The following is a 144,179-nucleotide window of genomic DNA, read 5'->3' on the forward strand; positions in this document are numbered from 1 at the left end:
TATCATTCAGCTTCTTCATTGACATGAGTATATAGATAGTATGTAAAACAGACTGAAAAACTGAGCAAAGCTTTCTCTCAAATGTAAGTGAAGCACCTTACAGCTTTGCTAGAGTTTAAGCACCAAGAATAAATACATATTCTCAGAATGAATTCTAAAGGCGATTTAGTGAAAAGAAAGCTAAAGTGGGAAGACAAAAGGAAAGCTGAAAGCTTTTAAAATAGTTTAATACGTTGTGCTCTGCCACTAGTTCAGACTTTATGACCACCAGAGTCACTTCTGGTCTGGCAGCCAGTGAATCGTCAGCGCTAGCAACGTATGAGTGGAATTTTCACCTACATCAGCCATTTCCATCACTTCTTTCGCATCGGACTTCTAAAATCCCTAAAGTATTTAATAGAATTATCACTTTAACAAGACAACAGTTGCTGAAACTTGTTGAAGTTAGTTTAACTTCATTGTGCAGCCTACATCACTGCTGAACATCCCTTTCTCAGATACGCCTGTAAAATATGCAGTGGATGATGTCCAGCAGAGACAAGCTCATCACACTTCTGCTGGCTTGGACAAAGGGAGGGTCCTCTGCTGCTAGAGGTGAAGGAGCTCTCTTTTGAAAGAGGAGCTAAATGGTGTGACTGAGACAGAGTAATGTTCAAACATCTTTTTAATATGTGGATCATATTCTTCACATAACATCAAGCCTCTCAGTATAAATAATCTGTATACTCTTCCTACTGGTGCACGGAGGCCAGTTTTCTGGTTACCCCACACTGCCCCAGCCTTACGGGGAAGGCATGCTGTGTGTTAGGAGACTGGTCTAGTTGGAACACTAAATAAACCAAGCAGTTGGGCGCATAGCCTTATAGACAGGCAACTTTTTTTTTTCTGTGCTGCTGAGAAACCTGGAGTTTGTTTAGATGCAACCACTTATTATTGTAGGCATGGTACTCTCTCTCTGAGCAGCTGCTAAAGCAGACAATGCTCAACTTGATCTAAAGTGTTCTTCCTGAACCGGGGTATCCTTTTTCTTACAGAAGTAGCCACACTCTTAGAGGAAAGCCAGAGGTTGTGCCAGCTTATGCCATAAGTCTATAAAATATCTTCTGACAGATGTGATTGACAGGAGACTTTGAAGGTGAAGGTCTCAGTTTCTTTCGTGTAGTATCCACAGTTTTCCTCTGATGATCTTGGCTTGAGGCAGTGACATGAACTGATCCACCCAGGAGGGTCTGTTAAGTGGCTCCCTTTAAAACAAACATCATCAATGTTTTACAGATCAGCCAGCAGGGGTCCTGCCTTTGCCAGTGATGAAAATATACTTAAAGGTCTTACTGTTAATTGGGTCATGTTCTTTCTGGTGAAGCTTATTGGGCATTGAATTCAGTCCTTTCCCCCATGCCTATAAATATTATACTCACAATAATAATCACAGCAGTAATACATTTATTATGTTTATTATCACAGTGCCTAGCAGCTTTATCCATGGAGGAAGACCCTGTTTTGCTGGATGTCACACAAGCACAGAATAAAGCAGACGGCCCTGGCTGAAGGGGCTAATGATCTAAGTAGGAGGCAGCATTCAAAGCTGGATATAGACCAGCTGGCAGAGGAGGCCAAGGAAACAATAAGACAGCACTAATCAGTGAATATGCTGTGATCTCAGCATAACAGCTCTCAGCATAACAGCTCTCTGTTGTCAAGATTTCAGTAGAAAAGCCTTTTTATTTCTTGAAACAATAAGAAAAAAACAAGTTTTAGGGAAGAATTAAAATGGGGATAGTACATTAATTTTGCATGTTTATTGGGGTCAACTCCTAATTATAAAAGGGCAAGTTCAGGAGAATAAATTTTCAGACAAGCGCTCCTAGTTAACACAAGGGCTAAAGCTTGTCTTAGGAGGCGATAGACAATGGGTAACTTAGGAAAGGAAGAATGATACAAGAGAGTGCTAAAAACAAGAGAATATGCAAAGAGATGGGTGATGTGGTCCAAGTGGCAAGTTCAGGAACTCTTCTTTGTAGTAGCATTCTAAGTGAACAAGGTTAAATTAATCAAGTCTGGAGAGGAAAAAAACATTTCGGTAATTAAACAACAGACAATGAGAGCCTGGATGAGAATTTTAGCTGAGTATGTGTTCACTTAAACCACTCAAACAGAACCAATTTAAAATAGAACCTGGCAATTTCTAGCAAACAAATAGTGGATTAGAAAATCCAGCATTTCTTGAAGATACATAATTAATATACCCAAATCACATGCATCAGCTTCAAATCATACTCATTCCTATTTTTTTTTCCTTTGGACATTATTTGAAAAAGTCATGACTATCCACTACTACGATAATTGTACAAACAATTAGACCTCTTAAACCCTGAACTGTAACTGTGTTACTAGATCTCTTATTCAGGTTATACATACTGCAAAACAGTAGGTTTGGCTGTTATCTGACAGCATTAGTGGGGAAAAAACTTTAGAGATAATGACTTTCTAAATCCATGTCCCAGTACTGAATGATTTCTGCAATGTAATACAATCTTTTTCATGAGATTTGTAACTACACAATTGCTTATACAAGTTCTTCTCTATATGAAATTATAGTATAATGCTTACAGCTTTAAAAACACCAGAACAGATTTCTGCAAACTCTAAGTCTTGACTTGTTTTAACATCTTTTTTCTGCCTATTGGTCTTGGTGTTAAACTGATCTCTGGAAAACACCACCACCAAAAAAAGAGAAATCCTTATATCTTGATTTACACTAGGAATTGACTAACTCTCATGCAGATACTACAAATATAATTTTCTCTATTCATTACATTTCTTTTTTTAATTAAAAATAATATAAGCATTTGGAACTGTTTCACTGTCTAACTTTCTGGCAAAGTTAAAATGAGCTTTCTAGGTGCTGTACAGTTTCCCCTCTAGATGGTAGAAGAGAACAAATTCTAAGGTACTTCCTCTGTGAAGGCTGGGATGATATTAGAAGAAAAACAATACTGCCCGTGAAAGTACAGTGCAAAGAAGCTGAAAAGTTGTGATAATTAAATTATCTCTGTGCTCTGTTTTCACTTAATATGAGTAAAAATAATTGCGCTGAATACACTGATGGTTCCTAATAATCTTAAAACTGGAATTTTAAAGGAATGTCACCATTACAAGAACATACTGAAAATCCTTTAAGAATATAAACATCATAATTTAAATGTAAACTGTTTTTAATGTAAAAAGTTATTTCAACACACCTGGACAACTTCTGTTTTCTCTATGAAATCCATCTTCTGATTTCCTTCAGTGTAGTTGAACTGAAATCTGCAGTTGTCCAATAGCTATCGCCTGGATCCTGAACGATTTCCATGCGTCTTTACCTTTTTCATATCAGTTATGAGTAACTCTTACTAAACTTCAATTTTTTGCAATTTCTCACTTTAATAAATCACAAAATGCACTTCCAGGTTTTTAGTTTCAAGCTCTATTACATATAGACTCTGCTACATCTCAAAATGTTCCTGAATAAAGAGTTGTAGCATTCACAAACAGATCAAATATAAATCTTCTTTTCACTGAACTATTAAGTGGAAAAAATTAACTATTAAGTGGAAAACCAATAAGTGGAAACATTATGTGTGCATTGCGTGTTAATACTGGTTTTATTAAGTCCCCCTCAGCAGCCAAAAAAGAAACCAGGTTGCAAAATAATCTCATGTCTAGGCAATAAAAGCCTCATGCTGGTAGAATGAGTCACAGGCTATGGAGTATATGTAATCCTCTGCTCACTTCTGTTATCTTTAAATTTGTATCATTAGATTCTAATTCTCTATTATTTGAAAACATTCAAAATCATTACTCTATGAGCTCTGAAGGAGAATAAATGACTAGGTAACATTCTCTTTTGGTAATGGTGAAGGGCATCAATACTAGGACTTTACCCCTATGCAAATGTATTGATGTCATCTAGAAAAAAATACCCAACCACTTCCTCTTTCAGTTGTTCAGCTTTATTACTTGCAATATTTTAATGCTTCTAGACCTGCAGCTCATCTGTAGGCCACAATGGTCCCTATGCCTGAGTTTCTAGTGTCAAAAAGAATCAGAATTTTGAAAACAAAAATGTTCCCCTTCATCCTAAAGGAAAAAGAACATGGTAGTAACTTTTAGGTCATCTTTGGTTAAGTTTCATGCATGCAAGTAAGACACCTTGTGGGCACTTTCATATTGTTATCTCCTTAACCATAGAATGAAATTCTTGCTTTTTTCTCCCCACTGCTTCTTCCAACCTTTTTTGTTCTCTTCCAAAATTGCTGTTTGCAAGGCTAGAGTTTAACACAACTGTGAAAAGATAGAAGGGATTTTTGGTGGCAGACCAACCTTTTTCTTGATGAGAGCATTCTAGGCATCTTACAATATAGCTAAATTGTGCTTGGATGCTACACAGGCAACCTTCATTCCTGCATTTCCTAAATTAAGTGACTGTCTTTGCAACTTCTCTACGTTCTCCAGTGAACTGTCTTCTACCGTTTAAATTGTAAAACAAAAGCTTCCACTGAACGGTAAAACTCATCATACAGAACCATATTGACCAGGAAAGATCCAGATAATTACAGACCAGCACAGCACTCCCATGTGCAAATTGGTAGAAACTATTGGTAGAAACTGTATAACAAAAGATGGAATGAATAGACACCCTGACAGCTGTGATATAATGAGGGAAAATACAGCCATTGTAAAAAAGTTACACATTGCAAATCTATTAGTGGTTTCTGAAGAAGATGGGATAAAGGTGATTCTGTCAAGAAAGTACATTTGTATTTCCAGGATGTTTTGGGCCAGGTTTCTCATCTATAGGAATTAAATAATCACAGAATGAAAAGGACAATCTCCTCATGGATTAATAGCTATTTAAAAGGTAATAAAGATAGGACTGGAATAAATGTCGAGTTGGAAGTTAACAGGATGGAATCTGTGCTGTTGAGCATACACATTTTTGGAAAAAGGAGATCAGATGACAAAGCTAGCGAGGATATGAAATAACTTCAGATAGTCAAAACTTGTTTATAAAGAGTTCCAAAAGGATTTCACAATATTGCATTGTGGGCAATATAAGGACTGTTAACATTTAATATTGATAAATGCAAACAGAAAAAAGCAACTCTTGACTATACATAGACATGAAAGGCTTTAAATTACCTATTACCTTTGAGAAGAGAGATCTTCAAGTCACTGGGGATGATTTGCCAATAGAAAACAATGAAGTGTTAGGAGCTCCTGGGAAGCAGGGAAGGAATATAGAACAAAACATAATGTTGCCACAGCATAGTCTCTCCATTTCAAAAATAGATCGAGAAAAAGGTGGAAAGGAAGAACAAAGATATCGATAACTTCCATATAATGGGAGATTAAATACACTCTTCAGGGTGGGCAAAAGACAAATCAGAATATGAAGTTATGAATAGCATAGAGGAGGTGATTAAGCAATGATTATTCAGTTATTTCTCACAGTACAAGAACAAGAGGGCACCCGATGAAATTACAAGGCAGCTGCTTTAAAACAAACAAAAGGAAGTACTTTTTCATACAGCACATAATTAAATAGCGGAACTCACAGGATACTGTGGAGGCCAAAAATATAAGTGAATTTAAAAATATTAGACATGTAACATAGGCCCATCAGTGGCTATTAGACATGATATTCCAGATGCAGTTTCCAACTTGGGAAGTTCCTATAGTCCTGAGGGCTAGAAGCTGGGAGAGTACAAGCTGAAAGGATGGCTCTGTATTTGGCACATTTCTCGCATACCTTGTCTAAGCATCCACAATTGCCAGCGTTAGAGACAAGATACCTAAATAAACTTATGGTCTGACATATTATGGCTACTTTTACATCTTTTAAGTGGTCTTTCCAGTAGAGAAGGGGGGCACGAAGACAGTGACATACAATTTCCATGAGCAGATTGCTCAGTTTATAAATCAAACATGAGAGCAGTACAAAGATACTCTAGCTGGGTCCATTCAAGCTCATTCGGGCATAGGGGATTCTGCTAGTCTAAGCACAGTGTATTGTAAAAGTACCTTTCCTGAGCCAGTTTTGGTTGAGGACTGTGCTCTCACTTGGATTCAGCCCTGCTGGACGTCCCTTGGCTCTACACAGTGCCAGTTCAGGTGTCTCCTACAGAGGAGCTTCCCTTTCCAGGACATTGAGTAGCATGGGCTCTGCACAACCTGACTGGGAATGCGCTGCTGCCTCCATACATTTGTATGACCCTGTAACCAAGCTCATAAAGCTCTGCCAGCAGAAGATGCACCAAAGACTGTACTGCAGAGACATCAAGTCAGGCTCTTCTGATGACAGTTTGGGTTTGGAGGCAGAACCTATGTTTTTCTTCTATGGTGTTTAACTAGCCTTCCACGAATTTGAGTTGAAGAGCTGACAAGTACATTGCTAATGTGTTTCAAACCTATTAGCTAAATAGGAAAAGGAACACTGATTTTCAAGAATAATGTTTTTTAATGCTAATAAATTGCCTAATAATAATTCCAGCTCTCCTTCCTGCCCTTTTCCTCACTTTCGGCTCCTCCTGTCTCCCTTCCCAGTGCTGTCATCCTACTATCTTTATTTCCTCCCCAGTCCTCCACCCCCTCCCCTTCTTGCTCATATGCTTCCACCCCCAATCCTGTCTTCCAAACCCTAACCGCCTCTGTTTCTGTTCCTTCGTATCTTTAGCAAACTTTGCTATAGTTCCCCTCACTGGGCTTCTTGTGCTAGCCCACTTACCATCCTCCTTTGAGTGTTCTTGCTCCTGGCTTTTTCTATCCATCTTTTTCTCCAACTGTTTTCCAATGCAGCTCTTTTCATCTTCTGTCCACACTGCACAGAGCCCAGAAGGCTGAGTATCGAATACAGAAAGACATTCAGTACAGACAGCGAGTCACGCTTTCCTCAGTTCCTGTGCCTTCAGCCTCCTGATACCCCATCCTGCTGCTACAGCGGCAGGAATAGATGGCGGCTAGTCAAACGGAGAAACTGAGGGACTGAAGAGTGCCTCAGGTCTTCACAGAAGTTATACGCTGAACTCCTGAGGCACCACATGGATTGTGTGCACTTTTCCTCACACTTCTGTCAGTTGATCACTGTTGAGTAGTTTCACAAAGAAAGTGAAAGGCATTTCCTTGGTGTCAGCACAACCACCACATCTAAACATGAAGTCCCCATCCCAGAGGTACCAAATTTCCACAGTGAAAAAGCTCTGAAAATATTTGTAGTGTGTGCATAACAAATTACTTCCATCCAGAGAGTCTAAGGCTGGAAAGAGGGACTTCTAATGGAAAATGTTAGGCAATCTTATGCATGGCTACCCAGTCCCCCCAAATTGCTCTCTACTTACTGTGTCTGTATGTAAGTGTGTGTGTTGTGAGTGCATATATATACATATATGTAGATAATTTGACACCACTTATAACAATACTGTTAAGCGAACATTGTTGCTGTAAACCCTTCCCTCAAGAACAATTTTTGCCTGGATTTCCCAGCATTGCATGCACTTGCGCAGAATACACATGACGCTTCGAATACAGCACGCTAACTTTTCAAGCCGTTGCTACAGCTGCAGCTGCACAAGGGGCAATTATTTGAAGACGAGAAAATGACGGCCTGTTAGAGAGCCTGAAACGGGGTCGGCAGAGGACCTCTGGGGGATTTCAGTTTCGAGACACATGGCAGCAGAGAGAAGTGAACAGCAAACTTTGCGATGTTGTCTGAGTTTTCTGCACAACACAATACTACACTGCCTGGGGAACATGTAAGAACAGCCCTTCACAGATAGGTGATCTTGGCAGAAGTGCCGCCTTTAACGGCCACATTTCAGGTACAGGCTACACGCATCAGTTAAAACTCCCACTCTTTCTCTTTTTCATTTTTTTCCCTAGTAAGAAAAAGCCACTATTTCCCCAGATCACACGCCTGGTAAGGTTTCCAGAAATGTGAACTGCAGGCTGAATGTCTGGTAATTCTCCATTAAAAACATCAGTAAAAGCGACCTTTGGGGAAAAAAAAAAGTTGTGTTAAACAAAAACCCACAAAACCTACAACTGTTCAGTGGCCAAGCCCTGTCCTCGGGACAGCTGCGAACGGACACCTCAGGCTTGCCGCGCCGCGGGGACAAGCTTTACCGGCGCCTTTCCGCACAAGCCCGCCCCAGCCGAGCGCACCCCACAAACGCTGAGCGCGGCGGCGGCCCCGCCCCCCGCGGCGGCCCCGCCCCCCTGCGGCGCGGCGGCGGCCGCGGGGGGGCGGTGCGCGCTCGCGCAGGTGGGCGCGTGGCGGGGATGCAGCATGGCAGAGCCGCGCGGCGACCCGCACCGCACCACGGGCTCCACCCTGCTGCACCCGCTGAGCGCCCTGCTGGGCATCCCCCTGGACCAGGTAGGGGCGCCGGGGCCGCGGCCGCTGCCCGCGCGCCCCCGAGACGCGCTCCCGCCGCAGCCCGGCGGCGTTTTCCGGCAGAAACGGGTGTTGGGCGCGGGCTCCCGCGGGCGCGGGTTTGGGCAGAGGGAAGGCGTGGTGCCCGCAGGCGCTGGGATCGCGTGTGGGTTCGCGCGCTGCAGCGTTCGTGTGGAAGCTGCTGCTGGCTGCGCGGAACGTCCTTCATTTTTCCTGGCTGTTCCCGTGCTCTTAGTAGAAGCCTCCGCTGCTAGTCGCGATGCTGCAAGGCGTAGCACTGTGCTAACTGCGAGAAAGTTTGCAGTGCTTGAATCGTTCAGTGCCTTCAGCTGCTTACCTCTTTCTGGCCAGCTGTTCTGGAATCCGTAATGTGCATCTGTCTTGCGAGGGATCTTTGAATTCAGGCACTGCTCTTATGGTTACGGGTCTGTGGAAAAGAGACACAAAAGCCTTTTTCAGCGTAACACAAGAGCCCGCTGGAAATGCAAGGTGCGTGTAGAGAGATATGTAAAACACACAGGCGTACTTAGAGGAGTTTTACAGGAGAGCAAGGTTGTGCAAAATGTTTAACAGTGTAATGCACTTTTGGAGATGTTGCTCTCTAATGTTTTAGAGGCTCCTAGTTAACCTGAGAGAGAAAATGTCGCTCTTTTTTTCTTTCTTTTCCCCATCCTTCTGCTGTGCGAGGCGTGCGTGCACCTGCTGCCCCTTCTGTGTTCTTTCAGCGACGAGGAAGTCAGGTCTGGAAGTTCGCGCCGACCAGAAGAGTCTCCTCAAAGCTATCAGGAAGCTGAGCTGTGCGCTGAGAAACCTTGGCAGCAGAGACATTGCCCATAAAAATCAGCACAAGCTTGGGACTGACGTGCTTTCTGCTGTGTTTGCGGAGCAGCTGGCACTACGTGTCATTTTTACTATTGTTTGTTTTTAAAGTTGAGCAAGAAGTGTGTCATTAGCTGTAGAAAGATTCAACTCCCACACCGAAGCATGCTGATTTAACTGATATTTCCCTTTTTTAACAGAAAGCAGTTTTTAATGTGAATTTTTGAATTATTTTTTGTTTTTAAGAGATTTCTTAACATTCAGATCCTCAAAGAATCAGGGCTTGATATCTTCTATAAATTAATACTTTAATTTAGGAGAAGGGGCATGGATGGTGTTAGTTTCTTTTCCAAGGTGGTCTGTGCCTAAGATTGATGAGTACAGAAACACTAAAGGAACCATGAACAGCAAATGTTTGCTGTTCCAGCTTTTTTGCAACAGCGTAATATATATACAGTGCTAGGCTGACTGGGTCACCGATCAGTGAATACTTGACAAATAAGGATTTTTTTCCAAGTTTTCAAACATTTATCCTTCTATTCAGTCAAGATGCTACAAAGACAATGTTGTCTGGGGGGAAGAAAATTGTCCCCTTACTGCTGCGAGCCTGAGGGCCCTTTGCTGCCTGGGGTTACGTGCTATGGTTTGCGCCAGGGCCCCGTCTCTCAGTTGCCGGTGGCAGGCGCCCGTGTCGGGTTGTGGGTTGGGTGCAAAGGGGCAGGTGCAGGTGGAGGGTGCGTGCATGCCCTGCCAGTGCCCTGCTGGAGGGCGGCGGCTGGGCTATGCAGGCGGGCTCTATCTCTGTGAAGTGCCACGAGGTGAGGTGAGGTGGCTCGCTGGATGTCTTTGCAGGAGTTCAGAAAAGCTGCCTCGAAATGTAGTTTTCTTCATCTGAAAATCACTCCTCTCCCCCCCCCCCCCCCGGATCCTGCTTAATTGTCCTTGTGAGATTTTAATATTGTCCTTTAAAACAGCGTCGCCTCCTTGCCACTGCAATCAGCTGGGCAGTGCCAAGCATCTGGGACTGCTGCTCCCTCAAAGGAGGAGACGCCTAGATAGTTGCGTGCAAGTGGTGTGCCACCGCTGTCCCCTCTCGCGACCTAAGTTTTGACTCTGACCCGTAATGCTAACACCCTCAGAAACAAAATAGAAACATTTCCAACCTTTGTGCTACATGGGAGCTTGTTTGCCAGGTGGCGTTGGTCACCTGCTTCATTAGGATGGGAGGAGGCTTTTGTCAGAGGAGAAAACAGAAGCTGCCTCGGTCCTCTGTGCTGAACGAAGCTCTGTGGAAAAAGTATTTTGCTAGATGTAAATCCTGCAAGTCGTGAGGATTTGTTTACATGGGTCCGTCATCACAACGCTCAGGGGCTCTCTCTGTCTTCCATGTGGCAGCTAGGCTGGGTCAGAGGACGTGGTCTTTGGTTTGTCACCATGTGTGAGGGTTGCCATGCTCGGCCTGTGGGACACCTAAATCTCACTTCTGTCTGTATGCCTGTTGTTTCCTCGTGTGTCAGAGAGGCTTAGAAGTGGCTAGAAAACACACGGCGAAGGCACGCAGAAGGAGTGTTGACCCTCCAAATCATTGCTGTACCTCGGTGCCGCATGCTGCCTTTGCGTTGCATGCACAGGCGACTTGTCAGTGCTTTTACATAGTCAGTTTGCCATGAGATGCTTTTAGGATCTGTGAGAAAGATCAGGAAAAGAAGAGGTCTGAAAAATAAAAGTAGTAAGTGTTACTATTTCACAGCAGGGGCAGAAAAGCTATAGCAATGGCAGATGAAAAAATGTTGTCATATAATAAGCAGCTATTGTGTGTTACTGGCTGTTGGAGGCATAGATGGATATGAAAATGTCATTTTTCACACTGGTTGTTTTCTTCCTTTTCAAAGTTATGACTTAGGTTTAAAAACAGTGTGGAGTTCCAGAGGGTGTAATTCCTAGCTGCACAGTGTAGTTGGCAGACTGTTCACATTTGGTTTACTAGACCGTGTATTAGCATGGGAAAATAGCAATGTTTTCTGCTATTTTCATGCTAAAATAATCACTGTGTCTCAGTGTGAATTTGCATCTCTTTGCATAAATAATGTATATAAATATAAATCGTGGATGACTTATTTTTGAATTTAACATTGAAACTTTTTTTTTAAGAAGGGCTATATTCAGTAACAAGATTAATGAGCTCAGAAGAGGATGAAAAGACTATTTGAGTTCAATTCATCCTCATATCCTAGGAAAGCAGACTTTGAAGTTTAGCTGACTTGTGTTCTAAAAATATCTGGCTAGGTCAATGACATACCTCCAGCAGTATTTGGAAAGGGAGGTGAGGTTTTTTTATTGTCCTTGTCATGTATGCCCAAATTACTGATTCTGGGACATCGTTCCTCCAGTGCACTTGTCATAACGTTTGGCAAAATATGTTTTTTTGTTCTAAATGCCCCAAATCACTGATTTTGGGACATCGTTCTCTAGAATAAATCGGTGAGAAATGTAGAGTTAAAGATTAAACTTCTAATAGTGTAATTCCTTTAAAGAAAATGCATGTGTGTGTAAATACAGTGAAAAAATAAATATGCTCTTTAAAGGTATGTTAAAGGTATTTTTAAGGGCATCATTAATCAATACTGAGTTTTTACCATGCCTTCCTAAGCTCTAGGCATCTCTAAAAGTTTTTTGAATTCAAAGGGTTAAGACATTTGATAGAAAAAGTTTTACTTCTCAAGGTTATTCTGTTGCACAGCGCACTTGATATCCCAGGTTACCCACAGCCTTGGAAGTACCTGCCCAAATGCAAGTGTTCAACTGCCCTATGACAAGCCTTACATTTTAGCCGGCCTTATCCAGACCTACATCTATCAGTACCAAGCTCGTTGACTTTCAAGGAAATACATTATCTTTCCGAGGACTGTCTCACAAAAGAATGTCATATGAGCATCTTCTCATGTTTATATCAGCAGAGAGCTTCAACTTTGGTGTTTTTATTGATGAAGCATGCTGTATTGCCCCCCAAGGAGTGAAGGGGGGGAAAAAGTACATGTAAATTTAATTTTGGATGCATTGGCTACTTATTACACACCTTATATTTCATTTTAATCCTTTCTCTGGAGCTGGTCTGCATGTTTATGTCTTGGCAACAGTTTAAATCAAACACTCACTCTGTGAGGGGACTGTAGGGCAGGTATGTGTTCTCAGAATAGCTGAGGTATTAGAGACGTCTTCCCACCATTCCTTGAGTTTGAATAGCTCTCTCCCACAAGCGTCCTGATGAGTTGGTTTAAAGAAGAAGATACGCTTTTGTCCTTTTAGAAAAATAAACACAAATTCTGGTCTTCAAATCAATCAATCGTTGTATTAAGCATCATATTTTTCAGTTAACTGTTTTGCTGTGTGACTTTGGTTTTGCTTTGACTCTTTCTGGCCAGTCAGCAGATTTGTTAGTCCCAAGCCTGTTTGCATAACTTTTCTAGTCCATTTTTGGGGATCTGAAAAGACAAATAAAAACTTAACTTTCTAGGAACACAACAGACTTAGGCTGGGAACTTTAAGGTTCCCTTAATGATCTTAAGTAGAGGTATTCAAGGATGTAGTGCTGAAGAAAAAAAAATCATAATTTTTTAGAGATCAAAGCAAGATAACTGAAAATAAAAGTTTCAGTGAAGACCTAAGTAGGCTTAATATCTGTTTTTAACCTGAAAAAAAGCAACTCTGAGGCAACAGAAAAAATTGTTCTTGTATACTATGAACTGTGCTACGATTTAATGCCCTAATGCCAGTCATTCTGCAATTGAAAATTCAGTGCTGTTATTTTGAATTGCACCAATATTCTCAGGTTTATTGCCTCCCTGCCTGACACACCCTCAGCTGGGAAAATTAAAGCTGTGTAACTCTTAGTTATTTGAGAGACAGCAAAAATGGAATTCGAAGTCAGCATCCTAATGCACATTTACAAAGTGATATTATTTAGATTGACAAAAACAACTCAACTTTGTTTTTTTCTGATTTTGAGTATCCAGAGTTTGTCAATTTATTGTCATTAAAGGGAAGCATTAGCTTCTTACTGTAATGCCATAGGGGGCATAGCACTTTATTTAAAGAATCATGCATTGAGGCATAGTCTTGCTGGTCCTGTTGTGGGTCCCCTATTACGTGGGTGCCCTGCGAGCAGGGTACAGTTCACAGGATTCATGGGCTGCACAGCTCTTCCATGCATTTATAGCAAAGGCTGTAACTCTTCTCACTTGTCTCACCTGCTCGTACAGGGGCTAAGATCCTTCATGTTGTTGAGACAGTCCTGAAATGGAAGTGTAGTAACTTCCAAATAATAAGGCTATGTCCAAAGTATGTCTTTCTGTTCAGGTCAGTTATTATTAACAATTGTAATAGTAGATTTTTTTCCTCTGTCTTGGAAACATGTGCTGCCTTTTTCAACGTGTTCTCTCTCAGTTGGGCATTGCAGTCTTGGACCTCATGGCTGATGTCTTGATATTATGCATGTAAATATTTCCATATCCTTTCGTTCCTTGAAAACAAAGTCTGTCCTAGTAAGTTTTTCATTTGGCAAGGAACAAAAGCACAACTGGAATCAACTGCTTGCAATTTTCCCTATTTTATGCACTTTCCTTCTCATTTGTGTTAAATGGGAGCTGGAAAAATAAACCTTAGAGTTCTGCATAAAATTTCCTGAAACCTTCTCTGTGCATTAATCATGCTGGGACTGATTTAGTGGTGCCCTGCAGCTATTTGGAGACAGTCTAAGGTTGTGATGAAGAATTTCAGGCTCCAGAGTAGGGGTCAAGGCAGTGAGCGCTTTGCTGGCTCTGTGCTTGCAGGGGAGACCCAGATGCTTAGGATTTCCGGCATGCTGGCCAGCCTGGCATGGTGCATAACTCCCTGGCTGCTCCTCACCTCCCAGTACAGTGTACATGAACAGGCAACTCTCAAGGCTGACTTGCCAAACCGCAAGTGATGCTGGTAGTCCTTGGGCAGGGGAGGCTGCTGCACTGGGCTTGGCATCAGCACGGAGGTGAATCCAACCTTCTGTACTTGTCTAAAGCTGGACAAAATCAGCTTAAAGGTCTGATATCAACAGGCTATGTTTCTCTTTGGAGTGAAACCCACCCCCTCAGTGGCTGCTGTATGACATGACCCAGTATTTCCAGGTAGCCTTGAGGATACCAACTTCCTGGATGCTCGGGTAGTCTAGTGAGAGTATTTAAGGAGGGCTTCTAGAAAGTCAGGCTTGCTCTTAAAACGACAGCCTGGTGCATGGATTGCCCTTGCACTGTGCTGTCAGTGGCAGTGTTTACGTTAATGTGTGGTTCGGATCAGGAGCACACTTTGGGAATGAATCCCCTGATCGCCCCCATGTAGCAAGCTCTACTTCACGTATGAAGTGGCCCCAGAGCAGCTGCCTGGGGTGGCTTTTGGGGGATGCTAAGCCCAAGGATGAGCTCCGGGAGCCTGCAGTGCCGTGCTGCTGGTGGGCGTCCAGGCCACAGCACCGGCGTAGAGCTGAAGGGACACCCTCCAGACCAGGTGTGATGCACACTTGGGGTCCTCAGCATGAGCTGCTTTGCAGATCCACTTTTACCAGGCCAGGCTACTTGGTAGACATAGCCAAAATCTCTGGTATTCATTTAGTGCTTTCTTCAGAGCACAGCGCTGGTCAGGCTTGTTTGGTTACTTTCGGGATGTGGAATCCAGCCCGCGCTGTATCGGGTGTTCGGCTTGGTCAGTCGGTTGTGGCTCTGCAAACAAGGAGAGCTGCACTTTCAGAAGAATGACCTTTGGTTGCTTACCCCCCAGAGCAAGGCGCGATTTGATCATCCTCCCTTTTTACAATCTTAATTTGTTCATTTTCACCATTTTCTTTTCTTCTTGGCTTAAGGCCCTTTAAACAGCTTTGCAGAATTGTAGGTGAGCACCAAAGCACAAACAAAAGCACAAACAGTCCTTTCTGACATAAATGTTTTTTAAAAACATTTTTTTTCTTGCTACTTAAAATATGTTGCATCCTTACTGGAGTTGGGTGAGAAAACATTTTTTTTAACATGTTTCAAGCTTCCCTCACAAGAGGAAAATTTCTATCCTGAATCAGGTTAAAAAAAAAAAATCCCCAAAACTCAACAACATGAGTAGACAAAAATTCTAAATGTGGCTTTGAATCAAATAAATTGAAACATCTAAAAATTTCCAAATACTTTGTTCTCAATCATTCCATTTTAGTAAAAATCTAAATGAAATACCATATTTAACCCAAAACTCAGATATTCACTAGTGAGCTTTACCAGCTTGGAAAATTGCTGTCATTTGTGGGGTTTTTTTTGTTTTTCTCTTTTTTGAGCAACAGAAATGGTAGTCTTTTCTCCAACAATTAGAAGAAAAGTTAGTTGATCACTGTCTGTAGTGTGGCTGTCACTATGCTGCCTGGTCCTAGGCAAACCAAATAGTAAATATTAGGACAGTTGTTCATTCTTGGCCTCCACAGAAATAAACTCCATCTTTCTGGATCTTTTGTCCATGTGGGATTTGAGGGCTCTGAACATTTACCTGGTGCTTCTGGATGGCTGGGTTGCTGGACAGTGGGAATCCTGCATATGTCCACTGTGCATGTCCTCATGCAGCGGGCACATGGTTGGGGGGATCCTTTCTGGGCACATGTAACCTACCTAGATGACTTATGCAAGGATAGATACACCTGAGTGCATGTATCTGCCTGGAAAGTCCTGGACAAAAATAGAGCAGTCCTATGAAATGGCAGCTTTAAAAAGCATTGCTGATGATCAGCATCAGATTGTATGCTGCAGACTTCCAGCTCCATGAGTTAGGCAGGCTGGAAACATCTGGGAGGGGCCAAGGGAGAAAGGAAAATACTCCTTCAGATCACAGTATTTTGGATTAAATGCATTAAAAAAAAAAAAAAAAAGCTATTTCAGGCCCAGAAATAAATGTTAGCTGCTGCCTTTTGTGCATAGGATGATCATTTGCTCCTTCTGCATGCCCAGGTCTTGTGACAAAAGCTCTAATTGGACTTGAGCAGTTTCATCGTTTGTGGTTTCTTGTTGGAGTGCAGTTTGGCAGGGGTATGTAGATAGGGCAGGAATGGGGAAGGCAACATGATCTGACACAAGATGTTTGAGGACCCCCACCCCCAACATTTCCAGAATAACTTTCATACTTGTTTTCATGCTATGTTTGGGGGGGGGGGGGGGAATTAAACTTCTTTTTTTTTAAGTACAGTTGTGTAGAAAAGATTTAATTATTAACTCTTATACCTGACTTAAATGACATTAAAAGCTGATGAAAGTAGGTTTTTTCCTGCTATCAGTTCAAGGGAGTGTTAAAGAATAGTACAGTATTGACTCTGTTTATCTTCTGTGCGCACACAGAGAGGGCAGTTTCAAATCACTGACTCTTAAGGTTTGTGTAAGTATTTACACCAGCAAATTCCAACTTGTAGATCAATGATTCATCTGTTTGAAAGAGAGGTATTTTTAGAATTACTTTGTTCACTCACAGGCACTGCTCTTTCTCCGTTTATTAAGTTACCTTACACTTATACTTTTTATGCTGTGGGGTTTCTCAGAAAGTTTTGCAAACTATGCTGTATTGAGGATGAGGAAAAATAAATGTAGACAAATTTGAAGTTAAAGGACTTACTCTTTGAATGAAATTCAGTTTTTGATGGCAGTGTTTTACATCCAGAGTGAGTTCTAGGCACTGTTAGCACCTATGGTTGTTTATGCCTTTGTGTGTATGTTTGTGTTCACACCAATTCTCTTGAGGCAAAAAATTGTGGTCTGGAGTTGCCACAGCAACAATACCACTACACTCAGTGTATGTTTTTTGTATATTTTGTACCAGTATGTTGAAAGTGTAGGCATATTGCTCTGCTACATTGTGAAATATGATAGACTCCTAAGAGAGGAAACATTTGTTTGTTTTTTATTCAGGAAAATGTATCTTTATTTTAGTGTTATCTTTAATGCTAGGGCACTAGTTCCTGATTGCAGGCTTGTAACTGAAGAGAAGAAAACGGGGTCAGAAGTTTGGGAAAAGAAGGTTTTAGACAGCTTCTACTGATGCTAAACAAGAAATAAAATCAGGATTAGAACAAAGAATGGTCTGGAATAAAAGGAAAAAGAGGACATAACTATGTTTTTGTCCTGTTGTTGTTCCACATGTTAACTGAAGGATGCCTATTAGCTGTTCTTCTTTGCCATAAAACCAGAATGAAAATGCAAACAAGATAAATAGAAAGAGAAAAAGTGTAGGGCAGACTTCTTTCCTTAAACACGCAAAAGCAAAGTGAGGGAACTGGCTGTTTGCTTTAGAAATGTGACTGTTGAGAGGGGTCATGGTGAAAGTATGTGAGTGAGTGGATCTAGGACTTCTTCCCTTCTATCCCCCAGTGTTTCTCCATGTGGAGAGAGAAATGTGATAATATTGAAAGGCTGCAGATTAAAGAGTGACTAAAATGAAGATCTTTTTCATGCAGTCCATAACTGGACTGCGAATCTCATTTCAACAGGATGCTGCAAAGGCCAAGGATTTGGCCAGAGCTAGCAGCGACTTGGATGTTTATGCAAAAAACCATGACTGTCCAGAGTATGATATTTAATTGCCTAAAAGGGAAGGCTTTGGAAGTACATGCTCTTTTGCCTGCTCCATTTGGGGCCTGCCAAGGAGGCTACTGGCAGTTGCACTTCCCCAGTGTCCCTGGGGCATGCAGGGCTGGTCGCCGCTGGCAGTCCCGCGGGCAAGCGGGTCCGTTGGCCTCCCCTCCGCATATCTCAGCTCCGTGCCGCATTCATCGCTAGAGTTTCTTCACAGAGTGATACAGTGGGAAGCAGCACATCTCCATGCAGAAGATCAGTCAAGCTCCGAGAGGGCTCGCCTGCCCGATGTCCCACACGCATAGTGCCCAAGCTACGACAATCCTTCTGTTATTATTGTTATATATAAAATAACTGGCGCCTTATATGCTTTGTTGTGTATTCTCCTCTTGGTTATCATCTTGCATGTCTGACCTGTTTTTTTGACTGGTTGCTTTATCCGTATGCTGAGCATTTCCTCTGTGTTCAGTCCATGCTGTATATCTTTGATGCTGTATTGGGATGTTTTGTGATCTGCATGCTGTCTTTGATGCGATATCGCAGGTGTCTGCTGTAGTCTTCCTTTGAGAGGTTTCTGACATGCCGATCATTAGTCTGTGACCTAACAGCATATCAATCATCTGTCTTAAGGGTGCCAGTACCTCAGCTGCCTGCCTATCTCTGTTGGACCTCCCGTTTTTTCAGACCTGGGTAGAGTGGTGTCAGGCTGTAAATTAGATATGTTTCAGGGCTTAAATAATTATTTGGAGGAAACTGGTTCCATCTCTGCCTCCTCTTTTTCCCTTTCCCTGATGCTTAAGTTTCTGAATGTAATCACTGTTAAGGGCAAGGTACCAGACCAGTTAAGGAGATGACTTGAATGGCAGGTGTGCCTCTGTTTCCTAAGTTGGGGCTCAGATCTTTGCAGTTGGTTTGACTTTATTTTTGCAAATGCTGCCTGCATGTTGCCCGCTGGCTGGGGGGAGACTGGCCTCGTTTCTTTGCCGGAGGGTGGAAGTGCTGGCTTGCGCCCCGGAGAGGCCTGCAGCAGCCGGCGGGGACCCACGTCCCCGGTTCAAGGCCTCGTCTGGGCTGAAGCCCGTGCTCCCCCTTGCTCAGACGCCACGTGTTACCGATATAAAGCCTTGCGACAGAAAGAAATAGAGGTGGGAATAAGTTTGGCAAGCCAGTTGTGCAAATCCTGCAATATCCTAGTTCTTTTAAAGCATATTTTTTTAGGCTTTAGGTATAAAGGGCTTATTTGAAGGGAAAGCTATAATTATTTATGCAATTTAGAATTTTTTGAATTTTTTCCCCTTAGCCGTGTTCATGTTCATAGTGTATTTTGAGGAGAGCTAGTTTGGAGTTTGTGGAATTCTGTTGCTATGATTTTTTTCTTGAACCATAAGTTGTCTCTCACTGGCTAATAGAAGCATCACTTTAATAATTCTAGAATGCAAGGGCATTCTTCTTTTTTTTTTTTTTTTTCCTGAACTGTTAAAGAGGAAAAATTGAGGTTTATTCCTACTACCTAATAATTGCTGTCCTTTGTGAAGGAAAGCAATTAAAGTTTTTGCTATTGCTGAGTGGTAGCATGGCAGAAATGCTCCCAGGGAAAAATAAAATACCGTGGCTAAGTAATACAAGTGTGTGTGTATTTTCTTTCCTGATATGGCAGTTATCTTTGGAAAATTTTAGTGTTGGTATCTGAAGTTCTGTCACACTACAAATAGAAGTATGGAACTGTGCTGGGAGATACACAAACCAGGCAGCACTTTTTAAAATGAAGAGAGGCAGTAAAAAGAAAGGTTTTCTTTTTTCCTCAAATTTAGTAAAATGTAAGTTTCTCGTTTCTTTTTTTCTTAACTTGGCTTGTCTTTATGCTGATTCACCAACTGGCACTTGCTCATGCTGTGTGTTTTTCTGTTAGTTTTTGTTTTGTTTTGGTTGCTAAGTTTGAGAACTACAAAACCCCTTTATTTGGGAGGGGGTGGGAGGATGTTGTAAACTTCTGGAATTCATTCAGGGGCTATTTTTTCAGAAAGATACTAGTGATTTCCAGACATTTAAATTCAGTCTCAGTGGAGATGTTTGATGTACAGGAAGTCCTGAGCACTTGCTATCTCCAAGTTGCTTGCTTTCAACCAGGTCTGGAGTTGAGCACCTAAAATTAGACATGCCCCAAAGTTCAGCTTCCAGAGATGCTTGCTGTAGGTGTAAGGTGCTGGTAATGCTGGCGCGACTGAACAGCCGGCTACATTCTAGTCATCTTGTATGCTTCGAGATCCAAAATAAATGATTGTGGCATCTGAGTGTGCTGCACTTTCTAAGCAGAAGTAGGGAGAGAAAAAAGCCGCAACAGGATATTGTAGCTGTGCATGTTTTCTTGGTAGCTTCTCTTCCTGTCGCAGTACTGCAGGGGTTAAAAACTCAGTCTGCAGCTCACATAAATTAAGGTTAAACAAACATATTTATATTAAACACCATGGGGCAATAAATTTAGTGTTAAGCTGCAGAACAATAGGGAAGAGCAATATTTTATGACTGTGAAATCTCATGATTGTGAAAGCAAAAGTCTGATGTTGCCAGTTACTGGGGCTTGCTAATTTTACACCGTCACCATTACAGCAGATGCCTGAAACAAAGATAATTGTGCTTGAGTAACAAAGCACACTCAGGTAACCGTTTGGAAAGGGCTAAACAATCAAGGAAAAAAGCTTTAGCTGAAAAAATTTACTTGCCTATGGACGCAAGGGTTGCAGGCAACTGCAGAATGTAAAGTTTTCATTGTTTACAGAAACAAAGAGAGTGAGTTACTAACTGGGCTGTTCGCAGAGATAATTGCCCAAATATGAACTGGACATGTGACTCCATGGTTAAATAAATGGCTCTAACCAGAGGTTACTACTGCGAAAGGGGGTTTCTGCTTGTGTTCCCTCCCTGGCATCACGTTCCTGTTTCCTTGCTTGTGAAAAAATATCAATTGTGCAGCTGCACACGTTGATCTGGCTGAAAATTAACCCTAGAAATAAAAGGGTTGGTTTGCAGTTGGTTTAGCTCTATAATCTGCCTGGCTTAAAGGAGGTAGGGGAGAAGGGAACCCGTAGGCAGTGGCACTGAAGGAAGGTGGAAAACTCGTTACCTTCTTGTGGGTGTAGAGCTGAGCATCACAGCAGATTTCCCCTGGCCCTTACTGGTGGCTTCCCAAAACCTTTGTGTGTCCTCTTCTCCCTGTGAAGGAGAATTCATGTTGAAAGGTAGCAGTACCTCTTTTAGCAAATGCTGTGCCCCTTGGAGGTGGAAAGGGCATGGTGGCACCCTGCAGTGAGTGCTGCATATCTTGCTAGGTGGGAACATGGGACAGAAGAATGTAGATCTTGGTTGTGCCCATGGACCCTGAAGTGATTTTTAAGCTCAGCTGAAAACATTTTCTTCGATGTTTGAGAGAGTTCTCATGTTCCTCTGTTAGTGCTGTTACTGGGTGCTTTGGAGATGCAAAACTACTTAAACAGGGAAGAGGACAGGAAGAACTGAGGTTTGCAATACCTTCTGCTTTCAGAAGCAGGAAGCTGTGTTTGACTACACCCATTAGATAGGAACGTTGTTGAGCTAAAATTCTTATGCTGTAGATACTAGTAATTTTTTTCAGAAGTGCCTCCTGATTGGCACTCCATTTTTTTCTCTTCTATTTCAAGCACTTGAAGTGGGCTTGTTTTATTGCAGAATACCTTCTTGTAAAATACTATGCCATTTTTAGGTGTCTTTAAGTGGTAAACCAAAAAGTGGAGCACCATAAAAATTTCACCTCTAACACCTTACTGGAAGTCCTATTTCATAGTCTGAAGTTTCCTTTTTTCCTTCTGTTAATGCATGTAATATGGGTCCTTTTTATTTTTCTAAGTCTGCAGTGTACATTTCTGCGTGTAAGCTTATCGATGTAGATTTCTTTTGTAGTCAGTAGAAAAACCTGTTTTTGACATGTTTCTTAGGACTGGGTGAATTGCAGCCTAGAAATGCCTATTTTTTCCCCATTGATGATAAAAGGAGTTTAGATGGACTAGCTCAGATATCGACATCATTGTTTAGATAGATAAATTCCACCCCTTTTCAGAGCAAAGCCCTTTTGTACAGTTTTAAAACATGTCGTAATAAACTAATTTTTCAGTACCCTTGCTTTAGCATGCCCTTGCACTGAGAGCCTGATTTTAGTGTTTAATGCATGATGTTCCAGATTTTAGATGTGGAAGGACCTAATAAATTCTTGTATATTACCATTACCATGTCTGAAAGATTTAGTCTTTGATCAAGCCACTTTATTCCAAGGATGAAGTGCTTAAATTTAACACAGTGACAGTTTCTGCTGTGTGTGTGTGTGTGTGTGTGTGTGTGTGTGTAGGAGAACAACTTTCTTTTGGTTTATAGTAACTCGTAAAATTGGCACTTTCTTTTCTCTGCTGATGTTTGTTTCTTCACTGGCTGCTATCATAAGGATAACAGTGAACAAAACTGCTCTGTTTGTATCGGTGTATATTTTTAAAGACCACTAACACATTTTTCTATAGAAAAGGAACTGAAAACAGAATTGCACAGACATTGCAACAAGAATAATGGGGCAAGTTATTTTAGACTTGCCAGTTCCCATTCTAGTGAAGGATTGCACTTTGAGCTTATGATTTTATTTTTAAATTGGTGGATATTTGCAGTCACTGGGATTTCATCTGGCCTGAAAGTTAAGTGTGTTTTTGAATTGCAGCTTTAGAAACATTGCTTTAAGAATCCTGTCTGCAACTCCCACTGGCATTTGGGGAATATAATTTACATTGTAGCTGCAGAAAGAAATGCCAGCAGGATGGCTGGGCATACGTACATTCATGTGTGTTATATTCCTTCTTCATGTTTTAATTAATCAAATATATACTTATGTCTGTATTACTTAATGAAAAGTTGCTTGTCTTGGTGTGCTGTATTCTAAGTTTTTAAAAAACATATCTTTAAATCTGGCAAAAAGGTGTGGGTTGATGCTAGTCTTAGCACTGTTAGTCTTAAGTTATTTACTAAAGAATACTAAAATAGAAACCAGAGTGTAATCTGCAGAGCAGGTAGCACTTTTGAGGCTTGGAAACTGGAGCTGGATCGTATCTGATCCAACCTGTCCCAGCACATGGAGTCCTGCTTCCTTTCTATTGCGGCCTGGTGCCTGTAGCGGATGAGGTGCTAGTGCTGGAGGAGCAGGGGCTAGGCGAGTCTTTGGAGAGGTCCCACAAAAATAACTGTTTGGGTTTGGGAGCATTTATCAGCTATGAAAAAAACACATTTGTGGGCAATTGCTGTTATCCAGGAATTCATTCCTGGGAAAAGGATGGGTGACTGGTCCATTTAATGTCATGATGTAATGGCTGTGAAAAATGAGGCTCCAGGCAGGTGCCTGAGCCATGTAGCCAGTGAAGCAAGGGGGAGCAGTGCTGTGGTGGTATCCTGACCTTGGGAGATCACTGGGACACCAGGGACTTTCAGAGGAGGCTTTGCCTCTCTGCTTTGGTGTGTTTTATTCTCCTGGAGTTGTTGTTCTCCTTGTGTCTGTGCATTTCTTCTTCAGCGTCCCTCTCTTAACTTGAATCAGGTCTCCTTAGATCACGTCTCTGAATGGACCCTTCAGCAAGAGCTGGAGTGATGTAAAAATGTGCTGGTAAGGTAGATATGTTCCCTTGGCATCTGTATGAATCTGATGCTTAAGCAAGAAGTATAGAAGGTAAAAGATGCCATCTTTCCAGTGAGAAGTAAGTTCAAGATCCAGTCACTTCTGACATCCTATGGATTTTTTTTTCCTGAAAGCAGGGGTAATAGTCCTGGTTCTTCTTGCTGTCAATATTCTTGTTTGGATAACTACATTTCACTCTTCTCTTCCTTTTCTCATTAAAATACCCTCCATATCCTGACCTGTTGCCTGTAGTTCTTCCCTCAGACAACTGCCATATTATAGCATGAGATGCAGTAGCTACACAGAGGTATGTGAAATTATTCTTTCTGAAGCACTCTTTGGATGAAAGGTACAGTAATTAGTGTGCTATTTCTCTGCTGTACAGTCTGGAGAAATGAGGCAGCTCTCATAACAATTGAAAGGCATTCTGCTTTAAAGAAGTCCTGAATGACTGAAGGCTTCAGCTTGTTTGATTTTGCTGCTGCTTCTTTTATAGGTAGTAGTTACTACTGGCTATCCCAGGTACAAAGAAATTTCATTATGCTGTGCTTTGGCATTACTCTCTCACTGGGAGAACAGCAATTACTGAGTTATGGGTAGTGGCAGAACATCACTGCACATAAATGATCATGACTTAAACATCTGTTCAACATACAGAGTAGTTATAGTTCAGTGTAAGAGTTGACAGCAAGCTAAAGCTCTGTTTGGATCGTGTCCATGTGTTAAATTTATCAACCGTCAAAGGTATGGGTGTATAAATTAGCATTATGTTGTAGAATTGACTTCTTAAGATTGCTTTTTATTAAATGTTTTCCTTTTTAAATTTCTGATGATTCAGAATTTAATCTGTTCTACAGCTCTATTTGTGTGTCCTGGTGGTGATTATTCTGCTAGTGGCTTCATAGAGGTAATCCAGAAAGAACATCTGTTTCAAGTTTATAGTCTAAATCATGGAAGGATATTTGACCCTGTAAGTAGGGAAACATCAGAATTTACCCATGAAAACAACACAACAGGCCAAAGTACTGTCAATTTGGCAAATTCTGCTTTACCAGCTCCATATTCAGGATACAACAGCAACTAACAAAGCCAGGGCTATGGAACTTAGTGCTGTTTCTGAAGAGAATAATAATCTTAAGTTAATCATGTGTATACTCTTCTCTCATAAGAGTATTTCTGAGTTCCGTTTTCAAACCTTTGCGTTTGCCCCCTCAAAATCTTCCGCAGGACTCCTAAAACACAAATTCAGAGAAATGAGTAGTTTCAATATAATGATGGGAGAGTTTAGCTTTTCAGTAATTGTATCACTGTTTCCCTAATTTTAAGTGAATTTATTTCCTGTCTGATCCATGCTGTTGGCAATTCACAGTGCCTGAGTTTAAACAGAAAATACAACATTTTGCAAATTGCAGTTTATTCTGATTTCTTCTCAAATATCTGTTTGCGCTGGTTCTTGGTGAGTGAGTTCTGTGCAAAGAGAAATTACTATGGGCTATAAGGGAAGCTACACAGGTGATGTTATGACTGTCCATTTCCTTCATGGAAGTCTAAATCAAAATTTTGCTAACAGTGGGAAACTTCACATGATTTCTGTGATGATCTCCCTACTTTTTAGAGTGTTTGTCACCTCCCTGCATAGAGTTAACAATCTCTGCAGAGACTATTTGTCCTTAGGGCTCATAAAAATAGTCTGGGAGATCAAAATATTTTGCAAAATTCCAGTAAGTATCAGATATCTTTGAGATGATCTGATTAAAGAATACTCTGTCTCTTATTCTTAACACAGCCATTTCAGCTATCACAATCTGGATGTTGCGAAATGCTGTCAAGACGGCAGGTCTAATTTTCAGCATCAAAGCAGAAATGTCTCCAGCAAGATGAACTTAAACATGCTTGCTTGCTAGGTGTCTATGGTTATGTGTGCAGAAGAACTCTTTTAAATAGAAAAAACAAGTTATTACGCTTCTGCAGTTCTGACATTTGCTTTGCAAAAAAAAAAAAAAAAAAAAAAAAGAAAGAAAAGACATCCTGTAAGATAGGGCTGATCTGTGACTGGGGGAATATTTTGTTCTGGGATCTCCCTTTCAAAATGGTTTGACGTGAGAAGGACTTGCTTTTGCTGTCACTAATTTTCATTAATATGGTTCCTTACACTTTTCTGAGTACTGAAAACAGCTGTTTGGTGATCTGTGTTAAGTTAGTTAGTGAATAGAGTACTTATTTCAATTTACAGGTTAAAAACCTTGCAACTGTCTCCTAAACTAAGGACCAGTAGCTCATTAGAAGATAGCACTGAGTATCTTGACCATGTGCTAGGATTTAATGCCTAGCACTGAGACACACTGGAAGCACTGCTGTTTGCACACGCTCTTTGCTTGGCAGATGACATGGAGATTTCAAGCCCTCCTCTCTGATTTGGCTGATAAGCACAAAGCCTGAAATAACAGTAGAGATGTCTTCTGTGATTTCTATAAACTGCAGACAATTAACAGTATCTGCTACCTGTTGAAGCAGGCATGGACCTGAACGCTAACTGAGAATATTCTGGTGGCCTGGCTGTGCTGAAACACACTTGTACCTCCACCTACCAAGACGAATGAACGTGAAACGTGCCTGCTTTAGTCCAAGGTTTGCGTCTGGTGGAGGTCATATCTGTACCTCATCATCAAATAAGTAACAAGTTACCAATGTGAATTTATCATATCTGTTTTCATAGTGAATAAGAACTAACTCAAATTAATAGAGTTAATAGGAATTTTGCTTGCAGAGGGACTGTCTGTTTTGGATAACAGACTTAATTGATGTTTGGAGTTTGGAGAGAACTGTGTGGTCAGTTTGGTACATCCTCCTAGATTTTTGGAAAGTGAGGTCAGTTTTTCTGCAAGTATAAGGGAGGAAAAAAATGGTAAAGGAGAAGCAAAGTATTTTTGTGGTCAGAGTAGAATGCAGGGTATTTCTTCCTGATAGTTAACTATAAGGAAAATATTAAAAGCACTAAAATAGCAGAATACTTACTTGAACTTACTTATTGTCTGTGCTTAGGGTGTGATCTGGTAGCCCTCAAATGCATATTACCACTGCTTTAAATAGAGAGATTTGCAGATGGTGGGATTGTGGGATGAATGGAATGAAACTTCCTGACGTGGGTGATCAGTAGCCTACCCTGACCTATGGAAAGCAGTAACCAAGAGTATTTGTAATGATTTAGTGAAAGAGTGTAAAGCCAGGGATAACTCCTCCTAAATTTTCTGTTTCCCATTCCAAGAACTTCTAGCTAAAAAAACATTTTCCATGTTCTCCTTTTAAGGTTCTTGTGTTTTTTTTCACAACCATTTTCCAGTGCTACCACAAAATGCATTTGTCTGTCTCCTAAAATTGTGATCCATGGCTTTCCTGTTACAGGAATTTGAGAAATTTTTGCCTTTTTTCCCCTAAACATGGAGATAGTTTGTCCCCAAAACAAAAGGTGATAATTGTTCCCACTCTGTTATTGACAGTGGGCTCCTTTCCTCCAAGTGCTGAGATTTTTAGAAATGTTGAGACATGTATCTGATGCCAGGATTTTGAACTTGTATTTTGTGCCTCGCCAAATGGCTGTTGCCCTTTAAGTGTCCAACTGCACAGGGTTAATGGACCCAATAAAAGATAGAACAAGAAATGGCTATGGTTTTCTTCTGAGAATGGTTAGGTAGTTGAAGAACTTTCCCACATCATCTGCCCTTGCTGTTCATAAACAGGTGACTGAAAAGGTGACTCCAAAACCTAGGGGGTTAATGTATCCTGCCCTTTCTACAGTGTCAGTCCACATTTTCCAAGCTGGTATCACCCTCCTAAAAATGGGAAAAGATGCAAAGAGTTGATAAAGATGGAACTAACCTTTTATGTCTTTCGAGGGCTTTGATTTTTAAAAAGCATTAAAAGTATAGGAGAATCTTGAAACCATTATGTTTGGTTATTCTTGTGTCAGTGTGATAGGTGCTTGGTCAACTGGTTTGACTTGATTACTACCTTTGTATAAAACTCAGATTTACAGGCTAAACATCACTTTCAGTTATTGCTACTGTGGAATTTGAATGGATAAAGGAAGGAACTAAGGTTTAATTTTTCTTCTTCATTCATACCTTGCATTTAGATGCTCTGGATCCATCTGGCTTTTTAAAGCCAAGACTATCAGATATCGAGGGCTTCTTCAGCCAGGCAGCAGTAGCAATCAATCCAGTTGGGCTGGAGTGGTTCGATTTTCTCTCTCTCCAGAAGGGCAGATACCTCCCTTCTGCACTGCAAGGCTGCCTTCCCCCAGCTGTGGCTCAGATGGGAGTCTTTGGGTTGTCAGCACGGGGCACTGCGATGAGCCTGGCCCTCTGACCTCTAGAGTTCAATCATGGAAAATGAAAGGAAGATGGTATCTTTCCAGCCTTTGTTTTGGCAACATATCATGTGCTCCAAATCCTAATTTTATTACATCTTACTTGTTAGAGCACGGAAGAAAATGGCTGTGTAAAAAAAAATAAAGGTATGTCTCTTTTGCTGGCAAAGTTGAAACTTCCTGTGGAATAAAAGTTCAAAGGCAACACTGGGTGGATGTGACTAGCAAAAACATGGGTTATAAATGACTTAAATAGTGGTGGGTCAGAACGAAAAAGGTTAATTTTCAGATTATTTATTTTCTTTTTCCATGCTATTTTTATGTGGACACCATTCATCAAAGTTCAAAAGTCCTCAATTTACTGTTTACAAAGTGTTTTTAGCAACAGTGGAAATAACCAAAAGAGAATAATGTGAACCCTTTCCTCTTTGTGAAGGGAAGGGGAGGAAAGTGTGACCATAACTTATCTTGTGATTCAGCACATTTCTTGAAATTTTAGGGATCTGCTTACTAAGTACCCCAAATATGTATGGTAAAGAGTAAAATTCCTGTTAAATGGAATGCAGTACAGTCACTGTCAAATGAGCTAATAGCCTGTGTGTGCATGTGTGTATGAATGAATGTATACATTTACAATGTCACATGTGAATAAAGGAAGAGAGGTGACTATCAAATGAAAAACCATCACATCCCTCTATTGTTCTGTAGAGGACAAACCAAATCTGGTCTGGTACCAAAACTAGTGCTCAGTTTTAAATACAGAATTCTACCTTCCAGGTAGAATAAACTTCAATAGCACCAGGAAAGGAGTCCCCCAGTTTTACTGGTGTCTGATATTTGACTTGCATTGAGGCCCACCGGGGGGGGTGGATGACCTAAGAAACTGAGAAACAACTTCCCTCCCTCTGTTTGTGACAGTTTCAAGTTAAGAAAAGATTTGTGCCTGGTTTATTTAAGCTTTTGGCTTGGCTCAGTTAGGCACATAAGGGATTGTTTTATATTCTTCTGAAGTAAGTATTCTTCTGTGATTAGTTGGTTTTATGATAAGCTATCTGTTAGACTTTGCTTTGAGCTCTGTGCAGCTAAATCTGATCTGCGGACTGAACCCTGTGGAAATCAGAAGTTGTCTTGGTGCACTCAGATTCTTTAGAATTACGGTTTTAGAGGTGGATGGGTACAAGAAGTAGTGAAGTTTATGCCATTTTTTTTGCAACAGGTACCAAATACCTAGTGGATGACAGAAAGGTTTTATCAGTAATTGTTATATTTACCTGTTTCTCTGGTTCGTCTGTGTCTCTTTCCCAGCACCCCTGCTGATGCATCCTTTATAACCAATTGTGTTGTTTGTAATGTGTATGTGTTAGTGTTGTAAATACACTTCCTATACATGCTGTTAATGTTATTTTCTCCAGTAACATTATGAGGAAAAAAAAAAAACACAAAACAGGTCTTAGTGCTGTGCTTCTACCTTCTGAGGTTTGAAGAGCTGGAGCCAGCACGTTCATATTTGGCATCCTGTTGTGTGCTGTTCAAGGAGAAGGTGTCACAAGCTGAAACTTGGATGATAGTTATTTTGTGGGAGAGAATTCTAAAGACTATAGTTCTAAAACCCAACAGGCCTTACTGATAGACAAAATAAAACAAGCAGCGTGTTGTATTTAGGAGTAGTGTTGTATTTAGGGGTAGTGCAGCCAAACACAGACACAAGGAAAAGGAAGGTGGAAAGTGTGGAGGAGCTTTGGTTGTTGCAGGTGAGAAGGGAAGACCAGCAAAGGCATGAATCTTCTCAGCCAGTGAGTGAAAGTCTTCTCTTTCTGCATTTCAGACTGCATTTATTTATTTATTTATTTATTTTGCATCAGGGAGTCGATCTTCCAAGCAGTGCATTGAGTGGAGCCTTCTCGCTCCCCTTAATGCTGTTGTGGTCATGTAATGGTCAAAAGACATTCAAGAATCCTGATGTTCATTTTTGCCTCTTTGACACTGTCACTTGTCACTTAGGGTTCATGAAAAGGAAGGTTAATCTTTAGGTTTTTGAATCAGATATGCAACTTTTAATGGTATGTTGTGACTGCTACTCTGCAAGCTACTTTCTCGCTTAATTCAGTACAAAAAGGGTAAGTGGAAACTAGAAATTTGAGAATATTGCTTGCTGAATAAATTGGATCTGTGATGTTTGGCTTCTCTGCAGAAACAACCCTGAAAAATTGAAAGCAGAATGAAATGGAAGGCTAGGGTGGGCTTTTTATCCTGGTATAAGGATTTACCTCAGTTCCTGCAAAAGCAGCTCACGGAAGAAATTGTCTCAGCTAATTTGCATAACAAAGTGAAGATGTGACTGTAGCGTGGCTGGTGTACTTGTGCTGCCATTAATCCAGGTAGCCTGGGTAAAAAATGCCCCGTGGAAGTGATAGTATTGGCTCGCCACTGAGTATGTATACAAGGCTGCTATGGGGTTGTATACTGTGCTAGTCTCTGCTGCTTGCTTTCTGCTGCTATGGTTACCTGTCTTAGCTATATAAATGCTATTCTGAGTGTCTGCTATGGGATCTTACACTTTCACTTTACTGTGTGTATATACCCCTGACATCCCAGCATGTTTGATGTCTCAGGTCAAATGTACAACAACTGGATGAAAGTAAAAACAAAAAGGTTGCTTTTGGGGCTTTTTTTGTTTGTTTGTTTGTTTTACTGGTATAAAGCTTCTGTGAATAATGCTGCACAGAATAGGATATTGTCTTTTAAGCAATCAACCACATGGGCGTCTTGGACTGTTTGCTCTTTCCATCTTTCTCTATACTGGATCCGAGGGCTTCTGCATGCCATGAAGCTGAGCTCCGTTGCACGTACCAATATGACCATAAGTGGGAGCAGGCTGAGGTGGGATTTAGGTTTGCTGAATTGTCATTTCGGTGCGTCCGTCAGTCTTTGCCACTTGCATAAAAAGGATACAGTCAAAACAGCCTTGCAGGGAAACTACTTTCCTCAGCCATTTTCACAGTAAGTCTATGGCTATGGGAAGAGGGGGAGAGGGAGGAGTTAGTATTTTGAGAATGATGTAGTAGGCCAAGTGACAGTTTAGGACTTGTGCTATAGCTTCTGATTTTTATAAGACCAGTGCAATTCTGTTTTTCTCCTCCTCTTTAAATCTTTCCTCAAGTCTTTGCACTGATAAAAGGAATTGTTATTCAAATAAGGCTTAAAGTACTGTCATGGTGGGAAATTCCTAATTATTTGCTTTTTTGTATAGTTCTGTGATATCTTCGCTTTATAAATGCTGGTAGTTTACAAGAGCAAGAAACAGAAGGTGGTGTTCCTGACTCAATGAACTAAAATCCAGCATATTTAAATGCTTAAATTATTGTATTATTGCATTGCATTATTGCCTACATCACAGGAATAAAGGAACTGCAACAATGTAGCTAAGAAATCTGTAATAGAAGCATTTGCCTGAACAGCACCAAGTTGGATATAGTCCACCAGAATTAAAGCAGTTTAGGGCTGTGGTGTCTTATTAAAACCATTGTAAATGTTTTTGATGAGAAGCTTGCTTGGATCCAACAATCTCTGGACAGCCAGCGTGTCAGAGGATTTCCCAGTGCAGTATATAACCCTGTCCTGGACTGATAGCTTTGGATAATCCTCTAATCCAAGTGATTGCTTAAATATTTCACTCTAGAGTTTTGCTTAGTCTATGATGACTTCCTGCCAGAGACCTTGGAGCAAATTAAAAAAAAGAAAACAGACTGCAGCTGAATAAAGTGAGTCTGACTTCATCTGCCCGGGGCCTGGGCTGGGCTCATGGCTGCGGGATCCCAGTGCTGCACTGCTCAGCTAGAGGTGGCTCCTGAGCTCTGCCGTTCCTCTGAATTCAGGGATTTTTGCTGAGGCTTTTAGAGAAGGTGACTGGAGGAAGGCAATTTGCTGTGGGTTTTGCTCTGAGGACATGGAAGCTTCTGCTTGTCCTTGTGTCCGATAGGAGTAACTTCTAGCCAGAGGCTGCTCGTCCTCCATGTGCACCTGCCTTATGCTGCCTTCTCTGCAGGGCCCCTCTGGAAGCTGGGGCCAGCTCTCGCTCCTGTCCGAGGTCTCAGGCGGCCATACACTTGTTTAATCCCTTCTGTTAGCCCACAAAAGTTAGCACTGGCTCACGAGGACAAGAAAAAAGACAAAAGATTAATTTCCTCTACTCCTCCCCCCTTTGTTGGCACCACTCTATTGTTCTGAGAATGAAGATGCTCCTTCCCCGCTACCCCTGCCAAAGAATCACAAAAATTTTTTGTTTTTTTTTCTTCTTTTGCAGATCAATTTTGTAGCCTGTCAACTGTTTGCCCTTTTGGCTGCTTTTTGGTTTCGTATTTGCTTGGGTCCTGGTCATGCCAGTTCTGCTGTTCGCCATGCATTTGCCACCCTCTTTGGAATATACTTTGCTGTCTTCTGCTTTGGGTGGTGAGTATTTAATCACCAAGTAGACAAGGCTTGGGTCGAAACATTTTTAAAGTTCATTTTCTGGATTAGTTCTTTTTAGTGTTTAGGCACTTTCTGTATTGCAATCCTGAAGAGAGGGGAAAAAAAAAAGCCAAAAATTCCTATCAATATAACCACCCCAAACCCTCAAACAAAATGAAATGAGTTATGAAAGCATTTGGAAGTGAGGTATTTAATCTATGATGTGTTTATTTCTGGCAGTTAAAGCTATGAGTCTGCTGTGAAGATATTGGCATTGGAAAAGCAGCATCCCATTTGAACTATGAGTGCACTGTGAGCTAGACTGCTCTTTCTCTGAATCAGACACGTTGACAGCATCTTGTCAATAAGTGTTAAGCTATGTTGAATGTTCATGCTATAAAAATGTCATTGTGATAATCCATGTTTACTGATATCCTCATAAAACATAGCATTTATGTCATTTGTGTGGAAAAAATATTCCCTCAGTCTGTATTGCCAGCCCCCCCAGGTTACTTAGAAGTTTCTTAAATACTCACTTTGTTGTCTTCAAGGTATTCCATACATCTTTTTGTCCTGGTGATGATGAACTATGGCATTATGAACATAGCGAGTATTCCAAACATCCACAGGTGAGCTTATGGGGCTGCAAGTACATGGCTGCTCCTCTGGACAACTTCCCTCCTTTCATCCAGAGGCATGAGGTTTTTTCAGTACCTTCTACTCTCCTGCCTTTCTTTCCCAGTTACTTGCAGGAGTTTTGTTCATTCAGTTACAGAATCAGCTATAATCTCATTTTGTGTTTTTTGCATTGATATATTACATTTTCCTATGAAATTGCTGTGCCCCAAAGTAGGCTTTTTCAGGCTTAACAATTTATGCCCCTGCCTCTGATTTCTTAAACTTCATGAAGTCATATTGCCCTTGGTATTGTGTCCTTGAGGATGGCTTTTGATAATCCTTTTTAATGTGTTTTCCCTCTTGCTATATGGCCTCTAGGTATTTTCCAGTCACTCTCAAGTTAGGCAGTTCTGTTAAGGTCACTGGCAGCTTAACTTTGTGATCTATGAAATACGTCTTGCATTTGTCACCGGGCTTTGAGCTTGAAAACTTGGCAAGTACCGGACGTGTTGCTTTGAAGCAGAGGACTGCAACATCATCAGGAAAAGTTCTAGACTGTTGGATCTTCTTTTTCCTCCAAGGCATTTGTATGGAAGACACCCAAGATATCTGAGGGGTTTTATCAAGTGAGTGCCTCGCTGGACAAAAGGCAGAAGGCACTTCGATATGAAAGTGAAAACTACATGGAAATTATGCCCACTTCTTTCACTTGGTAATAGGAAGTGGATGTGGAAGAGCTTCGCTGCTTAATAATTTGGCCTTCTTATATGGGTACAACGCTCTGTTATAGTTCAGCAAGCAAGAGCCTTTGAAATTGTGCAGGCGGAGGAGTTTTATTCCCATCCTTCTGCATAGTTAGGATGTTTTTTGTACAACTGCTCTTTTACAGCAGTCTAGAAGGACTAGCTGGCAGCTATTCCCACTTCTTTACTTTTGTGTTGGCCTCCCTTAGAGCGTGTGGTTAACACTTGGAGTTGGTTTGGGTGTGTTACAAGTGCTTTCTGTCTCTGCACAGCTGTTTCTGTAGTTGCCTTTGTCTGATGAATGCTCACATTCCCCACAGCCTGAACCGAACCCCTTTCTTTGCTTGTCTTCAGGGCCAGGGCTGTCTGAGGACCTAATGCTCCGATAATCATCTCCCCTTCTTCTTTATCACTTCCTGAGGTGGCCCCTCTCTAATACATAAATGGGAATCCCATCACTTTATAATATATCTAGGATTGTTTAGAAACATGAACTGTAAGTGACAGGCCTGTCTGTAGCAGTCACTAGCATTTTGCGCCAGCAAGATAGGTGTTGATCAAGGAGGGTTTTTGTTTCCCACCACCTTGCAGAGTTCAAAGGCAAAGCCCAGAAGTCCAGAGGTAATTAATAATAATAATAAAATAAAAAAATAGTTGGATAACGTTTATGAAAGAAATGCCAGCCAGAGACCAGAAGAAAAGGAGCTAAAAATGTATGTTATGTCTCTCCCCATCATTGTCCATGCCCATCCTTTGGGGAAATGCAGGAGTAACTATTCTGGATCAGAGAACTGAACTGCAGGAGCCAAGTCTCCAATACTTACTTAAGTTTTTATAGAGAAGTTGAGGTCATGGTGGGGAAACAGGCACAGTTTCAACAGGAAACTCCCTCACTCTTACTGTTTAGCCAATTAGTCACAATGAGAAATAGCTGTATATTGCAGCACAAATTAAGCCACTTTATGTAATTTTGTCAGCTACTACTGCGAAATAGTCATGTTTTGATTAGAATCAATGTGAAATAGCAATTGAACATGCTGAATAACCTTAGGAGGGCTGGGGAGATTGAACTAGGTTTTTTCTAGTGTATTCCACTAGCCATAGCTCTGTGACTGAAAGTACATCCACGTTATTAATTTTGGCAAAATAACTGTGTATTCAAGCTGTTTGAGCATAAGCTGCTCATATAGAGGACCTATAAGAATACAGGAAGTTTAACAGCAGGGACTGGAGACTTGACTTCTTCCCCAAAAATGAAAGTCAAGGTGAGCAAAGGAAATAAATAAACTGCATAGTTTCACCTGCATGCTCCTTTGCCTGGCTATTTTCTGCTAGGGTGCTCTGCGGTGAGGCTATCAGTCTTCAAGGCCTGTAAGTTGATGAATGTATCCAGCATCTTCAGTAATGCTCTCAGCTGCGGGAGCAATTCAGTAGGTCTCTCCTTGGCCACCTCCATTCAGTGTAAGTGCTTTAGACTTAAGCATCAAGACTCATTTTAGGTGCTTCATCCGCTCTATCACAGTTACATGCGCCCCGCTGTCTTGGCTTGTGGTTGCAGGGATACCTGTCATTCTTTGATGAGAGGGAGCCCAAGGACCTTGGTGAGGCTGGGCTGGATGCCAGACTGAGATGAAGTAGATAAATTCTGCTCTGAACCTCCTGAAGAAGCTGTCATATCCCCTCAGTCTGCCTCTCATCCAGCTGTTTCCCATGAGCCATGTGACCTGCAGGTTATATTGTGATCCTTGACTTTACATCCCTCACTGTCACTCATATTGCAGTTTATTGGTCCCCAAGAAAGCAAAGCCCATTTCTCTTATAGCCAGCCATGATCTGACAAAGGTCTGGCCCATTTTCAGTCGCCTGCTGACCCTTTCTCTTGATGTTTGCTCCCAACTTTAGTTCCCTTGTTCTGAGTGGTCCAATTTTGCAATGTGCATTACCAATCTGCCTGGCTTCTGGCTCAGCTCTACTAGGGCTCCTCGATGTTCAGGCTGCACAGTTTGGTTCCTCTGTAGGTCTTCGTATCTTCTTGTCTGTGTGGCTAACTCCCTCTGCTGTAGGGAGCTCCGGTGGGCTTGGTCCCGGCCCATCTGAGATCTGGGTGATGTAACCCTTTCATTCTGGTGTCCCAGCTCTCCATCCACTGTCTAGCTTGCTTGGTTTGTTACTTGTCATTTTGTCTCCAGGTTTCCATCTGCTTCTTACTCCCTGGTATCCTCTTTCCTGCTCTGCCACATATGGGGAGAATAAGTTGTAGGAAAGGCTGCATCTGCCCCACCTAGATGTTGCAGCACATCCAGTCCTCAGACCATTTAACCCTTATGATGGAAACTGTCATGCTGCCATCCTGCCTATCATATTTTTGTGGTCATCCTGGAAAAACTGAGAGTGAATTTGTCAAGTTCCAGTTAAAGACTGTTTCTGCTAGAAGGTGGCATATTTCAGCATTTAGGGCTGAAAACAGTAGGCTAAGTGTCATTGTCTGCCTTTAAGATATTTTGTCTCTTCTGGTTTTGCATCAGTTGAGTTTCTGGTAGACCTGAGGAGGGGTCGTACGTGTAAATAAAAGGCATTTACAGATAGAAAGGGTAACAGATAATTTCAGCCGCACACACTAAATACCATCTGGTTTCAAATACTTGAGTTGGACAAAAATTTTGAAATAATATGTTGGAGTGGGGAACCCTCCATAAAATTGAAATGCTCAACTTGAAGTGATCTCATTTCTTCCCCTCGCCCCCCAATATGAAGAGTCTTCTTTGTTATGTCGTAGCAGGGTACACAAAGTTATAAGTCCCCGTTTGAAAATTTTTATCAGAGCTTGTAACATAGATTCAGACTTGTTAACCTAATTTGCAAAAATGACCTCCCCAACCCAATTTGAGTGATTCCAGTTCGTTGGTATGTGTGTTGGTAACTATTTGTTCTCTGTATTATGTTTTTAGGTACTCCTTTGTCGTAGCTATGGGATACCTCACGTTGTGCCACATAAGCCGAATATACATATTTCATTATGGTATTCTTACTACAGATTTTTCTGGGTGAGTGAGTTTGCAGGGTGGGTCCTGTATCATTTGGTATTAGATGAATTTAGTACATTTTAAAAATAATTCTGATGTTATCTGGGGAGCTCCTGCAATTTTGCTGGCCTTTAAACTTTTTTTGACACTTTTTGTTGTTGTTGTTAAAGGAACAAATATACACTGTGATTTCACAGTGAGTCATTGTTTCTGCTGTCTTCTTGCTGGGCATTATCTAGTCAGGAAGGTAGAGGTTGGTTAGCTACTCATCTTCCTAAACGCAGTCATCGACCAGGAGTTGTCCTTTCCCATGTTCCGACTTACCCGTGTGTGGGAAGGGGGCCCGGGGCAACCCCAGTGATCTCTGCAGCCCATTGGGGAAGGTTCCCCCCCCCCCAGGACTCGGGCTGGTGGGAGAGGAGGACTTGAGAGGGTGAGTGGATGGGGAAGCTGGGACATGTACAATCAGCTTAGAGAGAAGGGGATCAGTTTTCACGCTCTGCACCTGTGTTTCTGTCACTGGGGTGGGTTGTGAGTGTCATTTAAGTAGCATGACTTTATATTACCATGCATTTCTGGTGGAACGATGTTCTTCATATAAACTGTAGTCTCTCTGTAGTGTAGATATTTTGTAAAAGAAAGGGAATCTCAAGTCCCAGTGACAGATACTAGCTAATGTTAGATATCTTGTTTCTGAGAAGTACATTTATGCATGGTTTAAAAACAGTGTGCTAATCCATATTCCACTTGTTTAATTGAATGTCTGAATGCAGAGTAATTGTTAACATACCGTGAAAAACCTCTGTGAACTGGAACAGCAGGTTGTAGATAGATGCCTCCTCCAAGCCTCAGTCTTCTTACCGGCATGGAATAGGAAACTGGAGTTTTTTGCTGTGTGCATATGTCTGTGTGTGTGTGAGTTGGGGGGAGGGGTTAAGCATTTAAATACATTTCTGGAAAAAATGACATATGTTCTTCTGAGTCTTTTGGGTTTATTTTCTTAGGTGAGGGGACAAAAAATGGGAAATTATTCATTTTAGAGGAAAACTTAGTTCTGTAATTTTTTCCTGCTATTCTTTTAATACAGTGAATGAGCATGACATACCAAGAAGCCTGTAAATGGGATTGGAATGCTATAGCTGCGTGTGCTGTGAGGCAGAAATGTGCGAGAGCACGCTTTTCTGAATAGGGTGTTCAGAAATGCCCTGCGAGACGCATTAGCTGTCTCTCTCAGAAGACATTTAATAAGGATACAGCTGAGACTGGGGGTGGAAGAAGAGGAATGGTGACTGTTCTATAGACTAAGAAGCATTTTCTGTTCTCTTGATGAAAAGGGAGCTGCTTTTATCTAGTGATGAGCTCTAGGATAATAGTGGGACCAAAAGAATAATGCCTAAATGCCTTACTCTCTTACATGTTTTTGTCCTGAAACTTCAAGATATAAGCCAATTCCTAAACTTCAGTCAAACAGAAAACTGTCAAATAGTAAATGGGCGGAAAATGTAGAACAGATGTGAACCACATCTTCATGGTTTATTTTAAAAACTAAGAATAAATGAAAACACTGTATTAATAAAAACTTGAAATCCAAAGTGCTTAAACCCAGGTCAGCCTCATAAATCTGTCTTACAACCTGTTTTTCTCAGCTGTAAATAATACATTCCCACTGAGGCTTTATGCACGCACCTATATAGGTGTTACGACCCAAAGAGATAAAACATACTCCCTCACCACTGTGTCACCCTATTTTAGCAGAAACTGAACTGCCTCTTCTGCATTGTCTCATGACCGATGGCTCCACAGTTATTGCGTGTGGCAGTCTGGTAGCATTCAAACAGGCTCCTGGCTAGAAGGATGTCCTAAAAAATCTCAGAACTTCATAAACAACCAAGCCAGGATCCACAGAACGATGCCCAACTCCCTCCAGCCTCCCAGCCTGCTGGGTGAATGCTGCTAAGGATGCTCTGATAGCACAAACTACTGAATTTAAGGAAATCATTAAAAGTGAGCAAAAAGCCTGCGATTGGCCGATTTATATTTGAGGCCTCAGTTATCCTGTATGTTTCTGATGATACCTGATTGCAAGAAGGAAGTGTTAATCCACATCAAGTAGGTGTGTAAGCAGTTGTGGTGTCATCAGCTTTCCAATGTCAGCCCCCTAAAGTGACAAGCCAGATGTTAAATGAATGTTTCTCAATTTCTGTGCTGAAAGCTAGGATGCCTCATTTGCTCTCGTGACCTGCTTTGTGCACTTAACAGTTTGCATGCATAATCCTTTTGACTTGTGTTTGCAACTGTGTTTTTTTGGTTCCATAATAGTAGTTGGTGGTGCTATCTGTTTTTGATTGCTTTTTCCCCCCTTTTTGAGAACGCAGCTTGTGAAAATGCATGTAGAGATTGAAGGAGAACAGATAACTTTTGAGTCATGTCTTAAGTAAACTGGGAAATGGAAGACTGAACTGCGAGTCATCACTTCAAGGTTAGGGAGTAAGGAAACTTGTACTGTAATGGTGACTAGTTAATTCTTCTAGGTTGTACAAAGCATAGTTTTGTTCACTGACTCGCACAAACAGGATTATGCTCCAGCTGATTGCAGCAGTTTCTTTTTTGGCATGTTGCATTGGAGCTAGATGAAATGTCCACTTTTTTAGAGTATAAGACAGATGTTTGATGGAAAGAAATTCCAGTTTGTTGCGCTTGAATTTTGATTTTTTTTAAATTGATTTTTGAAGTACTTTTATTTATATTCTATCACAAAAATGTGGTGAAATAATTTGGGAATTTTCTTTGACAGATTTCCCATAGAAAACTCAGTTCATTTTTGACCACTAATTGTAAAACAACTTAATGCTATGCTTCCCCCTTAATTCACATCAGTATTTGAAAGAAACATGCATATTTTATTTTGCTTGCTTTGCCATGGCATTTACACATTGTACCTAGGAAAACTAAATCCTAACTCTTTCTCTCTCTTTCTCTTTCTTTCTCTCTCTCTCTCTTTCCCCCCCCTCTCATTCCTTCTTTTTTTATGCTAAGAGGATTATGCTGGTAAGTAAGTTGCTTGGTTTCTTTATGACTTTATAAAAATGGTAACATTAACATACATTTTTTTTTTTTCTTTGCATCACAGGCACAGACTGAGTATAGCAGTAATATAGCTTTAGGCAGAGATTAGTTTCAAATAAAATCAAGGGATCTTGATCTGGGTTTTTGGAAATTAGTAATAGATATGTTTTCAATCTAGCAAACTACATGAGCAAATGCTTTGTGCATATGATCATCTGGACAGAATTCAGAGGAACTCCTCATCTGTGTGAAGTTAAGTGTGTCTGCTTTAATCTTTTGCTTGATTGAGGCCATAGAGCTTTCTGGTTTCTTCTTTGAATTTCACTCAGTGTCTAAGCAAAACTTCATAATATTTGCAGTCCATTCGGGGGGGCCAGAGAGTGATAACCATGCATATTCAGTGAGTTTCTTGGTGCCATTCCTTTCAGAAGGAAATTCAGTTTGTGAAAATTGCTATACACACTGGCACTGCTTGCAATCTTGTGTTAGTCTTGGAAGAGAGACGGGAACCTGAATTGTCAGGGTGACTAAAGCATTTTTTCTCCCTGCAGATGTCAAACCTGTACCCCTTACATTAGTTTTTTTTTGTGGAAATTGCTCTCCAGAACTACTGGGCATCTTCTCACACCAACTATACTCCAGATGCGAAAGAACAACAGCACTGTTAGCAAACCACTTTGAAAGTGCTGGTCGTTGAAAGAGCTCTCCAGAAAAACCATATAAGCAGATACTTTAGCAAAAAATGTCACTTCAGGCAGTGAATTCTTGTCTGATGGTTAGTGCTTGGTTACTGTTTTTTTCCCCTCCCAGTGGCTTAGTGTCAACCACAAAAGACAGGAACAAAGATACTACAGCCAGGTTTACAAAGAAAATACATTTGCTGATGGAAACAGATACAGATGTACTCCGTTGCTTACTAAAATGCCATGCTAAAACACAACACAGAAATACTAACTCCTCCAGTGAGTTTGGTGGGTTATTTTTACTCCGTTGTCTTTTAAATGTATGATGCTAAATTTCAAACTCGTGAAGTACCATGCGCTGTTCCCAGTACTTGTTCCAGGAGCTCTGGATGAGACTGGTCCACAGCAGGTCTCCCGGGGCAGGACAGCAGAGCGGGTGGGAGCGAGCAGCCACAGCTCAGGGCAGGACACTGTGCGTAGAGCTCTGCCCCGGAAGGGGAAAATGGGCCCTTTTCCATCCCCACTGCTAAGCATTTATCTGCATGAAACTGCACTGAGATCACTTACCATTGCTTACACAGCAGTCCTGGAACTGCCACAAGATGGGAACTGCCAATTAGCCCAATTTCAGCTAGTGAGTCAGTACTAGAAAGCTCCATATCTAGCGTGTCCTGGGGCGCTTCTCCAGAAATCGGTGTTCTTTGAAGTAAAATATTTCCTCTCCTGGAGGTCTGAGAAGCACTGTTCATCACCTTTCACAAAACAAAAACAAAAAACCCCCCATGAAGCAAATCGGAAATTGCTTGGGAGATGTGAGCATGTTTAATGAAATATTTTCCCTCTGCATGCTTCAGCACGTCTGTGTTTTTCTATTGAAATGGGAATTAACAGCCTGTTGCCAGTGAAGCGTCGTGGTGTCCTGGCCCAGTGACACCCTCGGCACTGCCGGCGCTGCCGTAGCAGGGGCTCCCTGGGTGAGGTTTCCCTACAGATTTTGAGGCTATAGAGATAAACCTGAAGTAAACGTTTGCTGGTTTGGGCTCTTGTCTGCAATGAGCCTTTTGACTCCACCTACTCTCATAGTAAAATCAGGTCAGTGGAAACTATTTCTAGCTCGTGTGTGCCAGACTCCTCCACAGGATTACCCCAGGTCAGACAGACTCTGCTTGGGAAATGGCTTTTCTCTTGTGAGTACTAATGTTAGCTTACCGCAGGATCCTGTCCGAGAGATGGGGAGGATCCCCATAGTAGGCTAGGAACTGATGCTGACATGCTTAATTCGCCAGGCCCATGCTTCTCAGCACATTTATTTTCTTGAGACGAGCCATATTTAAAATGATTTTATCTGATATGCTTTCCTTTGGAAGTTTTAACTAGGGGGGGCAAAAGCTTTTACCCATATTCAACATCCTCTGTGAACAGTTCCATCTTTGTCTTGTCCTGTTGTTTTTCAAGGCATCAAACTTAGGTAGAGACACCATTTTTTTATTTATTGAAATTTTTTATTTCATTATTGACTCCCTGGGACAGTTTCTTGATTCTTAATTAATTAAAACTTGGCCCCTACATTCTGTGTGTAGGAGGGACAGTGCAGCAACAACCTGAGATTAAACTCTTGGGCAATATATAAAACACAGAAAGAGGCAAAGTCACACCACAGGTCGGTCTAATTCTGTATTTCTGTCCTAGTTTGTACCTGTGGTGTTTAGTATGATGGACAAAGAGGAGAGGCTGTGGAATCGGACAACTTGGCATGTAGCTGCAAAGCAGTTGCAAGGTGCTCAGGTGTGATTGGAGTTCACCTGGTCTAGGGGCTAGGCTTCTAAAAATACATGTAATATTCCCAGTGCCCCAGTTCCTAGGGGTAGATCTTTGTGCTTCATCTCTAAATGCAAGTTTAGTAGGCATAATGTCCTCCCTCTTTATTTATTTATTTATTTATTTATTTATTTTTCAACCTAATACTTCATGCCACCCCAAGAACCTGTTTATCTCTTTTAAAATGTTGGGGATAAAAAGAAGATTTTTGGGAGATATACAGAGTTTTAACTCCACTTCTTGTTTGTAGCTCTTATGACTTTTCCAGTAGAGTCAAAGGTTTAACATATTAGTATATGTCAGGGAGAAACACTTGACTATATGTGATAAGATGCTGCATTTTATGCATTAACTTCATCAATGTTTTATTGCTAATTAAAATCAGAGGTTACCTGAAAGGCTGAACAGAAATGGCAATTCAGTACTTCAGTACTTTAATCACGATTCACATGCTTGTTTAGGAAATGATGAAATTTCTTTCACCTCTTCCCCCCCCCCCCAAATTAAACTGGTTTTGTTTATCTAATGTTTAATATTGATTCCAGACTTGTGTTCTCATGCATTGCTCTGCAAATATGGAGGAAGAGACTTCTTTTATTTTAAAGGAATGAAAACCATCTTCGGCTTGCTCTCTGTGTGTTTGCATGTGTGTGTCAGCAGAGACCCATGGGGCCGGAGGGAGGTGTGAAGAGGGCGCAGGTGTGCAGAAGCTGGGGTCCCACACGGTGGGGGCATGCAGGAAGGAGAGGGGGCCCTGGGGCAACTCTTGCCATGCTGTGCAATGCCCTTTGCTGCCAGCCAAGCCCCCGTCCACCAGCAAGGTACCAGCTGGGGAATGACACACGGGCGAGGGAGGAGGAAGATGCTCCCTGTTCACCTGAAACCTTGCTTACCGTATTCTGAAAGGTTTAATGGTATCTGATCTCAGTCCTGCGAAAGGTTTGGATCGTGCCGTGGGCTGCTCGCATACAGCAGGTTTCCACCTTCCTGAGTAGGCTATACCGAGCCTGAGTCTTGAAGACTTGTCCTATTCTCCGGTGACAGCAGAAGAGAGAGCTGGAGATATTTCAGATAGGTTGTGGGTTGCCCTCTCACCCCTAGCATCAGCAGTGTCACTTCTGCCATCGCCTGTCTGCTTTGGCATTCGGGTTTGAGGGAGATGGACTGTACCTCTTTTCTGATTAAACTTATTTATTCTGCTGGGTTGCAATGTACCATGAATGACTCTATGAATTCCTAATATAGCTAAAACAAACCTCTCTCTCCTCTGTGTTTATATGTTGTACGGCTTTAATGCAGGCTGTACTCGTGGTTCCCTTGATTAATCAGCACATCAGAATTGTTTGCATTTTGGTTCTCTTTGGCTTACAGTGGGGGGCCCGATTTTCTAAGACAAGTGGCTAAATTTAGGCACTTAAAGGCATACCGTTTTGGCTCTGAGCCTGAGGTTTAAAGTTAGCCATTTCAGCATTAACATGAAATGCTTGCTGTTAGAAAGAAACATATGTGACAAATTGAACCAGTTAGTGTAGTGTTCACCCGTAAAGTTAAAGGGTCGAGCACTGACAAAATAAAAAATCTGTTTGTTGCAGTAGAACTGCTCTTTCATCAAAAGCCTCTGTCTCTCTTAAGGATTTTAAAAAAAATCTGCGTTTTTATATGCTTAAAGCTTTGGGCTTTATGTGTTTTTGAAAGGAGAGCTAAATTTTGACTGAATGGGAAAACACACTTGGAGAAGTAGGATGTCGAAGATAATGGGGAAAGTAGTTTATAAGAAACTTTTCAATGGAAAAAAAATTGAAAGGTGAGTTGGGAGAAATATAGTATGACTGCTTCACAGTCCTGGAGCTCCCTGGACAATGGAAAATCATTATTGAATTTGCCCATTCTTTAGCTGGCATCGAGCTCTAGATGCCCCAATGAGAGCTGCTGTGCAAAGCCTTGGTGGCACAGCTGTGTTCCAGTTCTGTGTATAGCTAAGCCTGTTCTGGGCTTTAGGTGCAATACTAACATTATGTTGATGTTATGTTTATATTGACATTTCAAGAGAAATTTGCTAAAACCATACAAACAGTTTCCTATTAAGAAATCGGTTGCTATTGCACATGCTCTGTTTTTGGGTAGAAAACGCAAATCTATCCACACAGAGTTACATGTGGACTCTTGAAACACGTCAGCCACATTTAATACAAGAAAGTTGAGATTGTTTTCAATGAAGGAATGTCTTTATCAAGTACTCTTGTGTTTACTATGCTCAGCACATTAATTATCTTTAAAATCAGAGTGATTTTTCACAGTGGGATAATTGGAATGCAAACAGTTAATCTTAGGCATTGGGTTTACACTTGATTGTAGCCAGTAGATCAGTTTGAGGAATGATGATTCAGAACCTCTTGAAAATCCCTGCAGAACAGTGATATTAAGCTGTTATTTTAGACAGATATCATTGAATATACCTTTATTTTTTCTTACCTTACCTTTTTTCTTACCTTATTTTATATATAGTCACCATAAAAATGCTGTTTGAATAATAAGTTTACAGCCTCCCAGCTATTACAGTTATGAAGGTCTTAGTCAGTAGACAGAGATCTGGGCACCACGTGTTGGTGAGATAGAGGTGGGGAGAGGCAGCATTAGTGGGTGCTCTTCACTCAATGTTTCCTGGTGTGGATCCTTCCACGGGACAGGTGTCCCATGCTGAGTTTTGCATTTAGGGCTCCACAGCCCTTAGAAGTTGCATGTGGACAGCAATTAGCACTAGAGCCTCTGCCAATGAGGGACTGGCCAGTTTTCCCTGCCATTTCTCCCCCTCATTTCTACTCGTACACCTCTGACTGCCCCCAGCTGCCTCCTGCACCCTCCTGGGCACCAGCCACTGTTGCCACAGAGCCGAGTTTTGCCTCTTTTTCTGCTCTTTCTCTGACATGGCAGTTCAGATTTGCCTGTAGCGCTAAGAAGTCCTGAAAAGCCAGATGCTGTAAATTTGAATACTGCCATTGTGTGTAATGGCTATTCCTGTGCTGCTTGTTCAGTTGGCCCCAAATCTGTTGCTGCCTGGGAGCCAGCTCATGTTTTTGGGAGCATGCAGATCTCAGGTGGTCGTGTGGCCAGGAGGCAGGTGGGAGACTGTGTCCTGTGCCGACAGCTATTCTAATATTTGTGCTTTATCAATAGGACTGTTCGTCTATGGAAATAAGGATGTGTATGTGCAGAACTGACACTGGTTTAGGACAGTGAGGAGATGAACAATAGGAAAGTAACCATAAGGGAAGCCAGATACAGCAGTATTGCCTTCCAGCATTGCATCAGACGAGGCTTGAGTTTGGCCTTTGCATAAAAGGGAGCCCAATGGATTGCAGAAGCTGGGATTTCTTAGAGTGGTGTGATTTCTTCTGGATTGTAATTTGTACTCCTGCAGGATGGGGAGGTGTAAAATAAGGCCTTGTGTGCACTTACTAATTCAAAGTTGCAGCGCAAGTTACTGTGGGTTTGTTCTAAACCCAGGCAATTGTGTTCTGCCCACGTTCCTCCTTCAGCTTTAATTGGGGGTTTTCCACTGGTTGATAATACTGTTATGCTTTTTAAAGACATTCAGTAAAAAGTTAGGTTATAATTTGTATTAAAAGACATATAATTGTTGTTTCTGTCTTTATTATAGTCCGCTGATGATAATTACGCAGAAGATCACAACACTTGCATGCCAGCTCCACGATGGTAAGAAAAGAAATCTCTTCCCATGTCCTGAAGAGAGCATTTTTATTCCAATGCATTCTTTGGTTGAATTATGGAGTGGATGAATGTTGTTCAGTGAGTTACTCTACGTGAAGAAGAAAAACACTTTGTGGAGGAAAAGTCATTTCAGGTTTTGATCAGTTCTCTAGAATCAGCTGTCGTTGCAATAGTGAAGACAACTGTGTCCCCATTGGGGGCTCTGTTTCCTTTCCTTCTGTTTCCCAATTCTGATTTTAGCTAGTAACTGTATTACCTATTTAGACATTACTGTGCATCTCCATTGAGCTCTCTGAAGCTGTTCTGAATTCTTAGATTAAAATCAAGCATCTTATTTGATACATAGGTCCAGGAATTAATGTGAGTGTAGCCAGACTATACTATCACAGGAATATTCAGTGATACAACCCTTTGTGAATTGTGAGAGATAGAATTCAGCAGCTTTTTCCCCATGCAGGGAAAGGCTCAGTTACAGGAAAAATAAGGTTATCTTCACACTTACACTGTACTGTGGCATGTAACATTATTGTTTTCCAGTAAAATGCCTGTCTCTAATATGGTGTGGAGGCTGGAAGTATCAGTTGTCATCAGTACTGTTGCTGCTTGTGTCTGTTGCTGTTGCAGTGTGGACTTCCAGTGGTCTGAGGCCCATTAGGTTAAGCCTTGCGTGACTAAATACATAGTCTGCTCTAGAGTTGTTTTGATCTGGAATTTAGGTGGTGGCCACACTGCAGATTGCTGGGGCTGGGGTTTTTCACAGGCCAGGTCTACACGCGTGTCTCTGATACTTTGAGCTGGCGATAGCAGGTGCAGCTTGAAGGTCTGCAGGGGCTAACTGACCTTGTCACAGACCTGCATGTTGCTGGGGCTTCTCTGTTATTTAAGCTAACCAGCTCAGATATCGCTGCATGCTGTCGTGATGTGCAGCCTAGATGTACGCTTAAGACATTGGAGGTAAATGAACAAACAGAGGAGAAGAGATAACAGTAGAGGCAGGAGCATTTCCAACAAAGTAGAAATCCTACAGATTAATGATGGTGGAAAAGGCTCATTACGTTGTGAACATGCATGTGCGGAACAGTTGATCAAATGGAGGCAGCTTGCAGTTCAAGCACTAGTAAGAAATCTTGATTTGTAAAAATTCAGTGCAGCTTTCCATAAATGGAAACAGGCAAATAAAATACCCAGCCCTTTAAGTAACTAAATGCTTAATTGTTTCCCTGGAGCTTGCACCTTTCCAGTATTTACATACAGACATTGAAGAGAGAGAATGGAAATGAGCAGCTTATCAGCAGTCTTTTTAGGAAATAGGACTTATGTGTGTGTGCATGCATGTATATCAGTGATTATGGCCAATACATTGAGAACAGCAGTGTTGACTGATGCCAAGGCCCTGTTCTTGTGAAGATGTGTATATGCATGTTCAGCATCATGTTGTGGCTCATCTGGCAGTGAGCTGCTCTGCTGAAGTCAGTGGGATTCCTCACAGTGCGCACAGCTAAAGCTCTAAAGTGAAGCTTTAAGGTATTTGGCATTTACACAGTTGCCTTCCTACAAGATTTTTCCATAATTTCTTGAGGCAGCAAGTCTGTGCCCTACCTCTGGCCCCAAAGCTCAACAGGAGGTTGCCCTTCCAGTCCAGACCTGGTACAATTCCCAATTATTACTGATGTGTGTGTTTAGGCTTGCTCCAGGAGCAGACAGCTAGGCTGCTAGTTTGCGCTAGTGGAGCTTCTGTTTCTTGAGAGCCTGTTTCTCTTCCCCTGCCCTGTCATCCTGCTGTGAAATGCTCCATTTCTCAGCAAGGAGTCAGCGGGAGGCTTGTGCTTAAATGAGCCGGCAGCTTCTGGGAACGGAGGTTTTTCCAGCACAGGGTTGTTAGTAGAGGCTGCTGGCGGGTTGCTACCAGTTGGTGGCATTGCGGAGCACATTGTGTGTGCGGGAATGCTATGACTACTCTTGAAAGCACAGCAGGGTGAGAAAGGGGCAATGAGGTAGGGAACGGGGTAAAGAAGTAGGGTAGAATATGAATAGACTTGACCTGAAGGTTAGAAAGTTGGAACTGTATTACCACTGCCTCTCACAAAGAAACCCTGAAGCCTGTGGTTTTAGGAACTTTACTTATTATCTGTGGGATAGAAACATAAGGCTTGGCAATGGCTTCCTGTGTTTGGCTTTTGGAAAGGTCTAATGTGACTTTTATTTCTTTCTAGGGATAGGGCGACAAGCTGAGGAACTCACTGCTGAGCAAAATCGGCTTGCTGTAAAGTAAGGATTTAATTCCCCCCTTGATTTGTGTTTAATCTCATCTAAAGAAGTCTAGGTTTTTCTTTTTCTCTCTCTTTTTTTTTTTTCCCCCCTTGTGATGTCAATACCAACTTAGTAGCACAGCCATGAAAGTGTTCCCAATTTTTTTCAGTCCATGATGGGGAAAAAAGAGCTACCTGCTTTTTCTGTTTTCTTGAGCAATTAAAAAAAAATAAAAAGGCACACAGGGCTTGTGCTTTTATCACCCTGCACTGGTCAGTAAAGTGCTGAAGCACTTGGCCTCATCTCATTGAGTTAAATGGATACTCTACCTGCAACAAAAGTGGTCTTTGTTGAATCAGCTCCTTAATACTCAGGCTAGGGCTGTACTATATGAACTTTTCAGCTCTCTTCTTCATTGTATCCACGCTAACCCTATTTCTGCAGAGTAGAACATTCCTCCTCTGTCACCACACTGCTGCATAGTACAAACCCATTTTGTTTGGACTCTGACACTTCAAATGTTATTTTTCTCTGCCATAATTCTTGGACCCTGAAATTTTATTTTTCCTATCACCCTCCATAAGGTTGGTACTTCTGGTCTTTCAAGTTATGTGACTAGTCTTCTCATTTTTCAGAGGGAAATAGCATATTGCTTATGTATTCAAGTGTCTGTCTTTTTTTTTTCGCCTCTTCCTGTTTTAGTGCAAGTGCAAGATGCAGGTGAATTCTCTTTTGGGAAGAATTAGTTTTACAGCTGTAACTATTTTTCACCATGAAGTGTTTGTTTAGGCCTAGGGAAATTGTTTCCTTAGTTTACAAGACAGAAGACTGAACTGTCAGAAAATCTGCCTATTAGATTATAAAAGTAAGAAGGGAGTTGTTTCTTGAAAAGCAAAATTCCTATAGGAAGACTTATATCACTTTTGCTCTGACCGTTAGCTGTGTGTCTGTTTTTAAGGCTCACAGCATAATGTTGAACTGCACTGGGCCCATGTGACCATATGATTAGATCTGGTCAAATTCTCACTAAACAGACTTTTTCCCTTGTACAGTAGATGAGCTCATAATATAAAAGTACATGCCAATAGCTCAAGTGTCAGTGGCAGACAAATCATAACTAAAGAGATTTAAATCCCCATGGTAATACAGCCTTTTGTCTTTCCTCTTGTTCTTGGTCTGTTTTTGTTTCTCACTCATCCTCTGTACATTCCTTCATGCATTGCTCATGTCTCCCCACCCACTGATGTGCAGAATCTGAGTTGAAACTAATGACTTTATTTTTAATCATACTGTAGAGCTCAGAAGCCCAAATCATGGACCTGACTTTGAAGAACAAAATGATGATCCTTCCCCCAAATTGTTTGCCACCTACTGCATCTTTCTATCAAACAGGTTCACCAGAGAACATGTCATTCAGAAACTAACATCTACAATAATCAGCAGAGTGAATGCACAAAATCCCTGGCTAAGCCAACTGTTTATTCAAACTAATTTCGTTTCAGAATAAAAGTAGGCAACAGCAAATGTTTAACTGTTGCTTAGATTTTCTGCTAAAAATCCGTGGTTTGGTCTGAATTTTAAGTGGGTTTTAGTTTATGCATGTCCATCTGTATCCTGGGCAGGAAAATGTTTAAACGCAGTATCCTAGTTTTTGTTCCCGACTGGGGAGTTCTCATTGGCTTTGACTGGTGACTATCAGCAAGTTCATGGGAAGCATTGTGCTTCTGAATGCAGAATTCAAGTGGTGGCATCTTCTGTCACATAAATAAAGCAAGCCCAACACTTTAGAAACTATAATAGCAGTGAGAAGCCTGTGTGTCTGTCTTTTTAGTCCTACTAACCTGTAGTATTGACAGTGGATCTTCTTTATTTAACATCTAACAGTAAAACCTCCAAAAGAACCTGTGGGATATACACTAGCAAAATGGAAATAATCAACAAGATTTTTTCTTTGCTTTTCATCTTCAGCTGTCTTTTGATTTGTGTGTTTCTTTTCCTCTTACTTCCTTTTCCTGTTCATGATATAATACAGGCAATTACTTCCTTTATTTGCACAGTAGGACAGAGTGACTTTTCATTCTGTTCCCATACTTCTAATATCACACTTCCCATTTTTCAAAGGGCTGAGCTGTACAGGCAGCCGCTTTGAGAAGAGGTGGGCGAGAACTTCTCTCAGGCCTGACAGTCACTGTCTTAAACACTTCCTGCCTTATAGTTTGTATAAAAATGCAAAACATTGCACTGCACAGCTTGGTCAGACTAGTGTTACTCAGCTTGTGGTCTGCCAGCTGTTACTGGTCCATGCCATATTGGACAAATGTCCAAAAACAGTTACAAGCTGCTGACCACTGTTTCTGCTGGCCTGTTCAAATGTTGCAAATCAGTTTGAGAGCAGATACTTGAATTTATGAGTGTTTTCAACCAAAATGTTTCTAATAATAAGACTGCAACTTTTCAAATCTGTAGCATTTTGTTTACCTGTCATTTAAGTACTTCTGCATTACCCTTGTCCTGGCTGCCACTTGCCAGTCATTACTGAGATATAAGAGGGGCTGTGCATCATCTCCAGAAAAGATGAATTGAGCTTTCAGCTGGGTGGGAGGGAGGAGAAAGATGAGGACTGAAATAGACAGTATAACTAAAAACACCCATGAAAGCCTTTGCTATGTTTTTCCTTGTTGTTTAATTCTGTTCTGTGTGGATGTTTTTCACAGGACCAGACCTTCTTTACTGGAGTACTTAAGCTATCTCCTCAACTTTATGAGCATCATAGCCGGGCCTTGCAGCAATTACAAGGATTATATAGCCTTCATTGAAGGGAGGCACGTGCACATGAAACTCTTAGAAGTGAACTGGAAGCAGAAGGGTTACGACAGACTTCCTGATCCTTCTCCAACTGTAAGTTTTAAATTGACAAAGATTTATTCCGAAGGGCAGGAGAGTACAGCTTTGTGCATGATTCTCATATTTATGAGAAGAAAAGCCATTTTTGGATTATCTTCCCAGTAAATGTTACTGTATTTTTTTTTTCTGTGAAGCAGCTGCCGTTTTTATCATGGAGTCAAGCGTGAAGGGACTAGTGTCTTCCTCTTGAATTCCCAGAATGTGTTTGGCTTGTGAAGCAGGCCATTTGTTAATGGGTGTCTTCTGTTGAGGAATGGGCATGTTCTGCAGGTTCCAATAATTATGGGTTGCAGTACAGCTCCAGAAAAAAAAGGAAAACAGGGCATCTTATTAGGAAGAAAAGTGGACTGCTGCCTGTAATGCAGGAGATACCAGGAGCACAGGAATCATGGCTGATCAGAAACTGTAGCTTGTCCAGGTACTTTTCAAGAGACTTCCACACTTTAAGATGACTCAGAGGTCATTTTTCACTTACAAGGTGGAAAAGGATACATGTAACACTAATTTTATTTTTTTTTGTTAATGTTACCTGAAGACCACCTTATAAATGACCTTCATATATGGCAGGATAACATGAGAACCAGATTTCACTGCCTTAACCTAAGGCGACACTGACTGTGTAGCTTCCTAAGCGAGTGCAGAATGCCTTTTCCAAAGTGGAGTATGTGCCTATACAGATCTGATTCCTGATTCACATGGTTGTATTTCCACATACTTTAGTGGTCTTACTTCTGATTTATGAGTGAGGCCAGAACCAGGCCCATATTATGTTACATGCAAGTCTGCAGAGAATATTAAAATTTGCATTCTAATCAATTTAAAATTAATTACACATTAGACTTTTACTGAATATGAAGTAGATAGAAAATGAGTACTTGGATCAAAAAATGCATCGTTGTTTAAATAATATACTTGCACTTTTAAAAGTTGTTATTCTTTTGAGAATGTATAAGTCAATTCTTACATGGTACCTCAGTGCCGGATTTACCTTCTTGCATTACGACTGTATCAAGAAATGTTTACTCCTGCTGCATGTTTGAAATCCAGCTTCGAAGTATTGGAATGATTCTGTCAATAATTTCAGTTTATAAAAAGCTAGGGAGCACTAACAGAAAGTAGTATGGCATAGCAGATACCCATATCACTGGAAGGAATGCATGTTGTATAAGATGTATACTTTTCAGAAAAGTGATTTTTAGCAAGACATCTGGATGGTAAGACCTATTATTGTCTTGAATATCAATGCTTTTGGCTTCCAGGAGAAATCCAGTCTTTTGTTCCAGGAGGTGACAGTGCATATAGGAAAGCTTTCTCTTTCTGTTATGGAGTGTTTCCCCTCCCATTTAAGAGCTTCCACCAACTGCTGTAGGCATCTCTGGTGAAGTTCATGGCCAGCTTTGACTTCTAATTCTCTTTTATACCCATGGACAGGTAGTTCAGTAAGCCACATTAAAATTAACCTTGCTCTTTGGCCTTCTTTTTGTCACCTCTTCTAAATTAATTATCATGGCCTTTATTGCTGCTAACTGCATTGGCTCTTGAATCACATTCTTTTCAAATGTGGTGAGCGCTGCTTTTTTTTCCCCCTTAAGCAAATACTTCTAATGAATGTTTCATTGTCCTTTGTGCTTTTTAGGGAGCAGTGATGTACAAGCTGTGTATCACACTTGTATCTCTCGTTTTGTTCTTGACACTTACCAAGAACTTTCCTGTGACATATATTATTGATAATGAATTTCTTGAGAAAACATCCTTCTTGTCAAGACTTGGTTACCTGTATGTTGTTACACAGGCAGCAAAGCCAAAGTATTACTTCGCATGGATGTTAGGTAAGTCTGACTGTGTCACTTATTGTTGTCAGTAATAAATCAGTTCATAAATATGGGGGTGTGGGTCTGAAAGAGTAATAAATAGGTCCTAGACCTATAATTCTTATGGGAGACATATGCATGTTCCTGTAGGCAGTGAAGCCTACTGAAGTGGGGAGACATCAAACGTTTTGAAAAATTTGCATAGATTTCCTCCCAGTTTAAGATTCTTAGTCTCTGGAACTTAATCTGCTTTTCAGCTTCTGAGTCAATAAAGTCAATATAGCAATTTCCTCTTACCTAATCTTTTGTAATTATACTGAAATTATTTTTACAGGTATGTTTAGGAAAAAAAGGGTTGCTTCCTCTAAGCCTTGATTTTTACACATTTTCCATAATCTCCCATTTCCGTCAGTGGGATTGAGAGGTAATCCTGGCTCAGGATTACAACTATATAACAGATGTGAACAGACCTTTCTCTTACTGTGGGAAGACTTTTGCCCATGCATTTGTACTAAGAAGTTGTACAGGTGGTGGGAGATGAAGTTAGGTTTTGTCTTGGCATGGTGTGGTCCTGTACACGTACGAGCTTTGAGCAATTGAAAGAAAGAACTGGAGACCAACAGGGAAGGTGGGGAATAACAGAGGTGGTGGGGAGGACCCAGAATCTCTGCCAGGATAAGGAGGAGGGAAAGAAAAGAGCTCATAACAGAGAGAAGCAAATTTCTTTGGCTTTAGGATTGGAAGCCCAACTAGACTCGTGGCCACAATAAACATTTTCTGTTTTACCTTCTTCCTTTTAAAAGTCACCCTTCCATCAATCTGTGAGGAGTCAAATCCTTCTAGGCTAGGCTGAAAATTGAGAGGGGCTGAGTTTTTGCTGGTGTTGCAAAATTTTGTGCGTAGAAGAGTTCCTGAAAGCGTACCAGACAGAGATCCGTACACTTGAAAGTGAAAAGAGTGTAATTGAGATGGGGTGGAAGGATCCAGGGAAATTCATTGTGAGGCTGTGATTGAACTACTGGGAATAAAAATGACAGATTGAGGAAAACAGCCAGGGCTGGCATGTGTGGGCTAGGAATGGCTTTGGGACAAAGAATTGTTTGCTCAGAAACTTATTTTTGTGGGAATCAATATTGAGTTGTTGCTTGCAATTTTTCTGTCTTTCTAGTTAACTAAAAGCACTTTATTAAAGAGAGAAACTGCATTTGGATTTGTGGCATGACTAAGCGTTGAAGATTGTAGATGTATTTTATAAATGAAGGGGTTTGGGGAAAAGCATGCATTGCTTTCTGGTGGGTGAGGCCTCTCTTATTCACGTTACAGATCTAGGCAACAAAACAGCAGGCGTTTTCTCCCTTTGCAGTTTAGCGGCCTGCTGCATGGCACAGGGCATTATGTAAGTGCCCACTGAAACTGCTGATAAGAGAATTTCCTGTTCTCAGAAAAAGACAGGCATGCTATTGTGCGAGAGCCACACTGCTGAATTCCTCCAGATCCATGGAAAGACAGAAAATTCAGTTTCTCTCTGCATTAGCAATAATCACAGGAACTTAGCCGCAAACCTAACTCTGAGCTGTTGATGAAAAAGATTTGGAACTGATGTCTGCGTCCAGGCATCCGTGCGGAGGGCAAGCGATATGCCAGACCCACTAAAGTCAGCAGGGAAACCTCTGCTGGGCTTGGTGCAGGTTAGGCTTTCATCAGTCAGTCGAAGGCTGAACAATTGTGATTCCTCCGTGCTCCAAAACATGTTGTTCTGCAGGCAATGGCTTGTGAACTGTGGCTTGCAGATCTGCTGTAATCCTATGCCCCTGGAATTCTGATTTCTTGCTTTTGGCAGCGGAGCACTAAACAGCCCTGCGTTACCCTTGGAGCAAGAAGGAGCAAACTTAGGGGACCCTCTGCTCTGCGGTTATAGCTGTGAGCGGTTCTGTTCTCCGTAGCGTGGCAGGGTTGCATGGGCCGAGCAGCTCGTTAGGGATCCCCCAGCAAGACACTGGCAGACTGTAAGATAAATACAATATCAGACAGAGTTGTTCTTAAAACAGGGAGAGAATTAAAACTTGGAGACCTTTATTTCCCTCAATAAAAATCTAGAAATCTAGCTTGTTAGTAAAGTGGAAAATAAAGGGAAAGTTTCAGGTTAGAGAAGGCTCCTGCTTTTCTTTTTTCTTTTTTTTCTTTTTTCTTTTTTTTTTTTTTAGTGATATTACCATTGCTTTTAGGTTAGGCTCTCTTCTTAGTGCCTATATGCATAGCACTTATAAAGCAAAGCCGGTTTTCATTCGCAGGAAAGAAAAGCTGACTTTTTTAAAGCTTAGCTTAATCAGGCTTGTATTTTGTAAATGATCTAGAAGGAAAAGCCTGACCTGTATTTTTGTTTTCCTCTTTCTTCCAGTATCCTTAGTGTTTGCTGCATCTAGTGACCCAGAGATAATGAATCCCTCCGGTTTTCTTAGTACACAGAGAGAGGATTTCTGGCAGGGTCATACTGAAAGCAGGATTTTCACAGTCCAGACCCAGGGATCAGATGACTCCCAGGCAAGGCTGGGAAGGGAAATAGCCAACTTGCACCCTGGGAAAGAGCAAGAACTTTAGCCAGTGTTGTCCTGTGCTTCACTGCAGCAGAACAAGAGAGGGGCTGCAGCATGTCAAAATGCCTACCATTGCCCAAGCTTTTGTTTGGTGGAGAGTAGTTAAGTCTGTAATTGAGGCTACTCAATATTTGATTTTCAGAGATGGCCAGGTGCTTTAGCGAGGCACTGAGCAACAAGATTAGCAAAAGGCTCTGTCTGTGAAAGCCTGAATAAAAATCTTAATTAGAACAGCCGTGTTGGAAGTCTTGACAGAAATGGTGAACATGTCTTTGAGACACTACAGTATTTCTGAATTCCAGAAAATACTGTGACATCTCAGGTACCCTTTTGAGGAAAATACTAATTCATTTGATGACAACTCTTATACATCTGTCTCAAATAGATGATAATGGGAAAGTGATAAGAAAAATTGTTTGTTTCACTGTTATTTTATTATTTTATTTTATTATTTCTTCTGCCCGCAGAGTAGCTAGTCTTTTTTTTTTTTCTTGAGGAAACGACTCATTTGTACTGCCTTAGAGCATTGCCCCTTTGCCAACCAGAAGCCTCTCAGAAAGCAAGGATGTTAATTGCTATAATGGTGGTTTGAATGTATGTTTAGTGCTGTACAGACTTGTAAGAAAACATGGCTCCTCCAGCAGTCTGTTTTGACTAGTTCTGCTTTGATGTTGCAGCAGATGCAGTCAACAATGCAGCTGGTTACGGATTCAGTGGAGTGGATGAGAGAGGCGTTTTCCGTTGGGACCTGTTATCCAATTTAAATATCTGGAACATTGAGGTGAGTTAAAGGAGTGACAGTGTTGGTGTAATTATAGAAAAACAGGCATGATAATGAGGAGAAGCTTTGCTGGAAGGAAAGATAAGTCCGTGTCACCACGCTGCCTCTCTTTAACTTGGAGAGGTTTTGTGTTTTATCTACTGGGCAGATAAATAGCATCTGTCACACTGCCTTGGTCACACTCTATATTCAGGTTGCATTTGTAAATAGTTTATAGAGGGCTAATAAATGATTAATCAGATGTTTGATAAATGAGTAGTCAATTATCGTAGATTGTGGTTGAGTTCAGTAGGTCAATAAATTGCTTATAACTATGATTCTTCACCATCTGTGCATCTTCAACATACTTCTAACGATCTTCCATTTTTGTACCCCAAATGACACGCAAGGGTGGGAAAGAGGCCATCATGGGTAGGAATTACATAAACATATGGAAAAGCTGAGTTTCCGAGTGCACACAGCTAGAGTGCCTCTTCTAGATGGAGAAAAGCAAGGCAGAGGAAGAGGTAACAGTACAAAATGAGCAACCTGCATGGGAATTGACAGAGCCACATGGAGTTTAGATAGCTGCTGATAGAGGGCTCTATCCAGCAAACTGCAAGGTTTCTCAAAACATCTGTCACACATGTTTCTCGTGACTGCAACATGCTTTTAACATCCATTAGTCTTCTCTAAACTATTTATGTTTGTTTCTTTAATGCAAAAGATGGCCAATTCAGTTGTTTGTTTGCCTCCAAGAATATTCTCTGAATGCCAGTGGGATGTGAAAATGTTTGCAAGTCTGGAATTGCTCTTTCTAAAGATTTCTTTTCAGTAGAAATAGGAGGAACTTCCCCCTGTAATTCTGTAGTTATGATTTTAAAAGAAAAAACAGATGAAAACAACAAGTTGACTGCTGTATTGCTGAATGATCTGTGACTAAACAAATGTGCTCTGATAGCTGTTCTCTAAAATGCAAAAGCTGCTGCAATTCAGTGTTGGAAAATGTTGGAAGATGCAAAAGCTGGAAGAATCATTATACACTCTTTCTTTGTCAACATCCTTTTTCTGTTTTCTGCTTTAATCCTCAGTACACGTCTCTCCTGGAATGGTACAGAATGCACAGAACAGAAATGCTTTATATGCAGCGAGAAAGGCAGCGCCCCAGATATCATCCTGAGATCTTGAATCAGGACCTAATTCAGTTTCCAGGCAGGAGACAGTTCCTAACTAGATGGGCTGAGACAATTCCTGTTCCAAGGAGGAAAGTTAGGTGCAGGCAGTGCTCTTTGCCCAAGCCAAGCAGAGGAAAGCAGGATGCTTTGCTCCTCTCTGCCCACTGAACTGTAGGCCCCATGAAACTTTTTTCCTTTACCGGTCATAGAGGCAAACAGGGGATCATGGTGGTGAAATTGTTTTCCAGGGGCATAAAATAGAGGGGTCAAACTGGCCTCAAAAGCCCTGTGAAGTGTGATGATGTACTGGAGTTTTCTCAATTTCCTGGTCTTATCCTGGAGAGCATCTGAGTGAGCAGGAGAAAAAAAGACTCTCCATGGATTTGTCCATGTGTGCAATAATAAGAAGAGACCATTACTTCCTGTAAGCCTTGGACTGTCCCTTTGTGCACTGTCCACAGTCCTGGGAGTTAAAGTTTAAGTGCTATTATACAGTACCTTTTAAGCAGGAATAGCCACTTTCATGTGCAAAAATGCTTAAGAACCTAGCACTTCAGCTGAGTGCTAAATGTGGCCACAAACTGCTGTGGTCCGTAGTGGTCAGGTGAATGTAAGCACATGGCAGGAGTTGTGAAGGCACTTGAAGTGTGACGGGAGGCCAAATGCATGTGGAGGGCTTGAAGAAAACCTTGGTAACGTGTATTTTGACAGCCAAAGACTGCCTTCTTTCTTGGTAATGTAACAGGAGAACTTAAAAGAGGCCAGAAGAGAGTGACAATATTGTTTGGAAGAGAAATTGTGTTTTCCTTGGCTTCTTTTGGTGCAGTAATGCAATTAAAATGTGGCAGTACTGCACTGGGAGTTGCTAATTGTTCTAACTCTTTAACCACGGGGGCTGACAGTGCTAATCTTCAGGATTCTGCACAGAAGTGCAAAAACATCTGGATATTCTCCTTGGACACGATGGCACCTTCTTGTCAGCGTGCCCTTGTCATCAGCTTATGTGGCAAAACATCGTGCTTTCACTGAGTTGGTGGACACCAGTTATTTATCCTTACTTGGTGAAGAAGTCCTCAGAGGTTTTTGACAGCAAGCAAGAAACAAGGAGGAAGGTGGACAGGGAACGGCCAGAGATGGAGTTGACCAGGACTAGGGGAGCTAATGCTTCAAGGAAGGATAGTTCTCCCAGTACCCTAGTGCCCGTTTCAGTTTCGCAAGGTGTCTAACAAGCTGAGAATTGTGTTCTAAATTTGGTCCTGACATGTTTTGTCCATGTTTTCCAATCTCCTCCTTCCTTCCCCAAATAATAACGTTTCTTTAGTTTTATAACACTTTGTTTTAACAGCACATTAGGGAAGTCCAGACTGCATAATGGAAGACAGAGTATCTCTTCCAAAAACGAAGCTGTGAACTGTAGAAAAGGACAAACATTTAAAACAAGGAAAGCTTTCTGGTTTCCCATAATGTGAAAAATAACCAAGCATTTTGTTTAATTTTACAAAGTGAAGTGAGATTTTACAGCAAGCGCGAAGTGTTAGCGGTGAGCACAACCTGATTAGTGTCCCTCCCAAAACGTATTAGTGTAATTGTGGACTGTGTTGACACAGTCTTCACAATATTTAGCTACTAGAGTGAATATGTTGCATGTATCACCTCTCTAATTTAAAAGGCAAGTATTATTTTACAGGTTACAAAGCTAACATTTCATGTGAATTTCTTCTCTCTTAGACCGCGACAAGTTTTAAAATGTACATTGAAAACTGGAACATTCAGACAGCTGCCTGGCTAAAACGGTAAGAGTAATGGAATGGTTATTTGCTTGTGAGAGCCAAAAACTCTAGATGGCCTGGAAAAACACTGGCTGGTGAATGTCATCAATGCGTAGCCTCATGTTCTTTCTTCATTCCCTGGGTCTATAACAGTTGGTGTACTACAATGGTATTTGGTGCTATAAAGTTTTATTGCTGCAAATATAAAATGTCCACATTTTATATATGAGCAGCAAGGCCGTATATGAACTGTATAACTCTTCCAAAATAAAAAGTAATAGCATTCTGATGGCATCTTTCAGGCTGCTGCTGTTGGCCTGCATTATCCTTGCTGTACTGTTTCAGTAGCTATTTGTCTTCTGTTGTATTTCCTGTGCATATTGCTGTTGGAGGGCAGCCTGGCTGCATCGCTGAGATCCAGCTCGGTTAGAAAGGGAAGGACGTTCAGATTTTCATCCAGAGCCTCAGTGTAGTCCAGTTTGGGGTTATCACACGACGCTTATTGGAGAGTCCCAGTTTAGGATGTGGAGAAGAGACTCCCCAAAGCACTGAGAGGGTCTGATTTGGAACTGTGGCCGTTAATGCTCATTTAACTGCTAAGTCCAAATTTTGTAGATTGCACTGTATCTTACTATTTATAAATACACTTTTTGGCATGATTAAAGCTCAGTGTGAAGTCAGTTAATGTGATGTCTGAAACTCAGGCACACGTTTATGGTGGTTATCAGAGCTATTTTTGTTGTTAAATACAAAAGTCAATTTCTGCTACTTTTCATGATTCAAATAATGTTCTTGGGAAGAAACGTGTTACCTTGACTTATTTCTTTGGAACGCTGCGTTTCAGTTGGAACTCAGATAGCCAAATAGACCTGTCAGGGTGTTCTTGAGCTGGTATCATTCACTTTACATCTTTGGAGTAAAGTTTTGGGCTGCTAAAAGTTAGCAGGAATCCACTACTTTGCAATAGCTAAAGATACTCTGTTGTGCACAGCATCTGTAAAACAGCAATGCCTAAAAAAACCCTGAACTCACCAGTGAAGGGTGGAGTGATGTCTCTTTGTCTTTCTACTCTTGATTTACTGTTAGAATATTGAAGAGTCAAGCACAATTCCAGATGGAGAAAAACATTGTCACTATAAAGGTGAATGAGAAGTCTGCCCACCTCTCTGCCTTTTTGCTTATTTAAATTCCATTAGCACTGGTAACATTTGTACGGGGGCTCTTTGAACACTCATTGCATAAAAGTGCGCTTACTCTTTCTGTTGACCCTCATGTGAATGAAGAGAGGATGCCTTATGCCCTGATCTGTAACTGAGGCACGATGAAGCCTTTAAAAAAGCAAAGTATGGCCATAAAAACTGAGAAGGGTTTGAAGTGCAGTAACCATTGCTTAGTTGCATTCAGCCACTTCTTTCTGGTTTTGTTTTCTTCTTTGCAGAGTTTGCTATGACAGAGCTCCCTGGTACCCTACAGCTTTAACATTTATCCTGTCGGCCCTGTGGCATGGTATCTATCCTGGATATTATTTTACGTTCCTCACTGGAATCCTTATCACGCTCGCAGCCAGAGCAGTACGTATCTCGCATTGTTCTCTTCCCAGGCCCACGTTAGATACTGTCCCACTATCTCCTGCAGGGACCCCTCTGACACACTCGACTGACTTATCCCTGCTGTGAGTCCTCTTACCTGCCTTTGCAGTGATGATGATCACAGAAGCTTTGCTCTGTTTTGATACTAGTTACAAGGTACCTGCACCAAGTTGCAGCCAGCACTAATTCTGCATGTGCTGCAATGCTATCCCTGGATCTCTGGGAAAATGTTGGTTTTGAGCATACAGTTAGGTATGGGTTTGGTAATACTGTTGGCTATGTCCATGCAGTCAAATGAACTTGGGATTCAAGCTTATGCTTGAGTCCAGACTTCTGCTAGTCCATGTTGCCTCTATGCTGGCTTGTAGTTGACTGTGAGCTTAGTGTCACTCTCAGGAGAGGAAAATTCAGTCATGGGCTGAGCATTAGCTCAAACTTGAACTCTGCCCATGTGGATGCAGTTGATTGAGCCACTGGGCTCTGCGTGTATGAGCCTGATCTTGGGCAGAGTTACCAAAGACTCAACAGATTTCACGTTTCACCGTGGTTAGATTTATCACTGCCGACCTTTCAGGCTGAACCAGCCAGCTGTGCAGGACTGGGAAGCACTACCGTTGTCTTTAACTGTGGATAAATATCCAGGTCAGTTTTAAAGGCGAATTAAACTAGTGATCAGCATTAGCCCCTATGGCTAGAGTAGGTTGCTGAGCATGCCGCCCTAACATGAGCTTTGTCTCTCATGTATGAGGGCCCATTTCATAGACAAAAAACCAAACCAACCTCTATAGATAACTAAACATGCTTGCACATATAAACACATACTTGTTTATTTGAAGTAACTTCATCGCACAATTGAGAATCAGTAGCCAAAAAAGGGACAGAGGGAGATAAATCGTGAAGACCTCCCTCCCTCCCTTTTCCCATCCTCCAAGGATATTGTCCAAACGTCTGTCCAAAGTCATGGTCTGCTCTGGTGACTATGACAGAGGAAAATGGGACATTCTTCTCTATTTAGCACTGATTGATTGTGGGATTTTAGCTATGCCAGTCAATAGACTTCTGTCTTCCTTCCTACTGCCAGTGCTTTCTAACCTGTGTACTAAGTTTTCTGTAGTACTGATGTTGATGATAGATGAAGGGTGTAATAGATACACCACCAGATGCCTGCGTTTCACCTAGGAAATTAACTTGTATCATTTTCTGTTTACTTTTCCTTGACTTGCAGGTAAGAAACAATTGCAGACATTACTTCCTCGCATCAGTGCCTCTCAAGGTAGCCTATGATGTTGTTACCTGGGCTGTCACTCAGCTGGCTGTCTGCTATACTGTTGCACCTTTTGTTATGCTGGCTGTTGAGCCCACAATTAAGTTTTACAAGTAAGTTCTCTCTTCTTAACTGCCATACTTCAGACAAGCACAGGCTTTTGTTAAATAAGCCAAACAGCTCTCAAAGGCAATCGACATTTCCTCATAATTTGAAAGGAATTCAGACAGGATATTTAACAAAGTAAGGAGGGATTTTTTGCACTCCCGTAACTTCATGAGCTATTAATGCCAAGGCAGAACACTTCTATTTCTCAGTGTTTCTGTATTCGTATATAATCTGACTTTTCATATATTCGGTTTCCTTTTTCAAAACACTCGAGTCTCAACCATTAACAGTAGCCAAGGCTGGAGAGGTTAAAAATAATGTGGGCTGACAAGTAGAAAGAACTCGGTCAAAAAAAGAACGATTCCCAGCTGCAGAATGCATAGAAGAGGCGATACTAATTTATCAGCAGGAGACAAGGAGCATACCTGACAGAGCATTGCTTGCTGGAATCCATATGTTTCTCTTTTTTGATGTGAATACTTTCATAGGTCCTTAAGAAAACACTGGTGTTGCAGAGTACGTTGAATAAAGGACAAAATAACTTGGAAAGGGAGGCTGGACTAAATAGCTTTCCTTTTCTTTCATCCTACAGTAAACTTTGTCAAATGTAGAATAACACGTTTTGGTTGAGAAGAGAGGCATTTCATTACTTTAAAATAAGAGACTCAAAAGCGGTAGTCAGGATAGGCACTGTGAGTAAGTCTGTCTGAAGAGCTTTAAATGTTGACCTTTTCTTTTTTCTTAAAACATTTGATTTCAACACAGAGAAAACTTACCATATGAAAACAACCCTAAATCTTTCTTAGTTTTGGTAACGTGCTTTCCTAGGTATTGTCTTTTAAGACAAAAGACAACAGCAGGCAGAACAAAAAGGGAGAGAAAAGCCTAAAATATTAAACTCTTTTTATGAATTTTCCCAGTTAGTAAAATTTGGTGCCTTTTTGCTACAAAAGGCCATTCCCTGTATTAAATGTTAGTATGTCATTCTGTGAGATTACATTGCTAATCTTAGAACTACAGAGATAAATATGTATAAAGAGCTTGCTATTAATATGCCAGTGTCCATAAAGGGAGAAGTGTTGCCTCTACCAAAGCTCTGAACAAGGAAAGTGATTTTCCACCTCTGCCTCAAGCTGGGTTGATACCTTAATACTTTTTGCCCTAGTGACTCAGAACATAGTTAACACCTGAACTTAGGGAAGGAAGCAAGGAAAACAAGGAAATTGTAGGTCTTTGGACCAGGCCATGAATTTTGGGAGCACTGCACACCTAACTGTGGTCTTAAGCACCTGACAAGGTTATTAAGATCTGTGGTGAGAAGTGTAGATGAGGCTGTCCAAAGGTAAATCTCTGTGTTTAGCAGCTGGTCTCTACTGCTCCCAAACTTGGTCCTGTCCAAGCCGCCCCAGGCTCATATAGTTGGCTTTAGTATATTTGGTTTCTGTTCAATCCTGTGCATACCAAGTTATTAGAAATAAAAACATTTGATATTCAATAAGATATCAGATAAAGGTATCTCTGAATAGTTACCTTTAAAAACAAGGCCCTTTTGTAATTGTCATTAACTGACCTCCCTCACTAAGAGGTTGAGTGTTTTGATTTATTTCAGATCTCCACATTTGGAATGCATTTTTTCTTTCTCATTCAGTTGCTTGGTGTCGTTTTTCATGTATTTGTTTTCTACTGGTACAAGTTTTATGTCCTAAAAATGAAAGCAGTTTCTTCAGAATGTTTCTTCAGAATAGTTTTATATTCTTTGAAGTTGAAAGAGAGATGAGCTGACCAAGTCCGGTGTTGATTTATGTGGTTTATCTGAGCACCCAGATTTTGGGTGCAGGAGATGAGGGGAGGGTCCTGGAGTTTGCCAGATAACTCCTTGCCTCACTCACATCCGTGGCAACATTTTCACTGATGCTAGCAGATGTCACATCTACCGGATGTGTGCGATTCAGGAGCGTATTTTGGTCATTTCTAGGTCAGGTTCTTACTTTCTGCGTTTACCCTTTAGTGCTGCCTTCCGCACTGTTGAGGCTGTACAATTCCTAACATTTGTTTTATTGACAACAAGAGTGTAATTTTGTCTTCCGTATTTTCTTTCTAGGTCTATGTATTTTCACATGCACATCCTAAGCATCCTGGTGTTGCTAGTGTTACCAGTCAGACCTCAAGCTCACTCCGTAAGAAGGCCTCAGAATCAGGTCATGCAGAACTCCGTTAAAAACAAAGACAAATGACATCTCCAAAGAAAACCGTTGACGTTGGGATGAGAACTGTCATATTGGAAACAAACAAAGAAGAAGAAAAAAGGGAGGGGGGAGGGACAAGCTGCAAAGACAAATGGCATTACTATTGCTCATCTTAAAACCCTACTGGACAGGGCAGAAAAGAGCCAGAAAGACTGTGTTTCAGATAAATCCAGGTAAGAGTTTTACGGGCAACTTTTACAGGCTCTAGGGGCATTTTGATTTTTTTTTTTAATAAATATTTTTATGAAGTGTTTTTATATATTTAAACTTTTTCACACAGAGAGGTGTTTTTGCTCTTTTACAGAAACATACCATTATTAAACAATAATATTGTGATTAAAGGGCCAGGAAGTACCTAGTAAAGAGTTAGATCAGCTGCTTAGTAGCCTGGTGCTCAGGGCAGCTGGTGAGACAGCTTTTCATATCTTGGCAAAGAAGAGAGATGGTGCACATAGAGAACCACAGAAATGGAAGTGCTCAATGTGCTGGTGCTGACTTCTGCTCCAGCAGGGAGAAGAGGGAGCTGGGCATTCCCCAGCAATCCCCAGCGCAGGGACTCCAGCCTGAGCTCGGCAGCAAGGATATTTCACCTCCCTCAATGTGACATCTGCTGGTATGAGGGCAAGACGAGTCCCTTGGGAATTGGTGTCTGGGAACACTGTCAACTGGCTAGGCCAAAACCTAAAGCCAAGGAAAAGCAACACAAAAGGGAGAAACCCAGAGTAGTAAAAATAAAGCAATACCCTGTGATCTGTAGGATCAGGCTTCTCTGTTAATGCAGCTGCTGCTCGTTGCTCCTTCAGCCTTACTTTGCACTTTCAGAGCGATGTAGCATTTCCATGTTGTGATTGAACTAACAGAAGCCATGCAGGTTTAGATTGTTAAAACTCACAGTTGTGGGTTAAATCTGAAAAAGGTTAGTAATAGGTCAGCCTGTTCTACACGAAAAGTTTAGCAATAGATCAGACTGTTCTGCACAGAAGCATCCTGTCTTGTGGGGGAGTTTCTTTCCAGACATCTAACACTAAAATGAAAATGGAACAATAATTATTATAGTCATAATAAATAATTCTGTACGAAACAAGGAGTATTACATGATGTGATCATGACAAGAGTCAACACCAAGTCCTTATATGATCTTGACAAGCCACTTAACTTTTTGGTGTGAGTTTCTCTGCTTGTAAAATCCAAAGCTTACAGGGATGTTGTAAGGTTTAATTTCTAAGGGCTTATAGTGCTTTGAAATAACTTGCTGCAAAATGCTGTGTCAGTTTTTTATTTATTTTTTAAATCCACTTAACCCTGCAAAATAGACTAATAAGACACTTCAGAAGAACTAAAATATTAAAAAAAAAAAAAAAAGAGAGAGAAAGAAAAGCTTTACTGTTTTCCAGGAGTGGTTTTCTCAGGATTTTTAGAAGCAATTCCCTTGTAAAGTATTGGTATTCTTTTTTCTTTTTTCTTTTTTTTTTGGGGGGGGGGGGGAGATGTCACTGAAATGAAGTGTGAGTGAGCAAAGAATCTGCTGTTTATTGCATTCTGATTTTTGTGTTGGATTAAAATTTTGCAGAATCCTTATGTTGGGAAGGAAACAACTCAGTGAAACCAAAACAAGTTTTAAAAATGTTTGATTTTCTTATTTTCTGGTGGAAAGATTTTGTCCTGTGACCACCTCATGATTCAGAGCATATTTCATGGAAGAGTTTATTTGGTAATTTATTTTGAAGGCGAGATGGTATTAAAAGATGGATCTGAATAAACAAATTGCTTTGTGTCACTGCTGGTATTATTAATGAAAGTCAAATGTGGAGATGGATAAATGAGCCTGTGTCTCATGAGAAAATCACTCACGCATGTGAAGGGAGCTATTCAGGACTGTCAAATTTTACAGACCAGATACACTTGAGATCCTGCTCCTGTTGAAACGGAGACAAGACAACCTCCGTTTATTTTAGTGGAAGCAGGAACTGTCCTTAACTTGGCCCCTCCTTACTTATCCTTGTCTCGTAGTAGTGTTTGGTGTTGCATCTCGGGGACATTTTATTTAAAGATTTGCTGTGACAGCTCTGTGGCTCACTAAAGCTAATCCCACAGGGCTGGATGTAATCGCTGCCATTCCTTGAGGGAGAAAGGAGACGAAGTTTTGCAAAATTCCCTCCGGCTCCTCTGTTAGCTGGACCGCGCGATCTGCAACGCACCCGTGTGGACGTTGTGGGAGTTTTGCCCAAACCTCTGAGGTCGCTCGCCCAGGGGTTGAGAGCCCAGGTAGAGAGGGGAAGGGGGGGCTGCACAAGCCTCCCATTTGCCTGGTGGGGGTCTGCCTGGGCTGGAGTTAGCCTTTCTTTCCCCCCCTTGCCCACATTTTTCCATCCCCCCTCACCCTTACATTTGGTGCTCTGGGCTCTGAGATCTCCCCATTCAGGGCCTGTGAACCCTGGGTTCAAGAAAGGCCAGATTTTATCAATGCATATCTTTTTTTGTGGCATTTTTGTGTATATGGAAGTTGCTTAACTCTCGTGCCATCCACTTCTGTTGTAGGCTTCAGCCTCTACAAAGTGATGAATTAGGGCTAGTGAGCAAGTTCTTGTTACCCGTCATACCATGTTCTCAGCCTGTGTATCTGACTGAAAACAGGAGCCCTGGGCTTCAATGGAAACCGTTCATGTGGATTTAATGTGATATGTTACATGGATTAAAATTGAAATGGCCTTTCAAAACATGCATTGCAGGGAAACTTGCTAACCGTATTAGTCTTAAAGCTGCAAAAAAAAGAAGAAAAAAAGTAAACAATCTAAAATCTTTGCTGTACTGTGTTACTTTACACTAGGCAGCTTACCTAGACAAATGTGGCAGTATTGCAAAGCTAACACAAAATCTCTGTAAAACACTCCTTTGAAAAAAGGCCATCAGCTCTGAACTACCTTTCTAAATTCATTGTACTGAGTCTTTGTGTCCCTTCCTCTCAGTGGGAGAAAATTTTGCTTCACAAGGAAGAGCATGAACAGCCACTACCAGTCAGAGGAGATTCCTCATTTGATAGTGGCTTGCACCTGCTTTGCACAGGTATAAATAACTCTAGAGCCAAAGTAGAAATTCAGGTTATGAATACATGATGTTGGGAACTCGAGTATTGGCCTTGCATTACTCCTCTCTAATTGGAATACTGTAATTTGAGGGTGTACTTCAGTGATTAAAGTACATGATTGTGATTACCAACATGTTACTAGTTTCTAATCACTCTCTGGATTCTTTGTGCTGTAAAAAGCTGAGGAGATGGGAATCCTGGAGAGATTCTCAAGGTGTAAACAATCTTGATGGTTTGTAAGAGAAAAGGAAATACGGAACCATCATACAGGCATGAAAAAGGTAGATTGTGCTGGATTGGCAAAGTGTTTCTATCTATATTAAAAAAAAACAAAAACAAAAAAACCTTCACTCCTTGGACTGAGGGCAAATTCCAGCAGCTACTTTTCAGCTCGTTTGGCTGCACAAACACTAACCTGGAAGTTGAGGCACACTTGGGTGGGGGCACAGAATGAAGAGCAAAGCTCCATTTCAGCTTCGTTCAAATACACGAAGGGAAATGAAGGGGCAGCAGCTCCATGGAAAAAATCCTGTGGGGCTGGTATTTAAAGAAGCAACAACTCAGCAATTTCCTCAGTGGACTTGGAGGCACGAAGTACTTTCCTTTACTGCCCTGCAAGCTTTCCCCCTGCCCGCCCGCCTTGATTACATTCCTGCATGTCCCCTTGGAGCATGCCAAGCAATGGAGGCAGCAAAAACGTGGGATACAAGGTAGGCAGATATTTTTCCTCCTTTTCTGGCTTCTCTGTTTTGCATGCATACATTGCACATAGCTTGGATTTTTGCATCATTTAAAATGAGGTAGGTGGGTAAGAAGGCTGTAGACTTTTTGCTCTAATGGTAGGTGTTTGTGTAAACCTGTATTTACCTCTGTTTGCTGAACCTACATTTACATGTGCAAACAAGGTCTGGATCATTTCTTAGAAATACAAGGAGAAATCCTGACCCCAAGGAAGTCCAGTGGTAAAATTCCTATCAGTGAGGTCAGTATCTCTGCCATGTAAAGCCTATCCCTGAATTGGAAACTGCAGAAAAATAGTCCACTTGCTGGAGTAAAGGGACTGGCTGCAAACTTGGCTTTAATATTTAAGAGTGTGTTACGAGGGATGCCTATGGCCCATGTGTTGTGGGCAGAGGAAGAGCATGTCTGTTCTCATCCTTGCCCAAGACAAAATGATGTCCACAATTACACATTGAAATGTCCTTTTAGGTATGATTCTGTTTTCTTACGTCTCTGAACCGATATACTTCAGCTCATGTGGACTAGCAGCATTGCACTGTGATACGTAGTGGGAAGCCTCTCTTGACATCTCAGCATGTGTAGAAATGCACAGTATGTAGTTTAAAAACGCATTCTTTTGTACATCATCAGACCACTGCTCCCTTTCTTCTTAGACGTGACAGTAATAACATGCAGCAAGCAGGTCGATTTGCTCTTGGAACCTGCTGCCTTCTGAGTGTCGGCGTGATGCAAAGTGGAAATGCAGTTGTTGGGTTACGTTTACAAGTAGTGCCCTCTGCGGGTGAGTGGACCTTGGCTAACACACGAGTGGAGATTTGAGTAGTCTGGCGGGGGCACTCTGACAAAGCTGGGTGGTTTTGCTGCAGTGCAGCCAGCTGACTGGGTGTGGGTTTCCACATGTGCTGTAGCAGGGACTTGTGTCTGTTCGGGGGCAGAAGGGAGAGAGAAATTGAAGACCTAGTTAGATGGGGCAAAAATAATATTACAGAAGGAAATGCAGCTTTACAGGTGGCAAAGAGGGTGTTAATTTGTCTTAAAAACATCTTAAGTGTTTCACTTCAAGTTCACTTAAGTACTGCCTGTGGAAAGGGAACCACAGCATGAGGGAGAAGCTGTGAAAGGTGCCCTGAGACTGCCCTGAAGACCTGATTTATTGCCTGTCCAAGGGACCTTGCAGGGACGGCAGGCAGCAGATCTGGAGTCTCTGTCAGACGCTGTACAGATGCACACCGTGCCTGGCGGCATCGGGAAGGACCTGGGAGCACACCGAGAGGGACCCAGCCACTGCAGGACAGGGCAAAGAGAAACTTGGGCAGGGCCCCCTTACGTGCAGAGCAGCACTTGAATTGTCCAGTGATGGAAACTGGCACCCCTCTTCATCAGAAACATTTTAAGATGGTGAAATAAGGTGGTTACTGCTCTGAAATACATGGATTTCTCTTTGTAATGATGCCTGTTTATTCTTGCCTTGGTGATGCCAGTGTTAATGCAGTTTAGTTTTGCTCCTTTAATTTTTTTTATGTGTTTGTGCTTGAGAAAGCTGGTGTTTTGTGACTATTTTATATCTAATCAGGGAGATATCTTGAGTTTGCATTTAATTATATATGTCACAGATGTGGTGAATAACATGAGTATAGGAACAGATTAGCTGACTGTATTCTCAATATATTAATTGATTTACCTTTCTGTGACTCTGTATTTTTTTTGCCCCAGTTCTCTTCAGTGACACTTTCCAGTGCGCAGCAGATGGTGCAGTTTAGGTTTAGAGGTGTTTTCTTTATAAAATGGGTCACAGAACTACTAAGATCTCTTCTTTGGGGCTGAGTGTCCGTGGACACAATGCAGTGGGCACAAAGCTAAGGAGGCTCATCCAGTGTTGAATCTGGCATAATTATGCATCTCTACTTAGGCCAAGTGCACCTCTGCATTTTAGCACATGGAGGAGTTGGGGCAGTTCAATGCTTCCTTTCATGAGAAACCTAATTCATAGCTTCGTTTCTAGCTACCATGTGGAAGAGTTTTAGCCCATTCAAGCCTGGCGGTGCTCGGCATTGTACTTCAGTGTACAAGATGGCAAAGGACAACTTTCTTTTCACACTTCTGCAGTCTGAGCTCACTCACTTTTCACCCCCTCTGTGACTGTACTGGAAAAGTTCACCGTAGACAGCAACCGCTTACGAGCTGGGGCTTGCAAATATGGTTTTAACCCTCACCTTGACAAGGTGTATCTGCTGGCTGAAAGAGGAGAAGCTGCTCTTGACACGTTCAGGTTTGCAATTTCAGCCTGCCCGTCTCTGAGCACTCACCTTACCAGGCCTTACTTACCAGGAGCAGCCCCAGCAAGGTCCTGACCTGATTAACAACCCAGCACACTCCTAGGTTTCTTCAGAGGTGTCTCAGGAGCAACTCAGAGACAGGATAGGCTTATCTCTGCCATCTTGATGCTCAAGCAAGTTTTAGGCAGCTGTCAGTGAGTGTGTGGGAAGGGGGAGCCATGGGAACTGCTGGCAAGCAGGTTATCCAGGAGCCTGGCACGCGATCTGCGCCTGTGAGGCTGGCACAGATGGGCAAGAGCATGTCCACGGCAGCCACGTGTCCTTCCCCAGGCCAGGCCTGGTGATCACTCTTCTCAGGGTGCTGGGGAGACAGTCGGGTTTCTGACATGTGCTGAGCCAGCCTGTGTCTCCCCAGGGTGCTATGAAGGTGCTGGGGGTGCTAGCGTGCTGCCGCTTCTCCTGGTCTATGAGCATGCACGCCATCCTCAGCAAGCATGTGTGAGGGAGGGAGACTGCTTGAAATTCCATCCTTAAATGTGTAAAACTTGCTGCACGGGTGGTGATGACCTGGTTCTGACTGCTCTGCTCCTCACCAGGCAAAACAAAAGCTGCTCCTGGCCCTGGCAAGTCTCACAGTACCCCCCTGCCCTCCCAAAGGTGGGGAAGGTCGCGTCACCCAAGTTTCCCTATACATGTTCTTTTTCTTCAACAGGAACAATGGTGATAAACAACCGTTGGGAGTTTATATGAGTGTAGCAAGCAGCTCACAAATGCCCACATCCCTGCTGCACTGTGCCAGGCCCTTTAGGTATGTGAAATAAGAGACAGTCGTTTCATAAATCGCAAGCAGAAAGACAGATCACTTTGGGAGGCAGACAGCAGAAGTGATTGCATAGGTGGGACAAGGCAGAGTGTGTGGGGATCCTGTGGCAGAAGAAGGAGGAAAATGCAAGTTTCCAGAGTGCTGGCCTCGTGCTTCAGCTCTCCGCATCTCGTGCCATCGATCTGGAAAGTTTTGTGCTCTTTTCCTGGAGGGGTTGCCATTGGACCCAGTGCTGACAGGGCTGGGTACCACCACAGTGTAAAAGACTTCCTGCCACAGCATAACCCTAGGACCTGTGCAACCCTGCTCGCGCTAAGGAAGGGAACTGCAACTTCATGTGCTGCCCTGCTCCTTGGCATACGCATGGCTGATTGCCAGTCACGAGTATTTCAGATCACAACCTAGACTCTCCCACACTTCCCCGCACCCTAATAAAATCAAGAGGGTTTTTTTTTTTTCCAATATGAAACACCATGAAGAATCTTTAGTTTCTTTATATTTGCCTTCTGATCTTTGCCTTTGAAGTTTGTGTTTTCAGGCTGTTCCCAGCTGTCAAGGCCAGAAACCCTTTTGGAAATCATGATTGTCGGTAATACTGTTTCCACGCTGTGCCTGGTCCCCTGAAATGTTTTGTCCATGATGTAAAGAAATGATGGGCAAGGGAACTCTCTTCTTTTCTCTCTCCTTCCTGCAGAGTTTAGGCTGGCACAGTGAGCAGTGGTAGAGACTGCCTGAAGGATAGGAAGTGGCATTATCTGAGGCTTTCAGAGAGCTGGCTTCTGCAGAGTGGTTTTGTTTGGAGGCAGCCGCGTGGTCCCAGTGGCGTGCTGTTGGCCTGCTTCAATTAGACTCCTTGACTGATGGCCAGTTTAATGAGCCTATCTACAGAGGGTCATTCAACATGGCAATTATACCTATAAATCTATTTGCAGCAGGGCTCAAATAACCTTTTGCACACAGTTCTTCATAAAATGACTGTCTGATTAATTAACATTAATTTATCCACTGTATGGAACCAGATGCAGTCTGTATAAAAGCCTCCACTCTGATGTGCAGGCACTGTGTGAACTGGGAGGATTTTGGAATGGGAATGGCTCTGATATTGTTTAAAGCTTCTCTTTTAATTTTTTTTCTCTCTTTCTTCCTCCCTCTCTCTCTCTTTGGTCCCAGTTGATTAACATTCCAGGGCAGCATCATATAACAGGGGGCAAAATTCAATTAATTGAATATGAAATATTTATAACCCTACTCTATGTGTCTATCAGAGAAGGGTCCTTAATAGATCTTCTCATTAGCATGGACTGGTGACTCACTTCTCTGCTTTCACAGTCATTTGGAATTAAAATCCAATTAATCTAATGTCCCTGTGAATATTATTAAACTATTTGAAAAACTGCATAGAAGAGATATGAGGCAGGGGGTGAGGGGCTAAGAGAAGAAGAGGGAATATGTCTTGAGCTCATGAAGATTCATTTCTTCTCTGTTAAACACACAGTCTGGAAAGACTAATTCCCTGTTTTCTGGAAAGTGGATAGCTAATTCTTAATATCGAAAGCCTGGAAATGGAAAAATAACTTGCTTCCTGCTGTCACTGGGCAGAACTGTGTCATCTTAGTGAAGGCAAAGAAACACCCTTACCTGCTCTGGCCTTTCATCTGCTTCCAGTTCTTGGGTGCTAATGTTAACCTGAAGCGGCTGACAGATTTGCAAATGGTATTTAGGCACTGTGAGATGAGCCTGGGGTCTCTTTGCAGCCCTGCAGCAGTGCAGGGTTGGCACTCTGGGGTGCGCTCTGCAGCTCCCCGCATCCCTCCTGGTTCCTGCACGCAGGTTTCATCCCATGGGAAGCAGAGTTTGGGGACAGACAGATGGACACCACGCCATGGGGGAGCAGAAAGACAGTCAGGACACGTATCCTGTTCCCGGGGTTGGGGAGCGCTCCTCGACTCCGCAGTACAGACATAGCCTAGAGGAGTATTTAATTGTTAAATATCTCTGTCTCTTTAGTGGATAGGGCACTGACCTGAAACTCAGCGAGGAGGGATCTTAACCACAGATTTCCCATGTGACCTTTGCGGAGGGGAGGGAAGTTTCTAAATTGAATATTCCCCTAACGGGAATGACTTGAGGACAAAATCCTCTAGTGACTCCAAGGAATTCAGAGCCTCCGCTGCAAGAGCGTGTAAGCCGGGAGAGAAGTATGTCTGAGCTGGAAGAATATTCTGGATAGTCAGATATAAAATACTCCTCTTTGACTGTAAAAACAATAAACTAGAAGATCTATGTATAAAACTTTGTTCTGGTTTTGTCGGTTTGCTTTTTGTGGAAGTTATCCTATTCCTTCAAATGCTGCCCAGTTTTATCCTCTGTTAGAAGTTTAGGCCAAACAAGGCATAGTAACACAACATAAATACATAGTAAGATACACTACTATGCATCTTAATGTCTTCATGAAGCCTTATAAAACCAGAATTTAGAGAGACAGAAAGTATTTCCTTGCCATGGAAGTACAACCCATGGGAGAAACTTTGCTGCTTAGTAATGTTGCGGTGTGGACTGCAAACCAGAAAAGAAGAATACTTTTGCATAATGGAGGTTAGGCGGGGACAAGTTGGGTGGTTACGAGGTGGTGACCGGGGGTGAAATTAGGCCAGCAGTTACACAGGTGTGAGAGGTATTGCTGGCTCTGCACGCTGCTCATTGAGGGAGTCTCACGTTTCGGCCTTTGAAAGCACAGTGTGGGATGTGTGAGCATCCTGATCAGTGGGCAGGGGACAGGGTCTGGCACTCCTCTTTTTCCAGCACACCTCTGGAGGTTTTGTCACCCCTGTATTGGCCACTTCTGGTTTGGTATTGTATCTAGCAAAACTGCAGACTGCGATTGCGTGGTACAGCAAGGTACAACATGCAAACCTCAGCTGCTCTGCACTTGATGCAGCAAATGCATCTCAGAAAAATACCTGTATTTTTAACTTACTGAGGGAAATATATGCCTAAAATGCCCCTTCTGCCATTATTTTAACCCAAAAAGTCATCCAGACCTTTTTCAAAGTAACTTAATTTACCAATAATGAAATGTCTTCAGTGGTTTGGGTTGGCATTCATCTGAACTGAGGATCTGAAGTCATACCTGAGAGAAACATATTCCCCTCCACTGTAAATCTTGGAGTGAGAAGCCTCTTAATTCAAATGACAGCTTTTTAGGGATCATAAAGCAAGAATTTCTCCTCTCTCTGGAGAAAACACAGTGCCTGAAATGTGGTGGCACCTCGCAGGACAAATCCCGAAAGCTCAGCCAGGTCACTGGTGGTCTGCTAAACTTTGGCACAACTGCAAAAAGCTGCTGTTTGGCATAGGTAGCATTTTTTGCCTTTTTTATATATATTTACTTACTTATTTATATGCTGGTGCCCTGGTATGAGGGATACAGAGATGTGGTTGAATCTGAACTACAGGCTTAAAATTTTACTGTCTAAGGCTCTAATCAGGTATGTGTTTGACATTAGAAGAGATGATTGATTGATCACAGTAAAACTTGTAAATTCAATCAAATTAAGAGGAGAAATGCAGTTTTTTATAACTGCACTTTTATTGTGGCAGGTCACTGGATGTTGTCCCCAGTTTATTCTTGTTTAGAGCCCTCCTTTGTCCTAGCCAAAGGTAAATGTGGTGGCTCTTCTCCTGCTTTCCCTTTCCCTCGTCCTCTTTGTCTGCTGTTTATAGGCTATGTCCTGGCTCAGGCTCTCAGCCCCAGCAGTCAGGGGCAAATTGTCTTGATTCGCCCTTTCCCTGGGATCTTTGCTCCAGGAAAAACAGAGAAAGGCAACACCAAATGCACTCATTCTGTGCTATTAAGATTGCACTCCCTCTTTACTCTGGTATAAAATGACTGCTGATGACGAAGGGCAGTGGGAAATCAAATCCTGAGTCTTTTTTCAATCTTCTGCAGTCCCCTGCACACTTCATGCCCTGTGTTAATCACTGTAATTTCCTCCATGTTGTCACTTTGTCTGTGAGCTTCCTTTGAGCAAGATACTTGCTTTTGCTTTTCTCTCCGGCTTCAGCTTTTCTGCAACTCGCTGCCTGCGCTCTTTCCCAGGGCGCGGGAATGCCAGCCAGTGCATCCATCCACTTTTGTTTTCATTACGCCAGCTTCCTGGGAAGTTTCAAATTAATTTTAATGCCTCCCTCAATTTTAGGACCTATAAAAAGACATTGGTTCTGCCTACCTTGGTGAGCTGGGACCTGTTCAGGAATCTGGTGCACGCCTTGGCGCTGGCGCTGCGTGGTTAACCGTTTTCTCAGTTTCTTCAGCAGGTTTCCGGCACTGTCTGAAACCATCTGGTGCCTTCCCCAGCGCGATGGGAGGCGGAGGAGAGGGCTGCGCTGCAGAGGCCGCACCCCTGCCCTGCGTTGTGCCGGACGAGGCAGGCCCAGCAGGACGGCGGCATTCGCGCGGACCTCCCTGTGCTCAGCGGCTTGTCTGAACTGGGGTTATTGCACAAATGCCCATGCGCAGCCTGGGGGAAGCCCTGAGGCTGAAGTGACAGGTTGCACAGTACTTTTGTTCTTCTCGTGCAAGGTCAAAAAAAAGTAAAAAAAAAAGCTTTGGTCTGTGTCTGGACTGCAAGTCAAAAGGGCGACAGCAGCTTGTACCGACTTACTTACGTTAGCTTTAAACTAGCTAGCTCTGTGGCAGCCCCGAGCTCAGCAGGGGCTCAGCGCGTGGCTGAGAAGCTGGATAGATGCGAGTGTGGCAACCCCCCGTGAACTCTGTGCTGCCTTAGGCCGTGGCCCCCTTAATCATTTCCAGGGCCGGCAGCAGCGGCAGAGAAGAAGTGGGATGAGGATGTTCTTGTAAGCGTGAAAACTGCTCGTACTATGTGCTGAGTCTGGGGTTTACGACCTGTGGGCTGCGGATGCTCCTGGGTCCAGTGGCAGCTGCTATGAGCTGTGGGAAGAAAAGGCAAACGTGGAGTCAGAAGGCTTATGTCTGTTATTTAGGCGTCTCCGCCACCAGTGGAAAAAATGTTTCACAGCCCACAAACCAGTAAAAGCTAAAACGACGGGGTGAGGTGCCAGGTTGCAGCAGGTAGCCCCTTTTCTGCTCTTCGCTATTGACGCTTCTAAGCTCTCTGCTAAATGTTTTTAGCAACTCCCGTTTCTGATGAAAGAAAGGATGTGTGCCGTAAAACAGCCTGGAAAGACGTTGTTTCTGGCAGCAACAGGTTGCAAAGCCCCTGCTTCCAAGGGACACTGTCGTCCCTGCAAAGAGAAGTCCCCCTGCCCACAGTGACAGGATTTAAGGGGCCAAACCAAGCTGCTGACAACCAACCAGTCCATGCCTCTGGAGGCACAGCTCTACGTTGGCGGTGAAGGGTCGTGAGCTGGAATAAGCCATGATGGAGCCAGATAGCTTTGGTGCCCTTTGCACTGGAGGTAAGTCACAGAACTGGAGTGAATGAGGCTGGAAGAAGCGCCTGGAGCTCAGCTGGTCCTACCCCCCCCCCCACCGAGTGGGGCCTGCGCTGAGGGAAAATGCAAAATGTTGGTGAACGGATCCCACAGCCTTCCCCCTGTGTCTGGCTGCCCCGCATTTGTACCGGAACAGGGCCCTTGAAGTCAACGCAATGATATTGGCAGAGCATTGATGGTGGGTGGGAGAGACCGGCAGAGACACCCTCCCCAAGCCCTGCCTAAGTTCTGGTGTTTTAAATGGAACAAAGGGAAGAAACTTTTAAAAACTCTCTGCTCTCAAGAAACAAACAGCAAAAGCTGCCTGTTTTCCTGCCAGCTACAGCCTAGTAGTCTTGACTCAGATATTGTCTAGTGAATCATTAGGCATTCCCCAGTCAGACGGTAAAAGGAGCTCCTCTGCTGGTGCCCACCTGCTCACCTAATGCTCCAGAGCCTGCAAGCAGGCAGAGATGGGTGCCTGTGAAATACCTTACTACTTTTTTTTTCTTTTTTTTTCTTCCCAACATGAGGCTGCAAATGAAAATACCTTTTCAGCCCTTGCATTATCACCCACATGGATGGCACCTTTAGTGCGTGCTATTCATTGTTATAATAGCTGCACCTGTGTGTAGCACGCACGCTGGAGCTGCAGCAGCTGTGCGCTGTAATTGCAAAACATTATTTTCTGTTTCTCCCTGAAAACCTTTTTTTGTTGGTGTTGTTGCTGTGAAGGTCCATTTATAATGACTGCAGACCTCTTCCTTTCGGCAAGGTTCCCTCTCCCCATGACACCTATTTCTGAACACTGGATTTCTTCAGCAGACACCTGTGCTGTCTCATGTGGGTGCGTGCACAGCAGCCACCACGCGTGTGTCGTCCCGTGGCACGTGGGGATGTCGGTGCTTTCGGCGGGCCACCACGTGTGTGGCCAGCGGCCGGGCTGGGCTGCTTGTGCTGCTGAGGCTGCTCTGAGCAGTGGGCTGCTACAGGGTCTGGCAGGGAGGCTCGGCAATGATGAATTCATTCGTTCCTTGGATATTCTGCCCCTAGGTGCCTGCATTGCTCTGCATCAATTTAGTACTTTCAGGCCGGGATTAATGCAAGTGCCAATGGAGCATGTACAAGAGGAAGGAGGGGGAAAGAGTGGGGGGGAGAAGAGGAGGTATCCAGAACACAGCTAGCAACTCTTAAAAAAAAAAAAGAGACACAGAGTACTTACTTAAAAAAAAAAAAATCATTGATTTGTTTTTCAGTTGTCTCAGCTCTCGGGCTGTATTTGGTTTACTTAAAGGCTGCCAGCTAGTCAGTGCTTCAGGTTGTGCTTTACCAATCAAGGAGGGGGGTGTGAGAAATTTGCAATGTGTACTGACACTGGCGGTTCCCTTACCTCCTGCTCTAATGAATTCATGTCTGCAGACAACAGACACAATTATTATGGAAATGACACGCGCACGCACACAAACACTTGGAGGAAAACATTCTTTTTTCTTTGCAGAACTCCTGCTTCTGTTGATGCTGGTCCAGGCCTCAGCTCCCAGGCGGTGGAGATGGCTGGCCGCGGGGAGCTCTGCGTCCGTCTTTTCGGGCAGCTGCTGGAGGGTGGATGGATGCAGTGCAGCGGCGCTCCGCGGGGTCCCAAGGTGGGAATGTGTGCGTTGCCTGGTGAACTCATGCTTGGTGTTGAGCACAGAGGGAGCAACCCTGCGTAAAATGCAAAGAATCTGCTGGTAACACTAAGGAAGGTTAGGGTAATTCAACTTAAAAAAAAAAATCCCACCAATTGTTTAGATGTAAAAAGTTACATTACGGCATGTGGCAGTGTAGAGAATCAGTTACTGAATAGGCCTGATGTACTGAAAAGTTGAACAATACGATCACCCTGTAGCCCTGGCCCTCCACTGCATCTTCCCTTGATTTGCCAAATCCTACTCTTTCAGTCTGGTGTCAGATGGAAGCCCGGAGTCCCAGGCATAAATCCGCCTCACTACTGACAGGTCCAAACACGCACTCGCATGAGCGTTTTCTAATCCCTGCAATGCAGCAGTCGCAGGAGCTCAAGCAGAGCTGCCATGAGACCGACCTCCTCGTGGGAGACAAGCTCTTCTCGCATCGCTGGCAGAGGACATTGTGGTCGCCTTTGGGACCTTGCAGACCAGAGGGGCATAAATGGGAAATGGGAGGGACAGATGAGCAAGGCTGTAAGTGCAAACAGGAAGGATGAGAAACATCCCTGTGTGGAGGAGCCTGATGACCGATTTGTATTCCTGGGAGAGCTGGAATAGCTCTTCCACCAGCTCTGCTTGGTAGAAAGTCCGAGGATGAAAAAGTCATGCAAAATCAGCCCCAAATGTGTCACTACCTTCATCCATGGGGCCTAATTTCCCTAATGAAAAACTCGCGCTGCGTTTGGGTCAAAAGGCGCCTTTTCCCGCTATTACCGATAAGCGTTAGTGGAGCGGTTTTCCCCTAATTAATACTCTCATATAGCGTGAGTACCGCGGCCCTTTACGTGCGAGCGCTGTGCATGGATGGGCGTGGGGCGGGAGAGGCGGCTGCTTCCGCGCAGCGCCGGCCAGGCCCGGTAGGTGGCAGCGCTCCCTCATGAATTTGGGCCGTGAGTGCCGTCCCCGAGGACACGGCGGCTTCTTCGCAGCTAGCGTTGCACAAACAGACGAAAATTAGGGCAGCGCGCGGGAACCCGTTTCCCCCTTCTTGCCTGCTTTCGGGCAGGTAAATGGAAAAAGTCTTCGTCTTTCCTTTTTTGTGTGTGTTTAAAAAAAAAAGTGAAGATTTCCTTTCTGTGCCTGAAAGCAATAATGAACAGATCTTCAGCTCGCTAACAGGTTAGATACCAAAAGGTATATGTGTATATATGTATCTCTCTCTTCAGAATTGCCAGCAAGTAATGATATACAGTAGCCGCTCTATATTTTGCAGGGGGCAGTGAGAGAGTGCTGATAAGTAAAATACTGCAGCTTACTCATAGATGGATTTAGTTCTCACTAATCTGAGGCTAATGAGTTTGTTTCTCTTAATTCCTCCAACCACAAAGGTAGGTTATGTGGCTTTTTGTAAAGCTCAGGTCGTTTTTTGTTTGATTTTTTTTTGCTTTCTTTTGCATGAGTGGTTTTTCAGTATTTTTTCCCACAACATTACGGGCTCTTCATGGCTTGCTGTTTGTTAGTGTACTGAAGGTTAAGCCCAAGGAAAGGGTACAGTGGAAGCATTTTAGTAAGACAAGGCAGAAAAAAACCCGCACAGGAAAAACTGTCCAGCTAACAAGATGCACCTGAGTGCTGCATACAACCCCTGCTTGAATGCCACAGCTATATAGGAGCTGCTGCACAAGGAATTGAAAAATGCTAGTGTATTGAAATTGGTTTTTCAAGGTAGTTTAGATGAAAGTTTCCTGAACTCAAATTTTTGAGAGCTCTGTGTACCAGCAGCATCGGATAGTGGCATGGGGCAACAGATGCTTTGTTATCTGTTATGTGCATTTTCCAGGTACCTGTATTTCCAGAAATGCTAATTGGAAGCATTTGCAAATATTTCCTTTTCTCTGTGGTGCTTTGGGAGCGGCACCCTGGTAAAGTCTGCTCAAGAAACTTTCCTGGAGATGACAAAAATCTTTAAGGGACGAGACCGAGAGGACACTACCAGCTCGCCTCCATTTAGCACATTTTCTGTTTTCTTCCCTGTGAGTTTAGTGATAATGAAAGATACGGGGCTGAGAGCCCTTGCATGGGGAGCCCTCCTGGCAGGCACAGAGCCAGGGCAGTAGCAAGGGGCGCTTCCTCGTGCGCCACTCGCTTCCGGACAGACCCCACACCCTGGCATGAACTGCCAGTTCTCCCTGCCTTGCAATTTCTGACCCCGCTTTGAGCCTGCCAACATGAGTGCTGGTTCGCATTTACTGCTTGACTCATAGTAAGTAGACTGAGGCCGTGAATTTCTTCCGAAGAGGCTGCCGAATGGCCGTTGCAGAGCAGTGACGTTTGCTAGGCTGAAAGCGTAACGTGGGATTAGAAACAATGGTTTCCCACCTTGTGTTGCTCCCCGCGGCCTTCCAGGCTTTCCGGGCTTGTTTGCTTTGAAATGAATGACTTTATGAACCATCAGGACAATCCTGAGAAATCCTTCTTGGGTTGAGGGATGGAGCCATCTGCATTTCAAAAACTATGAGTCTTTCAACTTTTTCCTGTTGCTGCTTGCTCATTTCTGTGTGTTGGGTAATTAAGTTAGGGGGACCCATAAACACAAAATTCAATTTACCTTGAAAAAGATATTTTAAAATATATTTCCTAATCAAGAACTTAATTACAAGGCAGAGCACAGCAGGAGGTGTAAACTGGCTTTATCGGTGTGTTTGTGTGACATTTTGCTCAGCAGTTTTTGTGCCTTATGCACAGAAAGATGGGGATTACTGGTAGAGGCAGCGACCAGTTGAACAACAGTTTGTTATGTCAAAAGGATTTTTCTAGGTGACTGAAAAATGGGACTCCAGCTTTTTTGTCTCCTGAATACCTCCTGATTTTTATGCTGAATCTCGAATAGCTGTCCAGACCAATGTCAGCTCCTGATGTGGCAGCACACTAGAGGAAGTCACTGGGATGAGCTAGTCCTGCAGCATCCCTTCCTCACAGTGGGGGACTGTGCCTGTTTGTAATCTGCAGCATATTCCCAGGCTGATATTTAAAAAAAAAAATTTCCACTGTATTTCCAAGCTGATATATATATATATATTTTTCCCCCACCGAATGAGAAAGGTTGGTAGCCAAGGAAAGTACCAAGAGGATTAGTCCACACAGTATCCGTCCATACATGCACTGATCTTTAGTTTCAGGTGTCTTGATAAAATATCATAGAAGACTGAGATACTGGGGCTTTTTGTAGAAAAAAATTGCTTTTGTTGTGGAAAAATATGTGTAAAGAAGGAGAGTTGATTTCAGTCCCTGCCTTCAGAGAAGGATTTTCTCTGAAAAGTCTTTCTCTGGTATCTTTTACTGAAAATTGGCCATGGAAATTTCAGAGAGGAAATCTTAAAAGATGCATGAAGTATACAGAATTTGATCATGATACAGCAGTTTCTACCTTCACATTGCTAGTTAAAACCAGCTGAGGGCTGCTTATATAGCTGTTACCATCTGTTGGTTGTGAAATGATTTGATAGTTTCAAGTTCTGTTTCTATGGGATGAGCTTCTATTTAACAAGAAAACACCACTGAAACAGACACCCTCATTAATCGTTAGAGAGACTGAATAGATGATGGAAACTGAATTTCTTTCTCATCTAGTCCTTGTCAACACTACATGAAAAATAGAACAGGCCTCACATCGGGGAAAAGAGTTTCTTCAAATTTGAACTTTCAGAGTTCTTTTTGTTGTGCGGGGTCACAGAATGGTCTTTTTCCTTTCTTGTGAAATAGGCCACAGAATTCTTTAATGAAATTTGGTAGCAAAATAATTCTTGAGATATTTGATTTACTGAAGGTCCATATTTCAGAAAGCAAAAATGCTCAGTGGTAGCTTCAGTGCTAATTTTGTTAAAAAATCATGACAAATTTTGCAAAAAAGAGAGAAAATACTGAAAAGTGTATTTTTTCCAACTAAAATGTATTTAATGCAAAAATTATCTATCACTCCCTAGTGAAAGGCGTACCCAGACACTGAGTGATCATTCAAAGCCTGCTTTGGGTTTTTTAAGCCATTTTCTTTTTGGCATGTAATAATTAGTAGCGACAATGGAAATCAGATCTTTAGCTGACATTCATTTGAACTGCCTGTAGTTGTCTGTCTTTGAACATTGTTCCTGATTTTGAAGTATTTATACTTTTTTTTTCTTCTGCATTACAGCAACACCAGCAGACTTCAGTGAAGATTAGGATCCTGTTGTGAGCGGTGTTGCGCAAACACATAGCAAGAGCCAGTTACTACCCTGAAGAGTTCTGTAATTTGCCTAATGAAGGCAGACAACATTTGGGGGTGGAAATAGGCAAATGGAGACAAAGGCACTTGTCCAAGGTCAAGGCTGGGATGAAATCCAGGTTTCCAGCGTCCTTGTCCAGTGCCTGACTCATGGCTAGCTCAGACTTTCTCGCTCCGACCCTTTGCCGTGCCTTCCTTGTCCAGCCTTTTGCTGTTGAGTGGACTTCTCTGGTCTTCCCTTATGTTTCTCCATCACCTTTTGGGGGACCTCCTTCTTCGCTGTCACACCTGAGCCTTATGAGGAATAGCTGAGTGGATGGCTCAGATACCGACTCATCTAGCTCTGGGTCCTATCTCTAACAGTTGCTGGAGCCAGATGCTTCAGGAGGATAGAGGAGAAACCCACAGCAGGCAGTTATGAAATGGCATGCCCTGGGAAGGTTTCTATTGAACTGCTGTCAATTAAAGGATGACTTGTGGCCTGAAGCACTACTTTTTTTTTTTTTTTTTTTTTTTTTTTTAATATTTACTATTTGAATTCCAGTTGTTCTTGTTATCCAGGCTTGTTTATGCTTGGGCTGCCTAATTTAAGCTAAAAAAGCTCCTCAGGGCAGAGCTCTGGTCTTCCTAAATGTCTGTAAATTACCATGGCCCCCCTAGAATTGTGCAGACTAATAAATAAAATAGCAATGCTGGGACCTACCGGTTTTAACCAGCCAACTCCAATTCTTTGTTTTCCTTTTGGAGCTGGTCATGCATACCTGTTGTGTTGAAAATGTCATCTTCCCATACTTTAAAGCAAATGAAAATGATATTCAGAAAGAACTTGTCAGGTGAGGACCATCTTTGGGGTATGCTTTTTTGTTTGTTTCTGTGGCCTTTTTGGTGGTTTAGGCACTTGAGGCACCAAAAATTCCTTGGCAGTGAAATTTAGTATTAGGAACCCAACCTTCAGCTGGGATAAGGCAGGCTACTTCCCTCACCTCAGGGGAGCCGTCTGGGCTTAAATTTTCTGGGAAGCCGCTAAAACTGTGTCCACAGAGCGCCATGGGGCCTGCTGCAAGGCCCTCTCCGTCTATGCCTGGCCAGGGAGCCTGTGAAGCGGAGCCTGCTCGCCAGGGCATGTGGACCCGTGTGCCGACACAAGGCAACACAGCTGAAAACCAGAGGGTAGCAGGACAGAGGGATAACACAGCCCTTCCCGAGGCTGGGCAAAGCAGACATAGCTCATATCGCTCCTTTCCCAAGCTGGTGTTTTGAATCGCTTTGAGCTTTCAAGTTGGAGACGTGGAAAGAGAGATATGTCTAATACCAGTTATCTGGGAACTTACAGGGCTATTCTTTAAAGTCTGTTAACTGCTCCAGAAAGTGCTGGTAAATATGATTTGTACAAGCACTTACAGCAAATTGCTTGCAAAACATGCTCTCTAATGCTTCGCTCAAGCACTAAGGATGTGTGCGCACTGGGAGCAAAAGTAGCATCCTCGATTGCTTTTGAAAAGGAGGCAGGAACAGTGCATGCAAGAAACTTGTATTACCAAAGCAAGGTATACTTAAAGAAAGTTTTGGTGGCTTCATCATAATCCCTTTGGATCCTACACCCTCACCGTGGTGTTGCGAACCGCTTTTGCTCAGAGCAGGAGAAATAAGAAGTTCTTTCAAGTCAGGATTAGTTTATTTGATACAATAGCCTGAGTAAAATTTCAATGTGCCAGTCTAGATCTAGCTAACTTATCTGTCAGGCAATCCAGGAAATCATGTTAAAGCTATACAAATACTGTGTTTTTTTTTTTTTTTTTAAAGCCACCCAAATCCTACTCCCTCCGGTCTGGCCTTCCTGAGAAAATTGAATGTAGACAAAACCTGTTGCGAACTCTAGCTTAACCCTTGTCCCCAGGTGTGGCTGAGATTAAAGATGAGTCATTTACTGTGGCATGGTGATGAAAATAAGCATCTGGATTGGTTTTCTGCCATGCAAGAAGCCACACTGTGTATACTGCAGTCCCTCATGCTAAGGTAGGATGAAACACTGATTTTTAACAAGTGAATTGCTGGAGCTCTTATCTGTCTTCTCTCACCCCTTCCCCACTCCTTTTCCCCCTTTTCCTAGCACCCCACAGAAAAAATTGGGAGAGGTCATGCAGGAGACTTATTAGCTTCTGCACGTGCTAGCCCATGTCCTTAGAGGCAAGTGAACATGTTGCTGGTCTGATTGGAAGTAGTGCTCAGATGCCAGCCTTCACTACAGATGGCTGAAACTGAATTTTCAGTTCATTGGTTGTGCTATTTTTACCCTATTTGAACTAGAAGTATGTTGTTTAAATATTTTCTCTGAAATTTCACTTTTGGAAATTTGCCTTATGACATTTCAGAGCTAATTCCACTCGGTGATTTATTTAATTTGGGAGTTCTAAATTACAATGATTTTATGATATTCCTGGATGTCAGTTTTCAGACTTGTCCTGATGTAATTGATAAGTAACACAAACGATATAAAAACTGAAATGAACCAAGGAAAATATGTTTTGACATCTGATTTTCAAATTTCATTGCATAATTCCAAAATCTGACCTCAAAAGGCCAACATGTTCTGAGATGAAAACATCTAAACAAGTTTTCTTTCATTTCCATATCTTTTCCTTATGGGACTTTTATGATCTTTATGGATCATTATGAAAAATATTAAATTGGATAAAATCCTCAGTTTTTCATTAAAAATAAACCCTAAAATTCTCTCCCTCCACCTAACCTGCAGCAGAGCTGCTTATGTGAGGTATGTGTTTCCATCAAGTCTGTATGAGAGGATTTTGCCCAGGCACTAGAGAAATGTTAAAGACAATATTCTGTTAAGAATTTGATTTAATGCCACAGTAAATTTGCCTTACTGTGTCTTTTTTCCCTTTGCCCTATCTGGGCTCCAGCTCTTTTTATTAGGGGAAGATGTTCAGAGATTGTGTGAGTTGCTGCCTACTTGTATGTTATACCTGCTTGCCTCAGCCAAACTGAGCAGGATTTATGATGTAGCTGTTGAATATGATATTAGATATTAACAGGTAGATGTGGTGATGGAGTGAACCAAGAGAGGCCACATTACCACGTCCCTCCCACATCACGCTCTCTGAGTTGTGCACAGCAAGGACTGATGGAAGGAAAAGCAGAAGACAAGGTCAGGAGACAGGGCAGCAAGAGGCTGCATTCAATGTTGAATATGGCGCATTTTGAAGTCACTTTAACTTTTTGTGGTGGCAAGTCCCACACCACATAGATCACAAGTCCGTGGAAGAAGAGCAGAGTCTTGCTGTCATGAGGAGCTAAATGGATGGGAGAGAGAGGTGGTCTCGCAGGTGAGCAAGGCTGAGCAGGCATAGGCGTAATGGACAATTTGAACTGCTTTCTGGCCTCCTGAGAAGCCTGTGTCTTAGGAGCGGGATAGGGGAGGAGATTTCTTCCCAGAGACCTCTCCTGCTGAGCAGATATGTGGGTACTTTGCATCAATTGCATGGCCTCATTTTTATACAACAGCAGGAAACATTAAAACTGCGCTTGCCATGCTGCTGCTGGGCGTAAGCAAGGCAACAAGCCCTGGTGGGTCAGAAGCGCTTTGCCTTTGCTTTGCAAGCGCAGGACTCTGTGTTTACCTGGGATCTTTTAGCTTCCAGGGCTGCATCGAATTTCTGGGGTGGCACAGACTGACCGTAACAGCCTAAGTGGGTTCTGAAGAGGTGAGGAAGACCACTGAAATGAACAAGCCTCCCTGGTGGGCTGCTAATGCTGTCCAGGTGGCTAGTGACCTAGAACAATGGATGTGGGGACAGCACAAAGTCACCCGCATCCCATCCCTCCTGAGAGCAACCACTCCTTCTGCTAGGGTGGGATCCCGAATCCTTTGGACCAGACCAAGGGCTGGGGCAAACCCCATTAGCCTGGGACAGCTGAGGTCTGCAGATGGTCCACACAACTTTAACAGCCCCCAGAACGCTTCCACAGACCCTTCACATGAGTCTCCTTGCCAAGGAACGATAGCGGGGTGAGAAGGCAGTACTTCACACCGGCACACCCCTGGCAGTCTCATCCCACCACCACGTTTCTTGCCCTGTGCTGAGCAGAAGAGCAGAGTGAAGATAATGATCCTCATTTATATCAGTTAAGGTCTCAGCCCACTCTGGAATTTTCTTCATTAGGACTGGAGGCTGTATTTATTTTCATTTCTCCTACACTAGTGGCTTGCTGCAGTGTAACTGAAGCATCTCTTTATAGTGTATTACTGGTATCAGAGTTGTCTCTTCTAATTTCTTTTAACCTTCTTCAGCTTTCCTCTTCCTCCCCTTCCCACTTCTCCTGCTCTCGCTCCCTTCCCGTGGATTGTTTTCCTGCTACCAGACAGAACTCGATGCAGGTGCCAGTTTGGATTCGTGAGCTACTAGGAGTGAAAAGTCTTTGGGTAAGGGAGTCTACTGCACTTGCTATATCACTTCTTCAAAGGCATGTGGGTCAACCTCCCAGCTCCCTGCAGGGGGTAGATACCTTGCCCGCTTCCCCCGCGCCACAGGCCAGATGATACACTTACCCTATATGGGATAAGAAGTGCTCTCTTTCAGCTGAGGGAGGGCAGCGAGATACTGTTGTCTCTAGAACCCATAATAAAAAAGCAGGAGGGGCGAGAGCCAAAATTAAAAAAAGAGCAAAGCAGATGGGGACACTGGGAGCAAAGATCATGGCCCATTTCCCATAGTCAGTCTAGCTGAGGAAAGTGAATCTGGGCATGAAGTGTGATGTGGCTGTGCATATCCTACCCATCTCTGACCTGACACTGTCAAGGGCAGTACTTCACATTCAGCCCTGGTCCCTCTCTGACTGGGTACTGGGCTAAGACTACACTTTGAGGAGGTCTCCCATCTTAAAGAAGGCTGGATCCTCCCCTCCCACCATTATTCTGATTCGTGCTTTGAATGGTACCTTCAGTCTCCATGCTGTCCTACCTTGCAAAGGAAAGGAAGCAAAAGGAAACCTTTTGAAAGGCCTTTTAAGGGGTCGTGGCTCTCAGAGCTGCTGCCACTCTATTTGAGGATAATGGAAGTCATGGGGACTTGCCTTTTCTGGCAGTAAGGCCTAAGGATCTAAGAGCTGCAGTAGGAGCAGGACCCCTGGAATAACTCATCCGCAGGGAACAGCCTGTGATATGCCATGTGCTACTTCGCTACCAGGTCTGCAGGGTCTGCAATGCCCTTCCTCTTTCTTTTTCTCCTCTGCTGACGCTTACTTGTGAGGCTGCTGTTGCCACCAGGTGAATGTGGTTTTGTCTGTGATGGTGGCCCAGTGGTTCAGTTATCCTGCAAAGCCCCTGTGGGTTGCTGACAGTGGCAGGGATGGGGGCCCCCGCTGCAGTACCTGTTTGCAGGGAAGGAGTCACTGCGGAAAGACTACTGCTAGGCTGAGCTTGGTGTTTTCACCTGATTTCTGCCATGAGAAGATTGTCTCCTCTCCTTCTCATCTAAGCCCAGATACTCCCTCTGCTGGGAAAAATAGAGAGGTGAAAAACAACATGAAATGGGCAGAAATGGCCTGAAAAGTGTTAAGATGGTATTTCACTTTCTCCTCCATGACAGACTTGCATAGATGTAGCTGTAGCTGCAGCAAGGTCATGGCCACTGCTGCCTGTGGACATACAAAGATGGCGTTTTATGGGCTTTCTTCTGAGTGTATGCTTAGAAGATATGTAAGTAAGGCCTTCTTTAATAAAAGCCTAGCTTCTGCAACACTGGACAGCATGTCTGTTTGCCCTTACACAGAACTTTTTCCAAAGCCTGCCTCTAAACTCTGAGTGCTGAGACCTCCTGGCTCAGTACACTTGTCACCTCTTACACCTGATAAGACCCTTAGAAGCTCTCCAGAAGTAACAGATTCCTTCATGGAGAAAAAGCCCCTAGCACAGATTGCCCTTCCATGCAGCACTGGTGCTGCATTATAACACACTGGAAATACTATTTTTGAATAAGGGAGGTGACGAGGTTTGCGCGTGCCTTATGTGCACAAGCAAGTGTCTGCAGGTACATGCACAGGTGTGCATGGAGATGGATGTGGAGAAAGTGTCCATCAAGCTCTTTGCCAGTTTTAGAGGTGGTTTTAATACATTTGCTTCTATACAGAGTTTTATAGACTTGTTTCCCATCAATGGGCAGCCCTGACTGCATTATTTCATTCCATTGAAATAAATGAGACTGTGGCTGGATCTGACTGCATGGCTTTCAAGGGAATTCATTCTGTATCTTTCATGTTAGCGATATCTGTGAAAAACAGGAAACTGTTTTTCCATCTCATTCACATAATAGATAAGATGAGAAATTAGCTGCTGGATGAGCATCCTGGGGGCTGTTCATTTTGTCACAATAAATAAGGCTCTGCTGCTGCCTCGTGTGCGCATGCACCGCACGCACACACACACACACATGCGCGCGCACACACACACTGGCTCTCTCTCAGAATCATCTTCTCACTTGAGAGGAGTTCTGCCTCACTGCTACAGACTCTCCTATTTGGAAAGGTTTTCCTCCCTTAACTTTTCTTCTCTCTTGTTTCCTCCCACAGTTGCTGCCTGCGATGTGTCTGTGGCCTTCACCTGGCTGGCTGTGCACACCCATGAATGAGGAAGAGAGGGGTAGGTGTTGAGCAGGGAGCAGGATTTCACCAGCACCTCAGGAAGGACATCCCATGGGCTTTCCCGCAGCCCTGCAGGGCTCCTGCCTTGCTCTGCAGACCTTGCTCCTTGTTCCCTCTCTTCCCCCTCCCATGTCCTTGGAAAGAAACCGTGGTACCGACAAGACAGAAGCCCTAACACATATGGGCAGGTCTCCCAGTGAGCCAGGACCTGAGAGCACAGAGTCTCTGTTGAAGTTTGCTTTTTCCGCCACCTCACATTTTACCTATTTTCGAACAGTAAGGTGAAGGTGAATTCATCAGGCTGAATTAACCATGTTCAAGAGCTGCAGTTGCCATTTAGAAGCAAACAAATGTATTCCCATGAGGACGCTGGAGAAGGAGAGGGTGCTTTTGCCCTCGGAGTTTTCTTCCTGCAGACCCAGTTTGGGGAGACGCTCACAGCCTTGGAGCATATTTGAAAAGAGGAAAGTGTAGTCAAAGCAAAGGGGCTTTTTTTTTTGTTTAATGTTTAGAAAACTAAAGAAAGGGAAATCAATTATGAGGCCTACCTGAATTTTATTTCCTCACCAAAAACCAAATTACTCAGCAAACTTATCACTTGCTATTGCAGGCCTTGGTATTAAAGAAAACAATCAGGCCAGCAGGATTAATCTCTGACAGCTGCCTTATCTTTAACTTGCACCTTTGTTATTTTCTGATGAGCTTCTCTTTTTTTGCTGCCACGTTGTACCATACCTCACTGGTTCCTTTCATATCATCAGGCAGGAGCGGAGGACCTTTCAGTTTATTAAAAAACCTTTATTTGTGAAGAACAAAGAGGGGGTAAAAAAGGCAAACAATGAGGTCAGACAATCTCCTTCTTGCCAGGAGTCACTCACCTGTTATTTAGAGTGTTATCAGTTAGAGGAGACTTGCATCACTGAAAATTGGTCCCTGACAGAATATGCGGTGAAAGCACACACATGCACACACTCACACACACACACACACACACACTCACACACACACACACACACACACACACACACGTACGTGCACACACACAAAAGCCCCTTGTGATTGGCTCATATTGACCTCCAGGCAAGGTCCTCTGCTGCCAAGGCTATAATATTTTCACTGAGGGAAGTTCATTTTTGTTCTTGCTCCCGTGTGGCAGTCAGGGTCTGTCAGGCAGGAATACAGCTTTGACACTTTAGCTACACAAGGCTACTTATGCCACAAATAGCATCCTCTGCCATCCAGGAAGGCCTCCTTTCCTAACCTGCTTTGTGCTCTCCTGGCACCTAGTGAGACATGATGTGACTTTGACACTCACCCTTAAACGACAGCCTTTCTCTTCTGCTGGGTGCATTCACGTGCCACTCCGCTTAAGCTTTGCCAATGGCTCAGGTAGCACCCAAAGTGACTTTGTCAGGTAGGAACATGTCCTTTCCCAACTGTAGTCATCAATGTCATGTAGATGCTGATTCCCTCAGTGCAGGAAGCTTCCTGCCTCAGTTCTGCTCATGGTTTGTGCTCTAGAAGTCTTTGCAGAAGCTTATAGGGATAAAATGAGCTCTGGCTGCAAAATATGAAACTAGTTGCCCACTGTGGCCATAAGAAGTCCAGTTTGCAGTGGTTTTTGCACTCTCCATGATGAAATGCAAAACCATCAACCTGAAGTTTCTGGGACTTTCTTCTTCCATCCCTTCCCCAGCCACATCCCTTGGGCAGAAGTTGCCTTCAAACTTATCTGGATAAACTGATAGTGGAGTTTTAGACATGTGGGACACCAACTCTTTAATGTCAGCTCGCTTTTCAGTGGATTTGAATTAATGGCTTTGCTTTGGTTCCTCAGGCCTCTGAGAGCTGCACCTATAAAAAGAGAATTAAAAAAAATGGACATCTTCTGGAGTTTCAAGGACAAACAGCATGAGGATGTCTTTAAGCAGCAACCTGCTGAAGGTACTGAAGTTACAGGTGACTGCTTTATGGCAGTGGAAGTGTACAAAGGGATTTGGGGCTCAGTAAGTTTGTTGTGCTCATAGCTCATCTTGACATGTGCATTATAGGCATACATCACTCAGGTAGTGTAGGTGAGCTGGGGGGGACAGTACTTGCCATGTGTGCATCTCCCATGCGTTTGTGGTCATGGTGAAGAAATTATCACAGCTGAAGGAACAGAACTAGTGTGGGATGGGCAGAAGAAGGATTACTACAAAATGGAGTGTCAACAGGTGGAGAAAATGGGAACTTAGTTACAGATGTTTCAAGATACTGAGTTTTTACCAAGATTCAGAGCCAGACAGGTGGTTTTAGATGTCCTTCTAAGCTTTCTCTGTATGGCTGAAGGCTAACCAAAGAATATGGGCATGTTGCAAGAGCTGTGGGATTAATACCACTGAGAAATTCTTCAATGTTTGAAAGAAAAACAAGAAAATCCAAGGAAATTTTCAAGGAAAAAACCCCAACAAGTCAGGATAGTAACGTGGTGTTACTCAACCCCACAAAAATAAAAAATGCCCAGAACATAAATGCGCAAACATATGGATGTGTATCTTTACCTTACTGCATCTATGTGATCACACACACACAAAGTCATTGTCATCTACAAAGAAGACATGATGATCTAATAGTATAAAGATTTTACTGGCGGGAGTTTAAATTGGCCTGTGGTAAATCATGCTGCCAGGAGTGGTGCATGGCATCCTTGTCCTTTGCCTCTCCTCTGAACCAGAGGGGGAAGCAGATGGTGTAAAACTGCTTCTTCCAGCTCTATGCCAATGCCATCCTAGAAAAAAACCTCTGCTGCCTGTTTGAGGCAGCTTTCAGACTGCTTTGCACCAGTGGAGTGTAAAAATTTCTCAGCAAAGCTTTTCTACAAATAACAAATGCACAGTTTCAAAGGGCTGATATCTCACGCCCTTTCCTGGTTAGTGACTTTGGGGAACTGGGTCTCTCTCCTTTCCTGGGTGTTTGGGTGGATTCTGCGGTGTGCCTTGCCCATGGTTTTGTCCTGTGGCATCTAGGCAAGAAGTCTTCCCTGCCACACATGGCTACTGAAATTAAATGCCTACGTTTGACCTTGCATACCCTCAAAAGACCATGAATTGTGGCTATTTTATGAAATAGAAATATATGCAGATCTCTAGCTAAGAGGGATGTAATTGGCCATAAAAGGAGTAAGTATGTTTCCAAACCACAGACACACATAAAGAAATGCTTTTTGCTGTCACTATCTATTTACGTATGTGTGTATATATGTACTTATATGTGCCTTTAAAGAGAATCATATTATGCTGTATCATCTGAGACTCTTGGTTATTTTCAGCGATCTGCCTCTCTTCTTTCTAGGTGTTTTCATTTCTTCTCCGGAAGCATTATTCAGTTTGACGGCTCAGTTCAGATCTGCAATGTACTAACCCAGCTGAAAAGAACCTGAGAAAATGAGCAGAGACAGCCACACAAAGGGAGCATGGGAGGGGGGACTAAAATCAGGAAAAAAAAAAAAAAAGGTAGGATAATTCTTTGACAAAGATCTTCTGGATCTAATGCTGTTGGGGTTTGCATTGTACTCTGTGTTCTTTGGTTTTGTGGTTTTTTTTTTTTTTTTTTTTTTGACAATGTGCTTTGGTCAGTATCTCTGTTCCTTCCCCTGCAGCCCAATGGCAATCATACATTGCAGTGAACTGCCAATATGAGCTTGAAGGACATGTCAGGCCCCAGGAATCCCCTAGCATGGAAACAAGTCTTTGGCATCCTGTGGCATGAACATACAGAGGTAATCTGGCTTACTCGCTTTAGTTTTGCCGTACCTGTTTAATTCTCTCCAGTGCAGCGATACTCTACTCTTGTCTTTCCTTCCCAGCCTCTCCAGTAAACAGCACTGGCCTCAAGCAATTGTAATTATTTATTTGATTTCATTTATATTGTGCACAATCTTAGATTGCATTAGCTACAGTTAAAATAAAAAGAAATCAAAACCCATATCCTCTAATGAATTATACTGTCATGACAACAATGAAAGTAAAAGTATCCTAATCAAAACCTCCCTTCTTAGCCCACCCCAATATATTAAACTAGAGCTTAACAAAAGAGACGAGTTTCACAACGTGCCCTGGAGGTTCACCACACAAGGAAGCAAATTCGAGAGCTGTGGGCCTTCTGCTGAGACAAAGTCATTCCTAAATGTGCTGCTCTGGGGACTGTCGGTTCAAATGCCTCAGCTCATCTCAGTGGTGGACCCGAGGTTCATAAACAGGGGACAGACTGGGGGACAGCAGGTTCAAATCACAAGGAGATTTAGAAACCAAGGCCTCAATTGCACCTGGAAATGAACTGAAAATTGGCGCAGTCTGTGTACCATCTGCATTCTATGGTTTGTGTCTGAAATGTGGGTATGTAAGCAGGCAGCTGCATACTGCAATTAGCTGAAGTTTCTGAGTGGTCCTCAGACGTAGAGCTGAGCAGACCACATGGCAGCGATCCAGTCTGGAGATGAGAAAAGCACAGACAATGGTGGTACAGTCCAACAGGACAAGAGGTTGAAATCTCCTCACCAAGCAGATAGGAGAAGGGGAAATAAACACTCATAGCTACTGCTGCTGCTGGAACAGTCAAAAGCATCTGGAAATCCAGGAGGCCTTCTACAGCTTGGTCACAAAGGACAGGGCTTTCCTTCATCCAGACGGCGACTATCGCTTTTGCCATCTCCCCTAGTTATTTCCTGCCACCGTTACCGTTTTGATTCCGCGTGCAGTCAGCTCTTGTCTTCCAAGCTGTGGTTTTGGATTGAGCCTGAGAAAGCCAAATGTCTGCAAAACCTGAAGTCCCATGAAAGTCACAGAGCTGAACATCACGAGCATTTTGATGGCGCTGTTTTCCGACAGTGTGATATTTCCTTTGTGTCACAGCTGTATAGAAAGACAAACAAAATAACCCTTAATAGGTTAATAAATAGGTGCATTTTTTTTTATTCATATGCCAGATACACTTGAGCATAAACTAGGTGGGTGCAAAATATACGTACCCAGCTCTATTTTGAAAGACTCTTTCTAAAGTTTGCCTCAGAGGTGCTGATCTTGTTGCAATGAACAAAACCTATCTGAGGCCTGCTGGGGCAATCACATCCAGGATATAGGAGTGTGGGCTGATTTAAGTCCTAGCTATAGAAGCTAGGAAGATTGCAGAGTCTTTCTAATGGGGATTTTTGAGAGGGAAATGGTGGCTTGCAGTGGTAAGTTAAGGTTAGAGCTTTTCTGTTTGCCAAAGGTTGCACGGGCCTGGGAAGCCAAGTATATAGTACTGTGGGTGCATAACGTAAGGGAGAGAGGCCAAACGGACTGGTTTAATTACAAGACGATAACTGCATTATCATGAACCTGATGGGTCTGATGTGCCACTGCATTGCTCTAGTTTTAGGTAGGTGCAACTCTTCTGTAATGATTTCTCTCAACTGAGACATTCTGGAGTAATGCATTGCCCTGAAGTTATGCAGCTGGGGATCTAGTGTTTCTTGAGGGGGTAGAGACCAGTTGCACTTTTGGGATAAAATAAGTTAGTACCACTACACCTCTGAGTCTAGACAACAGCATAGCTTAATGGCGGCCATCAGCTAAAGAGGCTTTCATCTGGAAAACAACAAACCCATGGAAACGCAGAGAGAAAAATTCACGTGGGAAGCAGATTCGAGTTTTTCGGGGATGATCATATGGCAAGAGTGATAATGTAGAAATCCACCTTATTATACCACCCAGGTGTGTAAGATTTTGTTTAAAGATACATTTACTCTCTGTGCTGACTGAAATGGAGGGTATACTTCTTTTTGTCCTGCAAGTCCTGAATAACCAACCCAGCATGGGACCCCCGGCGTGATTTTGTCCCAACACACCCAACAGCCTGAGAACTGGCAGTTAATTTCAAACTGGATAGACTTGGTTGTTAATGATGTGTAAGACAGAAAGGCAATACAGGCTGAGGCTGTGTGCTGACAGTTAAAATAATGGTCTTTTTACCAGTGAACTGTGCACATTTGATCCTGAATCACTGCGAGAAAATAACATGGAGAGAGAGCTCCAAGAGGCAACTTGTACATTACCATCTCTGGTACAATGGGGCAGACTTGCACTTCAAATTTCATCTGATATCACCTTTAATTTTGCTCCTGACACGAACTGCATCTTGGATATACTAGATCATATCTATGCCTGCAATAAGACCAGTGCAACAGTTTCAGTGCAGTTGTCGGCGCAATAAACTTGGTAGTCTTGATTTACAAATTCTGCTTTGGAGCTGTGTGGCATTCTGAAATTTTGGGAGCATGCTCTCTACCAAACCACATGCCACAACATATCCAATCACTTGATCACCATGATCTAAGTTTTGTATAGCTTCTTGCTTTGACCATGTCAGTCTGTCTGGGGGCAATCCCTCCACCTGTTTGTCTTCCTGTGCTGCCTTGGACATAAGTTGCACGTCTTCATTTTCAAGGTCTGTCATGACTGATTTCCCACCTAACATATCATTGGGTCACCATCATCTGTTGTGTACCCTTGAAATGTTTACATCCACCTCTATTCAGACATTTTGCTGGCCTCTATTGCTCATTTGTTGAATTTTCAAACAAGGGTCTCTGTGTTTTCTTCCCTGCTGCCTTTTGTGCTCAAGATGCATCTCCTGCAGACATAGCCAAACTTGGCTTATTATTGCTGTCCAAATCCCACCTTAAAACTATCCTTTATAATGATATCTATAATGGGCTTGGCAACGGCTTGTGGGTGTGCTGGAGTGACTGCCTGCCCCGCTGACCACTCTTCCCCTGTTACTGCCTTGCATTTCCTCCCTGTCTGCCTGCGTTTGCTTGGGGTCTTTTGTCTCCTGCTAAGACTCATTTCTTTGGAGTTTGGACCATTTTTTTGTGTTCTTGTCCAGCACCTGCTACAGTGTGAGAGCTTCACCTGTGACCAGGGTTCCTGGGCACTACGGTGGTTTATATCAGTGGTGGGAGAAGCAAAGAGCCCCGTATTGCCTGTGTGGAGCGCTAGTAATGTAGCATGCATCCCTCACTCTCATGGCACAGCTGTATGGCTGCGTAGCACTCTCCCGTGAGGCCAGCCCTACGAACTAGAGATGTAATCTGCAAAATTTTATAGGGTTTTACAGTGAGGAAATGCCACCCTGCAGCACAAAAATGACCCAGGATCAAGCCTTTGGCTGATGTGGAAGGACAAAATGCTATCCCAACAAATGGAGGCACAGCCATGTCACCAGAAAAAAAAGCCCCTCTGCAGGCTGGGAAGGTGCTGTGCGGTGTCGCTGCCTGTGATTCGAACTGGCCACCGTGTGCCCATGCCTGTGGCAGAGAATTTGAGCGAGTCATGCCAGGTCAGCAGCGAGAAGAGAAGGGAGAAGGAAAGAAAACAAAAAGCATTGTTTGGAGCCAAATATGTTTTAAAAATGTAACTGCATTTTTTTTCACCTCAGTGAACTACAGAAATTCTACAAAAGTATTTTAAAGATAAGTGCTAGCTAAGTAGCCCCCAAATAATCATATTTTTTCTTTGAGCTTTATATTTCTCTTTAGTTAAATCCATTAGTAGATTAGGTTTTTGCCAGCTCTATCCACAGACATTTGATCCTTGAATCCTTTCAAGAAAAATCAATGTGTGGCTTTTCAGTTAATTAGCATAATGTTAATAAAATGTATAACGCTGACAGGATTACTGAAGCTCCATACTTTGTCTTACACAAGTGTACGGCGGAAGGTCAGGGAGTGCTGGTGCCGCTTGGGGTGCCGTCCGTGGCACACGGCAAGGCTGCGGCTGCTGCTCGCCGGGCACGGACAAGGGCTGGGGGCCAAGGCAGGGATGCCCCTCTGCTCTGCTTTCCCACCCCTGGCATGCACGCCTCCTCCTTTTTTTTTGTTTTTTCCTTTTTTTTTTTTTTCCTCTCTTTCTTCTGCAAATCAACCCCACCATCTGCTGTGGCAAGTGTGCCTCGTTCACCTTTTCCCTCTTATCTGCTCCCTTGCAGGGGAGCGCTGCGGCGGCCGCCGGTGCCGAGCCACCTCTTCGACGGGCACCGCTGCTCCCTGCGGCCACCGCGGGGAAGGGGCGAGACACAGCACCGCGCCAGCCCGGCTGGGGAAGGGGCCCTCGGTGGGCAGGGAGAAGGGGGCCTTTGCTGAGGCCTTTCCCGAGGCCTTTCCCGAGGCTTTCAGTCGGCCACGGGGTGTGTGGTGGGCTGCTGCCAGGATGGCGCAGTGCGCGGCGGCAGGTGCTTGCGGCTGCTGCTGCAAGGAGGAAGGAGACGGGGTGGGAGCGCTTTTATTTTGCTTTTACGTATTTACCCCAAAGGACCCTGCAATTCTCCGGGGCCCTTCAGCATGAATTTCTGGGTGGTTGTGTCCCCCCACACACCCCGCTTGCTGTGCTGCTTCCATTCTGACACAGACGTGGGGGGAAAAGCTGTGCTTGTCTTCCTCTTTGCCCTCTTTCCTGCAAACTTGTACAACTAGCTGTTATTGCTCATTTGCTGGGGGGAAATATCTGAGTGACTGAGAAGCTTAAGCCCAAATCTGTCATGGGCCCTGATAAATCATGGCAGTAATGGCAATGCGGCGGATCACAGAAATGCTGGGGGTAAATATTTTTTTCTTTTCCACCCATTCAGCTCATGCTGACACTTCTGTGGTTGCATAGGTGTCAACAGGGAGAGAATTATTTCCCCACACAGGGAAGAAACCTGAGAGGAAAAGAAATGACAGAGGAAGGGATAAGAAGCTCCTCTATTTTTTTTCTGTGGTAAAAAAAAATACTTTGTTTTTTTCGCTTGCCTGGATGTGACATTTTACACCATTTCCTTTTTATTTTTTTCTTATCCACTTTTAAAGGACCGGCCTATCTCATACAGGTATTTCTGTGGCGGGCTGCTGGCGGTGCAGAGGACTAGCAGAGCAGGCAGGCACCTGTGGCGCTATCTCTGCCTGCCCCAGGCCTGTGCCGGCGCCGTAGCCGAGCACTTGCAGAAGCACATTGAGTGACGGCGGCCTGATTTCATCAGCGTTAATTCTCATTCCTTGAGAGTTAATTCCTCAGCATCAGAGGGTTACCGGCGTAGCTGCGTTTCTGGTGCGGAGGCACTTGATTTGAGTGATGGGTAATTCCTTAGGTCAGGGGCTGATCCCCAGCCTGGTGTTCTCAGCTTTTCGCACTTTTTGGCCCAAACCTCCCACTCCCGGAGACACAGCAGCACGATAAGGCCTTTCGGTTCATTTGAGAGTGAAAGACCTTTACAAGCTCAGTAAACGGGAACAGTAAAATAACTATAGTTAAAATTATTGGCTATGGTTAATTGATACAACAATATCCCTGGATGGGTTTACAGGGCCTGTAGATACTGGAAGATGACTGAAAGCATGTGGCAAGCCTGCCTTTGCCACTCGTAAACTTGACTGGAGACTTTGCTTCGTCACTGGAACGTCTCATGCTTGGGCCCCTCGTGGAGGCCCAGCACTAGCCTCCACTACTCACCTGTTACGGGAACTAATTACATTTCTCAGTGCCAGAGCTCTGTGAGTTCTCAGTAAATAAATTCCTTTAAAAGGTTCCTAATGTTGTGCTGTGTCCTTGGAAAGTGTATGAAAGTCTTATGCTTATATAGGCACTTTCTCACTGTGCGCTGTATTTACGCGGGCATGGCTACGTGTCCACATTTGGATGACCCGGGAAGCCTGCATGGGAATCAAAGGTGGGAGGACACAGTTGTGGAGCCAATGTGTGCTTTTAAATAATACAGCCTTTCCCCATAAAAGCAAATGCCTGTGTCTAATACAGTGCCAAAGTGCTGAGCAGTACATTTTCCAAGCTCGAAACATTGACAAAAATTTCCTTTGTCTTACTAGATAGAATTATGATAAAGTGCCATGGCTTCATCACTATTACTGCCGCCCTGGGTTTTTGTTTGTTTGCTTGTTTGTTTAGGTAAAATTATATAAAGTTACTAAAAGCAATTCTCTACTTGTTCCTGATTCAGCTGTTCTTGTTGCTGGTGCTGGGTTATACGAAGGTGGCAGGAAGCCGGGAGGGAATATGGTGAGCTCTGCCTAGCATAGCTTGGCCAGAAAGCAAAGCAGGGCTCAGGCAAGGCTGCTCAAGGGACTGAACAGTCTCCACTGCTGAATTAAGGCTGTGTGCGTGTGTGTGTGTGTCCCTCTCTCTCGGAGTGCTTTGGGGGCATTGCCAGCAATGCAGAGCTTCGGCTGTGGGCTCTTTCAGCTTGGCAAACGCTGCTTTTCGGTTGTGCTTCCTGCACCAAGACCTCGTTCATGACTTTGCAAAACCAGCCTGCTCCACGACCGCATCGGCAGTGCTTGAGCCACCTGGGGAGGTCTGAGCAAGCCTTGTGGCTAGCGCAGAGTGAGCTGCCGGGCTTCTGGAGGTGTGAAAGAGATTTCTGTCATCTCTCAGGAAGGTCCTCTGCCCTGAACTGACTGACCAAGGTTAGGCTAAACTTTCTGTTCGGATTCATGAGACCTCTGTGGACAAGGTCCAAGCCAAACGGGTGGAGGGTCTCTATCTCTGAATTTCAGTTTGTTATAACATTTACATTAGCTTGTAGATAATGTGCTCATAAAGCATTAATTTAATGCAGTGAATTATGAAGCAGTTGCAGTTGAATTAATGTCTTTTTATAATCACATCTTATTTTGATACCCCGTATGTTCAATTTCCTGAAAAACTCTCCTTTCTACCTATAATTTGCATATCTGTTTTCTAACAAATCTGTTAGGACCGTTTGAGAGAAAGTGTGAGGTAGATTAGCTAAGGTATTTCACAGGCTTAGGCATGTAAAATGAGTTGCAGTATGTATTTTGCAATAGCTTCCTCCATTTTTAACCTATGTCTCAAAGCTGTCTTGTTTTAGAAGCATCAGCCTTCAGGAGGGTGCAGATTGCAGGAGATATGTCCTGTTGACTTTGAATTTAAATAAATTAGTCATGCAGTAGCTCACCTTTTGAGTTTAGCAAGAAGTCAGTTTAAGGCAGGCAGATAGGTTTGGCACGTGTTTGTAATGGTGAAACTGTAAGACCTGTGAGCCAAACATCTGATTTGAAAGACAAGTTAAACTCTGCTGGGACATCCTGGATTAAGGTGGCACTAAAGATGCAATCGGAATCCTATGAACTGCACATGTGTGGGTTCACCTCTGCTTTCTGGTACCAGCAAGGTGGGCTGGTATCTTCTCACTCCTCCGTTGAATCTTCCTGCACTCACTTTTGCCACATGCAGGAAATCCTTAGTATTGATTCAGCAGAAGGGGTTGCACTCTGACAACTCAGATTAAAATCTTTGCAGAGAGGGAGCAGACTGCCCAGCCACACTTTCAGGAAACCCAGATGAGAGAGGACATCAGGATCACTTGTGTCTGAAGGGTAGGTCGTACTTCTCTGTAATAAATAGAGCAACTATACAGTAAGATACGACTTGATATATGTGAGGGGTTATATGCCCATTAGGTAAGTATATTTTAAAAAATCATGAAGGAAAAAAAAAATAATGCAGAGGTTTGAATTTTTTATTGCACCAAAGGATCGTAATGCTAATAAGCTCAGAGATCAAAGTTTAAACAGTACAGTATTTGTCAACAGAATAGATGGGATGGTCTGTTTCATTTCTTGGCCTGTTTTGTGTCTCAGCCACTTATTTGACTCAGTTATGGTCAGTAAGGTGGAATTACGACACAGCAAATGGTATAATTGTCATTTTCCAGTGAGTGCATTTAAATCTTCAGGTTGACTGCCTCAAAATACTCCAGGAATTTTCAACAGAGTTGTTGGCCATGTTTACTAACAGCCGGAGAAAAACCTACAGCTTGGTGAGTTAGTTTTGTAATGGTATATATTCTTAATATCCAGATAAACTCCTAATCCTCCTGTTTTTTCCCCTTCAGTCATATCTGTTGACAGTTAGCTCCAGAAGTTACTTACATGCTGTATACAAATAAATAAATCCTTTTATCAGAATTCAATTGAATGCCTTTCAATTTTATTTAGCTATCTCTTGTTCCTTCATTATGAGAAACAGTAGATAGCACAAAAGTAGATATTTTTTGTGTTGCATAGCCTTGTCAGGCCCTGTTTTTGTTTCTTCTCTAAACTAGAAGCCCTGTTCTTCTCAATCTTTCTTCCTATGGAAACTTTCCTCCTATCTCTAACAATATAGCATTGAATTACACAATAATTAACTAAAGCAGAATGTTTCCTGTTGAGCAATTAGCTTCACTGAGTGGGTCTGTCAATAGTATTGACTATCAATTGTCACTTTATATCAAGCACTCTGAGTTTGGGGTGCATGGGTGTAGCAGGCTGATGCCCTTCCTGGTGGGAAAAGGCCAGGAGGGATAAGCTTATCTAATTCTGGAGCGGATTATAAGTGGCACTGTTGCAGGGACCAGATGCCAACTGTCTTGAAAGAAGTAATTGTTGGACACTTTCTCAATAAATCATCTCTTGTTTCTGATAAACCCACCAGTGTTTGTTCTGCCTCTTCTTTTCCTGGCAGGAAGATCTGACCAAGCAACCAATGTTATCTGAGTCTTTTGCCTTCCTTAACCCAATGAGCTTGGTGTTTATTCTGGAAGCGGTATGGGAACAGTGCAGGCCAGGCTGTTTGGTAATACTATGGATGGTCAGTTAGGTCATGTAACCGGTATTTCTGAACCACATAGATCTCAAGCCAACTCCTAGCTGGGGCAGTGCCTTTGCAACTCTCCCAAGCATCTCCTCCTGCCCGACCGCAGCCCTGCCCGTCAGCTCACGCCGAAGCGGAGTAAGGGGTCCAGTGCATCCAACTGCTGCTCCTCGCCCACTCTCCACCCTCACCGCAATGGCCTTGCCCCATGGCTTGTGACCACCTGTGACACCTTGTTTCTCCTCTGAGTCCCATAACAGCTCTTAGCTTGCTTTGTAGCAAGAGCATTCAGACACGCATAAATAGCACAGAGAAAATGCTCTGTGAGGTAGGTCTCAAGAGCACATAGATGCTGTCTGGGCATTTTCTAAGACCAGTAACACTGGCTGTCTGGGCGTTTTCTAAGGCCAGTAACACTGGCTGTTGTTCTGCCTGGCAAAAATCTTCCTTTGTGCAACTCTATGTCCTCATAGTGAATACTTGCTTCTTCTCCCCAAACTCTTTCTGCTGATAAACTGGGTCAGGAGACTGCTCCTGTTGCCCATGCATACTCAAAGAAACGTCATATATAGTCTTGACTAAAACTTGGAAGTTAACAGAGCCCAGCCTGTGGCAGTGCTGCATTAATGAAACCAGATTTCATCTGGTTTTACTTCCAAACAACCCAGTTTTCATGCAGAACCTTAGTTCTGGGTACATTTAATTTGCATGTAATGGGATGCTTGGGAGATAGAAAGTTTGCACTGTGATAAACTGATTTTATGCTTAATATGGTTTTTGACTGGTACCATAACAACAATAAGCTTCCATTATCCAGAGAGTTTCACAAATTTTTGATCTGACATCAGTAAAATATTGGTACTTTATTCATTTAAAATTATGGGTTCTGGCTCTTGTATTGTATTTGTGAGGTAATGTTCCATAGTGTAATATCCTTCCAGGGACACAGACAAATTCATGCCTTCTAGATTTCACTCTGAGTATACTGCTCTAAATTCAGCATGCTAAAAAGCAAAAGAGCCAGAAATGAAGCACAAAAAAGTCATTCTCAGCCCCTGTACGACCCTGGTAGAAGTGGCAACAGGAGTGCCCTTCAATGTATAGTCTCAGGCTTCCAAGCTGTAAGAGCCTATTCTTCCTCTGTAGTGATCACTGGAAAGGATTATTCTGTAGAAAATAAATATTTGCATGTGTATATGGGTGTGTGTGTGAGACAGAGAGAGAGAGAGAGAGAGAGGCAGGCAGGCAGGCGGGAGGAGGGAAGTTTTTTAAAATTAGTATTTTAAGTCTTCTACAATCTGCAGCAGATCAAAACACATTAGTTATAGTATGAATAACGTATAAGTAGTGTAAGAGATAAGCAGTATAAATACATGCTACCTTTCCATATCTGGACACCCAAAGAAAAGAAATTTGATTCACTCCTGTATTTCTCACCATTCAATGGCTTTAAAAGTCTCTTTTCCCTCACATCTGTCAGTATAGTATCTAAAACATGGATGTGTATCTGTACAAAAATATCTAGGCAGATTTCAGAGGTGTCTCTTCTCCTCCCCTGGCCTGTGGCAAAAATAGATCTTTGAAAAAATTGGAAAAAAATCACCACTGCTTTTGCTTCAAAATTTTTCCATTTTTGCTTTACTGAGGCCTGCTTTGTTAGTTTTGTTTGTTGTTGTAGTTACTTCTTCTTTCACCTCAACTTGCTTTTCCAGTAAGGAATAAAGGAGAGCTCTGGGGAAAAGTAAAAGAAAACAGGAATAACTGTAAATTTTATTCATCTCTAATTTTTACAGTGATTTTCAGAGAAATTATTGAATGAATAGAAAAGGTTGTCTCAGAGCTGTCAAAGAAGAAATTACTGGAAGTTAGTTCCCCCCCCCCCCTTTCCAGAAATGTTACATTTTGAGGCATATTAATCATTACTGCTTATATAGGAACAGTCAACTACGTGTTCACTTACCAAAATAATGAACTGATATTCTTCTTACTGGCTTTAGATGTTGACATATTGGCAATGTTTAATTACTTTATGAAAGCTTCCATTCCCGTGGCACAACATTTTGTAGCATCTTAAATGTGGCAATGATTTCAGTAGGTTAGATTTAATTTGAATCCACTGGTGAAGCTCGTTGCTTTGGTGTAGAAGTCTCATCTAGTCATTGTTTTGAACATGCGGGTTCCTCAGTTGAGCAATCTATTGTTCTGCATTAAACTAGTAAGGATACAGATTAAACTATCCAGAACAAGATGCTTAAAAGGGAGTTGCCTTCAAAACATGTATTTTGTGCAACTCAAATTATTATTTTATGGGCAAGGAAAGGGGGGAGAGTCATTACCTCGGAAAACAGTGTATGAGGGGGGCTGTGGTACTGCAGTGTTACAGTTGCACCAGAGGCTGCGTTACTGATTGTAAAGATCTTTGCAATATTTATTTTAACTAGGCATTTCATTGCTCTTAGTGTCACAAATATGTGGATCTTGCTTATGGGTGTGTCTGTTTGTGTGTGGATTTTTAATGTTTGGCTATATATGTTTAAATGCATATGATTTTATATGTAGCATAAATTAACAATGTTTTTGCCTATTTTTGTTTGGCAGATAAGAAATGCCAGCATTTGGAGTTTCCATTGCAAGACACAATGGAGAGTATGCGCATGCTCACTGCTTACCACACAATGTCGATTTATAAACTTCTCCGATGCCTCCTCTCATTCTGTGCTGTTTAAAGCATTCTGTTTTCAGCAGCCCTTACTTTGCTTAATTCTGGAGTAATATCTGACACCAAACGCTTTCATTCTGAGGTGCATCCTTGACAGTCTTTAATATGACAAAATGATTTGGGCTTCCTGTCATCCAGTTTAAATCACTTTTCTAACCATGCATAAAAAAAAAGGAAATTTGGAGCACAGCTCTTTCACAATCTTTGATGGCCACAAGCAAAACACTGCTAGTCCCAGCCTAACCCTCAATTTCACTGCACCGCATTGTCATCGTAATTTGATGTGATAGATTTTCACTCTATTTTACTAAAATTTTGTGTGCGATTGAATAAATGTGCCACTAGCAGTTGAAAATAAATGCTGTTAAAAAATTAGCCCTGAGCAACAGCAGCATGAGTGTTTTTTAAGAGCGCGTGTGTGTGTATATGTATATATACTTACATATATATACATATATATACATATATACATATATATATAAATTTTTATAAATAAAAATAGAAAGGCTGCATAGACAGATCAAGTGCCTAGCTGAGATAAAAAAAATACCAACAAAACTTCATTCCCAAATGGCATCCTGAACTCCATTTTATAAAAGCGTGCTATACTTGCCACAGAGAGGGTGAAAACATAAAAGCATTACTGTGGACTGCAGGGTGGGGAAGGGTTTTCTTCCTACCACTTCCTACTTCTGTCAAGCCACCTGAGAAGTTGATATGAGAAGGGCATTTTAGAATAAAGACATTGCTCTGACAGCAAATACAAATGAAATAAAATTGGCCTAAGGCTTTGATGCCAGAACCTGAATGGAGAGCTGAGACTTGGCAGTGCACTAGTTTAATACACCAGAGAAATAGAACTAGAATAATTTGCAATGCAGTGTGATGAAAGAAGAAAATATAACAAACCCAGAGATTAAAATAGACTTTTCAGGCTGCATATATTCTCTTTTTGCACCAAAGGTGACCCATAAACATAACAAGAGAACTAAATGTGAGACAAAAATTATTCTTCTCAGCTGCTTTTTCCCCTTCTTTTGGAGAAAAAAAGCCACACTTGGAGCTTGATCCTGAAACGTTAGAGGGGAGGAACTGAGGCTCTCACAATTTTTGGATGAAGCCTTCTGCCTCAGCATCTTCCACCTCTGGAAATAGCAGCCACCAGTGATGTTAAGCCAGCACTCTGGCCACTGGAGCAGACAAATGGGCTTTGTAGTGAAAAAGGAGGGATAACAGAGAAAGAAAGCACTTTTAGGACATCTTCTGTACTCTATTAAAACTGCCCCTGCCCCACGCATGTGCACACACCTCCCTTCCTTCCTCCCGCTCCAAGACCTGTATTTAATTTAGAAAGTCTTGAGGTAGGGGTTATTTGGGGTTTCATGTTTGTACAACATTTATAACCCAGAGTGTTCAGGTCCGAAAAGAGGAATTTTATGTGTTACCACAATAGAAAGAGAAACAATAATAGCAAATGGGTTAAAGACTGAGCTGGTCTGCATGAACATGTGGGTCTGTTTATTTTCATATCCTCCAGAAGACATCGTTTACTGGTTTCTAATGTTTTTCAGGTTTGTATGACCCAAATATGAATTGTTTGACTTTTTTTGCAATAGGCATTTTGGCAACTACTGAATTCATTTTATGGTATTAAGTCAGCTGTAGAGAAAAATAAATAAACTGTTGAAGTGTCAGAGCCAGTTATGGGCACTGGTTCATGTGCTGGATTCTGCATTTCTCTACTAAACCCCACCTCTAACCCCATCAACACATTCCAGCTGATAGCATTTAAAAGCAGGCTCTTACAGCCCTTAACCATCTAATGAGGGGGTAAAGCATGGGTGGAGAAGGGTAGGAATGTGATAGGAGTTTGAACTTTTTTCCCTGAAGGAAATTTTAGATGTTCCTGTTCTTTCAGGAAAGGCTTCTGTTTTAGGACTCCATTAGCCTTTTTATGTTCTTGTTTAAGTTTTCTATGTTAGGGGTTCTCTACAGTCTTTCAAAACCTTAATATTAGCATATTTTGAATGCAGCTTGTATAAGGCAAGCTCTGGTAAGAACCTAAGCTGTGAGCTGAGGTACCGTCTCAGGCCATAAATGGCAGGTCAGGTGGCACCACAGAAGGCAGCTTCTAAGACACTAGTTTGCGTCTGACTAATTAGTTTGCATCTTCCAAATCATTAGTTCGGGTGGGAAGGGCCAGAGTATAGCTATTGCCTGATTCTGTCACGACATTAAGAAAAAGAGGCAGTGGTGCTATCTAATCCCATGGATATTTATCTATATTAGAAAAGCTATCACTTCATCACAAGTAAACAAGCTATTACAAGTTAACAACTTCTTCAACCCTGGTGGAAAAAACTCCAAGATGTCATAGTGCATTTGTGTATTATAGGATATAGCTTAACCTATTTTTGCTTTGACTATCCAATTTCCTGCTTTTCACCCAGATGCAGAATTCCTAGGTTAGGGTGTAAAGGAAGGTGAAGTCTGTAGGTAAGAACTAACCAGCTGGTGCTGCAGGTTATTATCTAAGGACAAAGCTGACATTTATAACAGTGGGGGAGAAAAGAGAGAATGGAACAGAGTTCTTTAGTTTTATTTTTCTCTTTTTCTCTTTCAGAACTATCACTTAAGTCTTTGGACTGCTATAGACATTAAAAAAAAAAGTAATAATGTGAATGTTTAGGCCTCCCCTAGGCATTTTCCATGCTCTAGATATCACCAGAATGCAACAGAGCATCCTAGCTCACCACTGAATAATGTCTCAGATATGCCCTTCCCCTCTGTGGCTGGAGGGACTAATTTATGAAGAGAGATTAAAAGAATTAAATATAGATAGCTTAGCTAAGTGAAGACTATAGTGGGACAAAAGAATGGCCTACCAATACATGGAGGGGGTAGATTTCTAAGGGAGGTGAATTATTTAGTACAATAGGAGTAGGTTTAACTAAGAGTAATAGGATGAAATTAAGAATAGGAAAAAATAGTCTGAATATATAAAAGAAATCTTCCCGACAGCAAGATCTGTTCAGTCATGGAAGACTCTCCCTTGGGAAGTGATGGAAGACCCATCATTTGGTATGTTTAGAGGCAGGCTTTGACAAAACATTAGTTAATGCACAGTGGGAAACTACTGGCAGGGAAATACTGCCAGGAGTAGAACAGGTATTTTCTGTCTCCTTAACCTTCCTGTAATACATCTCACCAAACATCAGTGCCTCACCTTTACCACCCCCCCCCCCTTCGGATTATGTGGATCCACTGACTGCTGTGTGGGAGCCACATCATCACCTGCCCCTTCCTGATGGAGGCTGGTAGCTCTTGCAGGGCCTTCTGCTGGCCTGGAGCAGTGTGGCAGCTCGGGGTGCCAACACCGTACACCTCCATCTCATGGCTCCTCCTGTGCTCTCAGATGCTGAATTACTCTTTCCGCCCACTTCTGTTGCACGGAAATACGGAGGCGCCGCAACATTTTCTTCACCTGTAAAATCCTCCCACGTGGCTTCTCTTTGTTAGCTCCCTGAACCTACAGTGTTTGAAACGCCTCCCTCCGTTTCAAGCATGCATTGGGAAGGTCTTTCTTATGGACATCAGCGACAGCGATAAGCACTGGCATTTAGGAATTACCTTGCATTTGAGTTTTGCTGTTGGTTATAAAAAGCTGGCGATGGCTTTGTCTTATTTTGAAGAACTGAAGGGACTTGGTGTCTGCACCTTGCTGCACAATCCTCTACCATTTAACAGACCTGTGCGTAGCAAAGGGCTGGAGGACAGTAGAACGCACACATGTTAATTATGGTTAAAGCTGTGATAAATAAAGAGATATGAAGCCCATCACTTTTGAAGAAGTGATACCTCACTTAATGTGGCTTTACCAGTCATTCAGATCCTCACAACATGAATAAGGTACTATGGTAAAGTGGTGTAGCTTTGTAGAAATAACTGATTTCCCTGTTATTAAGGGCTGCATTTGGCCAATTCTAGATCATGGAGGCTTCCTAGCTGAGACTTAGGAAATTTCTGTGTTACCCCTGGAAATCACTCATCCGAAGTCTCAACGTGACCCAGTTGGTTTCTGCGGACTGCGCTACCACTCCGCGTGGCGAACACAGCATAAAGGGGGCTTGAGAAGGACCAGCCTCGTGCAGAATGAATGCAACAACTCCGGTTTGTCATTTTGCCCTTCCTTTGCTGGGGAGAAGAAGAAGAAAAAAAAAATTGCCAGTGATTTCTTTTGACTTAAACTGGGTATTCAAAAAGCTGTTTTTATTAATGAATCATATTAAGCCCTCAGTGAAAGGCTCCCTGACTCTGTTTAAATAACAGGCTATGATTCCTCCCTCCACCACCACCCCCCTTCCCTTTGGCTCCACTGCTATTAATTGAGGAGTTTCTTTGTTTCTTTTCTAATGAAGCTAACAGAACACATCTGTCAGGTGCTTGTATTCTTCACCCGTCTATAGTATGTAATAGCCCAGCTGGAGGCTATAATGCTACACAATACCCCTGGCCGTTACAGCAACTATTTATTCCTGGGCTTTTCCTCTGATAGGGATTTAAAAAAAGTCTGAAATTTGGGCCTAATTGCTATTTACACAGTGATAGACACCTGTTCTAGCTGAGACACTGGCTCATGAATCCCACACCTGAGACCTTAGGGAAAGTGAAGGGGAAAATTTCAAGCAGCTGCCAGTCCAGTGCAGAGACAGAGAGCTTTTCTGTGTCGTATGTACATACAGTACATAAATTTATGTCTGCACATTGCCATAGCTACTGTTTCGTGGCCAAATGTTCATTTAAAGGCTTAACATATGCTGGTTGTGTGGCCACGCATACACAGCCACGAGGAGAGAGTTTTCTGCTTTTACTTCTATATTTTCATTGGACTCTTCTAAATGCACTGTGCCAGGATTTCTTTCTCCAGAGATCAGTGGCCGTGGGCCACTGCCAGCCGCTGAACTTCCACTCTCATCTTGCGGTGAGGAGCACAATTGTCCGATTTTTCTTTTATCTATGCAAAGGATTCTGCTCTTTCGCTTTGTTTTTGTCCGGCGGAATTTTTCTCACCCGCGCGCTGCTCAGGAGTAATAGTCCATGTTGATGGTGGCAGCGGAGTCTTTGTTAGAATAAAACCGTTAATGGTGGGGACTCCGTGTAAAACCATACATGAATCTAATATAAGTTAGCAGCCTCTCCAATGCAGTTAAGAGCTCAAATTGATTAAAATGCAATTAGCTCATAAAACTCCCTGTTTATTACCTCAGATGTTTGTCAAAGGCACAGAGCTGGAGAAAAGGTTTCTTTCCTCTTTTCCTCCTCTCTCGGTCTTTCCCCCTGCCACCCTGTTTGTTACTGTTCAGTGCCAAACAGCTTCATTAGTTAGGTACAGGACAGAAATAAAATGTTATTGCCCTGCTATGCTATCAGATGACAACATCCCCTACTGCTGACGGGGGAGGGAAGTGGGTGTTGTTTTCTTTCTTTCTTTCTTTCTTTTTTTTTAACTTTTCTCTGCACTCAGTGGGGCCTCTGAGCTTTCCAATAGATACTTCTATTTCGTGGGAAGAGCTTTAATTCAATCTGTTTTTGTTATCCGGTGATACTTTGTTATCCTGAGCCCACCTTTATAACACTCTTGTTTTGGGGGTGGGGAGGAGAGCCGTGAGAAGAGTTTGCGTATGTTAACTGGAAAATTTGGTTCCTATGTCACGCAAAAGACATCTGAGAGCTCCTGAACATCAAATGAATGAAAGGAAGGTGAGGAATAGGAAGGTTAATAGATGAATTAAAAAAATGTGAGAAAACTTCACACAAAGGAGAAAATAAGACTCCCAAGCCAAAGTAAATATTCAAGAGGCTTTTAAAAACATATATAGGAGAAACAGAAAGGCGAGTCAAGGAGCCAGCAGAGCTTTTAAGATGGGGTGGGGGCACCGAAACTGGTGAGAGACGAAGGGGATACTGCTAATACTAATTATTTGCCTCAGGCTCACAGAAGCAGTTCAGTAGCTGAGGACAGAAACAGAAATTCATTTCCCAGAGGAGGGAAAAAAGAAGTAGTGAGTGATCTCGGGGTCACTCCAGGACAGGTGATAATGAAATTAGAGTTAATGAAGATTAGGAAGACACCAGGCCCAGATGAGCCTCCATCCCAAGATTATGAAGATGATGCTGGTAATAAATGCTCCCTGCACAGGAATAGGGATCTTAAAGGTGGAGGGAAACCATGGCTGCCTCTGATTTAACTGAAGCTCTGGGATAATAATAGACCTTACTCTTATTCTTCCAGAGATAGCAGTTTTTATAGCCTTTGAGTACCTCGGATCACAGAATCCTTCTGCTTGCTGGTAATGCACCTTCCCCATCCCTGGGCTAGCCTTCAGATTAAAGGGAACCAATAATAAATAGGATGGATTAGATGCCATTTCCTGGCTATTTGGCCCTATGCAGTGCTAGAACAGCTTTCTTTCTGGTGAAACCAAATCCTTGATTTCTAATAGTAAACAAATTATATATATATATAGTCTTCATTGCGGAAGCTGTTACAGTACTTTATGATCTTATGAATGTAAAATAAGGAAATAAGGGGAAAGCAAATGAAACACATGAAATGTAGCCCCCTGCAGAGGGAATGAGGTGATGGGCTGGCAGCTCTGACTCACCACAGATTCATGCTGGGGTGATTTAGGAGGACTGTCTCACACTGTCGCTTCACCAGTCCTTAGAGTCCCAGTAGTCAGTGTGGCTGAGTATCCACCTGTAGGTGTATTTACCTCTCAGTACCTGCAGGTAACACCACTATATCTCTCTAACCAAAATGACTATCTCAAGCAAACTTAGTTGTTGGGATGCTATTCCTAACTTTATTTTCTTCATCAAATGTTGAGCCTCTCTGTGTCACGTATGCAAAGTGCAAGGGAAGTATTGTTGGGCTCAGCAAGTGTAAATAATTTTTGAAAGGAATTAGGCAAGCAGTACAATTTCAGGGTAAGAAGATAGTCTATGTGATAGCCCAGTCATCTTGTTCCTGCTTGTTATTGATGGATATTGATGGAAGTTCTAGGTATAAGGGGAAGACTGTTTATGGGTAAAGGCATTGTTCGATATATATAAAGGGAGCAGGTTTTTGGACCTTTAAACCCAGCCCTGGAAAACAAATGAATGAATTAAAAATAGATAGGAAGACAGCTATGAGGATTTCTCAGGCTATAAACTCTTTGGAGTGAGGGCCTCATACAACTGCATTTTTGTACAGCGCCTTGCACAATAGCATGTCATTATTAGCTGATTCTTAGGCACAGTGGTAATGAAAACAATTAATGGTGAGAACACATTTTAGTGAGACTTGTGGGCTCGGTCCTTCCCATGTGTGAACGTCTGGCCATACAGACCAACTCTTTCTTACTAGGAACTGCAAAACGTCCCTGTGGCCAAAACAGCAATTGCTTAGAGAGAAAATTAATGTTGAAAGAGTATTTATGTATTTTAAGCTGCCTTTTAAGGCTATTTAGCAGGTGGAAACAAGGAAGAGATTTAGCAACATGTGAACAGCTAGTTCTTGATGGATGACCAAAAGGCTGGAGCAGCTGAGTTAGGCTATTGGAAATGCTTACAGATGTTATCCAGTAGCATCCATTTGACTGCTTATGTTCAGTAATACTGGAGTCCAGATGTGATCAAGCTGTATCTGAGGTCTCAGGGAGGGAAAAATGCCTATACATGCTACAGACATTATACAGTTGCTTGGCACAGTACAGGAGTTTATTTTACATCCAGTGTTTAACCTCTTGCCCCCACCGCCAGGTACAAATGTCAATATTGGATTTTCTCTGGTTGAATGGATGTACCACAGTGGAGATTAGCCACTGGCAGTGATAAAGGACTTTCGCTTGCCAAAACTGAATTTCTCACACAAGGATCAAAACAGTCTGAGGTACAGAAAAGTAGCAAGACAGGAAGTCCTGCCAAATTTAGTTGTGATGCTTCATTAAACTGATCTTAAGACCTCAGCATATGTACTTTATCCAGGAGCTCCCAGACTGAGCCAGCAGGAGGTAGGGACATGCCCGTGTGTGCATGCATGCGTACGCTTGAGGAAAAGGTGAAAGAGAAATCCCTAGCTAGAGAGCAGAAGCTAAAACTTCTCACAGCAGAGTTCTTTAAAAGCCCACCACTCTGTTAATTCATTCCCATTTTCACAGTGTAAGCTGAACTTCACCTCTTGTTCTCAGAGTAATGTTGATTCTGGTCCACCATTTACTGTTGTATTTTATCAGCCCCAGAATGGTAGGAGTAGTCTACCGCAGCGATTAGTGCGGCAAGAGTTGTCTCGGTTACGTTATTTCCACATCATTTGGAGTTTGATACTCTCCTGGTTGTTGGTCCTTTTGGTCGTTTCTTCCACCTTAATGCTCCAAGGTGGACGACATTTAGTCAAACACCTCTCATGTTAGAATAACAAGGCAGATCATTTGAAGGAGTTGTGCTGCTTTCAAACTTGGGAAGCCTAAGTGCTAAGCTTTATTACCAGCTGAAATGTATTAAAAAAAAGAGATATACTGGGCTTTAAAATGACTTATAGTATGTTCATGCAACAATTGAGACTGGTTTTCACATTGTTTTTTGCCTTGTTCCATTTTCATTGATTTCATGGGACTATTTGTTATTTATAGCAGTGTGAGTTGTGATTTACAGCAGTGTGCAGCTGATACCCGTGCTATCAAGGCACAAGTTTTAAGGCCAGGGAAGATCATTAGGATCATCTACTCTAAACTCATAAAACAGGCAATATACTTTTCATCAAGCACTTCCTGTATAAACCCATATCTGCTGGCTGAGCTCAAGCATACTTTGAAAGGCTATGCTGGAAAAGGTTTCTGCTGAAAAACCTTCAATTTGTGCAGAACACACCATGTTCCCCAGTGAATCATCTAAATGTCAAATTATTCTCCCTTAAAAAAGATCGCCTTCTAATCTGAATTGATCTACCACCAGTTTTCAGCCACTGACTTTTATATAAATTTAAGAGTCCCGTGCTGTCAGAGATCCTAGCACAACCTCAAAGCACCCGTGCCGGCTCAGGGAGCACCAAGCCTGGAGTATAGGCTCCTGCGCGGGGCTGCCGTGTGCTGAGTTTCTGCGGTCTCAGATGCATGGAGCATGTGCCCAGTTTGGGCTTGAGCACTTGCCCCCCACGCACCCCGGAAGCCCGTGGGCCGTGGCATCTGCCCAGGGATTTGTGACATGGGCCATGGCTGGTGGGGTGCGACAGCTGCTCCCCCACCCTGGGCACAGCTAGTCAGACTCCAGCTTAAAAATACAGCTCCTTCCCCCAGCCTATAAACCTGACCAGCATCTATTATTCCTGCATGAGGAATCTTGCAGTCAGTTTACATCATAACATAGGTTGTTTAAGTTAACTTAGCTTCCCTTTGATTTAGATCTTGCTAAAAAACTGACCTGCCCTTGTGATTTATTATTCTTTTAATTTTTGTGCTCTCTACAGAACTCAACAGCAATAACTTCACATGTTCTTCTGGTTCACCGATTACTTTTTTATTTCTTGGTATCGTTTTGGAGGCCTTTATCAGTTTTCCACTTCTGTGATTTTTAAGTTTTACATGTTTATTGCCTTGTTAATTATCACAAAAAGGGGAGGAGAGGAGAGAGAGGGAGGAAAAAATAGGATACACATGCATCTGTTATTAATATATAATGGATAGAGCAATGTTGTCCCAATTGTTCACCACCAAATGTTAGCATTCACAACAGTGGCTTGCAAGGCAATGTGTTACTGAAGTGTGGTGAGTGCAAGATTCAAAGCACAGATCTGCTTTCTGTTTCTTTTGACTTTACATGACTCTGTTCACTCAGAGATAATTGCGAACACAGACGTCTAAGAGGCAGTGCAAAGAATATACGAAAGAACAGTGGATCTGATTTTTCTGAGCTGTCTGGGTACTATATATATGGTAAAAAGTAGTGTAACTGGCTGTTAAAAAGCATCTACAATGCTTAAATGTTTTTAAATTAGCAGTTCTGTATAAGAGCTCAAGAGTTTTCAACGGGTAGGCCATGCCTGTCATGTTTTTGAAAAATGGAGAAGTTCAAGTAAAATGGGAAAAGGTCAGTATTAAAAGAGACTCTTGAGACTCCTCACCTGATGCAAGTAATTGAAACTGCCTTTAGTTTGAAGAAGATCTTGGGCCAATAATAGCGTGGTTGTTAATAGAGTCAATAAGGAGTAAAATGAATATCTAATGAAATCTAGGTGATGCCTAACTTTTTTTTTTTTTTAACAAACTTGATAGCTTTCAGTGGTGAGATTTCAAGTGTGGTGAATAAAAGTACCTGTGGGGTCATGGTAGATGTCTATAAAGTGCTTGACTTAATCCTTAATTCGTTGTGCCTGGCTCAGAGGTCTGTCATGCCACCACAAGGGCCCGTGGCCATCCAGCTGGATGTGCTATGGAGCGGCAGCCCTGGAACTTGCACAAAATCTTCTCTGAACAGGAGCATGTCTTTGAGGAAATCATCCTGTCTTAATGGAGAAAGAAGCACTGATCTAAAATCAGTAAGTCACAAGTAAAATAGATTAAAATTATCTATTTTAAATAACCTAGAAACAACTGTTATTATTGTAAGTTAGTAGTTAGTATGAATTATTAGTATAAATAATATATAGTAATGATATTTTTATTACAATAACAGTAACAGAGGAGATTAAAACAGCCTGATGGATCCAGGAATTCACAGGGAATCAGCATCTAGTTGTTTCTAAAGGGGTCTGCTGAAGATGTCACTGCCATTAAGGGGATGGAAAGCACTAACAAAGGCACCCTCTGATCCTTGTGGTCTGGAGCTGGATCAGAAGCTGGGTGCAGCTCAGCGCTATTCCTCTGGGTACCGTGGAGCACAGGGAAATGTTCACGCAACACCTAATGACAGTTAGGTTATTTTTCTACTATGTTTACATATCACGTTCACTGTCTATGTCAGGCTGACAGCAAGCAGATAACTGTGGTACTAACTCATTGTTTGGGTAGTTTCTCAGGATCTGTGATTTGCAAAGTTTTACCAAAGCCCTGAAAGTAGCATAAGCAGGAAATACCATGCTGAAGGTAGAAGCAGTGTATTTATTGGGGAATATAAATGAAAATGTAAATAAAAAGGAGAAGGAGAGACAGCAATAACCAAGAGCTCCTGCTCTGAGCTATTGCAGGGGAGAGGGTGGGAGAGGAGGGGGTAGCCATCCCAGGCAAGGCAAGAGGAGACTTAAATCAAGAAACTTTCCTGGCAGCCTGACTCTGGGATAGCAGGGCCAAGCTGAGCCTCTCCGATGGCTGTGCCTAGTCTGAACCAGCTGGTGGACGCTGCAGTACATGACAAGTCCCAGTTCTCCACAGCTTAGCCAGGAAGCTGAGCGAAGGGTCCTGTAGCTCCATGCAGACCTGGGCACCTGGTTTCCTTCCCATCGATGTGCGAGTGGTGCTGCTGAGAGGGTTGATCCGCACTGGGGTCTCACTCCAGTGTGAAATGAGATCCGGTCCTCTGATGTTGCCCAAATAAGCTGAGACACTGGCACTGCTAGGAGAGAAACTGATAGTGAAGTTTGATCTTAGGAAAATATTTTGTCATTTTTTTTCTTGTGTAGCTGTTTGCAGTTCTGCAAATGTTTGACCCTTACCCGGATAATGCATGAGTGAACTCTTCGGCCTCCAGCTTTTATCCATCATGTTGCCTTGTAATGAACATGTCCGGAGTGGTCTGCTGATGAAGACTGAGTACTCCTTTGGGAGGGAGGAATCAGAATAAAATGTAGTCTGTAGCACCTGCCACTCAACACAAGCAATAGAGGTCTTGCAAGCTGGGGCATGTGCTCCCTACCAGCCCACACCAAGTGCCAAAATAGCAGAGGGGAGTCACTCATTGCAGGTATGAGGTAGTGCCTCTTGGGCAAGGCCTTCCATTTTGGGTTGGATTATGACTTTGAGAATACCCAGGTTTGTACGAGCAGGCCAGGCTTAGGTGAATAGTGGGGAGGGGTTGTGCAGTGACTGCAATGAGGTAGGTTTGGTGGTCAAAAAGCATCAGGACAAGAAGTTCTGTTGTGGTGGTATGGTGAGTTAGTGCTTGCTCAACATGAGCGGTGGGAAGCTGTTTCTGCTGTAGGTGGTATGAGTAGGTCCCTTCTGGGGACACGTCCCTCTGCCATATGATGGCTCTAAGAGCAGTGGGCAGGTTTTCCTCGCAGTCAGCTCACTGCACTGCCATAACAGGGTGGCAATCTAACAGCAGCTCACAAAGTCACCTCTCACCATGGAGTGTGCCAAGGCCCTGCATTTTCACCTCAAATCACCCTGAAGAATACAGCGTAGGTGCCTGTGCAAGGGATGATAAAGTGCAGAAAGCATATGATGTAGGCAGCTGGTTATAACCCAGATGTGGAGCCTTTCACCTCTCATTTCCGAAGGCCTGTCTGTCTCTTGTAAGCAGTAGCTCACCTCCTCCATGGCTCCTTTGCAATGTGTGCAAAGAGTTTGGTCCAGGTCCTACAGTGAACAAGCCTCCCCAAGGCCATTCTTTGGGGGAGCTGCACAGGTCTGGGAGCACAGTGGAGGTTTGCTCTGCCTTGGCTGTGCCTGGTTCACAAGGAGAGCCCTTCACTCCCCTAGGACGTCAGCTTTGCTTTTCCATCAGCCCTAAACTCACATGCAAAAAATTTATATTGATAACTTAACAAAACAGCATCAATGATAGGAGCTGCAGTAATAAAAGTGAAGTGCATGGCTGCTGCCAGGCTTCTTTCTTGCTCCTTGGTGTTCTGGCTCTAGCATTCAAGCAATAGATTTAAATATAAAACAGATCATTAACGGCTGGCTCAACATCTGCTAATATTATTTTCCTTGCATTGTCTGTGTGTCTTTGTTTATCTCAGTGTGCTACTTTGTTTTTCCCCTTTTATAATAAGGATCATTCCTTTATTTTAAAGCACTGCATCAATTTTCAATTGCTTGGGCTCTTGGAGCCTCCCACGCTTTGCCCACATGCTTGCACCGCACGAAGAGGTGGAGAAACAAAGCAAATGCGAAGCGTGGGATGATTGTTGCTTCAAAAAACAGTAATTAAGAATCTGTTAGAAACATAACAACTGAGTTTAATAAGAGCTTAACTTAGCTGCGTGAGCTGGACAGAGAGAGGCTCCTGGGCTGTTTCATAGAAACCAAACAGCTCGACTCCTCAGGAGACTTTCAAGTGACATTGTTGAAATGTATTCAGGAAACTCTAGTAAGAGCATTGTTCTTGTTTCTGTTGGAGAGTTGATTTGCTTTTTATTTACAGAAATTATAATAATCAACATTGCAGTAAAAATTCATACGCAAAAGCGGAAATTTCAGTGTAAAATCCTCCCATACACCAAGATACCTGATTTATATCAACAGAATCCTGAGCAAGCCTCAGTTAAGCCTGAAAGCCTGTTATTATTATACATACCCCTCTACCTCCATACCACAGCATAGACAATACAATATGCAAAATCACCAGCTGTTCAGATATTCATAAAGTACTTAAGCTAAGTGAATTATGGTTGGAGTGTACTGTTTTACCTAGAAATTACTCCATATTTCTTCGTCCTCACTCTCCCAACTTCATGCTTCTTAAGGTTCATCACATTTATCCTGATGAAAAAGAAATAAAGAAAGCGATTAGATCTGTAAATACCCAGTGAATGTAACTTTCTGTGAAGCAGATGGACCTATAATATGGTATTGTATGACTAGAGCAGTGTTCAGGTCTAAGGCTGTTCAAGAAGATCTCACTCTTTACTTGCAAGATACAAGTAAAGAATACCTTTCAAGTAGTCTTTTATTTTCTTTTCGCATGAGCTCAAGCAAAATCCCCGTTTTTCTTGCTGGCCCACAAGAGGTCTCTCACCACATGAGAGGGTTTCTAGTGCCCGTTGTCCAAAACAGTTGTCATCCCTAAAAGAACAGGAAATATTTTATTTGCAGACAATGGTCCTCCACCACTTTTGAGACAAAAAATTATCGTTCAGGAAATTCAGGTTCAGTACTTTACTGTTGGTCCACCAGTGGGTTTAATATCACATGGCCACGTACCAGAGGGCTTAGTCAATTCAGAAATCCTTGCCACAAATCTGTACCGCAGTCCCCCAAAGCTGTAAGGCTACACAAACCTGGCTAATCTGCTACTCCCTCCCCCACCTCTCAGGTGAGGGGGCATGCCAAAATATGCAGAAGATACTGGTAAAGCACAGCTAGCCAGCTGCAGCCAACCAGCAGAGGTTCAAGAAGCCTTTGGCTGCTCTGATGTTTGCCCAGGGGAGCCCAGCCCAGGGGCAGGGAGCACCACGGCTCCCCTTTGCACCCCCCAAGTACTTGCATCTTAGCTCTCCTGGTGATGCAAGTATGGGAAGGGACTTATTTTTGCCAAGGAGGTTGATTTTCTTTTGTACCTGATAGTCAGTATAATCCTTTCTCTACTTCTGCCGCGAGAACTAATTGCTCTGTTAAGGGATTTTCTCCTCTCTGAAAGACAAGAACTCAGTTCTTGCACATCTTGCTTTTCTGTGTCAGTAGGAATACTTGTAGAGAATGGGGTCTTGTTTTTTCTTTAAATTTCTTTGAATTTTTTTTCAAGTCTTGCAGTACTAATATGCTTGTTCTCTCCCTTGGAGATAAATACCAGAAGATGACTGTAAAGCATAGCTGAACTCCACTGCTTGTACCCTCGTTTGTTCAAAGAGCTCCCTCTCCCTTGCCTGTTTTCATCTCTGGTGCTTGCTGGGATTTCATTGGGACTGGCAACAATTACTGTACATCTGCCCTAGAAGAAGGCTCCTATTGGTATAATATAGGCACGAACTATTTAGTGTCACCCCGAGAGAGCTGAACAGTGTTTCTCTATGGTAACACATTGTTAGTTGCCATTGTTTTTATGGGCCTTAAATTTGCAATATATGTGAGAGGTGACTGTAGTACATTAATGGTAACTCTGTAAGGAAGAAGTGAAACTGCTTTGCCTCTGCAGAACTATTTCCTTTCTGCTACCTCTGTTCTGCTGAAGTTTTATTTGTGAATGTGAAAATTTTGAAAGGTTTGATCAATAAAATGCTGCCTCAAGCTTTATGACAGCTGGTAGCCAGTTTATACTAGAGAGAAGTGCAAGTTATATCACCCAGTGTCTCGGGAGGACTAGGCCTGCAGAGAAAAGGACTAGCAAAATTCATCCCCGGAGTGACAGAATTTGGAACCATCTCTGGTGTTCACCCACCCTTTTGCTTAAGGAGGTATCGCAAGACCCTCTGTGGTGGTAACTTGCATATTACTTCATTACAGTGAGATGTTAAGACAGATCTAATGATCTGTACTTGCAGTAGTTCAGTAATGATAACTCACTAGTCTTTAAATTTCCTGGGTATCTCACATGAAACACTTTAAAAGCTCAGGCATGTCATTCTCGGTGTGAAACAATAATTTGAAATACTGCAGATCCACATGCTGACTTCCCACCAAATTTGTTCTAAATCACATGCATTTGTACTGTTTAAGTCTGGGCAAGCAGCTCTCACCCGAGGAAACAAGTTATGTTCAAATCTGCATAAACAAACCCATACACCAAGCTTATTTCACTGGACAAGGGTCCACTCCTAAACGCAGGTGGGGAGATCAGATTGTCCATTTCCTTACACAGAGGCTAGAGAAAGCCCTGTTGCATCACTGTGGAAAGCCAGGATGCAGTTTTTCAACTGTAACCTGTATGATTGGTGTTTCATGATTTACATTCACATAGAAAGTCTTTTGGGGGTCAGGGACAAAGTTTTTTCTGCAAGAAAATTATAATGGCTATCACACATTTGGACAATGTACAGAAATGGAGTATGAGTTATCCCTCCATGAAGGGAATGGTAGAGAAGGATCATCAGTGGTCAGGTGGATCTCAAGCTGTTGGAGCCCATTACCGACATGAACAGACCTCATGAAATAACATCAGAAGCTGAGGTTTACCACGTCCTCCCATCTGTTCTAAGGCTGGCAGCTGCTTCAGTGCACAACAAAACCAAGCACAAGACACCATTTTGCTTCTGTACTTCTTGAATGCTGCTCTGATGTTTTAAATAAACTTTTGACTTTTATCCAAATGCAGTAACTAGAAGGAAAAGGAAAACTTCAACTGCCTTGCAAACACATGGAAATAGGTGATAAACAGACATGGTCTGCCTGATATTATATGGTAACTGAGCTTGTATAAATTACAATTTTTCAACTTTTTGTTAAACTAATAGGATTGGGTTTTGGAATACAAAATTTTTTAGAAGGCTGGTAATAATGTTCGTCTGTTTAGCTATGGTGAAGATCAGATCATCCACATGAAATTTGTTCTGGCTCATCACATCCCAACTTCTCATGTGTCAGCTGTTGATAAATTTTCAACGACTAACCTGAAATACTACCTGAACTTCTAAAAAAATCATCTGCTTTAAAAATGTGTGACAGGCTTCAGCATGCAAATAATTGAGAGCTCCTAGAAGAAGTGTTTCAAAGGCCTTAATTGTTTCCACTGCTTTGAACTGAGGTTGTATGTCACAGACTTACATGGGTCTTCCTAAATGAGCTCCTGTGAAGCAGGTACCTGTCTGTCAAGCTCTTCTGGCTTTTGATTAAAGCATCTTTTTCCTTAGTAGCAAAGGATTTTAGAGAAAGCTGCTATGGTGTGAAAAGAAACTTCATTAATTTTGCCACCAGCCAGGTAGATGGAGAAGTTTAGGTTTAAAACCCCATGAAGATTTCCTGGAAATGTGAGCCTGGTATGCGTACAAGACATTTTTGCAGGAAGGCACAAACTTGCTCTGAGTTATGAGTATTCTCATATACATTCTTTTCTCATCTAGGCTGAATATCCAGGGTTTGGCACCATGCTAACGTGGCCACATGGTTCCTAGCTAGCTCGGAGTGTGGTCAGATCGAGCTTGAGTCTGTCTGCAAAATGCTGTGTAGACATATCCTTTGATGTGTTCCTGACCCAGATGTAGCACTTTCTAGCATAAGGAATGTGGAATAACAACTTTTATGACATCTGGCGATGCAAATGTCACCCCAGCTTGAACATTGGTTCCTGTCCAAAATAATAATCTTTCTTTTTGTGGGCTGCATATATTTAGGGTCTATATCTCAAATTCCCAAGGGTTTTCCTCACAGCTTGCATTTGTCTGTGCAAAATAGATAGTACCTTGCATGTATGTGCATGCAAGTATTTGAGTTTTGCAGGTGGAAATGAGCTGCTTTTAATAGCTGTAAATAATGAGAAAAATTACAAATCACAGAGAAGAAGATATTCTCATGTTAAAGGTCTTATAAATGAAACAAAGAAAAGAAGTGGTAGCATATGTAACAGGGCTGTTTATTGTCCCCAAGTTAAGGAATGTTTTCTTGACTGAGCAATGTGTCTGCCAATGATTCATTCAAGAGCTTTGTTGTGGCATCAGTTGAAGTCAAGGGAAATCTGTACTGTTACGGGCATTTTGATCTGTCATGGACTGTTTCTGCAGGGTGGCTGGACTTTGTGCTTTACAGTGAAGTACATATGTCAATGCTTGCGAGTTCATGCAGGCTAGAGAAGTTGCAAGATAATAGCAGAGCTGTGAAAACTTTGGAGAAAGAAGCTGAGCAGGGAGAATCTGTACGTGATGTCAACAGGGCTTGTGGGCACGTGGCAGCTCCAAAAAACCAGACCACTGATAGTGATGCTTACACATCACCTTCGCTGCTGAGCTGCAGGCACAGAAACAGAGAAGTAGGGGGGCGGGGGGGGGGGGAACTGGCAGTCCATGCTTGTTTGCCCTCCTTGAATGTGCTGCAAGAGACATCTAAATACGTGCCTGTCATAGTGTAAGACTGCCCAGGTTGTAAAGGTTGCTTGTAAAGGTTGCTAAAACCCCTGATGAAACTTCTCCATTCTCAGACATTTTAGGCATCCACCCACTTACTTTCTGCAGGACAGGGTGCAGGACGATGTATAGCTGACACGACAGGGACAATGCAAAAACGAGGTCAGTCAGAAAGTGTTATTCTTGCCATCTTGGATATGCCAGGGAAGCTGTGATCATGCTGATACAGAAATGCCATTCTAGACACAACTGGGATAGGTACCGAGGAAAATCCTGGGAATAGATTAGACGTAATATCTTGTCCTAGAAGTGCTGTGTCATGTGAGCATTGCCACATCTCATCTTGCTGATTAAGTGCACAGGCACAAAGGGTACTCTGCTGCCCCTCCCAAACTCAACAGCTGCTACTTGGAAGAAGCTTTTTTTTCCTCCATAATTGGTATTAGATGATGATGATGCCACAGGCTTTGAAATATTGGAAGCCAGCACTGATCACGCTTACAGATAGCTGAACAATGCAGTGCAATGTAAACTAGGCAAACAAATCCATCTGGGTTGCCAGAGAAGGCAGAAAAAAGCTCTAATCTTCTAGAAGCAGCTGTTGGCCAAGCTGACATTGAAAGGCATTATTTTTAAAATGAAAGCTTCTATGCGGGTGATGAAAGCTGCTGGATTTCTTGCTTTGGACTGGAAGCACTTGTCAGTAGCCTAGACAGAGATCAAAATCACTGAATACTGCAGAACAGCAGTGATAAGCAGGACCCTCTTCAGCGGGTAATGGATTCCTGTCCACACTGGGACACAGTGGAATTTGCCAGGAATAGCTGCTTATTGACAATCGCAGCATTTCCACTGAGGTGAATAACCCCTGGTGGCTTTTTAATTCAGAAGTGCGTGGTGACCCTCTTCTCTCCTTTCCTTGACGCTTCTTTCAATATGGAAAAGGGCCCGGGAGTCAGTGTATCTGAGCAGGTCAGATGCAGCAGCTGGCTTACTTTGGAACCTGCAGGGAATGCTGATGGGCAGGACAGGAGGAGAGTGGAGGTTGGGCAGGAGCCTGGCATTGCACTGGAGCCGGCTGAAAGCTCGGGATACGGATCTGGCCTCCACAAGCTGCCCTTGCTGGGCCCTCACCAAACTGCTTAAGGCAAAAGTCAGGTGTCTCTGTCTGAATCCTTCTAGAAAGGCCCCAAAGCATGGGGAAACGTTCAACCAGAGATCCCTATGCTGAATCCTCGTCCAGACCATGTCAGGCCATTTATGTGAGCAAAACCTTCCTTGCATAGCTACAGCCTGCGGCAGCAAACAAGGACTGTTGCTGGTGGAGTCTGAATGTGCTCCTCATGCAAACCCAGCCTCATCAGTGGAAGCAGCTTTATTCCACGACAAGTGAGTCAAACCTAGGGCTTTTGCCAATACAGCAAAGTTACAGGAAAAAGCTCACACCCTTAACTTACATTATCATGCCGGGAAGCTTTTTTAGAGGCTTAATCTTAGTGTCCAAAAAGTTCAGTTAAAAAAAAAAAAAAAGAGAATGATTTCATTTATGAGGATAGTGTTGTTAACATGAATAAGCAAGCAGATTTTCATCCAGGGTGAGATGCCACACTTTGAATGTGGAAGAGCAAAGGAGAAGAGATTTCCTAATCATCACTCAGAAGGTTGGTGGTAGGTTACCAAAGGGCAGCAGCAGCAGCAGGTAAAATGCCTGTAATTTGTATTGGTTTTAGCAGTCTGTGGTGCCTGAGGGATGCTGCAAAGCTCTGTATTTTCCTTTGTATGCACTGTGACTGCCAGAAAAATAAAAGCCACCCCTACCAGGATAAGTAACATTATTATCCATTCTGCAGATAGGGATACTGAACCACAGAGGGTTTGCTCAGAGCCTTGCAGTTTGCCTGGAGTCACTCTTGGCCGTTAGCAGAGCCAGGGCCAGCACCCCAGCCTCCTGCGCAGAGCGCAAACGGGAAGCAGGGGACACTGCGCAAGGGTCTGCTGTGAGCAGTTAGTGGCCACTAAGGTACATTGCAACCAATGAAATAGTAAACTTGACTTAAGGTTCTAGACTCACAGAATGGAACAAGAAGAATAATATCTGGTGTTAACGTTAAGCCCCCTCCCGGAAAGCAAGCTGTCCTTTGGGCATTGGGGCAGGTGGTTTGCCTGGCAGAGTAAACACAAGAGTGGAGGAGCAAGCAAAATGGTGTATTATCCTCATCACTAGAAAGTTGAAAGAAGCTGACAGGGAGACCTGTTTAGTTGCAAAACCACATAAACCATATTGTCTAACTGCATTTTGCTTTCCTCTTAAGCTGTATTTATAAAAGTGACAAGAAAACTAATAAAACCTACTAAGAACAACCATGCTAATTTAGCACTCAGAGAGAGAGAGAGGAACTGGATCTGAGGATTTTGTACATTGCTTTAACTTTTTCAAGCCATGCCTGAAGTACAGATATTTCTTCTGAGGAGCTATCAGCCTACATTGAAGGGTTTTCTTTATTGCTTTTTTATTCCGGACAACACCTACTGCTTGTCTTATAATGCTTTTCTTACGAAGCTGTTGCCAGGCAGCTTTAATGAGAGAAGTGAAAAGGCTCAGTAGGTAACGTTCTGCAAGATGAAAGTGAACCACCCCAGGATCAGTCATAGATTACTTCTCTATAAGAAGTCTCTCCTAGATTTGTACTCGTTTGTAGTGAATTCCATCACACCCTCGTCAATCAAATATGAGATGTCAAGTTTTTAAAATGGCATCCCTCAACAGATGTGTGGGTCTAGTATGTCAGTCTGCTTGACAATGGCAGTCAATGCACTGCGCTCTCAGATGCACCTGAGCATAGTGTCGAAGTATTATAATAACAAAACTTTCTAAAGCATTGTTCTTTCCTGCTTGCTTTGGCCTCTTAATTTTTCCCTGACTTTTTTTTTAAAGGATAAATTGCGTATTTTAAATGAACTTTTTAAAAATGAATGCGATATTCTAATTTGAGCATATCAGTGTAAATGGTGAAAAACAGGGGCGGGGGGAAAAACCCAAAGAAATGAGAAGCAAAAACTGTACTACAGTTCTGTGGAATGACTCTGTGTCCAGCATTCAGTTTTGTACAATTACATTTCGATGTCCTAAATTTTCCCAGTGATCAGCATTTATCTTAATAGTTCCTGCCCAATGCTGCTATAAGGTCAGGTTATATGTGGTTAAACAGCTGCTGTACTCTGGCCAGAGGTGGATGCATTTCCATGATGGGCTGAAAAGAACTGGTGTTGTACGGCATTTGTACAGCTCTTTGGGGATCTTCCTGGATGAAAGGCACTATTATACGGGTAAAATCATTATCATTATCATGAAAAACCTTCTCAAGGAAGCAATTCCACCTTCTGCTTCTGACACCTCATTTCTCTGTTGTCTCAGGAGCCTCTTTTGTATCTCCTAGGAGTGTCAGTTCACATCTTAATCTCTTTGTATGTAATCTCATTACAGATAATCCCATTTGCTGGAGACTCAGTACTTCTCCACTATGTGAGGAAGGATTTCCACTCAGCTCATTTTGTAACTGATCCCAGATACATTCACTGTACAAAATTGACTGTCTGTAGCTGCAATCTCCCTTAGGTTAGGGTTGCTGTGGGCAGAGAAATTCAAAGGAAAGGAAAGAGAGAGACTCTTTTCTGCCAATAAAACCTACCGATATTTTTTCTCCATCTCATTGTTTACATGAGAGGGGAATTTTCCCTTTAACAAAACAGATCAAAGTTTATAAAAAGGTAATAATTAAAAAAAGAAGAAGTTTGGAAATTACTTTCAGAGCCATCCATCTTTGGTTGGGTCTGCCTGGTAGAGGCAGATGCACTGTGAGCTTTCCTCACTTTGATTTCTTGCCTTTTAGTAACTCTTGTCAATTAGGGAGGATATAGTCTACTCTCAATTCATAAAGTGCACCACAATTGTCAGTCAGTGACAGGCTCAGGGGAGGCCAAGACTAAGCAAACATGGAGGATAAATTATACAAGAAGAGCACAGTGTGGAGAAAAATGAGACCCTCTTTATTTAACACACTTATCCTTAAAATCTCGAGTAAGCTACTATCATTGATAAAAGTCCAAAACCTCCTATTCTTAAAGGGAAGAGTGGGGGAAAAAAAAGCAGTCACTCTCCTTTGACGGTTTGAAAAAAGAAAAGATGTTTGTACCACTCACTGACTGGCTAATGAATAATCAGATTTCACAGCTTGAGTGCTGGGGTGGTAATTTGGTTGCACGCCATGCTCCAAATCCATGGAATAGTGCTTCATTAATGTGAAGACCTGTATAATCAAACAATTAGCAGTCTCTCTGCTGCTAAAGCAGCTTTTCATCAGCATATATACTTCATTGTAAGATGAGTCTCAAATTACTGGATCTGACAGCAACTAGTCTTTTACTAAATCACAGCACTAGTAAAGTAGGGTGGACAGAACATCCATTTTTTAACCCATTTCTACATCTGCAAGAGGTTCATTCTATCCATGCATGTCATATATAACTACTATTGGGAAGGAAAGGACATTGTAGGTGAACTGAAATTTCATTTAAATGAGTAAATCACAGATTAGGTTTTTTAACAGAATGTGCAAGTGCTGTAAATTACCAGTGATAAATTGCTACTTCTCTCTTCACTTATCTTCCAGGAAGTAAGTAGAGATTTCTATCCATATTCCTGTAGCTGAATGTCAGTCTCTTCCTTACCTAGTACAGGCTTTACTCATATAGGCAGAAGGAATTGCCACAAGTTTCAGTGAATTTTCCATACTTTACCATTAGATTCTGCTGAGACCTGAGGGCAGTTGCCCTCTGCCTCCCCTCTGCTCTGCAGTTTGTTTGGAAATATCACAGCTCAGGGGAGAGGAGCTGGAGGAAGTGCAGAGGAGTCCAAACTGCAACATTGATCTTCACATGTGGGTATGAGTCCACTTCCATCAAGCTTGGGAGGCCCTGGTAATTAGCTAATAAGGTTTAGCATTATTCATTCATCTACATGCTATGTAGCTTTTGGGGGTTTTCTTAGAGTATTGCCTTTACTGTCCTGGAAATCATCTGAACATCGGTGTTTTTGTCACTCTGTGGCCCAGCAGGTGCTAGCTGCTAAAAGTGCTGGGAACATCTAGCAGGCACTTGTGCTGCTGGCATAGATATTGCAGCTGAACCTTAGCTTGCATGAGACAGTGTAGTGAAGTTCATTTACATCAGCTGAGACACAGAACCATTACATTTATAATCCAATTTAGCAATAGCTGATCTAAGGTGGAACAGTGCTGGACTATTTTCATGGCTGCAGCTTTTTTCTGGTTTTCTGTTTTTTCCTATTCCTCAAAAAAAAAAAAAAAAAGGTCCTTTTACAGATTATGGGCACAGTACATGTTTTGGGATGCAGCTGTCTGAGGTGCAGCTAATGAGAGCTGAAAGGCTCAGTAGCTGAAAGTATCCAGTAGACTGCCCTGTCTGAACGAGTGTTTTCTAAATAGCAGAGGTAGAAGTGAAGAGTTTAGGTTCACCATAAAGGTTTTCTCCAAAAGCGATCCTAAGAACTGACCATTACAGAGAAGATGAAGGAAGATGTGTCCTGCTTTCAGTAGCCCTATCTGTCTCATATCAGCATGAGAAGACAGTGCTGAGGACATCATCATGTTTGTAATACCAGTATCAGAGAGATTAAAACTGGAAAAGGCCAAAATATCCCTCAAACCTACTACCCAACTTTCAGCAAGAATTGTGAGGTAAGAACACATGATCACTCTTAATACAGATGGCCTCCGCCAGCATTTTAATGTAGACAGTGATCTCCTTTTGACTTCCAGAAGACTGTAGAATAACTGAATGGTCCTGCGCTGAAAATGTATAGTGTTTCAGTGGCTATTTGTTGATCTAGGACCTCACCTTCCTGTTGAGTGTCCAAACGGAAGGTGGGACTTAGCACAGGATGCAGCCTCTGCTCCTTGTCTGTATGCGCTTTCACAGTCAGACACAGGAGGGGGACCCTTGGGCCAAAATGGGCGCAATATCTATACAGCTGAAAACCCAAGGACAGCAGGCAAGTTGTATTTTTTTAATTGCATGGTGAATCTTAGCGTGCTCTCTCCTTTTCAATGCCCACCAAACATCGCTCCTGCGTAGGCTAGGCCTCTGCCTTTGCATGCCCCTAACCAGATATGGCATCTATAAATAACTGTGCAGGTAAAGCTATACTTTTGAGGTCCCAGGGTTGGCTCATTTGAGAGATCTAAAATGAGGATTTAAAAATAAATCTGTTCTAACGTGGATCTTTGAAATGCTGATGATTTTTAGTCTCCATAAGTGTTGTGTAACTCATAAGGTCATGTGCAGCACTTTCCTCATTGTCGTTGACACAAGAAACAGAGTCCATTACTAGACACTAAGTGTGCTCATTAACTTTTTTAGGCATTTGTCTTGCTTACAACAATTTCGATGTGCACGCTAAAATTTACGAACCCATTTATAAAGTTAGCATTGCTTTGTTAAAAGGTGTTGTGATACATTTTCTCCAGAAACAATTCTTTGTCCAATCCTTGCTTGAAAAATGATTAGGGACATTTTCCTATTTGATTCCTTTACAAATATCCACCTTAATTATTTCCTTTCTGCTTCATGTCCACCTGCGATTAGCCCTATTGAAGTGGGCTCCCCAGAGGCACACAAGTAAAAGGGAGGTGGTGGGCTGCCGTCCGGGGATATCTCACAATAGAGAGCCCATCTATTTACCTCGCATTCAGAGCTATGACCCTTTAGGGCTCAGGGCTGGCTGTTAAAGTGCAATAGTTAGACTGTTTAGATGCCCTAGGCAGGCTGAACCCATGTGCCTAAGCTTCCTGGGGTTTCCCACAGCAGGGCATGGAAAGAAAGTAGAGCTGTGACTGCCAGGGGATGGCTGTAATGCAGTGAGCTGTGATAGGGGGGACTGTTTCATCCTCAGGAGGACACAGTGTGAAAAAGGCACTGGAAATTAATAAGCAGGAGTAAGCTTTAACAAATGCCCTAGGGGAATTGGGCACAACGTCTCAGTGCAAGAATTATGTGCCTAAGGCTCTCCAGTGCTTTTAAAATCTCACCCTTAAGCCACTTACTTGATCTCAGATTCCACCTCCCACAGCCCCCAGAAAAAGAAAAACAGATTGAAATTCAGCAAGAGCAGCAAGGAAGTGCCTACACTTTTCTCTTGCTTTCGGAAGTAGCAGGTAGCCCAATGTAACAGGGACATATATGGTAATATGCCAAGGTATGTATATGTAGATTTATATATGGTATATATAATGGTATAATGCCAAGGTGTACCAGGATTGTAGAAGGAAAGCAAAACTGGTGCACTGCACACACTGTAATAATTTTTGTTTCAAAATGCAGTTCCTTGAGACATTTGTATACACTGCAAATGTGCGACTGTGTACGCATGCAAATAGCAAAGGTGTGAATTTATAGTACACCCCCCCACACACATGCTCACCCCCCCCCCCATTTTTAACTGCACATCTTTACTATAATGGGGTCTTTTTTGACAATGAATCCCCTTGCTGTTCAAATCTTTTCCTTACATCAGAATCCTCCCTCTGTCATATCTCAGGTCCCAATCCTGCAGACTCTGCTGTGAGCATTCAAGTAGAAATGTCTGAGTCAGTGAAACTGTTTGAATAAGGAAAAAACCCCCCTTCTGTAGCAGTAAGAGTCAAGCAACATGAAACAAAAATGTAAGTAAATGTTGCAGGATTAGGGCCAAAAGAAATGGAAATATTAGTACAATGCTACAAAAGATGCACTTATATGAAACTGGGACTGTAAATAAATAAATAAAAGTATATATGTATAAAAATCAATCACAATCTATTACAGATTCATCACAACAAATACAGTAGCTCAAAATAAGTGTGGTCCAATACTCATATTAAATGAGTTTCGTTTGTTGATTAGTAAATAATAATAATAATAATAATGTTATTTTCAAGACTACTTATTTAAATTCTGAAAATTCAAACTGAAAAAAACCCCTTCATGTAAAGATATTCATTTTACCCTGTTCTTTGAAAAACAGTTCAGTTTTCTTTTTCTGTTGCATAAAACTTGTGTTTTAACAAATCACTGCCATGAGCTAACCCAGATCTGAATCCAGAAAATGCTCTCAACATTATCCTTCTCTGTTCACATATATTTGAAGTAAATTACATCAAATTGTATTTGAAATACCAAACTGGCATTAATGGAAGCTTTTTTGCTCCAGGCACCATTTTAAAATAGATGAGCATAAAAATGCAGTCTGCATCATTAAGTTTATATGAAACTAGTGAGAATAAAAATCACCATGTAAGTTCTAATAAGATGTGTTTTTCATTCCAGTTTAATAACCCAAGACTATATTCATCTTCCAGTATAATAAATACACTGAAAGGAATTCATTCTTTTGTGGTTTTTAACATGTTGAGGGTTTCAGAAGATGGAGTTTTCTGGGAAGCTGGGTGAAGAAAATTCTTTAATATGGCAGTGTGGAGTATTATTATCATAAATAATTAATGTGCACAGCAGAAGAAAGCCTAGCTTCATTAATAATTCTTATTTTTAGTTGGCATAAGCTAGAGGTGCTGTATCTTCTTGCATCCAATCTATGTCAATTTCCCTGATTTTAATTTACTACTAGACGTTAAAATTTTAAAGGTAAGCTACATTCTGCAGCGGATTTTTGTTTGTGACTTTGCATGAATATCCTACTGCTAATTCTCACCCGCTAAGATATTTTTAGTAACAAGTGAAAAAGGAAGAAAAAAAATAGTAGCAACCAGGCAAGGTGGAGTGGGCATCAGTGTCAGCTCCTTTCATCTTTCATTTCCCTTTGGGACCAGTTAAGATGCTTCTTTGATTAGGACCTCAGGAAATATTAAAAAGCTCTTCTGTGAATTTAAACTCATCAAACTTGTCTCTGTTTATTTTTTTGAATACAGAGATAATTCACCTCCCACATCCCAAGAACACAAGTTCCCTCCAACCCAGCCGTGCTCCTCTGATCAGCTAAGTCGCTTGTCAACATTGCTGAATCTCCTCAAACGAATGTTAGTGCTTCATTAATGCATCATCTGAGTAGGAGCAGCCCCTATATGTTCCTTATTAGCACAATTGAGGAAATAAAGATGACACTATAGATGGCACCCGGGCTGCACGCCGCAAAATGAGCGCAGGTAGCACTGGATTGAAACAAAGGAGAGTGGTGTGACACCTGAAGAAAAAGCACATAGGCAGAGGAAACCATTTTGTCTTGTCACAAAATGTACCTGGGGAAGGAGAATCTGACTCTGATTTAAACTTTGCAAACAGCAAAACCATGGAAATGCAACATGAATCTGCACTGTGCCTTTTAAACACATCTCCAAATGTTCGTGTTAATCAGTGGAAATGTTAGAGCTGATTGATTGAAAAGTGATCTGTCTTTTTTTCCTCTTAGGTATTTTAAAGGAAGATGTGTTTTCTTTTTTTCTTCCAAACGGTGTTGAGCCGGTGAGAAAAAAATAAGCAGCCCCTTCCTCCTGATTTTTACACTCTTCTCTCCTTTCTAACTTTTTAATTCTTTTTATTTTTCTAGAGACCAAAAGAAGAAAAAAACAGAGGTACAAAAGAAAAAGGCAAAAGATATAACAAAGAAATGTGGGAGAAGGGAACAACCCTGTGAAAATAATAACTTTAGGAAGGGAGGAGGAAGCAGACAAAAAGCAAAATGCATAAAGTTGCTTACTTGGGAAAAAAAAAAACCTTTTAACCTCTTTTATTTTTGGATGAAAAATTTCAACTACTAGCAATATCTCTAGCATCTAAAGTAGCCCGGGTTGTCATTTCAGCTCTATATCATTACATCTCCAGGCAGGTGTTGCTGTTCCTCTTTGCTATCAATTTCTCTTTGAGAGTGCTCAGAGCTTTTGCTGACGCTGGCAAGCGGTTCACAGCGTTTATCTGAAGTTGTGCCTTGGCTTCGCCCCGCCTGGGTCCTGCCGCGGGGGGCAGAGCCAGGCTGAGCCAACCTGAGAAATTGAGTTCCCATCTGGGAAATGTCGGTGTCCCTCTGCGCACGTGCGCACAGGTGCGTCAAAACTTCATGATGCTTCTGAACCTGCTTGCATGACTGGATGCCTAGGGCGCTCAGAAGAAGGTAGCAATGTGCCTTCAGGCACAGCCTGAAGACCTCAGCCCTCTGTTCGTTGGACACAACCCTCCGCAGGGCGCGCAGGAGTGTCACACGGACGTTCGCGACAAGTGGCAAATATCACTTGGACTCTGGGTATTTTAGCTGTGCTAGGTGGGGATACAGAGCAGATCCAACCCCCCAGAGAGACCCAGGTAGAAGAGGACCCCCATGCAATGTAACCCCAAATGTCCATGGCCTGAAGAGAGGCCGCAGGGGAGCAGAGAGCTTGCTCCCCTTCCTGTGCCCGCTCTGGAGCCCAATCCCCAGTGGGAACGGTGACCACGGATCAGCCCGAGCAAACAGGGCAGCATCTGGCGTGAGGCGCTGCAATGCTGGGGCAATGGCAACGGTCTGCAGAGAAGTCAGTATGGCCCCTGTGCACCACACAGTGATGGACCCGGTTTTGCGTTGCTCATTTTTCTAAAACAATGAACAAGCACCACACCTTAAATGCACCCTTAACATTTTATCTTCGTTAGTAGTTGTATGGCATAAGGTCAGAGACCACAGATCCATAGGCGTGCTGCTTCTGCTGGACTTCAAGTCTATCTGTAAGGCACAAATGTTTTCGTGCATTTTTTTATTTTGTTCACTGCTCCCTCCCTTCTCTCAGGTAAATGGTGAAATTGTATCATTTCATAATAACACCTCTTATTTGGTTTCATCCTTAGATTTCACGACACTTTAGAAAGCTGATGGGCTGTGATTTTCCTGCACTGTTGTTTTCATGGGAAAGACTATGAGAGACAAACATTCCTGTATTTTATCTTGGTATTTGCTGCTATTAAAAGGGGAAAAAGTGACAAAAGTTTGTGTTCCAACAACATACTCACTAATCAGCAAATGCAGACCAATTATACAATAGGTGAAAGACATGGGCTTGCATGCTAAAATCTGCACCAAAAGAGGCTTTTTTCTGACTTCTTTATTTCCTATTAATCCTCTGTGACAATGGGTTTATTTTGCAGGAAAATATGCAAATACCTTAATCTGGTAGAACAGTATGACAGTCTGAATCCCTGTCTCTTAACTATACGTTGACAAACACTTGTTTAAGAGAAACAGAGCTAGCTAGATGATAAATTTCTGAGTGCAAAGCCAAAAATCTCTGCAGAAAAACTGTGTCACTCTTTGAAATAAACAAATGGATGGACAGTGAGGACCAGTCTCGCAGAATAATAAATTGCCATCTCCTCGAAAATATAATTTATTAGTAGATGAGTAGGTGAAGGAATTGGGGATCTTTGCTGCTTTCTTTTTGCACCTGCACCATGAAAAAAAAGGCCATTTCTTAAAAGGTCTGTTGTCTCTTTGCTTTATTTTATACCTTAATTATATAGTGTCAGCTGTTGGAACAGTACTTCCAAAATATTTCTGTAAGTGTTGAAACTGTATCTGCAGAGAATTTTTTGATTCTTTATAACATCCTAATTTGAAGAATGATTTAAGAACTGATTGGCAGTTGGCAAAAAATGAATGATAATGAACTCATTTCGACAGAGATGGACCAGATACCATGCCGGCTGTCGAAACTTTTCAAAGCTGGTTTCTCTCCAGTAAATGTGATCCTGCGGGCTCTGTCCATCTGCCTACAAGAAAAGAGACGCTCGCATGCTGTAGAAAATGCTGCTGAGAAAATACCGTCGAGAATTATCGATTTCACAATCACGGGTAGCTCTCAGCAAGGAAACTGGACAATGATGAACACAGTGGCTGCACAGCAGCATCGGGCGCCTTTGCTTTTCCCTTTTTCCTTTTTGGATTAGCAGGTAACTCGTGCGCTTCACAGTGAGAAGGAGCCCATATGGTTATCAGCCAGAGGAGTCAGCTGGGAGGAGAGGGCTGAACACTCCCGACCACAGGAGATGCTCGGGGCTCTCTGGGGCTACCGCTGACCTGGGCGCCTTGGCTCTGGCCTCACCTGAGTTTCCACTGTTGTCAAAATCCTCCCTTTTCCGCCTAGTCCTTCCTCACCCCGGCTCACCTTGGGGGTACACAGCTGGTGCATTCCTGCTTTCGGAAAGGGAGAGCAGGCGCGCAGCGAGCAGGAGCCCTCACTCATCGCCACTCATGCTCTTTGCTGACAGGCGAGCTGCTTGCCTGGGGACATGGGCCAGGGCTGGGCTCGTTCCCCATACTCTTAGATCTTATTTCCCCTGCTTCATTATTTCCCAGTGCACTATCTCAGCTCACAGGGCATGTTTCTCCGTAGATTTCATTCCTCTCGAAAGCCTACTACCTTTCTCTCACTCTTTTCTGAGAGCGGGTTTCTGCGCGCTCCCTTGGGCAGCTGCCCTTCTTCCAGGAGTCCCTGAACCTTCCCTTCCCCTTGCGTGCTCCCCAGCCTCCCTCCGTGCCTCCTGTTTCGAGGGCTGCTTTCGAACAAAGTGCCTGTAGGCCTACCCTTGTGCAAACCTTGCTGCTAAATTTTTAATTGATGGTAGAGAAACAAAGGAAATGAAGCAACTCTTGCACTATTCAACAAATAACGTATGGCTAAGCCCCATGCCTTCTACTAGCCTATAGACATGAATAGAGTAGCAAATTCTGTAGTAACCATTTAATGTGGTTAACATGCTGGGAAGGTTTCACTGTGGTGCGTGGAATTGCGGTCATGCAACTCTCATTAATATTAAGTGGTGTTATGGCTGCACACATTAAAAACAGACCAGAGAGGAAATGCTTCTTCATATGATGCTGAATTCACTGCTACATCAGGCGTTAGTTAACAACCGTGGTTCATTTCTGTCCCTTTACATTAACAGAATGATGAAAATAAGATGTAAATATTAATTTTAAAAAAGGCTGGATGCAATGTTTGTACAATATTTGCCATTGAGCAGAATGAACCTGGAATAACTAAATCTTCAGCTTCCTAGTTTCACTGCACAGCCACAGAGATCACCTTAGATCTGGCCACTGCAGTAAAAGGTTAAGTGCATTTTTGTATATGTAAGGCAGGATGCTAGCAGAAGATCAAACCCACCTTCATCTGAAGTGTTTGGTATCAGCCACTGCAAGAGGCAGGATTCTGTGTGCACTGGGTAATGGATTGACTCATCTGGGCAAATTCAGTGAACGAAATTCCCATAATTATGCACATGCAAGAAGTAAAGGAATGATGTTTCTGTAAGTGGATTAATGGCCTAGACCTCAGCATATTTGGCCTACAGTTCTGCTCCAGCCACCTCACGGTGGCATTTCTTGAACAGGAGATGCTAACAGGGTTGAATTTGTGGCACTGAGGGCAGAGTTCAGCTCTTTGTTCCTAGCTAATTCTCAAGACTATAAAAGCGAGACTCTCCCTCTTCAACCTCTATATTTTGTTCCAAATGCTTTACTACCTGTGAAATTCTCTGATTTGTGCCAAGGGTAGAAAGAAAGGAATTTAAGTCAACCAACAGCATTTGAAGTGGAAGTTGTGATGCTAAGACCATCCCATTAAAACAAAAAAAGAGCCAGGGTATAGTAGTATGATTTATAGCTTATATTATAAGTAGCTCCTCAAGAACTGAGCAAAGATTTGGGCCTTCTGTGTTTTATTCACATGTGGGTATTTTAAAAGCCATAAGGAAGACATATGGCTTGATCCAAAGAATTAACTCAGCTACTACTTCTGTTTTCATTCCTGTATTCTTGCAGCTCACATATACACAGAAAAAGCACTCACAGACTTTATTTCACCATGTCTTTGAGGTGCAATACCTGCTCAAAGGTTTTTCAGTGTATTTAATGCAAGAAAAAAACATAGCAGTGTCCCACAAAATATATGTTTCTCATCATAGTGAAGTGTCAGCCCTTTGGATCAGCCACAGATGGCACAGTGCTCTTCAGAAGGCAAGCAGGCATGACATGTCACCGTCTTGAAATTGTGTGGAAAAAATAATGCGCTTGATAAAGTAAAGAAGTGGCATCAGAAAAGACACCAGCACAAAAGAGATTTCTAGGATGTTGCTGCCCACTGCATTCAGCTGCCATGGACTGGTTCTCTCCTTCTGGCTTGTGTTACCCTCACCTGTTCAAAGGTACTCCTTCCATTTCTTCAGAGGCTAATCTAGCATGGAAATTAGATCAGGCTGCAGATGGGAAACCTGCAAAGAAATCTTTTAGCAGTTAGGACAGGAGGGGATGTAGTATCAGTGTTTTCCAGGAGAACCTTTTCCCTCACCTCTCTTCCATCCAAGCGTGAACTGGTGGTTTTTTGCCATTCTGACTGAGAGCCAGGGCCAGCAGTGGAGGCAGAGAGGGGAATCACTACAATGTGGATTCATTAAACCCATCTCAGCCCATCTCCTTTTTTTCTGGTATTAAAGGAATATGGAGCAAAGCAAGGCAGAACGGAGTGTTCTGGGAAACTGATAATCAAATGGCCTAAAGCTAATGTTTACTTTTTTGAATGTTTTACAGCAGCATTACTTGGAGATGTATTAAAAATAGGGAGTGAGAGGGAGGGAGGGAGAGAGCCTAATAATAGCCTTCCAGTTACAGAAATAGAGAAGCAGCATAGATATGATAATTGAATTTGGTTTGGATGGGTGATAATCCGCCTTTCTGCTACAGCTGTAGTTCTCAGATTTGAGCCTTGCTCGTGGCAGGTGTTGGGCAGCTCCTGCTGCCATGGGGCATCTCCAGCACCTTGTGCCTCTGAGGGCTTTCATTTCTTCACCACGCTTTTGCAGGCAGGAGCCTTTGGGGGGGGGGAGGGGGGTTGTGTGTTTATTTTTTTCTGTGGGCACAGCGGTTGTCCTGAAGGTGACCGGGAGTGTCCCTTGCCTGCCTGACCAGGAAAAGTCACCAGTGAAGCTGGCAGGGGAGCCTTTTCCCTCCCCAGAAAACTCGGTACTTGGCCTCTGTCTGTTTGTCCTCTGCCCTAAATTATTCAGCTCCACACTTGGGGAGCTGACACTGCTAGTAAACCAAGAAGTTATATATTTTTGGTTGCACTTGGAGATTAAGTGCCACTTGAGCTACAGTGTCTAGATTCCCAAATATTTGTGTAATTTCAGATCATGAATTCTCATTCCTGACTATGTTTAGTATAAATATTTATGCACGAAGCTCTCTCTGTTAGATCCCAGCGAAGAAGCTGGGATGGGAGGAGTTGTCTTCATGCTGGATCTGTCACAGGCTTGGGTCCATTTTCTGTCTCGCTTCCTCAGCCTAACACAGATCTAGCTTTGCGCACTTTCGATGATGCTGTCGCACAGCAGTGTGACAAAGCACCACAAGATATTCTGGAAAATGTGGGGTGGGAATCAGCGTGCTGGATAACTGGGCTGCATGAGGGCCACCTGGTTTCACAAGGTAACCTTAAAGATTTTGTGCAAGAGACTGGGGCTGGCCACATGCTGGTGTCCAGGAGGAGTGTGAGAAGGATGAAGAGACTAAGAGGAAGAGTCACCATGTTCTTGTTGTGCTGTGGGAAGATCGCTTGTGACCCTTGCTGCCTTCTAGCCCCCAGATGAAATCCTCCAAGAAGCATCATCAGTTTCTTTCCTTTTGCTGTATTGCAGCAAAAGCCCTTCTGAAGGAAGCACATCAACTAATTTCCTCTTCCTAAAGAGATGTGAGAAGGTTTTGGTTTCCCCAGGCATTGAATGAAACCCTGACTGAGCAAGAGTTTGCATTTTTAATGGCGCTGTTTTGCAGGTCACCAAAATTGTTCCCTGTTCAGCCACTCTCATCATCTGGGTCATTACCACCAATAGCCACAGCTGATGCCTGGCTTCGGCTCCTGCACCACTCAGCTTGCAATCAAATGCCACCTCTAATGATAACGAAGAACATGATGGCTGTTACAGCACCTTTTCTCCAGCTATCTCAGAAGAGCTTTACAGCTGCGATTAAATTAGCCTCATAATGTCATTGTGAAGCAAATGGGTACTGTGCGGGTTTTGCAGGTGGATAAACAGAGGAACAAAGCAGTGCATTGCTTGGACTTCACAGCCAGAGAGCCCAGATGACGAGGACTTGGGCTCTGACTTTGGGGATCAGCAACGCAGCTCAGCCAAAAGCAGTTTCTATGATTGGCAAGGAAATTAGTCAAGCTCATTCCAGTCTCTGAATGCTTTTAGATGAGGACTTGCTTGCCACATGAGACTTTTTTTTTTGCCTGTGTTGTTCATGCTGCTCTCTCAGTGAGCATTCTTAATGTTGTTAGTAAATCAAGGTTGGTTAGCCCCCTGCCCCCTTTTTTTTTACACACACAAAATCTATATGTCATCCAAAGTGCATAGTTTGGAGTTAGGAGGGAAAACTCACGGAGACACAAATGTCAGTGCACAGTGCTGTACAACAGTATTTGCTTGTACTGCTCATTAAGTGCTATGCAGACAAGCAATACCTACTATATCCTAAAAGCAGATATCTATCACTATGTCACAGTCAAAAATGAGATTGAAAATACAAAGCATGTCTACAAGCATTTGTTTCAGTATTCAGAAAGTGTCAGACTCTTTCTTGTCCAAATTCCAGGTTTGCATCCCTGGGAGAGAAAAAAAACAAATGTATTTTCTACAGTGCCTAGCAATATAAACTCCAAAACCATCCATTTCAGTTTCTTGCTTTGATGGATGTCTTTGGATTATGAAAAGGATCATAGTAGCTGCCTTATTAGAATAATATTCCAGAGTCTTGACAAGCAGTTTCAGATTTATACGGCAGCTTTCCTTTTTACGCCAACAGCTATGTAATACCAAAGGACTGCAAAAGGAACCATGAACTGTTCTGATTTTTATTTTTTATTTTTTTTATAGAAAGACTGTTTTAATCCAAGAATCCTTGTTTTGTCTATCCTATTGTTTTCTGGCACTCTTGTCAGTTTATATTCTTCCACCTGCAATTGTTCCCCACAGCACACATATCTGTCTTTTCCAAAAAGATAGAAAAATGGTGTAAAAATAGTCTCAGTGCAGGCCTGAGATTTGGCTGTCCCTCCTTTGCCACTGACTTGCCCAAGTTCCCTAGATTCTCCGGGCTTAAGCTGCTAAACTAGTTGAACTGGGAAAAGAAATTGTCTTCCCTTTGTAGTAGAAATAGGGAGGAAGAAACACTTTAACAACTGCTAATATCCAACTTTTATGGTAATAGTAAACACAAATACTTCGGTTAAGGTAAGTCTTCTGGATTGACTCCCAAACCTTCCAATTCTGTGCTTGTAGCTGTGGCAGACAGATGAATTAATTTTTTTTGCCTTAAACATTTCTTGGTGCATGGGGTGCAGGCAGGCCACAACCCCGAACAAGCCATCTGTCCCTGGCGGAAACAGGACTGGGCTGCTGCGACCCCTGAGATGGTCTCCCTGCGACCACCCGGGACACACTGAGCCTGCACTGAACGAGACCACAATTGGGCAGAGACTTTGGGATCTGGACTGTAAATTATTGTCCGTTTTTAGCACAACTTCTATAAAACCTGCTTGGCATGAGTGGCTAAATTTGCTGAAGCCTTAGGCCGCACTCCCTAGTTCAGTGAGAAAGGGCCCCAGAGCTGGTGCAGGCGGGAATGATAAGGGAGTTACCAGCAGTTTGCATTCCTGTGCACTGCTGAAACAGTGCTAATTGCTGGAGTTATCACCTCTTTGTCAGGACCTTGAGAGCTAATGGCTGGACCCAAGAATGGAGACACACCTGTCAGCAGAAATGGCAACAGTAAACGGCCTACCTAGGGACAGTGATGAGACTCAATAAGGAGCAGGAGACCCCAGACCCAAATATTACTATTGGTCTGAACTACCACGTGAGGGGTGGGAAACTTAATTTGAAAAAGCTGTAATTGCCGAGGGATTTCTTTGTTTGGGGCTCTCGCCCCTCTTCCCTCGTCGGAGGCACCCAGCTTGAGCTGTAATTCAAATGGAGTCAGTGGAACATCATCGGCCTCGGAGTGGTGGTAGCTAGCCTCCTCTCTCCTTTTCCAACTTTCTCTATCTTTTCCCCTTACTCTTGTTCTGTTCCCCTCTTCCCTTCACCTCCCCTTCGCCTTTCCCCCACCTTTTCTCTCCACTTCGTGGAAAATAAAGTTAAAAGGTTGTATGATATTTGATCAGATTTAGTGTCTTAATGTCGTCCTTGGGATCGTAACGAAACCCTCCTGATATTGGATCGGGACAGTAGCCGAGTATGTCTTAAATTAAGTATGATTCTTACTGTTGGCGGGAAAGCATCACATACCACTCCAATTAGCATTTTCATCGTTCACTCAGAAGAATGATGGAATCTCCTAAAAATACCAACTTTAATAGTGTTAGGATGGAAATTTTCACTTCACTGTCACTTTCCCCTCTTCTATTCCTGCTCCTCTGGGCAAATTACAGCTTCTCTACAGAGATTTCGAGCTACCAAGTGTATATGTGAATCTATGGTTAATAGGTTATGGCAGGCAGAAGGAAAAAACAGTGGAATATGCCTCTACATAGATGAAAGTGCTATTTTATCAGAAGTGAAATGTAGCACTCAGACTATGGGGAAATCTTCCCCGTCTATGCAAAAGATGCCAAATAGCAGGAGCTCCCCACTCCTAGTCCTTGAAGACCATTGCAGACGTCCTTTCCTTCCCCTGGTGAGGGAGTTTTTCCACAGATTTTAATGAGGTTGCAGTCAGGCTTTTTTGAGTTTCTCGGTCCATCTAGTCTCTGGCGTGCTAAATACCAGGCTTACATAAAAGAGCCAGCTCTAAGAAGGATGTGTTTTCTCTAGGACCTGGACTAAAGTCTTCAAGTATTTCACATGGGGAAATGAACTAGCCATCAGGAGGAAATGCTGGAATTCCTGCTACCAGAGACTTAAATTAAAGCCATCATACTGTAGAAAATCTCAAAGACTTATCTGGTCCCTTCAAGTGAATTAATAGTCACCAGAAGCTACAAGAAAACATGTTTTACAGACAGGGGAGAAAATGCCATGGAAATACATGTGAACCAAGAGACCCCATTCTCCTCTTCCCTCATCTCAGAATACCCACGCACCTGCCGAGATGGAGACCTCTCACCCTATAGCTGATTGGAATAAACACCAAGAAAGTATTCCTAACATTCACCCTCAAAAATCTTCCTTTGTTTGTTGTCCAGAGAGAGACTGTTATTGGTTTATAATCTTTCTTGGAATAATTATTTTTTTGAAAGGGAATCCAGTGTTCAAGTACAGAAACAAATTAAGGTCAGAGAGAAGCACCTAGCTTTATGTAAGTGTTTAGTCTCTCCTTGTGAAGTGGCTGGTTCTGCATGAATTACTATTAATAATAAAATGTGTGTAAGATAGTGACATTCTGTGCGCATGTTCTTATTTCCCCATTATGCTACGTTCCCTAAAAAGGTTTCCAGGTTTATTTAAACATCCAGGAAAGAATTTAATGTTAAACAGAAATAAAATGTAATAGAATTATACCAAAACACCTGAGGGAATTTGGGTACCTGTAAGGAATGAGTTCTGAAGTGATTCATAGCTAGGGCAAGTAATAATTTAGCTGCTACATTCAGAAAAAAAAAAGGAAATATGAGTTAATTCTTCTACAGCTATGAAATCCGCAGCTATGAAATGTTTTAGTCCACAGACTCATCGACAATCTTGCTTCAGTATAGGTTTAGTTTGCTTTCTAATGCTAAAATTATTGTCTTGACCTTGCTAGCATTTTTGCATGTCCTTAGCCGTAAACACGCGATTAGTTCCCTTGAGTTTGGTGAGACTGCTGGTATGAGAGGACTTAACATATAATGTAAGTGTTCAGAGGCTTGGATCCTATTTTACATGTTCTGGAGACAAATGTGTGTCTTAGTCCTATCCTAAATTATCAGCCTCACTACCTCATTCTCGAGCATTTTAGATTCCAAAATTGCATCAGATCCTGTAATGAGATAAAAACTTTACCCTTTATCATTTTCGAGGTTTGGACACAATACAGGCATTGTGGTTAGTGCCAAAAGGGTCAAGTATAGCACGCAGAAGCTTGGCTTATTTGACTCACAATACAGCTATAGGCTTAATGTAAGATATTTTTATTTAAATTAATATTTTCAGTGTCAGTTCAGCAATATCAGTGCACTGTTAATGATCTCCTTATCCATTAAGATCAGTTCAAACACACCTTATTGCAACTTTCTTGCTCTGTACTCCTGATGGTATTTTTCGAATCTGATATGTAGCTTATTATTATTATTATCCACAAATGTCACAGGTCTTTCTTCTCCCTTTTGGGATTGTTATTCTCCTATTTTAGGTCTTTTTCTTTTCTTCTAATGTTGCTTTGGGAAAGCTCTGGGGATACGTAAAGCAAAATAGACAGATGACTTCACCTACCAGATTGTTGTGAATAATAATAATCACCTCTTATATATCCCTTTTCCATTTTCAAAGCACTCTGCACCAATTAACTAATTTGTCTTTATAACAATCTCTGCTAGATAGGTAGAGGTATTTGCATAGTGGCTATTTATTTATTTATTCTATCCTGCATAAAAATGTAGTTTTCCTTTCTTTTCCCTTTTCCTTTCCCTTTTGCTGGATATTTTTGTTGCTGTTCTTTTCCTGAAAGGTAATATTTCCAGGAGATTGTTATGCCCATTAGCACTCCTAAGCATTGAACCTAATTAGATTTTTGCAGAAATGAAAGCACACACCAGCAAACTCCTTCAAGCATATAAGCTGTTTCTCTACAGCAGTCAGGTATGGCTGGAGAACTGGTAGATGCACCTGAGTCACCTTTAAGAAGGCTCATTCAGATAACAATGAGAGAGATGATAGTGGTATATCTATTTCTATGCATACTACTTGCAGAATCCATGTTGTTGAACATATTGTCCTACAGAATATGTGAAGTTAGAAATGTAATAAGATTCTCTTTCAGAATAAAACCCCAGAAGTGTCAGAAAGTCTGCAATTTAACCCCCAAATTTATCAATAAAACGAGTGCTGATTTGGATCAAAGGAAAACTGTACCTAAGTAATATCTTGGTGAATTCTGTAGTACAGTTCACCAAAGAGAAAATGCTAAATAAGGAGACTAGGCCAAGAGAATCTGTTTTCTCTTGTCTTACCTTTTCAGTCTGGTATACAATACATTAATTCTGCATTTAACAAGACTACCTAGGTCTTTTGGTGGGGTGATCTTCGTGCCCATTAGTCTAAAATACAAATTACCATGACTGAATTGAGCAGGTGGCGTTGGTATGTTTGCCGGACGATGATGGCAGTCTCCTAGGGTC

General features: G+C 42.5%; 1 protein-coding gene and 2 long non-coding RNA genes across 9 annotated transcripts; 2 read left to right on the forward strand and 1 right to left on the reverse strand.

Annotated features, from left to right (window-relative positions):
• Nucleotides 1–237: 237 nt before the first annotated feature.
• On the reverse strand, nt 238–9,327 carry LOC135327534 (uncharacterized). 6 transcript variants are annotated; one of them, XR_010387809.1, is made up of 5 exons: nt 9,063–9,327; nt 8,772–8,861; nt 6,770–7,125; nt 5,192–5,262; nt 238–1,244 (listed from the first exon to the last, which is right to left on the reverse strand). It is a non-coding gene; the product is annotated as an uncharacterized LOC135327534 (long non-coding RNA). The 6 variants fall into 6 exon arrangements; XR_010387807.1 differs by lacking the exon at nt 238–1,244 and adding an exon at nt 1,252–3,365; XR_010387805.1 differs by lacking the exon at nt 238–1,244 and adding an exon at nt 1,252–4,326.
• On the forward strand, nt 8,244–66,274 carry MBOAT1 (membrane bound O-acyltransferase domain containing 1). 2 transcript variants are annotated; one of them, XM_026113500.2, is made up of 13 exons: nt 8,244–8,416; nt 32,215–32,360; nt 32,912–32,989; nt 36,670–36,765; nt 45,970–46,025; nt 48,254–48,308; nt 51,005–51,188; nt 52,831–53,023; nt 56,280–56,380; nt 59,263–59,327; nt 60,742–60,874; nt 62,118–62,269; nt 64,366–66,274. In XM_026113500.2, the coding sequence occupies exons 1-13, from the start codon at nt 8,327–8,329 to the stop codon at nt 64,496–64,498; spliced, it is 1,482 nt and encodes a 493-aa protein (XP_025969285.2). In that variant the 5' UTR covers nt 8,244–8,326; the 3' UTR covers nt 64,499–66,274. The 2 variants fall into 2 exon arrangements, with proteins under 2 accessions (XP_025969285.2, XP_025969278.2); XM_026113493.2 differs by having other exon boundaries at nt 8,245–8,416; nt 56,277–56,380.
• An 11,832-nt stretch (nt 66,275–78,106) lies between these two features.
• LOC135327330 (uncharacterized) lies at nt 78,107–92,940 on the forward strand. Its single transcript, XR_010387442.1, has 4 exons — nt 78,107–78,532; nt 89,403–89,472; nt 91,312–91,418; nt 92,808–92,940. It is a non-coding gene; the product is annotated as an uncharacterized LOC135327330 (long non-coding RNA).
• The last annotated feature ends 51,239 nt before the right edge of the window (nt 92,941–144,179 follow it).

This window comes from Dromaius novaehollandiae, chromosome 2 (assembly GCF_036370855.1).
Source record: "Dromaius novaehollandiae isolate bDroNov1 chromosome 2, bDroNov1.hap1, whole genome shotgun sequence".
Classification (NCBI taxonomy): domain Eukaryota; kingdom Metazoa; phylum Chordata; class Aves; order Casuariiformes; family Dromaiidae; genus Dromaius; species Dromaius novaehollandiae.

What these genes read in the sequence shown, in the direction of transcription:
- MBOAT1 (XM_026113493.2), top strand. Translation starts at nt 8,327, where the DNA reads ATGGCAGAGCCGCGCGGCGACCCGCACCGCACCACGGGCTCCACCCTG. An exon ending in AGTATTCCAAACATCCACAG is followed by an intron (nt 32,990 to 36,669) that starts GTGAGCTTATGG and finishes TTATGTTTTTAG; the next exon opens with GTACTCCTTTGTCGTAGCTA. An exon ending in CCCACAATTAAGTTTTACAA is followed by an intron (nt 62,270 to 64,365) that starts GTAAGTTCTCTC and finishes TTTTCTTTCTAG; the next exon opens with GTCTATGTATTTTCACATGC.